The sequence below is a fragment of the Dermacentor silvarum genome, chromosome 2 (assembly GCF_013339745.2).
Source record: "Dermacentor silvarum isolate Dsil-2018 chromosome 2, BIME_Dsil_1.4, whole genome shotgun sequence".
NCBI classification, from domain to species: Eukaryota; Metazoa; Arthropoda; class Arachnida; order Ixodida; family Ixodidae; genus Dermacentor; species Dermacentor silvarum.
Genome location: NC_051155.1, coordinates 124012679 through 124156857, shown reverse-complemented (window position 1 = coordinate 124156857; position 144179 = coordinate 124012679). Strand labels below are relative to the sequence as shown.

Genomic DNA, 144179 nt, shown 5'->3' with positions numbered 1-144179 from the left:
AGGCAGCACTTCAGAATCTGCATTTGCCCTTTATCACAGGACTCATGCGCAGCTGGCATACGAGATAGGAGAAGACCACCATCAAGTTATCGCTAAATGGCATGAAATTATATTTCAGTGGCTACCTGGACATACCAGCACTGCTGGTAATGAGCTCGCCGACGAAGCCGCCCGGTCTGCCCATCTGGAAGGCCGCCCAGTTCCAATTTCCTTATCCAGGAACGACGCTGCCAGAAAGCTTCATATTGTGGCTAAAGCTATGACACACAAATAGTGGTCTTCTCCCAACCCCCCGAAGTGTCATCTTCATAGACTTGACCCATTCTTAAAGCTACAAGTGCCATTAAAAGGTCCTCGCTCTGAGGCGACAGTATTGTGCCGCCTCTGGCTCGGGGTGTCAATTACAAAGGCCTACTCGTTCCGCATTGGAATGGGCGATACACCCATGTGCGACTCTTGTGGAACCACAGAAATGACTGAACATGTCGTCTTTGTCCCCAGTATGACGTCGAACATGAAGCTCTCCGGACAGCACTGAACCGGCTAGATTCCAGACCATTTTCGGAAATGAAGATCCTTGGAACATGGCCGTATGCGTCGATTTGACAAAAAGCCACAAAAGCGTTGTTGCAGTGCTTGAAGTCGTCAGGTCTTGGCGACCCTGTGTAGACTCAGTGCAAATTTTCAAATGTGCGCGAAAGTATGCTCCATCTCCTCTCTTTTTCTCTTTTCATCCCTATACGCCCTTCCCCCAGTGCAGGGTAGCAAACCAGACGTGTGTCTGGTTAACCTTCCTGCCTTTCCTCCCTTCTATTTCTCTCTCTCTTTCTGAAATGCATAATGTACTAATTAACTAAAATTCCCTAATTAAATTACTTTTGTGCTTTAATGCATAAAATGACGTTTGGAATGGCAATGTATTTCTCCGCAAAGTTCGCGAATTAATATCTCCAAACTGGTGTCATCTTGAGAATTCGTTCCAAATGGATTCGCCTTGCGAACTCCATGGCTAGAATTTGTAAACTCAATATGGGCCATATGGCAATTAGTTACAAACTTAATTAGCGTATTTTGGTGAATTAGTTGATCGTGCATTACAATTTTTCGTCCATGTCTGCCTCTTCGAGTAAACGAGCTCATGAACTCGAATTGTGCAATCTGCCATAGGCAAAATAACCATTTTGATGGTGTTCGCTGAAACACCCGGTGCATATTTATCCCTTCATTGATAGGTAACCTACTTTTCTTGCGGAGAACTAAGGTAGCTGTGGAATTTCTGTAGATATTTGCCAAGATATTCACGTATGCCTCCGGTACTCCTTCTCCTTGATTACTCAATGCCTCTATGACTGTAGGTATCTTTACTGAATCAAATGCCTTTTCCTAATCTATGAAAGCCATGTAGAGAGGTTGATTGTACTCCGCTGATTTCTCTATTACCTGATTACTCGATTACTTGATCCATCAAGTTGAGATAGTGGACAATTCTTTTTTCTCTGAATGGACCTACTAATAGCTAATTGCATTTCGATAAGCGAAACAAGAACGTCAGGGTGGTGTAGTATGTGCCAGCATTACCTGGTGTTTATCCAGATGCGGGAGCAGAGTGGGCAAAGTAAAAGCTGAGACGTAGGTCAAACTACTGAAGTATTTTCTCTAGGAAGAGTGTTTCACAACTTATGCACGTGGCCGCGTTGCTTAATTGCGTAAAAACGCATCGTACTAGTTAAAATAAATTGAGACCCTCTAAAAGTAACGATGCATTGACACTGGGAAAAATGATTCACGTTTTTTTCATTAATATCGTTGTCCTGCGTATTAAAGCCCTCCGGAATAAAAATAAAAAATAAAGGGGAAACACATCCGCACTTCCTTAGACACAAATCGGCCACATCTTCTGTCGAGGGCACCCAAACGCTTCGAGAAAGTCACTGATGCCATAAAGGAACTCGGCCACCTCGGACCGCATGCGCTTAGCTTCCAGCGTGGTGTCGCGGCAGTAGAAGTAAATGACCGCCAGGTGGTAAAAGACCTGGCTGAGGGAAGTGCTCCACTGGCCCCAGATGACGTTGTTCTTGTGCCAGTCGGAAATGCTGAGTGCACGAATGCACGACACGAGCGCTCGGAGCGGCCACTTGAGGCTTCGCTGGAACATGCTCGGGCGATTCACCTGGCGGTTGCAGCGAAGACTGCTCATGACTTTCTGCCCTCCATCCGTCCAGTTTGCCTCAAAAAGCGCGGTCCACAGGTTGTCGGCCATCGCCAAGCCGATCAGTGCCATAGATCGCAGGGCCATGGATGGTTCCAGTTTGATGGCCGTGTACAGTCCGAGCGGAATGGTCACGTATCCTGGCATCTGTGTGGGATATAACAGCGTGATTGATTCCGCCGCACTCTGCGGGATTCCAGACGGAGTCCTGTACCGCGAGGAGATCAGTCGGTACTCGCGTACGTAGAGGAGATTGACAAAGTGATTGTTGCCAAGCCTCGGTATCTGAAGCTCCAGGGGGTAAACGTGGTAAGGCAACAGCGGCCTAATTCTTCGCAGCTCCTGCTCGGCGTGCAAGGCGTCCTCGGGTTCTAGAATCTCCCGGACCTCTTCGTGTATAACTTGCACCAGGGCGTCGAATGTACTGATGATGACTTGGTTGTGCTCAGTTTTCGGGGAGAACGAGAACAGAACGCCGAGAGACCAGAGAGGAAGTAGCTGTGACGCCGTTTTTTCGCAATATTCGTGAGAAAGTCGTGCTGGCGTGTTTTCAGACTCAAGTATTAGCTCAACTGCCGCTCGAACTAAAACGAAGGCCAGCGCAACGGGTTGCGAATTCCGGTCTGTCAAGACTGTGAAGCGATGTCGGAGGACGTCGACAGGCGAGTGAATCACTGTACCACCTATTTTTCTTCCGGTGAACTCCTCAACGACACCCGCCCACAGCCTTGATGACACACCCGGAAGAAAGCGGTCTAAAGTGGTGCTCCTGGATTCGATGTAATCACTTGCGTTGCTAACTACGCTACAGAGAATCGTTGACAAATCGATGAAATCGTGGAAGGTGACGTTCACTCCCATTCTTGATGTCACTTCCTCGAGGACGTCACTATATATAGCCTTGATCTTCTCCGAAAAGGCGGACAGCGCACATGATTCGGGCGGATCGGCGACCAAGGAGAAAGTGGATGGGTGGTCGAGGCCGTATGCTTGCTGGGCGCTGCTCGAAGGAATGTTATACTGAAGAACTGCGCCACCCGGCCGGCCAAGATGTACTGAAGGGTCAGTATGAACGTCGTACACAAGATTCAGCTTCACCATCAGTGCAAACATACGTAGCGGCGTCACTGAGCCTGAATCCACGTAGAGCATCTCGAGAATTGCTTGAGCGGCACTTTTTACGGCATCTCGGGAGTGCCAGTGAACTGTGAGACAGGCCTTGTGGTAGTTTAACAAAGCACGTCCCGCGTTGCTCTGCGACAGGCCAGGCATTATTCTGTCCGCCAGCGGATGCTTGAAGGGGACGGCCTCCTTTAAGGACTGGTGGTAATTGTAGCAGGCGTACTGATAGAAGTCTGAGCATGGATTAAAGGTCATGTTGGCCATGGTCCAGATCATCTGTAGCAGGGGTCTCATGGTTCCCACCTGGCCGTGGTCTTCGTGGACGTCGCCCATGCAGTAGGAGCTTGAATAGCAAAGTGCGAGGTACACTCCCAAGCCGGTGGCAGCCGCGACGAACGCAGCGCTGAAGAAAAGCGCCGCCCCCCACTTGTCGCCGGTCTGCCTGGTCGGTGTGCCGGACCATTGGACGGCTGTCCTCTCCGACGATCGCCGCCGACTGCTACGGATGCTCGACGAACGACGGCTCCATTGCCCGAGCCAAGGAGAGTGTTGCATCCTTTAGTGAAAAAAGCGTTCTGTCCTCTTGGACTGTACAGTGAAGCTGGCGAAGTGACCTGAAAACGCAGCTCGTTCCTTCTTCTTCTTCTTCTTCTTCTGATGATGATGATAATTATAACATATTATACAACCCGCGCGCTTTTATCCAATCCCCCGGAGTGGGTAGATGCCACTACGTATCCACAAAGGAGTACTCGTAATCAAGGAGTGCAGGAGGTATACGTGAATATCTTGGCAAATACCTACAAGGATTCCACAGCTACCTTGGTTCTCCACAAGAAAAGTAGGAAGTTACCTATCAAGCAAGGGGTCAGGCAAGGAGACACAATCTCTCTAATGCTATTCACTGCATGCTTATAAGAAGTATTAGACTGGAAAGGCTTAGGAGTGAGGATCAACGGTGAATTTCTCAGCAACCTTCGGTTTGCAGATGACATTGTCCTATTCAGCAACAATGGGGACGAATTACAGCAAGTGACTGAGGACCTTAACCGAGAAAGTGTAAGAGTGGGGTTGAAGATTAATATGCAGAAGACAAAGACAATAGTGTAAATAGCCTGGAAAAGGGGAAAAGGAACAAAAATTCAGGATTGCCAGTCAGCCTCTAGAGTCTCTAAAGGAGTACGTTTACCTAGGTCAATTACTCACAGGGGACCCTGATCATGACAACAAAATTTACAGAAGAATAAAATTGGGTTGGAGTGCATACAGCAGGCATTGCCAAATCCTGACTGGGAGCTTACCACTGTCGTTGAAAAGAAAAGTGAACAATCATTTAATTCTACCCGTGCTAACATATGGGGCAGAAACTTGGAGGTTAACAAAGAAGCTCGAGAACAAGTTAAGGACCGCACAAAGAGCGATGGAACGAAAAATGTTAGGCCTAACGTTAAGAGACAGGAAGGGAGCGATGTGGATCAGAGAGCAAACGGGGATAGCCGATATTCTAGTTGACATTAAGCGGAGAAAATGGAGCTGGGCAAGCCATGCAATGCGTAGGATAGATAACCGGTGGACTATTAGAGTTACAGAATGAATACTAAGAGAAGGGAAGCGCAGTCGAGGAGGGCAGAAAACTAGGTGGGGTGATGAAGTTAGGAAATTTGCAGGCGCAAGTTGGAATCAGCTAACGCAAGACAGGGATAATTGGAGATCGCAGGGAGAGGCATTCGTCCTGCAGTGGAGATAGATATAAGCTGATGATGATGTTGATGATGATCCACAAAGGGGAATGGCCAAGAAACGAACCCGCAGAGCGAAAAACCAAACCGGAAAGTCATCATATTATATAAAGCATTGAAGCGCTGCAGTAATATTTATTTTAAATAAATAAATAAATAAGTAAATAAATAAATAAATAAATAAATAAATAAATAAATAATAAATAAATAAATAAATAAATAAATAAATAAATAAATAAATAAATAAATAAATTAATTAATTAATAAGAAGGACTCGTAGCACAGCAGTAAGTTTACCATAGTAAAAACAAAGAAAATTCGAAGAGGAAATCTAGTAGCTTTACAAGTATGGCTTTTTGGACTAGTTGGTTAGATACATCAGAGGTGGACATAGCGCTAGAAGACACGGACAAGAAAGAGAGAACCGGACGAGCGCTAACTTTCAACTGAGTGTTTATTTCGAGAAACAACCGTATTTGTAGGCCCGCATATAGAAAAGGCCCAATCATCGCACATGAAAGCCAGTCGCATCCAGGAACGCAAGTTCATTTGTAGTCAGCGCAACTGAAGGGGAGCTGATGCAGCTATCACCGGCCCTCCCTATCAGAGTGGCTTCAACAACCTCTCGCGTAACTTTATCTACATTTCTATACAAAACGGAACACTCATTCGGAACACCGGAACATTCAAAACGGAACACTCAGTGTTCCTTTTTGTATAGAATTGTAGATAAAGTTACGCGAGAGGTTGTTGAAGCCACTCTGATAGGGAGGGCCGGTGATAGCTCCCCTTCAGTTGCGCTGACTACAAATGAATTAGCGTTCCTGGATGCGACTGGTTTTCAGTGCGATGATTGGGCCTTTTCTGTACGCGGGCCTACCAATACGGTTGTTTCTCGAAATAAACACTCAGTTGAAAGTTAGCGCTCGTCCTGTTCTTTCGTTCTTGTCCGTGTATTCTAGCGCTATGTCCACCTCTGATCTAGTAGCTTTGTTTTTCCTGCTAGCCTTTAGGCTTTAGCTAGCAGCTTTAAACCTCGCAAGATTAGGCATTCATGCATCGTATATTTGTTAACCCCCATTAATTGTAATGAATAACGTCTGAAGTGAAACCTTCAGACGTTATGTCAAATATAAATCATTTGCATCCGTGTACGATTACTCAGGAAACTGGCTGTTTGTGGAGACAAAAGCGGGAAAAATGTAGACGAACACTATCAGCAGGTGATTAGACCATTTAAAGACTATGTAATAAGACCTCGAGAAGGTTAGCCTGGTAAGACACCTTGCATGCTACCTCATATGTTCAGGGAGAAGGATGAACATTTACCAAGAAAACAATATTACTAAACGAACACAAGAAAGAACCTCTAGGAGACGCCGATGAAAGACAATGTATTCTTGAACGATTGGGGGTGACAGTGGAGTGTATGAACAATCAAGTTTATTCTGAAACCCCTCTGCGTCTCCAAGGACCGCGTCCGCGTCTTCGACCTGTGGCGCAGCGTCTCAACGAAAGCGTCTCAAAACGCTAGCTGTCACGAGGAAAGAATGCGAGAACGCTCCCCTTACCACCGGTACCGCTGGTAGCGACACCGCCATTATTGCTGGTACCACCGGTACCCACACCACCGGGAGCACCGGGGCCAGATCTATCTACGGGATCCGCGCACATTTTTAGGCGGCACTATCTCCGGGATCAGCCCACGAAAGAGGCTAGAAACATACCATTACGGAAAAAAAGGAAGGGGGCAACTCGCCAAGAAAGAAAAGGCTTAAAAAAACATTCATGTACAGAAATTTGGCAGCGACAACTCCAGTTGGCGTGGAGCGCTACGCATACAGCGAAGCATTAAGGAGCTTTAGATGTTGCGTGCTCAAACGAATTCGGGTACCCAGAAGCGCCACTACAGCCCTGCGTTTTTTTTTTTGTGCTCCCTTGGGGTTGTTTTGCAAGTCCTGCGTTCTCCGTCCCTAATTTTGCGTATGCCAAATTTTAAACTTCGTATTGTTGCTTGGTAGTAGAAAGGCACGCTTGCGCCACTAAGCACGAGGTCGCGGGATCAATTCCCGGCCACGGTGGCCGCTTTTCCGGCCGTTTCGCTGTGGTCGGTGGCCGCACCGCGAGCTGAGCCGTTGCCTAGCAACCGCCGCACCTGGCAGCGCCGCTCGCCGCGCCATCTGGCATGACGTCAGAGGAGGAGCCGGTGAAACCGCGAGCTGAGCCACCGCCTCCTAAAGGTTTTTAGGAGGCATTGGCTGAGCCATTGCCTAGCAAGCGACGGCGTTGCATCGGCGTTGCCGGCGTTGCATCGTATATATAGAAGGGGCGGCTCTTTGGGATTAGTCGGCAGATGGAGACGCGTCCAGGTAACGGGCGAGTGCGAACGCATGCAACATCGGCTCCGTGAGACCGATGCTGCCCTTCTGCTAAATTGTCATCTCGTTTCAAGAAACTTGCCGTGTAGCTACCCGAAGGTGAGTGGAGGCCACTCACCAAGTTTGGCGACCATATCGTCCAGCAAACGTGACTTATTGGACAGAGAAGACCGACACGCCGTACAGGCCGCGCCATGCCAGGCGCGAGTCCTAGCTCGGCGAATCACCGGCAGCCCACGATGATGGAAGTACAAGTCGAAGGAACTACCCTCCGAAAAGAGGACTACGACCCAGCAGACTGGACTAAAATCATCAGAACCTATCAAGGCAAGTCCCAGTCAAAAGCCCGAATGGAAGATACAAACGGGGTACGCGGAAAAAAGAAGGCATCCGAGGAATGCACCGAAACGCTCCCCGCGTTGACGTGGCGTCCGACGTACCGCCCGAACCCGGCGCACTTGCGTGCAACGCAACAAGTGAAGCGCAAAAGTCGTCAAATGGCTCCACTGCCACAACATGCGATTAAGGTAGTTTTCCGCTCACAGGGAGGCCTATTCTTACCCAACATACAACCGCAGCTGCTGCTCCGCTGCCTCTGCGAAACGGCGAAGATACCGATGGGAGAAGAAGTGCAACTACGCGTGCACCCAATGAACAACACGTGCACAGTAGCCACCACTTTTAGTACCAGGAAGCAGCCCTTAACCTGGTTAAAATCAGAAGCATTACCCTAAACGCAAAAGCGTATGGGGTGGCAGCGTACATAGTCCCTGCAGCGGACACAGTAAGAGGCGTGATAGCGAATGCTTTTTGGGATGAAACGGAAGAAGAGCTTCTGCAAGATCTACAAGCGAGAAATCCGGAAGCAGGCATTCTACTAGCAAGACGCATGGGCAAGTCTAAATCCATCCTTATAACCTTTGCCCAGGGACCCATCCCCCGTAGAATCATCTACTATGGGGGAGTACACCTTTGCACGCCATATAGGGCGCGGCCAGAGGCCTGCACGAACTGTCGCGCCCCAGGACACAGATATGATGTGTGTCCAGAACCGAAAATACCGAGATGTCCAAGATGCGGCGAAGATCACGGCGAAGACAGAACACGTCAGTGCGTGCCCCGAGACATTCTGTGCGGCGGAGAGCACCTTACAGGAACAGAATGGTATAAAGCAACGAAGCGACAACAAACAACGAAGCCACCGGTAAACAGGGAAACAACCGGAAGGCGCCAGCTACACCCAGAAGATTTTCTAAGATGGAATCCATCAGCCCCCCCGAAGGCCCCCGAGGAGCTCACATGGGCAGAACGAATCGTCCGCAAACCAGACCCGCGGGACGAGGAGATGATCCGTCTTCGAGAGGAGGTAAGAAGCTTGCGACAGGCCATCACCCAACCCCACCCATCACCCGTCACCCAAACCATCACCCAACCCTCACACCCACCCACTGGTCACCCTTTATCCCTAGACACCCAGAGTTCATCTCCCGCAGAAACCTCAACCTCCACCCCACCTACAAAAAAGAAAAGAAAAGACGTTCCTCCGCCATCAGCCAAAACAACAGAGCTGGAGCAATCAGACAAAACATCTGAGATGGAGGCTCAGTTTGAAGTCAAACTTGAGGCAAAATTAACAGCGAAACTAGCACACTTCCAACAGCAGATGCGCGATGAATTTCAGCAATTCCTAGACAAGCGCCTGCAAACACTCGAGGCTCGATTCCCAACTCTCGAAGCTCGGATCGACAGCCTCATTGACGAACGCTTCAAAATTTTAGAAAACAAGCTTTTAGAAAACAAACCTTCTGTACCCAGCTCAGGACACCGATGGGCCTAATGGTGGTGGAGGCAACCAACCAAATGCAGGCGGTGCCCCTACCCCATACCACTCATCCCCCCTCCACTTCCCAAACTTCTGGGCAGCAAAATGGCAGGTGATTCATCTAATTCTAAGACTCCTCCCCTTTTAAAACTCTGGCACTGGAACTGTCGCAGCATACTCCATAAGCGAGAAGCGCTAATTCAACTCATACTAAATGAGGAACACCCACCAGACCTAATTCTGCTACAGGACCCTAAAACAAGCATATCGCTCCCAGGATATACTGCTTATCACTCACCAAACGATACTACTCCGGTTGTGTCCACCTTTATCAAGCCGTTCATAAGGCATACGCAACTTTCATTCTCCCACATAGTACAAAACGTAGTCCTTGAAGTTATCCCACTCGACATTCAGCAGGATTCCTTACTCATCGCCAATATATAATCCGCCAAGTATGGCAGCAACGCGCTGCGCTCACCTAATAGCGCAAATTACCGCAGCGGCAAATAAAACACCAATAATAGTGGCCGGAGACTTTAATTGCGTGCACATCGATTGGGGATACCAGAGAACTTCTGGCAGAGGCGAGGTTCTCATGACACAAGCTCAACAGTCCCAGCTCACGGTGTACAATGATTTCGACTGCCCCACCAGACAAGGTACAACAGGAATGATGGACACAAGTCCGGATCTCACGATGGGCAGACGCATCCACAACCTTCAATGGAATAGAACAACACATACTTGAGGCAGTGACCATTATATTATCGAAGTTCAAGTCTCAGGTCCCCAAGCGTCTCGAAAAAGAATAGAGCATAAATTAATCAACTGGGATAAATTTAGAAAACGGCGGGAAACAAACCAACAAACAGGGCCGATGGATGCGCTAACCTGGACAGCACAAGTCCTCGAGAACCAAGCGGCGTGCACCAAGGAATATAGCCCAGAACAGCAAGTCCCAGTTATGGCCTCAAAATTGGCGCATATGATAGAAGCGCATGAAAGTCTCATGAAAAGATATGCTAAGCAAAAAGGCAACAAGAAGCTCCAAAGCAGGATATCTGAGCTGGCACAGCAAATTCAGGATTACAGCCAACAACTTTGTAGACAGAATTGGCAGCAGATATGTGAGGGTCTCAGAGGCAATCTCAGTACCGCTCGAGCGTGGCATCTTTTAAAACATCTAATTGATCCCATGAAAAGTAAACAACACACTAGAAATCTTGTCGCTCGACTAACACACAACCATGAATACGACACGCAGGCGCTACTACAGAAACTTAGAGCCTACACACCTCGCCGGGCACTTCCACTCCACTGCCGGATTTCGCCGGCCCACCAAATAATGAACTAGACAGGGACATAAATATACAAGAAGTCCGAGCAGCACTTAATAGACTCAGCAACACCACGCCAGGCGAAGATCGCATAACAAACGGCGCTCTTAGAAACCTAGACGACAATTCCCTGCAAGAACCTACCGGTATCTTCAACAAGCATTGGCAGAGCGGCACACTGCCAGAGGAGTGGACACATGGAAGGGTCATACTAATACCGAAACCTAACAAACCAGTTACCCCAGAAAATATGCGCCCCATCTCCCTTACCTCCAGCCTAGGCAAACTCTTTGAGCAAGTCATCCTAGCTAGGTTGCACGGTCACATGGAAGACACTGGTCAATACCCACACTCAATGATTGGTTTCCGATCGGGCTTATCCACGCAAGATGCCATGCTGCAACTCACAACAGCTATTCTGGACCCCCTCATACCTGCGCACACTAAAGCGGTACTGGCGATTGACCTCAAGAAGGCTTTCGACAACGTCACGCACGAGGCCATCCTAAAGGCCATGACAGACCTAGGAGTTGGCCAACGAACATACAACTACATAAAGGCTTTCCTGCAAAACCGAACGGCCAGCATGTGCGTAGACAACCTTCGTACACGCCGCTACACACTAGCGAACGTAGGCACACCGCAAGGCTCAGTGCTGTCCCCATTCCTTTTTAACGCAGTACTTATTCCGCTCGCGCGGAAGCTACAGCAAATCCCCCATCTTGACCATACCCTGTACGCGGATGATATCACCCTGTGGACTACATATGGATCGGACGCGCAAATCGAAGAAACACTGCAAACAGCCGCAATGGTAATACAGGAAGAGGTCACCAAGGTAGGCCTCACCTGCTCACCGGAAAAATCTGAACTTTTGTTGATCCCGCCAAAGGGTAGAACGTATCATACTCCTATTAGAATCTACCTACAGGATAGGGTGGTCCCACAGGTCCACACCATTCGAATCCTTGGCCTCTACCTGCAACAAGATGGGAGAAATACCGAAACCATCAAACGCCTAAACAGCACGCTAGCAGCTACCACGCTGCTAATACGCAGAGTAACAAATAAAGCTCACGGCCTGCGGGAAGAAGATACTCTGCGAGTAGTGCAAGCGTATACCATGAGTAGAGTACTGGGCTCTACCCCCTACCTCAACCTCAATATAACCGAAACCCAAACAATAAATTCTATAATCAGACAAGCTACCAAGGCTGCACTCCGCCTTCCCAAAAGCACCAGTAACGAACGACTGGCGGAGTTAGGCATGCATAACACCATACAAGAACTAACCGAAGCACACCTACAGGCACAATATCTCCGACTAGCCAGTACCTCTACCGGGAGGCATATACTTTCAAAACTCGAAATTCGCATCCCTGCTAATCATGACTCCCTAAAAGCCCTTCCTACGGAAATTCGTCAAACGCTACGCATTCGACCGCTCCCTCGTAACATGTACCCCGACCAAAACCGCGAGCGGCGGAAAGCCAGAGCAGCAGCCCTTCATAAACGGTACGGCGATGAACAGAACGCAATATGGGTAGATGCTGCATGCGATCAGCACGGAGCCACAGCGGTTGCTTACACACTGAACACACCTCCATTAATAAAGGAACTACCCCAGGGAACGGACCCAGAGGAAGCGGAAGAGATCGCTATAGCGCTAGCGCTCGGCAGCTCCAGTGCTACCTACATCCTGAGTGACTCTAAAACTGCACTGCTAAATTATGCTAGGGGCAGAGTTCACCCTGCCACCTTCCACATACTGACCCAGAACCCCCCCTTCTCCCGCAGCGCTGAGCTCATCTGGATGCCCGCGCACTCGGGAAACCCCGGCAATGAGGCCGCCGATTCTTTAGCCCGAGGGTCGAGAAACCGGGCACAGGCGGACCTCATGGGGCGTTTCTCGAGGGAGAGTGCGTGTACCTTCGCTGAGCTCATCGCGAATGCTCGCGCCGAGAGGCAAATATACCCACCGCCCCACTCTTCCCTCACTACCAGGGAGCAACACCTGTGGCGCCGTCTGCAAACGCGCACCCTACCTACCCCATCCCTCCTCTCCCACTACAGACCCATCCCACCTTCCTGCCCTCTGTGCAATGCGCCGAAAGCAAACCTCACCCACATACTCCTGGCCTGTCCGGCTTCTCCTCCCCCTGGCGGCCCGACACCACTCCAAACCTGGGAGGACTGGGAGACCTCACTGCGCTCCACGGACCCGGCAAGGCAGAAGATCGCCGCCATCCGGGCTGCTAGCGTCATGGACATGTTAAACATGAACGTTTGAGTGCGGTGGGGTCGCGCGGGGACCCAGGGGACCTGGGAGGTCCCAAATGCCCTGTCAGAATAACGTTTTTTCCTCCTCCTCCTCCTCCTCGGCAGATGTGGAAAGTGAGACGGAGAGACTGAAAGAAGCCAGGCTTCATCGTCGGTACGAATCCAAGAGGAGGCAGCGAGCCGAGGAGACGGAGGAAGAACGAGCCGCACGCCTCGAGAAGCGCCGTAAGTACGAAGCGGCCAGGCGAGTGCATTCAGATGAGGATGGTTCGTCGTTTAGTTCGGCATCTCGTGCCATGGCCGCGGATCAACGAATGAATGAAACACCAAGCTAAACAATAACATTAACCGTACCTCTCGCTACGCACACCCAGGCATAACTGAGTTAGGCCACAGCCAATTTTCTCATGAAGTTCTAGGTCCACTCTGCTGCCTTATACATAAATTTCTCCTTATTATTGATAAACGATCTATTTCCTGACACACCACACGAAATGCTCGCTGTAATCCGTAACCTCAAGAAAACTGGCCCTAGATTAGATAAGTTATCCTCTCGTCGACATCCTGAATTAGTTATCTTGTCTGTGACACAGTAAGCTACATCATAAATCCAATTTTCAGAAACGGTGCCTTTCGTAGGCTTCTAAAGAAAGCAAAAGTGATTACTGCTTTTAAGAAAGGTGACAGGTATGTCATATCTAATTACCGTCCTATTTCTAGTACTTCAGTCATCAGTAAAATTATAGAACATTTTGGGGTATGTCTAAAAATTATCTAAATAAGTTTATATATTAAACAACTCTCAATTCGGATTATGTTCCGGACGCTCAACAAGCCTGACAATTCTTTCTTTAACAGATTTTATTAAAAATGATTTTGTTTCTGCATATCTAGTTGGTTCTGTATTTTTAAAATTTTAGTAAGGCTTTTGATACTGTTAACCGTAATATCCTCCGTAACAAACTTGAAGCTTACGTTGCTACTAGTCCTCTATTAAAATTTTTAAAATCATAATTACTGAACACGTAACAAATTGTTAGCTGTGGCGGGTGTTTTTCTGGTACAAAATATTAAAAAAAAACATTTAACCAAGGCGTTCATCAGAGCTCTATTTTAGGTCGGCTACTCTTCATAATCTGTGTAATTGACCTGCCTAAACTACTAATGGATACTCATGTTGTTTTAAATGCTGACGACATTGCTGTTTCACCATCTGCTACTTGTATTGCTTCTTTAACTCTGAAACTAAATACTGCTTTACGACAAATTGTTGGCTGGTGTTCTGCTAGTAAATTTGTCCTTAACCCATCTAAGACTAAGTTTATGGTTTGCAGATCCCCACAGAAAGAGACAGCTAACACTCCATCTGTAATTCTTGGATCACACCATATCAATTTCACTCAATCTGTAGCATTTCCTGGTGTTCAAATAGATAGCCACATTAAGTTTAATAGCCATATTCATCAAGTAAAATGGAAGACTGCATTTGGCATCAGAGCACTCTTCAAGGCCAGGCCATTTTTTTCTCAACCCACCATTTTAAGAGAGAAAGAGAAACAAACTTTATTTACGGCATAACGAGGTCATTAAATTAGCTTGCCGGTGGTCCGAAGGGTGGTGGCCAATTGCTTGCCACGACCGTTTCGGCCCAGTTAGATACTTCTGCCTGAATCTGGTAGTCAGTCGTCGCCAGGAGTGACTCCTATGTTTCGTGGGAGGGAGTTGACAGTATTCACTGAGGAGGAGGATTTCCCTCGCATTCCCAAAGAATTCGATTTTGGGTAGCCTTCATGCACTTGCAATGTTGGCAGTTTGGTTGGATTTCATCCGGGTAGATTTTGGATAGCCGATGGGGGCTGGGAATAAAATTGGTTTGGATTTGTCTCCAGATCGTAGCCTGTCCCCTCGTTAGTTCTGTATGCGGGTTCGCGTATGTTTTGCTGTTCTCGCTATAATAGACAGTTTTAGTTTAGCGTGGTTACCGGAATAGCGGGCGTACTGGAATAGCGGGATCGAAATGCCATGTGAGTGAGTGAGTAAACTTTTATTGTTCGTAAGGGGTGACACCGGAGCTCTGGTACCTCTCGTAGGAATCCAGGGAGCCTGATGTCACCTCGAGGGGCAAGGGTTAGTAGACGAAGCGGCTTGCCGCTTCAGCTGCCAGACGGACAATGTTGGCCTGTGCCGCCGGGTCTTCGCTATGAAGCGCGGTCTCCCATGCTTGTTCATCCGTGAATAAATTATATCCCGGGGAGTAGCTGCACTCCCATAGGATATGCCTTAAATTTCCTATCTTATCCCAGAATCTGCAGAATTGGTCCTCCGGATTTCCCGTTTGCGTGAGGTATCTCCATCTGGGAGACATGTGGTTCTTGGCTTGCAGGCGGCGCCAGGTGACCGCCTCTGCGGACGTGAGGGACCTATCCGGGAGTGGATATTTCCGGCGTCCTAATCTGTAGTGCTCTGTGATCTCGTGGTAGGTCACGAGCATCTCGACCTAAAAGTTAGGTTGAGGCCGCCGTCCCCCCCGCATAATGAGCGCTCGGGCGAGGGCGTTGGCGGCTTCGTTTCCTGTTATGCTGCGGTGAGTGGGGGCCCAGGTTATGGTGATCCCTCTGTCTATGTAACCTTTCGATATTATGCTGTACGCGTAGTCTGATATTTTGTCTATGCATTGCCATGCGCAGAGCGCTAAACGACCCATACCGTTTACCGTGCGCACGCTATTTCTCAGATTTAACGCGTAGTTCACGTAAAACATGGCGGCGGTCCCGGTCACCCGCTTCGAACTGAATTTGGCGTTGTTTTTGTAGAATTCACTTCGTTCGTAGCAAATGACTGCGTAAACGGCTTTTGCTTAGTCTCATGCTGTTTCGACGAGAGAGTGTTATGGCTAATCTTGAGGAATTTTCGTGATCGCTTCTCGTTTCGAACGTGCCTAAGCCTAACGAGAGAAATTTTCTCCGAGATGCGAGCGCCACCTGTTGGTAAAGTCGGGAGATAGGCGTGGCGACGGCATATGGCCTCTGAGATCGGAACATTTCGGTTGCTATGGTAGACAGCTTGTACTGCTTGTCTGTTTAAGACTTAGAGATTGACTCCAACCAAATAAGGAAATTTACTAGCCCGACGTTTCGGAACCAATTCGGCTCCTTCCTCAGGGGGTATTCTTCGGAGGTGGCGGTGTGCCGCTTTTCTGTTTCGCTGCAGATCGGCGGACATGGCAAATAAAAATACAACGCGCTCCTGGCTTCCATTGCGCTGCCTCTCGCACTTTCCGGACGCACACACACATAGCTTTTGGTGCCCTATGTATGCGAAATTCAAAGCGTAATGGAATAGCGTCCCGCACGTAAACTACGCTATCACGCTATACTAAAACTCTCTTTCTGCAAAGTTCGTTTGCGGAACGGTAACGCCATTCCCCGTAACCCCGCTATTACGCTAACGCTAAACTAAAACTGTCTAATAACTCGATAGCGTTAAGGGCCCCGCGTCGCAGAAAATGCGGTGTCGGCCACACCATTCTATCATTAATTTTGCTCATACCTTACCTTGCATTCTTGGTAAAGCTATTCCTCTGAATTTTGAGAATCACAATCCACAAACAAATGTCATAAAACAAAACAGCCACAGCGCATGCCTTTTATGATAAATCTTCTCAGACTCAAATATTAAAACTACGAAACAAAAACGGAAACCTGAAAAATTATGCAATTTTTTGGCACGGCTGTGCAGTATCTCCGGGATCACCGCAAGCAAGAGGCCGTGTTTCTACCAGAAAGCTCGCCTTCGTGCATAGCGTTCGCCACCAGTGTTTCCCGGTAACCATTACGGTTGCTTAAGCTGCGGTTGTCGGGAAGCGTGAGAAGCAGTCAGGGATCTTTTAATGCTATCGCGTTCCATTCTTAAAGGCGAAGCTTAAGCGTCATTCATGTTTCTTTTTCGTTCTATTTTGCCTTTATTCACAGTAACATCAACTATGGGATTGTTGCTTAGGGAAACACGTACAAATGTCACCTTTCCCCCATTAAGCACGTTCAAAATCAAGCCATCCGCATCACCACTAACACTTCTAACTACACGATCGAGTGCAGAGTACTACGCTGTGACCACGAGGTTTCTTTTTTCAGTGGAGCAATTGTTTTGTTTTATCAAGCTTTCTTTTTTCTGTAGGTTAGTAACAAATCAGCTACAATGTAACTTTATCGCTGTTCACAGGCTATAACAATAGTCCTACGCGATTTGCTTTAAACATATTTTTACTCCTCAGAGCACGCACTAATTATGGACAAAATGATTTCAGCATACACATCAATAAAGCAATGAAATAATTTATCTAACTCTTCAAAAGTATCATCATCCGCAGCTCTTAAATCCTCATTTAGAGCCATTTACTTCACAATAAATGCAAAGATATTTTTTTATATTCAGTGTTATATAATGTATTATGTGTTTCTATCTATGTTTCAGAGTTCTTATTACTGTCTGGTTTTATTTTTTTGTTCATTTATATTCATTATTACCTGTTATGCTGCTTCTAATGTAATCATTCTCTGTATTTACTGTTGAGGGTACCGGTGCAATCTTTGCATCTTGCGGCCATCTCCTGTATAATATACTGCCGGCATCTTCCGCTTCCGTTTAAGCCAGCCGTAATTTGTGGTTATGGTTCCTATGAAGAAACTATAAGAAAATAAATTTGCTTGTCGAGGCGGGATTCGAACCAGCGTACCCACGGCCCCAAGGCGAGCGTCGTAACCATTAGGCTATACAGCCTAATGGTTACGACGCAAAAAAGAAACCTACGACATCACCACCATAACCATCATCTGGATACCGGGCCACGCTGGCATCGCGGGTGTAATAATACACAGTAGGGCTAGGCAGTGATGATGATTATGATGATGATGATGACCTTAAAATCTTTGGCGCATACCTATTCACGGGGATCTACCAAGAGTAGGGCAGATTTTATATACGTGCTAAGTGAATAAATTTAGAAAATGTAAAATTTCGGCAAATATACTAAAGCGAATAACTTCTAAGACGATTCAGTAGACAATAAATATATAAAAATATAGATACAAGTACAAGAGGCAATAAGGTAATGAGAAATGGAATAATATGCTTAACAATGAAATCGGTTTGATGTCAGCCATCTTATTTATTCCGAACACCTCGTCACTTCGCCGTCTTCGTTAAGACACCCTGTAACTTCTTCTTCACAACGTCCACGTACACTCGCCCTCTTTGAAGACTCATCCCTCCTGGGATAATGCATAAATACGTTCCCGATGGTTGCAAACTCGAGCACGCCGTCATCGTTGACGTACCCACTTTCTTGAGAACACCTTTTTGCACTGGAGTTTTCACCACGCGATACGGTCCCATGTACACTTGCTTCGTACCCGGAAAACCTTTTCTGACGAGTACTAAATCGTTCAGCTGTATACGGGGTATCCGCGTGTTGTGGCGGCGATCGAAATGTCTCTTCGTATCTTCGCGGTATCGTTGGTATGCTTCTGCAGTTTTCCGCTTCTCGCACAATTGCAGGCGGTCCGCAATACCAAGCAGCTGATCAGCAGGGAGCACCGGTGTCTTTCCAAATGCTGCGAAATAGGGACTACAGCATATGCTTGTGTCACAGACTCCGCGAACGAGGCGCAGACGCCAGACCGAATTCCAAAGCCGACTTATCAGCTTCCGAAAATAATCCCACGAAAGCAAGGACAATTAGGAATGGGCCCTCTGGTGCGCCAGCGAACGCCAGTTGCTGTCCAAAGACCGAGTCAGAGCCCAGAGTTGTCAAAACACAACAAAATATATTCACACAAGGCAGTTACACACACACGTGCACACTTAGGCTAGACGCAACACAATACAATTCAGATGGGTATTAAGAAACACAAGAAAATAATTCACGACAAGCACTAAGAGTCCAGCACGTAAATTACAAAACGAATAGGAACACTAAGTGTCCAATCGTATTCACCCGTGTTGATCTTGTCAGACGATCTCGGCGTAGCTCGGGGCAAATCTAGAAAAAGGAACTTCTTCCGGAAATGCAGACGCTCGATGAACTCGTCGACTAGCTTGCCGGGGAATCCCTTTCTTCCCCAGACGCTCGGTCTTCACGTTAAATCACTTCATCGGTGCGGACTGAACTCCCAACTCCTGATTCTCGCACGGCGGTTATACAGGGTGTTTCAGCGAACACTTTCAAAAATTCTTAAAGGTTGCCTGTGGCAGATAGCACAATTCCAGTTCGTGAGCTGGTCTACTTGAAGAGGCTGTCATTACTTGCACAAGAAATTGAAATGCATAATTGACTAATTAAAAAATTCACCAATGAACTTTTTAACTAATTACATGATGGCCCATGTTGCAATTTACAAATTGTAGCCGTGGAGTTCGCAAGGCGGATCCACTTGGAACGAATTCTCAGGATGACACCAGTTTCTAGATATTAATTCCCGAACTTTGCGGAGAAATTCATTCTAAGCTTAGCTAGGGCCCGCGTGTGCATGACAAGGCCCGGCCTGTAAAGCCCAGACCACACGTACGCTTGCGGACGCGCGTAAGCTCGCGTCTACGCGCCTTGCGCCAGCCGCGCCTAGCGAGGAATGCCGACGTTTGCTTTTGAGTGTCCACTATCGCAATACTGCGACACTAACGCGCACCGACAGTGATATTCGGTAGGTCTCAGCACTATCGATGCCAGCATTCGAAGGGACGGCTGGCATCAAGAAGCACTACCATAGGTGGCGTTCACCGTACTCAGCTGGCCTCCGCAATTAGCTCTGAAAATGTTTCTGACGCGGAGGCTGCAATTACGACGCGCTGTACGCGCTGAGACCGGTGACGATTCAGTACTGCTTTGTCTTGCGCGTTGTATTAGTGTGTCAGTTACAGCGTGTGCAGCGTAGTCAGCTTCCAAACGACGGTGCTCATGGTCATCGACGTTGGTATCGCGATAGGAGACGTGCCAAGGCGTCACTGGGTGCAAACGCCTAAGGGTGTTAGCCACAAAACACCAATAGACATTTTTCAGAATAAACATTACACTACTTCTGTGAAGACACGTTTCACTTTCGTTTCTATACCGATCATATAAGAGGGATCACAATTTTTTTAGAGCTGTTAGATCAGCACAAAAAGTGAAGAAGAAGCACTTTCTTGCGCGGTATAAATCTGCTTAACTGATAGTTGAGTGTACCGCGCCGTAGCTGCGTAGCCAGGCGCGCCGGCGCGTGGTAGCCCAAGCGCGCAATACCAGAGAAGAGCTGATCACTGAGATCGCGCCGCGTTTCGACGCGTACGAGCCGTGCCGCACCGTCTGCGCATGCGTGGGCGCGCAGACGCGAGCTTGCGCGCGTCTGCAAGCGTACGTGTGGTCTGGGCTTAAGAAAAAATTCTTATTTTACTTACAGATTGTACTGTATTTGTCAGCCTCACCTTCTCGAGGTTTAATCAGCTGCAGTATATAATCAATAAAAGGCCGAAATCTGTTTCTCCCACGGGAACATCAGCAATCCGGCCATTTCCTGTGCTGCTATTTTTCCGCTGGTGCGCAAGCACTCACCTTGATTTGTACGATATGGTTCTACGATGTCATTTAGCATGCAAATATACAGAGTGTTTCATTTTAGCTGAACCAAATTTTTAAAGATTGCCTGTGGCAGATAGCACATTTATAATCCTTGATCTAAACTACTTGATGAGGCGGCCATTACTCCCACGAGAAATCAAAACGCCTAATCGAAGAATTAACATAATTATGCTAATTACCTTTTTAAATAATTATTTTACGGCACATCTTTCAATCTACGAACTATAGCCGCCGAGTTGAAACGAATTCTCAGGACTAAACCAGTTTCGAGATAATAACTTTCAATGTGTCCAACGAAATCAATCAAATCAAATCAATTTATTCTCCAGTTTACATGCTGGACGGTCATTTTGGGCTAAAAGCTACCTATGTAGCTTGACGTGACCCAAACGCAGTGTGCGCACATGCACAATAATTCACATATATTTCCAGCTGTTGCTGCAATTCCTCATAGACGAAATAGCTATGAACGGCAAGACAAAGAATATTTCCGTCACGGCGAGTTAACAGATTTGGAAAAAGTTTTAACAGAATGCATTTTAAACAACACTACGATAGCAATACCAGCTATACAAAACAACGCAACACCTGCTATACAACATAGCATGAGACTGAATTTTACAAGATTAACATTTGCTAAGAAAACGAAACATGATGTACAATATATACTCATAACCATACACAAAGGTAGAAAATAATCACATAAGATACATTACAAGCGACCAAAGTATGAGCTCAGTTCTTTCTTCCTTAAATTATCGACATTTTTGTATCTGTTCAAAGTGAATGGTAGGTTATGTATTAACGACTGATGCTTATAAATGTTCTGAAGTATGGAATTGACCATATCTCAGGATTTCTTGTGTTCGCATTAATGCGACGACGATCTAAGGAGGCTAATTGTTTTACGCAGTTCCAAGCCAATGCAGACATGGATGGCCTAATGGATGGTCAGAACGCCTAATTGAATATTTAACACAATTACGCTAATTAACTCTTTGATTAACTATTTTACGGCACATTTTTCAATCTACGGTTGCTTAAGCTGCAGTTGTCGGGAAGCGTGAGAAGCAGTCAGGGATTTTTGAATGCTATCGCGTTCCACTCTTAAAAGCGAAGCTTAAGCGTCCTACCAATTTTTCAACAACCCGGAGCTGACAAACGAGATGAGCTCTGGGACCTCAATCTGTAAACTAGTCATCGGCCAGGCGCAGGCTCCTAATTTCTGCAAAGAGCCTACGCCGACCGACTGCGTGGGAAGAACAGCTTCGACCCCAGTTCCACATGAAATTGCATCGCTATTGCATCGAAGGCGGGTTGAACCTTGGACACCAGAGTCGGAGCCCGGCGGAACAGTGCCACATCATGGGCGGGATTTTTCGAACGGTCGACGACTGTGATTGGCCGAGAAGAACCACAGTAAATTCCTTCGACGAGTGAAAGGGGTAAATGAACTGATAAAAAGCGGGGATTTAGTGTTGTGCGGAAGCTCGGAGATGTAAACGCCCGGACATTGAAAGACCTTGGAGCCCGTCGTGTTAAATATCATGTACATATGTATATAATACCCTTTTCTGATCTCTTGGACATCTCTATGGACCCCTCCTTCTCCCGGCACCCGGCACGGCACCAGCTATAGAACCTTCGGGGTCGCTCGGACTCCCGACTTCATAACAGTGGCTGGCAACTTATGGGATCGACGGGCGTTGGCTACATCGGTGCGGTGAGCGCTACATGTTTGCTTCTCTTTTTGCCAGACTCATTAGCACAGGTAGTCGGTAATGGTGTTTGGTGTTGCTTGGTATTTTGTTTCGAAGCCCAAAATTGAGTGGCTTGTGGGCTAAATTGCTAGTGGCGAAGAAGCACAGGGTGTACTGTAAGCATGGATATGTTTAAAATCCAAGAACTCCTTGAAAACTGTGAGTAGATGGGCATTTCGGTTGGCCCTGCGAAAGGCAAAAGGCAACAATTTTAGCTTTTACAGAATGAGGAGGTGAGTTGGGAGGAGGCCGGTGAGGCCAGGAAAGTTATTTCATAAAAAAATCTCCTGATAGTAGCGATAAGGACGGGCTAGGTAGTGCCGGAGTTTGCTCTTCATGTTGCCAGAACTCTCTGGTGCGTGTAGGTTGTTGCTAGGAGAGTAATTGTGTTTTCTGGCGGGCACTGTTTTGCAAATTTACCTTCTTTAAACAGCGAATTTTAGTTTTAAGGAAGGGTGAATTTTGAGGGCAAACGAGATCGCTATGGAGAAATTCGAAGTGTGAGACCTTCTAATTTACGAGGAGTTGGGTATATCCGCCAGCTCCGCAAAAACCAAAGAATCAGTTCTCGACGTCATGAATCCCGAAAATGTGACGGTCGAGGAAGCTAAAAAGGCTTGGGAAACGATTGTTGAAAAAAAAAAAAGCATAAAGCAGAGGTGTGCGAGAGGCGCGAGCGTGAAGAAGCCTAAATACGCGAGAAGCACGTGTGTGAAAAAGCAGAGGAGGGCGAAAGACGCGAGCGTGAAGCAGAAATGTGCAAGCAGGAGGCAGCGCAATAGCACGCTCTTAGGATGCAAGAGCTTGAACGGGAATGACAGAGGCTTACATGGCAGACAGCACGACACCAGCTCCACGCTTTCAGAACAGACGAGGTATGGTTAAGTCCCTAGCCAGTTTTGAACGAGTGTGTGAGAAAGAGGGTGTCAGCCGGTACTCGTGAACCGAGAGATTAAGAACGCTGCTCCCGTTTAGTGTCGCTACGAGCTTTATGAACTGTTTGTCTGATGAGAAAGCGCTAGACGTCAACAGGGCTAGGAGGGCTTTGTTCAGGAACATTGGTGTGGCATGTCAGGCCGACTTCAAAGGCCAAAATGACAGAAAAAAGCGGAGCCTGTCGAAGGTAATACTAGCACTGAAACCGATAGTTTAGAAAGCTTTGAAAAGGTGTGATGAAAGTGACGCACAGACAAAGCGAAGGTGACGGCGGTTTTCCCGCTTCAGAAACGGAAGGCCCTCTAGGCAAACTGTTCACGGCAGCGGCACTTTCGGCCAGCCTGCCAGATGAGGTCACCTATGGGTTTTCGATTAGGTCGGAGCAAATGCTGGAGGAATAAGGAGAAACCTTCTCCGGTAAGGGAGCACTAAGGGCAAAAGCACGTGAGGAGGCTCAGAGACTAATAGGCATGTCCCCTATTCATCAGCGGTCAAAGGACCATGGAACGATTCCCTAGGCAGCTGCGAGCAGTGACGAGTCAAACGTGTGAGTAGCCGGAAGCGAGGGGAAGGCAGTTGCTGAAGAGAGCAACGGTTTTCCTGCTCCAGAAATGCAGCCAGCCAGCCTGCATTAGCAAGTCGCCTGTGTTTATCCGAATAGGTCAGAGCAGATGCTGAAGAAAAGGCGTAGGCACAAGTCGAGAAAGCCGGTCGAGGTTGAGGCGTCTAGAATCAAACGTGTGAAGCGCCAAGACGACAGGGGCAAATGCGCGAAGGTCAGGATCCAGCTAGAGACTGCGAAAAAGCAAATGAGAGCAAATCCCAAGCTAGGCGTTTTCTGAGATTAGGGATCGGCGTGAGGCGCGTCGCGAGAAAGAGAGTTTTGCGAAGATTCAGGCGTGGTAACCGTCGCCTAACCGCATCGCATAAAGCGCATTGTAAGCAGAGGGACAAACGGAAGCGTCCGATATGCCGCCACATTAGCCGATCACCCGGGGGGCAAAGAAAGGCGACCGCCTAGTGGATAATGGGACAGGGTGCGCACCTGTCTTTAAATGCATCCCCTTCCCAGTACTTGCAAGCTGCTGTTCTAAAGTCGCAGCTACGAGGTGCGTCAGGCAAATTAGCGGCTTTTGCCTTTTTCGCGACTGCACCTTGCGAAAACCGCGGAATGCGCGGCCCCCTCGAACCCGTTGAAAGAAAAGGGTGCGTTTCAAGCCCGAGAATAATGAAATCAGGAAGTCGCGTGGGAAATTGTTTGTTCTTTTGTATTCGGTTTGTAGGAGATTAGTTGCGCGTTGAACGTTTGAGAAGCGTAAGGAATACGGCAGTTTTTTTTTTTCTTTTTGCTAGGTTGATAGCCTTTCCGGCTTAAGTTAGACACACGATTCCAAGTGGAATGTTTAAGCTACGACAGGTCTAGACTTGAAAAACGTGAGCAGGGCATACCATCACAAGCACGAGCACATTACTAAAACAAGCCCGCATATACAACTGCTCCACAAACTGTTGGAAAGCTGTAGATTAGGAAATGCAAGAAGCTTGGACTCCGCTTTCGTACGCAAGTCCCGCTTGTGTCCCAGCAAAAAACAAAGCCAACCTCGGGTTCGTACTTCGTGGGTACGCAAAGCGCTTCCGCGCCCTTAACTAAAAAAAAAAAAAACAATTCCGGGGTTTTTCGTACCAAAACGACAATATGATTAACAGTAGCGCCGTAGTGGGGGGGGGGGGGACTACGGATTAAGTTTGACCACCTGGGTTTCTTTAACGTGCACCCAATGCATGGTACACGAGCGTTGCCCTGATCTAAGACTGGAGGTGTTCTGCATCACTCCACTGAGCAGTACTTGGAGCACTGCAGAACAGCAGACAGGACCCGCTGCATCAAGTAGACATAAGGGTATGAAAGTTGGCTCAGAGAGTGGAACCACCACGAAAAGTTGCAGCAGCAGCTTGATTATATTTCATGTTCGTGGCTTTGCCGCGGTCGGCAGGCAACCAATGCAGCACAACCCTGCATTCAGGCTAGGAAACAGCATTATGAATGTATACGTAGTCGATGTAAGTACCTAGTTGGCAGTTCGTGTCTAGTATTCACTTCAAAATTATGGTGTCACCTGCCACTCAGCTAAGACCACCCAAGCGTTCTCTGGCGGCCAAATCTCCTGGTCTGGCTTTATGTCAAGCTACATACGTGGGTAATATCGGAAACATAAGTATTTGATTACCTGGCTCAATCATCAATAACAGGCAATGCCCCACAACGCCTACCATTAATTTGAAAAGTGCATCGCTTCAGAAGCTTTCATGTTCAAGCATTACTTTCACTCTGCAGCAGAGAAGTTGTCGCCAAGCGGCAGCATGTGAAATGGGAGCAGCTTCCCGCTCTGTTCGTGCAGATTTGTGCTCGAATTGAAGTGTCAGAGACGAGATACGCATCTCAGTGTAGCTCAAGATCTCAGCTGGAGTACATCGACGGTTTGCATTCAACCTAATTAAAAAAACTACTTAAAGCGCCATCTAGCCCCTTGAAACCGTCAAATGTCAATGAATGCCAGGCTAGCCGGAAAACTGATTCCAGAGGCTACTTTGGCTCCAATAGCAGGAAGACAGCCCTTCATCAGGTGCTGTCTGAAATTTTGGGTTAACTCTAAAATTGGTAAAGCGCCATACATGTAATGCTCATCGGCAAAATTGAAAAAGGAGAGGGGCTGAGTGTTAGGTAGTGGTCGGTATAGAAAATGACATGTTTTTGATACAATGCGGGACAACGAGCTACCCTACCCGCAGTAGAGGCTGCTCACCTATTGCATGGACTAGGGAGCACTCGAAATTTCCCGCCTGCGCTCTCCCATATTCCAAGCAAAATAGAAAATGGGGCGAGTTGGTATAAGTTGACCATTTTAAACGGAGCACAAGAGAGGAGGCCCTCCTCTTGTGCCTCCTCTTTTCTTGTGCTCCATTTCTTGTGCTAGCGTTCAAAATGGTTCCATATTCGATCCGAGGGCTCACGTGACGTTCACGTCACTACCCCCGTCTCTTTCTTTCCTCTTTTTTTTTCTTCCTTTTTAGTTGCGCGGCTCATTTCGAAAGGGAGTTCTGTGTGATCTGCGTTTCTGTGAAACCCTGAGTTCGCGCACTGCTGGCTCAGTAATGTCGACAACTGCAGCGGTTGTCTTGTCCGTTCATTCGGCTTCTTTTCTGTCGTGCTTCTATGCGCTGCTGGATATTTGTGCGTTTCTGCTGTTACGCATGTGACGCGAAAGCGTCACGCCTCTGACGTCATATCTTCTGACGGGAAAGTGGCTCCTCCGAGAAGAAGAAGAGCGCGAAGCGTTTGTTTGAATTCATAGCCCTTTTCGCGGCGTACATCGCTGACATGCTTCGTGGATATGATCGTCGCCATGTGATCTAAGCATCGCACTTTTCTTTACAACACGCAAACATGGCGAGGAACCCCTTAATGACATCATTCGTGTTCATCAATATCATCGCCGGTGTATTTATGTACAGCGGAGCATACAGGCCTCTCCCAGTGATCTCCGACTACTCCTGTCTTGCGCCAGCTTATATTATGCCTGCAAATCTTGTCCATCTTATTACACCACCTTGTGCTCTGCCGCCATCGACTGCACTTCTGTTTACTTGGTACCCATTCTGTAACTCTTATAGACCACTAGCTATCTGCCATACACATTACATGGCCTAACCAGCTCCATTCTTTTCTTATTAATGTCAACTAGAATATCGGCTACCAGCCATTGTTTTTTGATTGAAACCGCTGTCTCTTAACTTTACGCCTGACAATTTTAGTTCCATCGCTCGTTGCACGGTTCTTAACTTGTTCTCTAGCTTCATTGTTAACCTCCAAGTTTCTGCCCCATGTGTTATTACCGGTGGATATCAACGATTGAACACTTTTCTTTTCAATGATAGCGGTATAAGCTGCCGGTTATGGTGCGTTAATGCCTGCCGTATGCTCTCCAACCATTTTTTATTGTTCTATAGGTTTTCTTGCTGTGATAAATGTCCCCTGTGAGTAACTGACCTGCATAGATGTACTAATGCAAAGATTGTAGAGAATGAATGAATGAATGACTGAAAAACTTAATTTTCACAAAGAAGGTTTCCCGCTGACTGCCAATAATGAATTCTCGCTTTCTTGCTTGACAGGCTGCCGAACAGTACCTTTGCAGCGCACCACTACGCGTCACAGTGATCCGACCGAAAAAAAAAAGCGACGATGACACACAAGCACGCTCACGGTGCGCGTGCGATCGGTGTACAAGATGGAAGGCCAGAGGCGCTTCGTACCGCTCCCGCCTGATTGAGCGGACCCCGTTAAAATACGATTTGTGGACACCAGGCACCGACGTTTTTCCGGCGTTTCCTCGCCCACAATTCCCAGTGATTCTTCCTCCAGCGCCGCCGAGCTTACGTTTGGCAGCACTCTTCGAGCCCCTGGTGAATTCTTCGACGACTCGCCCACCGTAGCTGCTGACGTTTCCGACTATACGCTTACCGCCTACGCAACGCTATGCATACTATACTCGCCCCCTCCCCCCCCCCTCCCGCCCCCCGACAACGACAGTCTACTCGTCGTGCATACGTCAATCCTGACCTTCAGAACTGCGCGCACGTCTTTGTGCGCTACGACGCTGTACGTACCCGTATGATGGTCCGTTCGCGTGCGCGTATAGATATTTTCCATTGCTCATCAACGGCCGCGAAGATACGGTCTCCGTCGACCTTCTGAAGCCTGCCTACTTTGACTCTGACGCTCTAGCCACTTCTGCTTTCTCATTCCCTGTCGACCGGGCCAGTCCTACTCGCCGCGTGCGTTTTGCACCACCCGGCGCGTGTATTTTGCACCACCTGGCAATGGCGGCCGCATTTCGATGCAGAAAACGAAAGACCGTAGAAGCTTGGGCTAGTCGGTATATACTCGATAGGGGACAAGAAGACAAGAAGGGAGACACACACCAGCGCTGCGCTGGTGTGTGTCTCCCTTCTTGTCTTCTTGTCGTGTTTTTTGCGCTGTTCCCTTATCGAGTGCAGAAAATGCCCATGTACTTAGATTTAGGTGCTCGTTAAAAAACTCCAGGTGGTCCAAATTAATCCGTAGTCCCCCGCTATGGCCTGTCTCATAATCAGGTGGTGGTTCCGGCACGTAAAATGCCTTAATTTATTTTTATTGCGATAGCAATTATATGGACACTTCAACCGGATTTCTGCCGTCGGCGCCGCCGTCGTCGTCGCCGTGAGGTTCCCTATAGATAAAATCTTCGCCGCGTGCCGTATACCCGAGCGGAAGCGTGCGGGGACGCGCGCAATCACGGAGAGCGAACGCACTCAATCTCGAACGCGCAAGCAAGGAAGCTGGAAGCCAGCGCCGGAGGGAGCGCGGGGGGGGGGGGGGGGGGGGGGGGGCGCACTTTTACTCTGCCAACAACCGCGCTCGTCGCTCGCTCGCACCGTCTCTTATCTCCACACGGCTCTGACCTTTATGCGCCGTGCATTCGCCGCTCAGTTTCCGTTGAAGCGATAGACCGCACGTACCTTCGCCGCTGCGGCGTATCCGCTTGCTGCCAGAGTTTTCACGGTTGTTGTCTGCAGTCATTCAGTGTGATCTATCCATGTTTGTTTGTGCGCGCTCACACCACGCTTGTTCATTCAGTTAGTAATAGTCGGGCCACATTTTCCAACGCACGCTACACATGCAATGCTGCCCGGATCGGCAGTGCAGCGCTACAGGTGTGTCCCTTCGCACGCGCTGCCCACGGGAAGCGCTTCTCATCAACACCACCGTTTCACACGCGCCTTCTCGTGGTCATCGAGTCTCTCTTCATGTCGGTCTACTTACGCCGCAGCACACCTGCTTACTTAATCAGCTCATGTTTACTACAATTCATATTGGTACCAAAGCCGCTCACCTTACTTCGTATGACATTGCTGTGTTGCTATCGCATTCATTGCTTCACCCTTAGGGCGAAACTGTGACATTTTTTTTGCACCACCACCATCCGCTCTTCGCAATTGGTCCCGCTCCCACGGCATCCAACTAGAAGTGGGGCCCTGTAGCAATCTGCGTGCCACAGTGATCCGACGGAAAAAAAAAAATTAAGCCAGTTCCACGCTTGTGAAATCTGATGAAACAGCGGAGCTCTACAAGCGTGGATGTACAACGTAGTGGATATGACGCTCGCCTTCGGACCACGAGTACCCGGGTTCAAATCCCACCTCTCTGTCTTTCTCTCTGTGTGTCTCTCTATCTCTCTCGCTCTCATTTTCTATTTCTTTCGCCCATAGCAAGTTGGGTTACAATCGTCGGTACAACGCAATCATATGGTTCCCACAAATGCATGTTTCCATAAAAGACTGTGTATAGCCTAGTGATTATGACGCTTCCCTTCGGACCGTGGGAACCCGGGTTCGAATCCCGCCTCGCCAAGTAAGTTTATTCTGTTTTCTTTATTTCTATCTGTATGTCTCTCTTTCTATCTCTCTCTGCACCTCCTCTCCTCATTTCACACTCTTTCCACTTCGCTCGAAACTGCGATCACCATCGCTCCGTAGGGATCAACCCCGACCTTAAACAGCTCCGCTTTTAAAAGACGACGACACCCAAGCACGCTCACGGCGCGCAAGCAGTGGGACCGGACCGGCAGTTTCACTTTTTGTGATTTTCGCGAAATTGCTGGAGAGCCTCCATTGACTCCTGAAGAAGAACTCGCCGAATGGCATTCGCACTATACACGCGTGATGGGTCCAAGCCACCGCTTGTTGACCCTAACGCGATTGTGGTTTGATGCAGCCCCTTGTAAATAAGAGATCGCTGCCATTGGTGCCTACTTATATATTTTTTCTATTTGAATGAAAATCTAATGATAGCGATGATGAGCGTGCGAGACGCAACCGTCATCGTTAACAACAGTTTTCAACTGCCACTGAAGCCATGAGATTCGCGGTCTATATGAATGGCCGTCGCCTTGGAGAGAAAGAGGGGGACCGCCTCTTATTAGAAAAACATACATTTTTCTGGCGCGTATACAGCCGCTGGCATGCTATTCTGTATAGGGATAGGGGAATTTAATTCTTTCATCTTCATCCCGTGGAGCCCTTTTGTGACTGGCAGGCGTGCGAACGACAACCCATGACAAAACGGTCATACGCAAGATAAAATTTGTGAGCGCAACCCCGAGGGGCCGCCTTACTGATAGTGCAGTCGCTTGTGTCGGCGAATGTTCATTTATAAAGAAAAAAAATCAGCGTAAAGATGGGACTGGGCGAACAAATGAGCGACCGCGTGCGTTGACTGGCGAGTGAAAGCTTACTTCACACGTGGCAAAATAAAAGCTAGAGAAACATCAAAAGAAAAGCTATTTTCTTTGCCTCTTACCGTAGGTTTATACCGCCGCGCACGAAACATACTCCCTGCTGCCAGTCAGTGCTTGTGCTACCTGCTACTGCTCTCTGTTTGTCCTCATGATTCTGCCCTTGCTGTTTTGTTTCCTAAACGCATACCCGTACACCGGCGCGCCAAGGTCAAGCCGCACTTTTGGAAAGTGATTCATTATGCTTTCAACCTAAGTTGCGAAGCGACGTTTCCGCGTTCCCCGCTTTGTGCTGCGCAATAAATCAATCTTACTCCACCACGTCATTCCTCCTTTTGCCATTCCCATTCTTTCTTCACCTTAGTTCACGCACGGAGAAGTAAGCCGTGCCAATAGTTAGAAACACTATGGCTTTAGGCCAGCTGGTTCGTACACCATTTTTTTTGTTGTTGTTGTACTGAAGGTTCATTCTCGTTGGTAGGTTGGTCAGATTAGGGTGGTGTAGAGGGTTTTCATGAATGCCTTCAATTTAACGTTTCACACAGGCCGCTATCAACATACATGCTTTGCCACGTCCCGTCCTCCGTCAGTCCGCTGTTTGGTGCGCGCTAAGGCGATTTTCGAAGCATTAGGACAGGCAGGTGAATGGGAAAAGCGGGCTCGAAATATGCATACCATGAGCAGAACATGTTTAGGTACGGGACAGTCTGTTAGTGTGTGTTTAGTAAAATCACGAAGGTCGTAATCAAGCATGTCAGACACCTTGACAGTCAGGGGCTGTCGCACTCTGACGAACCTGTGAGTCGTCCATTGGAGGGTTCTTGGTAAAATAACGAAACTCGTCACCAAACAACAAAGTTACAAGGCACCCTGATGGCCGAGGCGGTTGCTTTCGGGTCAACATAAGCTCCGGTGACAGCCGCTTCCGTCGTACCTGGAGGTTAACTTCGTTAGCGCCTCTGCCAAGCATCCTTGTACACTAAGGAGAGTAGAAACACCGAGATAAAGTATAAGCCCAGTGTAGACATACTATATTCGCCGACAACTTACTGTGACACTGAAGAGAAAGCTACAGGGGCGGAGCTTCTGCACACATGCTACTGCACCATGTAGTCCGGCATAGCTCGGCAGCGCTTTTGGTTTCTTGGAACAGATAATGGAGGAGAGGGGGGTGAATCAGCGTATCTTCTACTTGCCGCAGTATTGCATTTGCCAAAAAAAAACGGAAGTGAAAAAAAAAAATAAAGCCAGAGTTAAGACTCAATAGTGTATTTTGTCTGATCTTTTGATCGTAAAAGAGGTGTTGATGTTTTCTCTTCCCCGTGGCTTGAACTTACGAGAATAAGAATTTGGAACTTTTTTTCGTAAGTGCTCTTACCTGCCTATACGCTATGACTCCGTATAAGCCACAGAAAGTTGTCTGTGAGTATATAGTAAGAATTGAAATAATTGTCTCTTCTAAGCGCAGATATCTATTAACGAGGATGCAGGGAAAATTGGATTGCATAAGGAAATCTTTGCCGGCCTGTAATGATAGGCTATCAGCTGACGCTCTTCCCAATATACGACTTGTGAAACTTTGCATATGGGTGTTTAATTTTTCTTCTCCTTTTCGATATACCACCGCGCCGTTAGGAGCAACTTAAAATTAAATTAAATTATGGGGTTTTATGTGCCAGAACCACGATCTGATTATGAGGCACGTCGTAATGGGGGACTCCGGAAATTTGGACCACCTGGGGTTCTTTAACGTGCACCTAAGTCTAAGTACACGGGTGTTTTCTCATTTCCCCCTCATCGAAATGCGGCCGCCGTGGCCGGGATTCGATCCCGCGACCTCGTGCTCAGCAGCCCAACACCATAGCCACTGAGCAACGGGTCAGTTAGGAGCAACTGCTTCACTTGCTATGCCGACAAATACATACTAATGATTTTCTCCGACCATGGGAGAGAAGTGAGGACGCAATCGTAGCCATGGAGACTCTGCTGTTATACTACGCCAATCAGGGCTAACCGTCTCCAGTCAATACTTAGAGGCATTCTTTGACTTTCTGTCATCTGGGATTCATTTGTTTCTGTTAATGTGTCTAGACTTCTTTTATTTCATTTTTATTGCTTTTGTTTAGTTTCTTCTTCTCTGATGTAAATTCAAACACCCTATCTGAAGTGGCAACGCCTGCATATAGCAGGGCTGGCATTACTCAGCTTTCGTTAGATTTTTTTCTTCTCTGCCGTCTCCTTCTGTAACGTAGATTACAGTCATTGTGAATGTGCAACTCCATTCGCGAAGCGCCTGCACTGCTTGTTGCCTTAGCAGCCTCGTAGGCAACGAAGCAATGTTAACACGCTTGTTTGGAGGCCAGTGTCAAGGTTACATGGGCACGACCACGTGGTGGATGACGATTAGTGACGTGGCTCAGAACCCGCGGACTTCCATGTCCCCTCATTCTGTGTTGTCTCTTTTTGGCATATGTCTTTCCGTGTCAGTGAGAGTGCCAAATTTTTTATCTTCATAGCAAACCGTTCGAAGAACAGCGCTCGCTTGCGGCACTAGCAGCGCTTCAATGTGCTGCAGCTTATTTTTAGTCAGGGCAGGAAGCGGTAAATCCAAATAAAATATATTCGCACCCCTCTTGCTCTACGGGCCTTAGATGCCGCTATATATAGTCGACAGTTGCGGAGAGTAACCCAGAAGCCAGCGGCGGGACGGTTATACTTGCATCTTTGGCCGGCAGATGGCGCTTAGCGAGGCCATGGAATTCTGTGGTGAAAGTCGCTTCTCAGCGTCGTCGCGTCGGTGTACCTGTGTTACGTCATCCATCACCTTCATAGAACGAACGTTTCACTCTTGCCCCTTCCTTTGTTGTGCCGCAGCAGCGGGAGATCTTTTCTGCATAAAGCCGATGTGGATGCCGCACGTTTGTACAGGTGTCTCTTGCGAAAACATCCTCTTCGGCAAGAGTTGGGTTGTCCGCCGTGCGGAGATGAGAATTCCTCGTCGAAAGAAGAAACCGCGGGTTTTGTGAAGTGTCATCGTAACGCGGACTCTATATACTCTGAAGGTACGTAGCACGCACGGCGAAGCGGACCGACATGTAGCACGTCATCAATTGTCACTTTCCCGCAGGATCACGCTAGAGTGCATGCTAGACTGCATGCTGGTGGCGGTGCTTGCAGTCATAGTAATGAGCGCTCTTGAGCGCTTCGCGAAACGCTTTAGGGACAGCGTGGCACGCAAGAAACATTTGGTAAACTTGTTACGAGCTGTTCGAGCGTTGCCATTTACCACATATGATTTCGTTGTATTCAGTGTAAATACGCTGCGCAGGCAGACTAAATTTTTTAGTAATTTCGTCATCGCATTCTTGGCACGCTCTTCCGGCAAAAGTTAACTTTGGTTAGCGCACTATTTCACCTTCCGCCGCTTAGGCTGTAGCGCTTTCGCAACTGTTCCCAGAACAGTTATGTAGCGGATTTCCCAGCAGCGTCTACACTGCTGTCACAAGCCAATAATAATGCTGTCAAACTTGAACGACTCGCTGTAGCCCAGAAAGCCGGCTTGTCCGAAAAAAAAAATTGAGTTTCAAAGTACATCCAAAATATTTCGAACACTTCATTTCAAGTTTACTTGCAGATAGAAAATGTGGCGTTTTATGAAATCACCGTACTTCCACTTGATTTTGCAATCTGGCTTTTCTGAGATGCGGTTGTAAAATTTTGATGAAACAAAAGAAGTGATGGACAACTTCAGATTGTCCTGAAGTGCTACAACGGCCTACACTTCGGCCTTTTAGTAATCGCAACGCAAACAAAGCAACGCTACACTTCGGCCTTTTAGTAATCGCTATGTTTCCAGATGTTTCTTGCAGTTAAAAATAGGCTATCATTTGAACTGCGTTGTTTTTTCTTTGGGGAGCGGTGGGGCGTGCGCGAGTACAATTTCGCCAAACAAGGTAAACCCCATATTCTTAGATGTGAAACGGTGTAATAACTGCCAACGCGTTTATTTTGTGAAATTAAAAAGGTGTAGCACTAAACGAAATTTCAGCGATTATACATTTTCATTTCAGAATTGTATCTACGTCCCTTGAAGCAGTGTTTTGACGTAAAGTGCTACGGATGAAAACAGTGCAGCAGCACTTAAACGTCATCCGTAGCCAACCTAGAAAGAAATAGCGGTAAATCAAGCAGGGGCATCGAAAATGCCTGGGTGAACGTGCGTGCGTGCGTGTGTGTGTGCGTGTGTGTGTGTGTGTGTGTGTGTGTGTGTGTGTGTGGTGTGTGTGTGTGTGTGTGTGTGTGCGTGCGTGCGTGCGTGCGTGCGTGCGTGCGTGTGTGTGTGTGTGTGCGTGTGCGTGTGCGTGTGCGTGTGCGTGTGTGTGTGTGTGTGTGTGTGTGTGTGTGTGTGTGTGTGTGTGTGTGTGTGTGTGTGTGTGTGTGTGTGTGTGTGTGTGTGGAGCATAGCAGCTCACTGCGATAATATGCTTCCATTTTCCGGTTTGGCGCCGTATCACACGATTTCATTCCACTCCTCTAAATGCAGCAACTTTAATACAAGTGCCACATCTATATGAGTAAAATTTACAGGAGCGAACCATAGTCAACTGCGGTGCCAGCGTCATGTTATAACATGTATAAAATGATCTGCGCTGAAGTTAAACGTATATTGATTGATTGATTTATTCATTGATTAGCTTCGTCACAGTAATGTGTAACAGGAGGGGGAGAAAAAAAACAGTCCTCCGCCATCTTCATTAACAATGACAGCACCTGAAAGGCAACACAATATCATATTGCTAAATTTTTAAACTCCACATTGTTTTGAAAAACAATCAAGCCGTAAAGAAATGGTGCCGCTGTAAATCCTTTATAGCGTCTATGATACTTTCAGACCTGAGGCCATATAACCAATACATGAAAACCTGGGTGGATTTTCATTATTTTAAGACAAAGAGCAACGGATACCTACAGAGCGTGAAACCTAGTGTCATTGTATTTAGAGTATACAGAGAGAGAAAGAAAATAAGTGATCAAATGTGGAGAGGTTCACCAAGGCAATTGTCTGGTTGGCTAGTTGCACTGTGGGGAAGAGGAGAGCTTAGGAAAGTTGAGTAGAAAAGAAGACATACCAAGTATCTGTCCGCACAAGCACGAGGAAGGCAACTGACGACTACAGTTTTCCTGTAGTCCTAATGCCTAATATATATATATATATATATATATATATATAGTCCCGAATGTGAAGTTTGTCGTTACAAAGCGACGATTGCGCACCTTTGTGACTGCCCTCGTTTCAGTGCGCAAATAAAAGCGTTCTGCACCACGCCCGACAAGCTTGACAACCGTCCAATTACGGAAAAAAAGAAAGAACGAACCTTAGTCCCAGCTGATGTCAGTCAGCGCTGCTCTGTTTTATATATATATATATATATATATATATATATATATATATATATATATATATATAAAACAGAGCAGCGCTGACTGACATCAGCTGGGACTAAGGTTCGGTCTTTTTTTCCGGTAATTGGATATATATATATATATATATATATATATATATATATATATATATATATATAACAGAGCAGCGCTGACTGACATCAGCTGGGACTAAGGTTCGTTCTTTTTTTCCCGTAATTGGACGGTTGTCAAGCGTGTCGAGCGTGGTGCAGAACGCTTTTATTTGCGCACTGAAACGAGGGCAATCACAAAGGTGCGCAATCGTCGCTTTGTAACGACAAACTTCACATTCGGGACTTGTGTACATTGCGTTGAGTAGACGTTTGTGAATTCTTCTTCAAGCCGTACCGAAATCGGAGCTTTACATTGAGATTCAGGGAGCAAAGGCGCTGGTTCGTATAAGGTCCACCGAATTCCATTCGGCCATTGTAAGCTCGCGTGTTAGCGCGCTGGGTTTTCCCGCTGCATCCGCCGAGTTTCCCTGTACGTCTTCGGTATTGTAGAACACATTTGGGCCGTTATGTTAAATCACTCCGATATACATGGTCACGCGTCCAGCACTGCCAAATACTTTTTTCAATGTCGCGACGACTCTACCAGATGCAATACTTATTTTCGTTGCGCCGTTGAGCTGTTCTGATTCCCAGTCGCTGCTTTTGATAATCTTGCCCCAATCGTTCGTACGACTACGTTCGGTTTCTTGCCAGCACGCTGTAGAGAACAGCGTATGACATCGCAGAGCAATACATGAAGAACTGACACCGTGCACTTAGCAGTACAAGGGCAACACAAGCAAATAACATTCTATCACATTATATACACCACAGGGAAAGCATAATATGCGCTTTCCATGTGGCACACCATGCGTTGCACCATCCAGATCAATGTAGCGAACACGTTCGCGCCCATTCGGTTTGTGCTTCGACGCCGCGGTGCTCGTTGTGCATGTTCGCGGTGCCCATACGTTTGCGCGTAACCCGTGTTCGCGAGGTGAAACGTCACTGTAACTTTTTAAATGCGAAGCATTTCTTGGCGAACATTTGCTACTTTGACAGTATCTATCTATCTATCTATCTATCTATCTATCTATCTATCTATCTATCTATCTATCTATCTATCTATCTATCTATCTATCTATCTATCTATCTATCTATCTATCTATCTATCTATCTATCTATCTATCTATCTATCTATCTATCTAGCCGCCTACGCCTTTGTGCTCTCATGGTCATTTTGTTAACTTGGTATGTACCAAAATTGGTATACTATGACAAGAGTATATGACGAACATGAATGATATGTCATGACATGCGTGTTATGTAGGTCATGGAACAGCCGCCTATGTCTTGGTTGTCTCATGGTCGTTTCGTTAACTTGGTAGGTACCAAATTTGGCATTGTATGACATGAGTACATGACGAACATAAGTGATAGGTCATGACATAAATGTCATGCCATGCGTGCCATGTAGGTCATGGCAATGACCCAGCGAAAGATATTAACGCTCAAAAACCACTGAAATGGGTTCGGACGTGGGTAATAAGTGTAGGAAACACTAAAGAATGGCGCTAGAAGTCATAGTCATGACCATGACTGAGCAAAAACATAAATGACTCAGCGAAAAAGATTAAAACTCAAAAACCACTGAAATGGGTTCGGACGTGGGTACTAAGTGTAGGAAATACAAAAGGATAATGGTAGAAGTCATATTTATGACCATGACTCAGCAAAAATGTCAATGACTCAGCGGAAAAAGATTAACACTCAAAAGCCACTGAAATGGGTTCGGACGTGGGTATTAAGTGAAGGAACCACTTAAGGATGATGGTCGAAGTCATAGTCATGAGCATGAATCGACAAAAACGTCAATGACTCAGCGAAAAAGATTAAAGGGACACTAAAGAGAAGCAGGAAGTTCAGCTGGAATAAAAGAGGGACCTTCAGGAATGCATGCAGTTTTTGTTGGGTGCAAAAATATGAGTTATTAGCGGAGGAATTCGTAAACAAAGACCAAATATCTCTTTCTCAATTTCTCTCACCCCAGATTTGGCGCTGAAGCAGTGTCGTCACAGATTTTATTGCTCTCAGCGAATCAGAGTGCACCATGATACGTCACCGCTTGCGTAAACGGCCGAGGCGCTGGCTGCATCATGGCTGCATGGCCGCGGCGTTTGCGTTCGCCGCGATGGATGCCGTTGCTGCCGCTGAACCTTGCAACGAAGAGCTCGCCAGGGAAGCAGGACTGCATTTCAGCGATATTCAGTGAAACGGAGCGCGAAATGATCCTCCATGCTCGAGCGGTATGTGTTTCCGCGTGCGATGGCGGTGAGCCGGCGGAATGCAGAGCTTCGTTTTCGTCAACGGAAGGCGTGTGTCCGGTCCGCCAGGCGACGCGAAGTTCCCGACAGAACAAGCGTAGAAAGTTGTGCACGTACTCGGTATGGTTATTTCGTGGCTTTATTTAATGACATTCAGCACTCACCGAGCCGCCAGTTTGCTGCTGTAGGGACATCGGTAGGGGGTTTAATGAAGGCCGCATTGAGAGAACAGCTGTTCGAGAAAGGACTGTTCTCTGGGGCACGCCTATAGATACTTTCCGAAGGAAGGATTATACACATAACACGAGGGCGAGAAATGCAGAGAGCACACCATCGGTTTCTTTGGCTCTTTTGCCGTTTTATCATCGGCAGAGCACTGAGCCATTGCGAACGCCGGGGAGCTGGGGCTCACCGCGCGGCACCACATGAAAGGACACAGCCGAGTCAACACTGCCGCTGCCCCTGAACAAGCGCCTTGGGCCATTTATACAGCCCTCAACACTACACACACGAGGCATTTTCTGGCTGTTTCCCGCGAAGTCAACGTTTTTCGAGTCACGCAACATGCAACCAAACACTGTAGAGCGGAACAGGCGCGCGCGATGATGCATGGACCAAAAACAAAACTACGAAACTATCACGACCGGATGTATCGCCATGCCATTTTTTCTTATTTCATTTTGCGCTAAACTTGTACTTCCTCGCTTGAAACGGTTTAAAAAGTTGGCAAATCCGGTTTATGTACGTTTAGGGTGTATTTCATTTTGCGTTTAATAACAGCGATAAATCGCTCTCGAGAAATCGCGACCGGCCTGCGTTTGTAATCTCCGACGTCACGAACTTGTAGTTCGGGAAATTCGAAGGGGCGTCAGCACCTATCCTTCAGTTTTTCGCTATTTTCTCGCTTATTAAACATCTGTTCACCGTAAGGATGGTATGACTGTGATTGTGATAGGATAATCTACCATTGAAGCTAAACTTCCGGTTTCTCTTTAGTGTCCCTTTAATACTAAAATGGGTTCGGGCGTGGGTACTAAGTGTAGGAAACACTAAAGGATGATGGTAGAAGTCATAGTCATGACCATGACTCAACAAAACTGTCAATGACTCAGCGAAAAATGATTAACACTCAAAAGCCACTGAAATGGGTTCTGACGTGGGTACTAACTGAAGGAAACACTAAAGCGTGATGGTAGAAGTCATAGTCATGAGCATGACTCAACAAAAACGTCAATGACTCAGCGAAAAAATAATAATGCATAAAAACCATTGAAATGGGTTCGGATGTTAGTGTAGGAAACACTATAGGTTGGTGGTAGGTCATAGTCATGGGCATGACTCAGCAAAAACTACGACTCAGCGAAAAAGAATAATACCCAAAAACCACGGAGATGGACATGGTCGTGGGCACTAAGTGGAGGAAACATTAAAGGATTGTGGTAGAAGTGATAGTCATGACCATGACACAGGAAAAATGAGAATGACTCATCGAAAGAAGATTAACACTCAAAATACAATGGAATGGGTTCGGATGTGGTACTAAGTGAAGGAAAAGGCTAAAGGTTGAAATTCGAAGTCATAGTCATGAGCATGACTAAGGCTTTCGCCTTAAAGTATATTAGGTGTAGCTAAAGAGACTCCTAAGAACTCATGACACGTGTCATGACATGCGTGTCATGTAGGTCATGAAAGAGCCGCCTAGGTCTTGGTGATGTCATGGTCATTTCGTTAACTTGGTAGGCTTCCCGCACACTGCGTCGCATTACATCGATTCCCACAGGGTGTGGGATCTGCCGACTTTTTTTCGATGAAAGATGTGAGGAATAAAAAAAAAACGTAAGTGTAGGGTTGAATATTAATGCTGTGAAGACAAAGGTAACGTTCAACAGCCTGGCAAGCTAACAATATTTCCTGGTCGGCAGTCAGCCTCTAGAGTCTGTGCAGACTTACGGTTATCTATGTCAATCAGTCACAGGGGATCCTGATCATGAGATGGAAATTAACAGAAGAATAAAATGGGTTGGGGTGCACTGAATCCTGACTGGGAGCTTACCGCTGTCGTTGAAAGGAAATAAAATGTACAATCATTGCATTCTACCGGCGTTAACATAGGAGACAGAAACTCGGAGGTTTACAAAGAAGCTCGAAAACAAGTTAAGGACCGCACAAAGAGCGATGGAACGAAAAATGTTAGGTGTGATGTTAAGAGACAGGAAAAGAGCAGTCTGGATCAGAGCACAAACTGGGATAGCCGCGATATTCAAGTTGACATTAGGAGAAAAAAAATGGAGCTGGATATGTAATGCGTAGAGCAGATAGCCGGTCGACCAATAGAGTTAAAGTATAGATGCCAAGGGAAGGGGAGCATTGTCGAGGATGGCAGAAAATTGGGTCGGGTGATGAAATTACGAAATTTGCAGGTGCATGTTGGGAATGAGCTTGCGCAAGGAAGGGCTAATTACAGATCTCTGGGAGAGGCCTTCGACCTGGACAGTGAACATTAAAATAGGATGATTTCAGAAATCGTTTCGTGATATGGATATAAAATAGGTTTTGTGTGAAGGGAGACGATAAAGCAAAAATGTGATATAAAGAATTGAAAGGTCATGCGGTAATAGGTAATGTCATATACGGGGTGATAATTTTCAAGTTTTATGAAATTTTGCAATATGGCTTGTAGCGTATATCACAATTTTATTCCTTGAGCTGGATTATTCAGAGAGGTGGACATGACTTGCAGGAAATATCGAAACGCATATTGAACTAATTAACAAAAAACGCTAATCAATTCCTTAATGAATTACTTTACGGCACATATTGCAATTTACGAATTGCAGCCGGTGGGTTTGTCAGGCGTATCCACTTGGAATAAATTTCCAGAATGACACTTGCTTGGGGTTATGCGCCACCAAACTCACCGTAAAAATGCGCTGTTGGTCTCTTACTCTTCCAATAAGGCGTTTATTTACCCATTGAAGCACGGGGAGATGGGACCAGTCAAGCTGCCGGTATGCAGCTTTTATCCCGCCATCCCCACCGCTTATTTACATCAGTGTACTTATGTGGTAAAATAAACTTTCATTCAATTCAATATTAACTGGAACGCCCATGTATTTTGTCCCACTATGGGAATTTATCTCGAAATCGATGTCATCCTGGAAATTAATTTCAAGTCGATGCGTCTTTCAAACTCACTAGCTACAGTTAATAAATTGCACTATGTGCCGTAAAGTAACTAACTAAAAAGTGAATTAGTCAATGTTTGTTAATCAGTTGAATCTGTGTTACAATGTATTGTCTCAGTAATGTCCGCCTCTTCGAATAATCTAGCTGAACGACAAGAATTATGCTATCTGCCAGAAGTGATTTCTAAAAATTCCATAAAACTTAAAAATGATGACCCTCTATACTTGATAAAAAGGATACAAACTTGGGAAGCTTTCGGTGGTGAAAGGACAACTCCAAAGCCAACTTACAAAGACAGCTCTTTACTATCTTTTTAGATAGTAAAGAGTTGTCTTTGTACGTCAGCAAAGTGGCTTTGTCATCGTCGTAGCCATTGTTGTCATGCCATCGTCATTATGAAGCCATCGCCATTGTTACCCTCGTCAGACCGCTGTCCTACGAGCCATCCAAGTTTATGCTCACGTATCTCCCATCAGAACGAAAAATTTTAGGCCTAACGTTAGGAGGAGCGTTAGGCCTAACAGGAGGAGAGCGGTGTGGATCAGAGAACAAACGGGGATAGCCGATATTCTAGTTGACATTAAGCGAGAAAATGGAGCTGAGCAGGCCATGTAATGCGTAGGATGGATAATCGGTGGACCATTAGAGTTACAGAATGGATACCAAGAGCAGGGAAGCGCAGTCGAGGACGGCAGAAAGCTAGGTGGGTTGATGAAATTAAGAAATTCGCAGGCGCAAGTTGGGGGCAATCAGCTAGCGCCAGACAGGAGTAATTGGAGATCACAGAGAGAGGCCTTCGTCCTGCAGTGGACATAAATATAGGCTGATGATGATGATAATCTCCCATCAAAGATTACGAAGACAACCAGTCTTCAAACACTGTCTGGATTCAGTAATTGCGAAGGGTGTTACAAGGGATGCAGAAACTTGATGTTATATCGAGGATATTACGGTTACCAACATTTATTTATCATGTCCATTCCAGCACAAATGTACACTGCAACTATGAAAACGTACATGCGTTTATTTACTCGCGCTTGAATGAAACGAGGGAAAGCAATGATGCCGAGTTAACTGTTCTTTCCAGTAAATGAATTAGGCATGGAAAACCTGCCAGTGGCAGTCTTCTTCTTTTTCTTCGCTGCTGCTCTTTTGCCTTCAGAGTGATAGATTCTCCGGACGCTCTTTATGTTTTCAAAGGGCCCGCATGAGTCGTAACACTAGCCGTTCATGACACGCATCACCGCGTCCTCCTGGAGGCGCTTATCGCCTACGTTGGCGTCCAGTTGCTGATACTTTTTATCTTGCAAGCAAGGTCACCTTATCGCAGCCACTTCGAGTCGGACAAGCGGGAACCGAAGAGTGTCGCACAACGGATGCACCAGTAACCCCACGTGTGTATAAAGGCGACGGCGTCGAATGACGTACTACATACGTTCCCGCCTGGAACGTCGGCTTCCGAGAAGGCCAAAACGAGGAGCGCGCGACGCAAGTTGAACGCGCCAGTATCGCGGCGACTCCTCACCAGTTATAGTCGCGAGACGACATTCTAAATACACTCACTTTCAGCGTCGGTACAATGGCGAAGTGGAATGAGGGTGGATGGAGCTGCTGCCACTATCATGCCGTAGCCTTTTTGCCAGGTGTTTTTGTGATATAACAACACTTGGCAATAGCGAGCGGCAAGCGCTCCGTAGCAGTCCCAGATTTCGGCTTCCCCGACAACGAAGTCATTGCCTCCGACGAAGTTGTTGTCGCCCGCGCTAGGCGGTATCTGGCGCGACACGTTTCGCTCGGCATTCTTCGGTCTCGTCTGTTTCGCATTGTTGGAGCGTCCACTCCAAGGTGATCCCTTTTGCTGCTTTCGTTTTCCTTTGATTTCATTGCGTTTTCAGACACTGTCGCGAGCCTTTACTTACTCGAAGCGAAGGTCCACGCTCTCTCTTTGCTTGCCATGCACTATGAAAGCTAAAACCGGCGTCAGTTAATCAAGAACCTATAGGGCTAGCGTTGCACGTTGCGCTTGTTGGTATAACATGATGGAGGCAAAAGGCGTAGCGCATCAGAAACAGGGCACAAGAAGAACACAGACAACGCTCTGGGCGGCTCTGGTTAACGAAGGTATTATTCTTGGAGGAAATGTAACGCTGAAAAGAGCAACTCTGTGTTGCATTATACGAGCTCACTTTCAATCGCGATTGATCTTAGGCTGATATCCTGTTGTTCTGAAAGTTGATGGTGATAATAGCCCTACTTACCGTGATAAATGAAATATCTAGAAGTATGATTGCGCGTAGAAATAATTAGCGACTGGCTATAGAATGGGCTATCACTAGCCATTTCGATTGGGCAGGGAGCTACACCATTCGACGAATTCATCGCTCGTTCGCTGACAGCGTCTACCTGGGTTTATTATTTTCTTTTAGACTGTACAGAATGTTAAAAAATCTTCTGTGAATGATAGCACAGATTTAATACTTTAAGAGAACATCGCTTGCACAAGAAATCAGAATGCGTAATTGACTAATTAACAAAAATGTACTAATTAAGTTTTAACTAATTACTTTACAGCCCATATTGAAACTTACGAATTGAAGCTGATGAGCTTTCATGGAGTATCTACTTAGAGCGAATTGTCAGGATGCCAGCAGTTTCGACATATTAATTTCCAACGCGTGCGACGAAATACATTGGCGTTCCAGTTACTTTCGTGCTTCAATGCATAAAAAGGAGTTTTCTTAAAAAAGAAAGGTAAGTGGGACAACAGTGCATTTTTTACCGCTAGTCTGACAGCACGTGTCTTGAAACAGGGTTCTAAGTCGGCATTGCGAAGTCACCGGCTACAATTCATAAATTGCAATATGTGCCATTATGAAATTAGTAAAATTTGGTTGGTTAGTTGATTACACAACTACTTATCTCGGGGAAGTAACGTCAGCCTCTACGAGTAATCAAGTTCATGAATTAGAGATGTGCTTTCTGCCATTGGTAATTTTTAATATTCTTGTGTAGTCTTTAAAAAAATCGCATGCTATATATAGCTCGCACCGCAGTAGCGATACTGAGTTGCCATGAAACGTAACGTCGTCTTTCGGTGCGAATCGTTACAATGTCATGCCATAATGCACAGAGAAAGTTATACAACATTGATAAAAAGGGCGGCTACACCAACCTGACAAAAGCGGGTAGAGTCTGCTTGTCGAACTGAAACTTGCCTGTCGGACTCGTGTGAACGCCCTGGCTACGCAGAACGGGTATCTTGAACTCCTATTCGCTGAAGAGTTGTGCTTTTATTACTGTGCGGTGAAGGCAGTCTGCGTGTAGAGTAAGTGTAGGCGAATCCACTAGAAAGATGTGGGCCAAGTTCTGACTGCGTCGTGTTGTGCTTGGGAAACTCCCGCCACCAGGGAGCCGTTAATACTGTTGACGATATCATTGCTTAACAAACATCTTTGTCTTTGTAGATTTATAGCATTGCGGATGCAACATGAAACCGACCGGATGGATCCACTGAACTCTGAACGAACGTGCACAGTTTTGTGGGTCATAGAACATATAATTTTGTGGACAATATATAAAAAGGTGGTAAACAACAGCACATCCCGAGACGTACGCCACCGGGGGCCTGCGAAACTTCCCAATGACGAATATCTCCAGATAGACGCAACTGCAGGAGGGTAAAAGGTGGTGGCGGTGGGAAGGTTACCACAGGGCTATTTCTCCTCAAAATGCTGCCTACGCAATTTTTCAATTGTTTGGTTACCGGGATAAAAAGAGTTGACGCGTAGCCTTCTAAACTCAACGTACTGGTGCCAATGGGCGTGCCAATGCAGGGTGCCACAATTTTGAAAAGTTGTTCTTCCCACTCTGCAGAGGGATGCCAATTTTTGCCATGAGAAATCAAGTGGACTGCCGTTGGGACGTGGCTGCGCTGACCTCTATGGCAGGCTTCTTCGCCATCGCCACCAACCGCAACATAGGCTGGTTTTACGTGGCCTACATGGAGGAGTTCGGCATCGATCGCCGTGGTGCGTCCTGGCCTGGGTCTGTTCTCGCGACCACCCTTCGTTGCGTTGGTAAGCCCTGTCGTTAACTGCGGTGGGTTACTGAAGTTGACACGCTTTTGGCTTATTTTGATGCCTAACTTCGTACAAGTCAGTCTTTTTCTCGTTCTTACGCCTTACGTCCAACTGTGCCAGAGCTCTCTTCTACAGTCGCCATCGTGCAGCCACCACACGGCACTCAGAACTGGGCTGCGGGAAAGCCCGTTTTTGTGGCCCGTGGTTGGAATTTCACCGCCGATGCAAAGGGCGCGTGTTCTCGCGCGACAGAGTTGTGGGACGCGTTCATCGACCAACGCCAACAGTAAACCTACCAGAATAAGAAGCCTTCAACGCGGACGTAGTTCTCGCTAAATTGCGAGTTCTATCAGAGGTGGTCATAGCGCTAGAAGACACGGACAAGAACGAGATAACAGGACGAGCGCGAACTTTTAACTGAGTGTTTATTTCGAGAAACAACCGTATTTGTAGGCCCGCATACAGAAAAGGCCCTAGAAATAGTTCTAGATGTGGCACTTGCAATGGTAAAATAAATATTTCGTCAGATTTCGTCAGACATCCAGGGTTGTAGCGACCGGTTCGGAAAGTGGGCAACGACGAGCTACACTGCCAAAGCAGAACCGGGGTCCTTCAATAGCTTGGCTAGATCTGAGCTGCGTGGCGGACATGCCTTCGTAACATCGTGCGTTCAGCGTCACAGAGTTGTGCGTGCAAGCGAATAACCGGGCCTGGCGACACGTGCTACTGCTGCGCGAGAGCTTGGGAGGGTCTGTAGGTTTAGATATTTCTGTGGGGCGCTGTGGGTGGACAGCCTTCGCCCGTCGCCCCCTCCCACTGCGGCTGCTGCAGGATATGACGGCTGTAGGGGAGGGCTCCGGCACAGTTGCACGTGCACTGGTCAACGGCTCTGTTCTCAAAGTGCGTATGCTGGGAAACAATAGACGCTACCTAAATGTCCTCGCTGCAACAAAGCATACCGCCTTCAAGCGCATCATTTCTTTAATGAAGCAGCTTTCTTGAAGCGCTCGGCTATTTGATTACGTTGACAATCATCGGCGATGGTTTCTGCACAATTTGTTTTCTCCACAGTATTACTGCCACTCATACGCTATTCGGCATGTACTCTGGTGTGTTAAAATAAACTACAAAATTCAAATGAGCTATCAGGCACGACAACATGTCTGCAGTTAGCTTGAACAATCCTTATTTTATTCCTTACGCAGCATTACGTATGCCCAGCAGCTTGCATATAGTTACATTTCTGAATCAAAACATTGGTACGCTAACACAAACGAGAACTCTGAAAAGAAAGTGCATGGAAGATAACACTGAGCTGCAGTGCATCTAACGTTGACAAACCACGCCTGGCGGAAGGGAATTCCCAATTGTATTTCACTTTAAATGGCGATGTTATAGTATATACCGACAGCCGAAACTGCAATGGTGGATTCGTAAGCCATGTATTATCAACTTTTAACATACCCGCCCTCTATACGCAGGTCTCCTCCTTTCCGTACTGCAGAGATACTTCTCGCTCTTCTGGATAGGTCTACTGGGCAGTATCCTGCTCTGGAGCAGCCTGATCGCATCTTCGTTCGTACCGAACATAGAATGGATGACGGCGATTATCGGCGTTGCACACGGTAAGACGCAGCAATAAAATTCAGGGCCTTTCGTACGCACTGGTGCTGCGCATTTATAAACTGCTAGAAATTGCGGTGAAATTTTATGGAAGAATGTACTCACGGGGTGAAGTTAGAATCGAAGGATATGAAGGAATGATAATGAAATGCAAATACTGGAGCCAGACTTAGTTCGATGAAAGCGCTGTTATGTGTCTTATATGATCATCCCTAGTTTTGCGCGCTGTTATAATATGATCAGAAATAACCAACTAGCCCGAATTTACACCCTGGTAATGTAATAAGCTGAGCGTTGTCACTATTAGTTCATTATAGCTGTTTAATTCAACATCGTCGTGAGCCTTTCGAATATCGGCATCACATTCAAGCGCAGTAAGAACGAACGTTTACTGAGCATCTCCTCTTATCCGCGGAAAGAGGAGACGTTGGGGATAAAGGTGTTAGTGAGTATCGGTGGGAACCGTTATGACGTTTGCTTAATTGATGCAGATATAAACTTGCACTTTGATATCTTGAGATCCTGTATCGAGAAGAATTCCAATTGTCTATTCAACTTTAAGCCATTCTATCTAGGTCAAAAACTCACAGTGGACCCTGATCATGAGAAATAAATTTATAGAAGAATAAAATTGGGCTGGAGTGCATACGGCAGGCATTACCAAATCCTGACTGGGAGATTACCTGTGTCGTTGAAAAGAAAAGTGTACAATCATTGCATTCTACCGGTGCTAACATATGGGGCAGAAACTTGGAGGTTAACACAGAAGCTCGAGAACAAGTTAAGGGCCGTACAAAGAGCGATGGAACGAAAAAGTTGTCGCAGTTTCACCTGAAAGGCGAAGCATCAATTGCGATAGCAAACTTGTAGAGAGCTATACGGAGTAATGATATTAGCTTTATCAGCTGTATAAACTTGGACATTCAGCAGCACCGGCAACACGCAGAACTCTTGTCGACGCCGTCGGCGTTTTGCCCGCGTTCGCACAAAATGCGTGCGGCGTTGGTGACTGTTGCCGGAGCCTCTGATATAAATAGGCACTTGATGCCGCAGCTAAACGTCGCCTCCCTTCCCTCCCCCTCCCCCACGGCCTCTCGCGCGTCTGAAGAAGGCGCGTTTGCTCTACATATATGGTGATTGTAAAGGAGAAAAGAGACACCTACTTCTGCAGCCCTTAAGCGAGCACGGCGCAGAACGCGCGTTTGTTCTCCGCCGTGCGTTCACTCCCCGTGAAAGACGCGCCCCTCGCGCCCTTTCACTCGCACATACAGCGTTCGGCGCGCGGCGACGATTTCTTCTCCAAATGACGTCATTCGGAACCTCACGGCGGCGGCGACGGCGACGGCAACGCCGACGGCAGAAATATGCTTTTGAGTGTCCATATAATTGCTATCGCAATAAAATGTTAGGCCTAACGTTAAGAGAGAGGAAGAGAGCGGTGTGGATCAGAGAACAAACGGAGATAGCCGATATTCTAGTTGAAATTAAGCGGAAAAAGTGGAGCTTGGCAGGCAATGTAATGCGTAGGTTATCCAACTGGTGGACCATTATGGTTACAGAATGGATACCAAGAAAAGGCAAGCGCAGTCGAGCATGGCAGAAAACTAGGTGCAGTGATGAAGTTAGGAAATTCGCAGGCGCAAGTTGGAATCAGCTAGCGCAAGACAGGAGTAATTGGAGATCACAGGGAGAGGCCTTCGTCCTGCAGTGGACATAAATATAGGCTGATGGTGATGATGAAAGTATACTAAGCGATTATTCTGGGAACATATTCGTGCTGTATTGTGAAATAAATTACAAATAATTTGTGGAAAATTCTTTTTGTCTTTTGTCGTTTGACGTAGTAATATATTACACGTGAGTCTCTGTTGTGATCTTAGTGCTCATCATTGATCTTGTTCGTTGCTTGCTTCCAGTGTGTTTTGTCCTGATCATTCATATTTATTCATCCTGGTAGAATACAGACTTTTTTTGTTGCATTTTCTATCAAATATTCAACTGTGTCATGTTGTACCGTGTACAGTGACAGAGAGAGTGTATGAAGAATTCTGTTCTATTCGCAGGTAAAGTCGTCCAGCTACAGTAGATGATTGCTGATTCAAACCTTGGACTTCACTTGTGCGCAGGTATGGGCGCAGGACTCGTGTTGAATTCGCATCTAGTGCTGATCATGTACTACTTCCGCAAGTACCGGGGCGTCGCAGCAGGTCTTCGTCTGTCTGCCAATCCTGTCAGTGCCATCGTCTTTCCGGTCGTGTTGTCGGCGTTGAAAGACGCCTACGGATTCCGTGGAACTCTGCTAGTGTTTTCGGCCATCACCATGCACGTCACTGCCTTAAGCCTAATGCTCAAGGAACCCCCATGGGTTCGCCGAACGAGAACAAAAAAGGAAACACCAGCGACGGGACCGACCGACATTCCGAACACACTGACGTACGTGGGGCTTGAATGCAACAAATCCGCAGTCGACAAGGAAATGGAACCACTGGACGCTTCAGCGGTCAATCAAAAATTTTTAGAAAAATCTAAAGAATATGAATTGCCAGTTCCAGAGGCGGAGGCGTTATTAGCTCACCTCAATCAACTTAAAAGCAACGAGTCTTCATCTAAGACTTCTCCGGGGCTAGAACGATACTCCGCATTACTTATTTCCGAAATAGATGAACACGGAGACAAAGCTACGACCGAGGTAGCAGTGAAAAAGTTAGACTGCTATGTTCCACTGCTGGACACAGACAAGCAAGTGCTCGATAAATTAAACTCAGAGGTGACCAACGGTGATCACAAAACCCAAAGACTAGCACAAGAAATTGGTCGGCGTATCTCTGCAGTATCCCCAGTGACCATCCAACCAACCCAAAGTAATCGCAAATCGGGCGGTTCTAATCAGGCTGCGGAAAAAGGAGCAAATGGACGGCACGGCACTCAGAACTGGGTTACAAGAAATAGGCTTTCATGCTTTTCTAGTCGGTCGCTTAGAAGGTTCTTTAAACATGTCTTACCCACAAGACCTCCTTCGCTGGGGTTAATCACAGCCGTCGTAGCCGCCACGTTGCTGGACTACATCAATGCGGTGCACCTTTCTACTATGGTGGACTATGCCCGGGATAAGGGCAACCCGCCCACACAGGCAACCATGACCATCGCGTATGCCGCGGCGCCAGAAATATTCGGACGCATATTCCTGCCCTTTATGGCCGACCTCGGCTGGGTGACCAGGCCGACTCTGGCCTGCGGTTCACTGTTCGCCCTCGGACTCCTATTCGCCGCCACGCCGGAAACGACTGCGGCTGCCCACATTGTCCTCCGAGCGCTGTCATCGGTGGCAATGGCGGGCCTCTTAACGATGAAGCAGGTTCTCATAGCCGACAACCTTGGCGCAGAGGCGGTCCCCCTCGTTTCGGGAGCGTCTGGCCTACTGCTCGTACCGGTGCTCTTCAGCAATCCCATGATCATAGGTGAGTCCGATCACAATTCATGCTCGGGTGAGCAGTTCTTTCCTTTCTTACGCGTCTGCCGTTATACGATTACTTGGCAGACGAAAGTTAAAGTCGTCGGGCTGCATATGACTGACTGCATTAGCTCGTCGTCGTAACATGCAAGACATGATGTGTCTATCCGATAAAACCTGACAAGCAAACCGAAATTATGCGATTTAACATCTCCGAGCAATACACGGACTGTGAGAGACACCGTAGCGGTGGATTCTGGATTAATATTTCGTCCACCATGGGATTCTATAACCTACTTCTGAATCTAAGTACAGGAGCGTTCTCGCGTTCCGTCAGCATCGGGATGCGGCCACCGTGGTCGGTTGGAATTGAACAAGGGGCCTTAATCTCAGCGACGTAGCAGCAAATGGTCAATGAGTCATCGCGGTAGGTCAGCTGAGGTATGTCAGCAGGTCAGCCTGTAGTGGTGCATCACGTCTTCGAAACGCCTGTCATACGTGCTGATACACCGGGATGTCTTCATGACACGTTTTCGAATAAAACGTTATAGAGACAGAAGGGAAAATGTGAGTGGTAAACGAGACGTTAGCTAGTGTAAGGTCCGGCTAGCTGTTATGTGGTGGTGACGGAGTTAAAGGGTTTGAAGTATAAGGACACGTGAGGAAAAAATGAAACATACTGCGTGTATAAACATGAGAAAGCGGGTAACAATGTTGCTGCTATTTAATGTCAGAGATGTTGCAGATGGATCAAGAGATTGCCACGTGATTTCATTGTGTTTCATTTGACTACATATATACTCCAGGTAGATTGGAGTTATACTTGCATCCAGGGTATACATATAGGCTACTGGTTAAAATAGCGTCTGGGAAAAAAGGGAAGAATAAAGTGCGATGAATGAATATAATAACAGACTTTGCAGCATTATTGGAATTAAGAAATAATGTTTAGCACGTACAGTTCCGGCATATATACCAATCAGATGAAATCCTTAAAAGAGCGTAATTTCACCGTGAAATTACACACAAACTCAAGCATACGCATATACACGTTCGGACGCATGAACACACGAACATATCACAAAAAGCCGCGGAATTCCATTTGAGCATACGATGCACTGAGAGGCGCAAGACTGATCAGCTTGCCGATTGACCTAAATATACAAGAAATAAATTCACAACTGCGCTAACTCAGTAGTGTGAGCTTGTGACGTGGTTTCGTTCGCAGATCATTTCGTTGCGGTGACAGGTGCAAGCTGGTCATAAAAGAAACTTTTTGTGAATTCCTTTCATGCCCTTGCACGCATATTCTATGACCCTGCTCTATTAATCCTCTAGCCCGCTTTTGTTAATCTATTCCTTTTTCATGTTAGGCAGCTTTTAAACTACAATTGTTGCTTGTATCTATGCGCTTGCTTCTTGACACCAGAGTCACTGTACACGCTCAGGAAGACTACGGTGCACTCTTAACTCTATAGGGTTAATGTATATCCTGAACATATACGCCCAAGTGACAAAGGACCTAATAAAGAAACGACAAAGCGTGAGTGCCAAACTCAAGTGATCGATAGAATTCGCTGAACTGTTAAAACTGATCAAAAAGAATAAAGTAAGGGATATTCGAAATTATAACTCGGCAAAGAATGAGGAAGCCGTAAAATATGGACGCAGCATGAAATCAGTGAGAACAAAACTTGGTATAGGAGATGGCAAGATGTATGCACTGAAAGATAAGGAGGTTAATATCATCAGTAACTTCGATGACATAGTAAAAGCAGCGGAAGAATTCTGTACTGACCTGTACAGTTCCCAAAACAGTCAAGGTACTTTCGTTCGAAATAGTGATCAACCGGATACAGAGGCTCCTTCTATAACTAGCGATGAAGTGAGAAGGGCCTTGCAAGACATGACCAGGGAAAAGCTGCCGGAGAAGATGGAATAACAGTCAATTTAATCAATGATGGGGGACATATCATGCTAGAAAAGCTTGCGGCCCTTTATATGTAATGCCTTACGACTTCAAGTGAAAGCTGGAAGAAGGCCAACATTATACTAACCCATAAGAAGGGAGACGTTAAAGAATTGAAGAATTGTAAGGACCCATTAGCTTGCTTTCACTATTGTATAAAATATTCACCAAGATAAATTCTAATCGAATCAGGGCAACACTTGACTTCAGTCAACCAAGAGAACACGCTGACTTTAAGAAGGAATATTTAACGATGGATCATATCTATGTCATCAATCAGGTAATCGGGAAATCTTCGGAGTACCATCAACCTCTCTATATGGCTTTCATAGATTATGAAAACGCATTTGACTCAGTAGATGTACCAGCAGTCATAGAGGCATTGCGTAATCAAGGAGTACAGTAGGCATACGTGAATATCTTGGCAAATATCTACAAAGGTTCCACAGCTACCTTAGTTCTCCACAAGAAAAGTAGAAAGTTACCTATCAAGAAAGTGGTCAGGCAAGGAGACACAATTTCCCCAATGCTATTCACTGCATGCTTAGAAGAAGTGTTCAAGCTCTTAGACTGGGAAGGCTTAGGAGTGAGGATCAATGGCGAATACCTCAGAAACCTCCGGTTTGCAGATGACATTGCCCGATTTAGCAAAAAGGGGGACGAATTACAAGAAATGATTGAGGACCTTAACCGAGAAAGTGTAAGAGTGGGGTTGAAGATGAATATGCAGAAGACAAAGATATTGTTCAAAAACCTGGAAAGGGAACATGAATTCAGGATCGCCGGTCAGCCTCTAGAGTCTGTAAAGGAGTAGGTTTATCTAGGTAAATTACTCACAGGGGACCCTGATCATACGTAGGAAACATACAGAAGAATAAACTGGGTTGGAGTGCATACGGCAGGTATTGCCAAATCCTAACTGGCTGCTTAACACTGTCGTTGAAAAGAAAAGTGTACAATCATTGCATTCTACCGGTGCTAACATATGGTGCAGAAACTTGGAGGTTAACAAAGAAGCTCGAGAACAAGTTGAGGACCGCACAAAGAGCGATGGAACGAAAAATCTTAGGACTAACGTTAAGAGACAGGAAGAGAGCGGTGTGGATCAGAGAGAAAACGGGGATTGCCGATATTCCAATTGACATTAAGAAAAAAAATGAAGCTGGACAGGCCATGTAATGTGTAGGATGGATAAGCGGTGGACTATTAGAGTTACAGAATGGATACCAAGAGAAGGGAAGCGCAGTCGAGGACTGCAGAAAAGTAGGTGGGGTGATGAAGTTAAGAAATTTGCAGGCGCAAGTTGGAATCAACTAGCGCAAGACAGGGGTAATTGGAGATTCTCAGAGGCCTTCGTCCTGCAGGGGACATAAATATGGGCTGATGATGATATGCTGAACAGTATCTCATGGTACACCAACCACCAGTGCTTCTACCAACCGCGAGCTGCAGACGTGCATGTAGACGATTGCAGAACATGTCGCATCCTTTCCTCGTGCATCAATGATCAGTTGCCGTACTAGTCAAGCGAAGCTTGTATTGCCTCCCTCGTGTCGGCGTTGGTGTTGCTGTTGGCGTATGAAAAATCCAGGGCGCTTCCACTACTGTGGAGATGGAAGCCAGCGAAGCTGTATCTATGGTGGGTCGGCTGCAGTGAATATTGCTATAGTGGGCTTATATATTTTCATTATTGATGATTATATTGAGTGTCGTCGGCATGTTCACCAAAGAGCAACGACAGCGGCGCCTTGTTTTCGCCCGGCGCTATAGTGCGTTTGCTGCGCCAAGTCCTCCCCATCGTCATAGACTAGCGTATGAAGCCACAGTGTTCATGATAGCTGCCGCACACTGTGCGGCAGCGTCAGGATCCGGTGAGATCTCTCCCGCTCCTGCTCTGTGCGGGTCATTCCCACATATACAATGCGGGTATGCGCCACACGTGATTTTATCATGGTTAATCATGACATAACTGACCAGCATGTGATGTTATTGATGTAATGACCTATTTGTTATGATAGTCATCCGTTTTGAAACCTGTGCTAAGGCACAACTGACGGGAAACCGCCACGCACATGGAGCCGAAATTGTTGTTCAGGCCGGTCGGTCTACGTTCGCGGTATGCGCGTGCCGAGCACGAGCATCCAGCGGCGTGAGCGCAAAGGGAGGGGCGCCTACGAGCCAGTTGCGGAAGACGACTCGAGCCAATGCTGATGATGATAGTTTTTTCTACACGTGGACACGATCCTGGGGAACCTAGCCCTTAACAGGTTCACTGTAAAAACCCAAGCCGTGGGCTGCGGATTCGAACCACCGACCTCCGGGTGGCGAAGCCACCACTCTAACCCATTCAGCCGCTGTCAGTTCATCGCACGCGCCCTTTAAAGCGGGGTTTTATATACACGGAGAAGTAGACGCAGTGCTAGGTACGCGCCCGTAACACGTGCACGCTGTTCAGTGCACGCTCGGCAAACGAAGCTGTCTCGCATAGCGGCTCCACAGCTGCAGAAACCTTACACAATGGGTTTAGAAATGCTGGATGGGCCAATCACGGATGCCCCCTCTATCCGTAGGACCGAAAGGGTGTGATCGCGTGCTCACTCGCCTCGCGCCCTCCATTTCCCGGTGGCGAAACTGCCAAAGGTCAATGCTTTAGAACTGTGTATGAAGCAGCTCCACCAACCCAACCCACAACGTCAACCTGCAATCCCAACAATAAACAACCGTTTCTCATTCAGCAACAACCATGTCTCTTTAAGGTGTCTCAAATGCCCACAAAACTGACCAACCCCTCCCCTAGGGTTGGACAAGCTTCGCGTGCACCCCTATTCCGGTAGGGGAGGTGTTTTAAATTTTTTGTTGTTTAAAAATACCTTACAGAGCTCAACTGGGCCAAAGAGTAAGGGGGCGATGTATAAGTAGAAATCAAGAGTGAAAACATGTAATGTAAACAACGTAAATAATGTAAGTGTAGTTTCTTATTCCTCCACCTCTCTCCATGCTCTCTTCACTGATTGGCCGCATACAGTATTCTCCGTCATCGCGGTCACCGCTTGGGCCTTCACGCGCATTTCCGATATTACAGTGCGCCGCGTGGTAACGGAGCAGGCCAACTATTTCAACTGTCTCGCATCCTTGAGTACGACAAAGCTATTCACCGCTTGACGAAAACGCTCGCTCCTTTGATAAAACCATAGGTAGAATGTTGCCGGCAAAATATGGGCAGTAGCCCTTGAGCACCGAAACAACGTAAATTCAGGCTGGTAGAAAGATTAGAAAGAACGAGGTCACATAGAGTAAACATAAGGAAGAAGGAGGACTCCCACGGTCAACACAAAGATAGAGTGCCCTCCGGTCGCGCAAAGGTAAACATGACTCGTGTTATCACAGTGCAAGCTTTCTTGTGTAGAACTGTGGACAGCTGGGCTGTTTCGTAGGTATTTGTAGTATCGAAGTACTCACGAAAAGCGCACACAGACAGAGACAAGGCGTGCTCTTCAACCCCATGAATTTCTTTGCTAAGCATGAATGACAAGGTGTGTCTAGTGTTTTCAGGGAGAAAACACTAGAGACACAAGGACTAGTTAAGCACACGATATTCTCATAAAGGCTACTGGGCGCAGGGTGCAGCTAGAGCCAGAAAAATTCACCGGCCACTCTGTTGTTACATTTCTCTCCGGCATCTCACAAGTGCCCCAGGTAATGGCTGTGACATGCCGCAAGTCATGTAGTGGTCGTAATATTGAACGTAAAAAACTATAGAAATAACTTTTGGGCTGATGTTAACGTTTAATGTACCAAACAGTACATAGTACCAAACATGTACATGTACATAGTACATGTACCAAACAGTACAAAAATGTACATAGTGTAAAATTTTGAAATCTTCAGGTTTCGTTTCATGGGCGCAAGAGCACTTGCGACAAGCATTCTTAGCGGGGTGCATGCTGGTCATACTTGGAGAACGAAGCCAGCAGGCTGTGCCCGCGCTCGAATGAATGAAAAAAAAAACAACACCTGAGTGAATTGGCATGGGGTTATTGTTTACTTATGTTCTGGCCTGCCCCGCAATAGCACATTCGAGAAAAATTATCGCGCCTTGCTGGGTGCCATCTGAGCTAAACAGAAAAAAAAAATTGATTGTTTAGTGTCTAGTGCGCTATATATAGGCTATGAGCGATGGCTCCCGCGTGATCCATTTCGTATGTCGCTGATGTAGCACCTGCATGAAACGGGCTTCCTTTTTCTTCTGTATTTATTGAAATAAAATAAAAAGAACAGTTGTTGTCGCCATTTGCTGGCGATGGCTACACCCCTTTTCAATTGGTCAATCACCATCATCATCAGCCTATATTTATGTCCACTGAAGGACGCGCAAGACCGGGGTAATTCGAGATCGCAGGGAGAGGCCTTCGTCCTGCAGTGACCAATAATACAGGATAAAAAAATTCAGGGGTAGCTTGCACTAGTGGCGCTCGGCAAAAGACACAGCGGAGCTGATCGGTTCCTAGCTGGTCGTGGCTATATGAAGTGATGCTAAGTTATACGAAGTAATGCCGAGTGATGCTAAGTTATACGAAGTGTATAAGCATTTCCTCGTGGTCCGTGGCCTTGGGGAACGCCTCGCGAAGCACTTGCAGTCCGAGTACACGTGCGGGAAGTGGGTCGAAAGCTATGCACAGTTAAAGCCCCTCCATACGCGTTTTCGCCGACCAGGTTAAGTACCGCCAACCTACCCTCCTCCTCCACGCTCCTCCCTCGCTCAGCCCCTCAGTTTCCGGAGTCAAGCGGAACTTACGTAGTCCCAGCTTCCGTTTTTAACGGATGCGACGTCACTGCTGCGTAGAGGTGCGAGCGTGCAACAAGCGAAAATTTTAGCCTGCTCAAAACGACTCTATTTGGTTGGAGTAACGTCCCTTTATATTTATGCCGACATTCCGATTGACTCCGATGCGGCGAGCAGCGGTCAAGCGCAGCGCGCCGTCTGCTCGAGCAGACGACGCGTCTCTCTCGTGTTGGAAATGACGGTATTTTGACATTAAGTGGCATGAAACCTTCTACCTGCTCAGTATTTGGCGTCTGAATAACGAAAAATTGCATATCTTTAGGTATGGGTGTTTAAATGCTGACGGAGGTTGTAAATGATCCACTCTTGTGCCGCTGCTCCAAGGCCTCCTGAACATGTGCTGCCCCTAGCGGCGGCGCTCACTTCCGGTCACACGAAGTGGCCGCTCTCTCGCCCCAGAGCGGGCGCGCCGTCGGAGCACCTATCTTCTTACACCGTGGGCCAGATGGTGCGCAACTGTGGGTTGGTTGTTGCTAGGCAACGACGCGGAGTTTTCTTCGGACTTCGGACGTTTCTCTTCCAGCTTTAACAGCTTCGCTGTTAAAAAAAAAAACATCAATTCTTCCACTAGGCGATTCCTAAACGAAACGGAAGAACATGTAGCAGTACGTAGTAAGTAAAGTACTACGTACTCTATCGAAAAGTTCTCGTTGTTACAAAATCCGCGAATGTCTGTGGTACACAATTCTCGGACACAAGAATGAGGCACACACAATGCAGTATTCGTCGGAAAGGCCAGTGTCTTCAAAGAAGCGTTGAAGTGATTTCGTTGCTTTGTGATGCAGTACTTTGGTGGCCATGAACCTAACATTATGGCAAGTGATAAACTCCGATGAGAATCGTTTAAACGGAGTTCTTGTTCGAGGCGCTGTCTATGTGGGGTACGTTTGGTGTTGTCAAGTGGATGAAAAAAAATGGATTAAAAAACAACTTGAGGCAGGTGGGGAATGACGTAGAATCGTTCCCCATCTGCGGCAAGTTGTTTTTGCATCCAGTTTCATTTCCAATAATTTATCATTTTCCTTAATTCATTTGGTAAGTACAAGTAATTTGCCCTGTGTTGGTCTTGGTGTGGTTGTTTGTGGGCTTCTTATGATACTATTATTAAAAACTGGGCCCCTCAGTTCCCTTTCTTCTCGTTCGGCACAAGCTAAATGTTTCACTAAACAGAACTCTAATCTTTGTTGCAGGCTATTTCCGCGACACCATGGGTTCCTATGACAACCTGTTCAGAATCGCAGCGGGGGTGATCCTGTGCTCGGCTTTTGTGTTCGCCGGCATCATTGTCGCCGCGCGAAGAACCAAGGCAGCAGCAACAGCAGCAGCCGCAAAGGGTGACGCCGGTTGTGCGGCGTGAGCCTCCAAGCTACGCTGTGGGACGGACCCAGCACCTTACAAGACAGTGCACTTAGTTTCTGATTAACAGGGCAATCGTAAGTGAGTGGTGACATGAACGGACGATGACTGTTAAATGAACCTGTGATTTTCGCGGTATTAGATACCAAGACGGTGAGCGTCAGTATGATGGTGCCGGATTTCCATCGTGTTATTGCTCCCAAGGAGTGCTTGACCGAGTGACTTGCATGTCGTTGTTGGTGACGACGATGACATCCTCAGGAACCATCCGGCCACAGACGAGCCGTTTTCGAGGCAGCTTGTCCTCATCACGCGATCATAGCGACATTATACGTATATTCTTCGGGTGACCGTCGTACGACAAATCGGGCATAGTTATCTACCGCAGCCCGATAGGATCCCGGATTCACTTCAGGCGTTTTTACTCCTTATATCTGAAGTGTGTTGCTACACTTGGGTGATTTCATCCTCCCACACTATTAACGCGGCTCTCTTGCGGCCTATTGTGCACATAACAAGTGAAGCACACGTGTCTAATAGGTTGTTGAAGAAATGCTGGTCAAACCCGGGTCATCTGTTTGCTTGGCACGCTGAACCGCCTTACTTGACGGTGGTTGCTGCACATATTTTTTTTATTGGGAAGACGCCATCCACAATTAAACTTTTGATAACTTATCACAAGGTAAAAGTGCCCGAGATCGTCAAAAGATTGTCTATATTCTGTCAGTGACTCGAACATAAGGCTTCGTAGCGCTTGAACACTGCAGCACAATCATCTCCAAGCTTGCGTTTTGTACAAATGAAAGCTCGGCGCGTAACACTCAGACGAGGAATCAAGCATCGGCGCGTCTAGTTGTGGTTGAAATGCTTCATGTTCTTCGTGACCCGAGTGGTTGGTATCGGTGATACTGGTGTGTTAATGAAAGTGCCGCAGTGTCATCGCGCCGGATGCAGGGTGCCTATACGTTAGCCTAGCTGAGGTAGTGGTGGGTTGTAGCCACAGGTAGACCTAGCCTGACAATCAAGGCTGGTAATTGCTCCGCCCGAGCGTCTCTTACAATATGACTGCAATATTTCACCACATGTCCATCAAACAAATTTCTATTTGGAAGACCTGAGGCTTCTTAGCCGGCTATAACTGGTCGCTCTGGGGGCACAAGATGTTGAAGGCACGCACATGGAAGGTTTTTCTTTTGCAGGTTCTCCAGTAGACCATGCCTTTCATCTCGATATTTTGGGCACGACAAAGAAAGTGTTCAATCTCTCCTGTGTCGTCGCATGCATTACAGTTCGGAAAAACGATATACCATGTCTCAAATAACCATGCTGCTGTACGCGCAGGCCCTGTCGTTACTCGATATAGAAGTGATGCTTCCTCTCGACGAAATTCCTTGGTTACACACAGGGCATATATATGGTGGATCCCAAAGCGACCCAAAGTGATTACGAATGCCAGATTTTTTCAATGGGTTACTTTTTGGGGCCTTGACATTAGGAGCATGCAAGAGCGTTGCATATGAAAGAGCATCAGCTTTTTCATTTCCAGCAATACCAATGTGGGAGGGAATCCACTGAAATTTTACTGTGAAGCCTTTGCTGCCGTGTTCTTTCCCGACGGCTAGTGATCTGCGCGGGAACATGATGACGGTACACCATGACAAAGTTGTTGCAAGGCAGCCTTTGAGTCCCTAAGAAGTACGACACTCTGTGCTACCCCAGTGTAGGGTAGCCAACCGGGCTCAGTCCTGGTTAACCTCCCTGCCTTTCATCAAATCATTTTCTCTCTCTCTTAGAGCAGCAGCTAATGGAACGCCTTCCGCAACTGTCGACGAAGGCTTTAAAGTCCAGACGGCCAGACTAAGTATATCTCAGAGAGAGAATATAGAACGCAGTAGGGTTTCCACTAGGGCTTGTTGGTTTTCCATAAGAACGTGTAACAGTGCGCGCAAGCAAGCGCAAGCGTAAAACGTGTTCCTCCTTTTGTCCATGTTGTTTGCGCCCAATGCTATACGTTAATATAGAACGCAGCTGCGCAGTGGTCTTCGTGTACTTTGATAGACCTATCCGTGACTGCAATCGCGGTACACTTAGGTTGCTTCTAAAATTTTCGAATGTCCAGGGCGCGTCCACCTTTTCCCTCTGTCTCGAGCAGCGCAATCGTAAGACTCGAAACGTGTTCGGTGCTGCCTAAACGTAGTAGCTGGGTCATGAGAGTCTGGGATGCCTAAAGCCCCACAGGGGCATCACCCAGCTTCGTAGAGCACTTTTTGGTTCGAAGCCGGCTGAGGGACTTCGAGGCACAGTAGAATACATTTTCGGTGTATGGCTTCTAAGCCCTCGTACTCACTGTCTGAGGGTGACATCAGAGGTAGCTGGTAAGGATCCGACTGGTAACCAACGCTGAATGTAGCCGTAACATTGACGTTGGATGTTTGTCATAGTGAATGCCAGCGATTAGCTGGAGCACATGCAGCCTCTGTGATGATGAAGCCGCAGCGTAGTCATCACCACGACGCCAGAGCAGCCTGTGGTTCAAGGTAATGTCCAGAGATCGGACGCTGGTGATTTGTCGAACATGGTGTCTGCCCAAATACAGTTTCAAGCGTGTAGATTTTGTCTTAATTTCGGAAAAAAGTATGAATGATGATTTCTCCCTCGACAGTGATAGGCCAAGCATTGCCAAGTGGCCCTGATTTTCACTCGTGCAAGGCGATGGTGGTGGTAGCAGGAGACTGATATGCAGACATCATCGACATACAGGGTGTTTCACGAACACTTTCAAAATTTATTTAAGGTTGCCTGGGGCAGATATCCCAATTCTAGTTAATGAGCTGGTCTACTCGAAAAGGCGGACATCACTTGGACAAAAAATTGAAATGCATTATCGACTAATCAACAAAAATTGACTAATTAAGTTTTTAACTAATTATCTGATGGCCCATATTGCAATTTCCAAGTTGTAGCCGCCGAGTTCACAAGGCGGATCCACTTGGAATTAATTCTCAGGATGACACCGCGTCCACTTCACATGCCACCGCCGTCAAAGTGAGTGAGTGAGTGAGAAAACTTTTATTGTTCGTAAGGGGTGACACCGGAGCTCTGGTACCGCTCGTAGGAATCCAGGGAGCCCGATGTCACCTCAAGGGGCAGGGGTTAGTAGACGAAGCGGCTTGCCGCTTCGGCTGCCAGACGGACAATGTTGGCCTGTGCCGCCGGGTGTTCGCTATGAAGCGCGGTCTTCCATTCTTCGTCGTCCGTGAATAAATTATATCCCGGGGAGTAGCTGCACTCCCATAGGATATGCCTTCAAGTTCCTATTTATCCCAGAATCTGCAGAATTGGTCCTCCGGATTTCCCGTTTGCGTGAGGTATCTCCATCTGGGAGACATGTGGTTCTTGGCTTGCAGGCGGCGTCAGGTTACTGCCTCTACGGACGTGAGGGACTATTCGGGAGTGGATATTTCCGGTGTCCTAATCTGTAGTGCTCTGTGACCTCGTGGTAGGTCGCGAGCGTCTCGACCTTAAAGTTATGTTGAGGCCACCGTCCCCCCCCCCCCCCCCCCCCCCCGCATAATGACCGCTCGGGCGAGGGCATTGGCGGCTTCATTTCCTGTTGGAGTGAGCGGGGGCCCAGGTTATGGTGATCCCTCTATGTACCCTTTCAATATTATGCTCGTACGCGTAGTCTGATATTTTGCCTCTGCAGTAATTTATGACTGCCGATTTGCTGTCACTAACGATCACCCTCGCGTCCGTACCAACGCACGCCAGGGCTACCGCCGCTTCCTCAGCTGCCGTGGCGTCTACTCCGCTTGTATATATCGCGCCCTGTTCTACTCCGGACCCGTCGACTACCAACTGAGACGGAGCTTCCGTCTCCGCCAAGGGCGGCGTCTGTGAAGGCAACCGTCTCGGGTGGCATTCTGCCTAGCTTTGTTGCCAAGTGTTTGGCTCTGTGCTTGCGTCTTTCCTGATCGTGTTGTGGGTGCATGTTCTTAGGTATCGGTGCGACCGTGAGGGCTTTCCTAATTTTGGACTCAATGTGGAACGTCTGGTATTTAGTTCCTCTGTTCGCTTGTAGTCCTACCCCGTTTAGAATCTGCTGTCCTGTCTCGGTTAGACTCAGGCGCTCGAGTTGTGCCGTTCTCGTCGCTTCCGCTAACTCCTGCCATGTTTTATGCACCCCAATTCCCTCTAGTGCCTCAGTGGAGGTCCAGATTGGTAGTCCCAGTGCACGTTTCGTGCATTTCCTTATTATACGTCTAACTTCTTTCTTTCTACTTTTTTGGTGTTAAGGAATGGGGTTGAGTAGCAGATTCGACTCAAGATGAAGGCCTGGACAAGCCTTAACTTGTTCTTCCCCTTTTGCCCTCTGCCTCTGGCCGAGATTCTTCTAATTATGCTTACCACTTGGTTCGCGTGCGTGTCTAGTTTAGCTATAGTCGTGTGGTTGTTTCCTGCTTTGCTTATGAACATGCCCAGAATTCGGATCTCATCTACTTGCGGAATTTCTTTCCCGTCTAAGTCTATCGAGATTCTAGGTGGAGATGTGTTGTCTGTTCTCGTCCTGGGCCTGATGATTAGTAGTTCCGACTTCGTCTTGGAGCAGCTCAGCCCTTTACTTTTGGCATGGAAGTCTATGATGTCGGCTGCCCGCTGGAGCCTTTCTTCGATAGACGCATCGCTGCCCTCATTGAGCCAGACGTTGACGTCGTCTACGTAGACGCTCGTCTTTAGTCCTTCGATCCTTTCTAACTTGCGCGGAAGGTCCTTCATAACTAAATTAAATAGGAAGGGGGATAGGATGGCTCCTTGCGGGGTGCCCCTGTTTCCTAATTTAATCTCTTCTGAGTTGAGGCTCTGCATGTGCAGGGTAGCTGTTCTGTCTTTGAGAAAAGATTTTACGTAGTCGAATGTCCTATTCCCTACGTTAACACCTGACAGGCCGTCGGGGATGGCCCAGTGGCTGACATTATCAAACGCTTTGGTTAAGTCTATGCCCAATATCGCTCTCTTATCTTTTGTCTTACGTTTGTCTATAATATCTTGTTGGAGCGTTAGCATGGTACCTTGAGCGCTAAGGTGCGGTCTGAAACTACCATCTCGTGGGGCCAGATGCTGTTTTCTTCCGCGAATCGAGTTAGTCGCGTCTGAGTTACCTTCTCCATTAATTTGCCTTGACACGAGGTCAGTGAAATAGGCCTGAGATTTTCTATACCCGGGATTTTGCCCTTATTATGCCCTTATTTTGCCCTTAAGATGATGTTGGCATGTTTCCAGTCTTTAGGGACTTCCTCGAATTCCCACACTTTGTTCACATAAGCTGTAAGGTGAACTATAGAGTCGTCGCCTAAGATCCTTAGCATGCCGTAGGTGATCTTGTCGGGGCCTGGGGCTGTGTTCCTTTTGAAGTCAAAGAGCGTGGCTCTGACCTCTGCTACTAGAATGGATTCGTCCTGTAGCGGATTCTCTGATCCCTGATATTCTTTATCCACTGCCAGGCATGTGGGGCCTATCTAGATTGCTTTAAGTCGGTTGATGAGCTGTTCATCGGTTCCATCAAATTTGCATATTGCCTTGATTTGCTCTATGTTGGCGCGGGTTTGGTGTTGGTGGGGTCTATAAGGTGACGCAGCATCTGCCACGTGTTCGGAGGTCTCATATCCTCTCTAGCTCGTCGCATTTTTGATCCCACCTTTTTTCTTCTAGTTTGAAGGCATAGCTCTCTATTTCTTTATTGTGCTGGGCTGTTTTCTTGCTTAGGTTCCGGTTCCATCTTGGCGCTTATGCTATTCTCGAGGGTTGTTTTTCGGTTTCACATATTTCTAAGCATGTTGTCTAATCTGAATGGGAGGCCATCGCCCTCTACCATTTCGGTGGCCTGTTTCACGTGTGAGACGACGGTTGAGGTCCACTCTGTTATGTCTCCGATTTCGCCTAAGTCTGCTGTTGATCTGATATTCCTGAATTTATCCCAGTCAGTTATGGTGGCCTGCTTCGGCTTATGCACGGGCATCCCTAGTCGCCTATCGATTTGTATTTCGATTATAAAGTGATCGCTGCCAAGGTTTTTGCCAGTGTTCTTCCCCGATGTTTTGCCCGTCCTGTGCCCTAGTGTTAGGTCCGGTGTGATGTCACAGCAGATGCTGTCACCCATTCTCGTTGGCTCGTTCGGGTCCGTTAGTAGCGAGAGTCCTGTCTTCTGAATGGCTTCTCACAGCATTCTACCTTTCCTGTCGATTTTGGTGTAGCCCCATTCGTAATGCTTTGCATTAAAGTCCCCTAATACGAGTAGGGGGCACGACATTGCTGCCCTCAGCGCTTTCTTAATTGTGGTCTCGAATTGTGCCTTTTTGTGACAAGGGGAGCTGTAGGCGTTCAGGACAAATATAGCTTCCCCCATTCTTTTTGCCGGTAAGGATTTCTACAAGTACGGCCTCCACTTCGTCCGTACTCGCGTCGTGTTCAATTGCTGCTATGTTATTCATAACTAGGGTGGCTATTCTACATTTCTCCCCTCTCCCATTGCCGAATGCGTGGTACCCTGAAATTTTGACTGGGCGTTTTCCTATTTCTTGTAACGCCACGGCAAGCGGAGGCTCTCCTTGATTGAGAATGTGCTGTTGCAGCAACGCATTTTTCTTTTTGAAGCCCCTGCAGTTCCACTGCCAAATCATAGTTCCTGTCCTGGCTGAACGGCTCCTGGACCTCGAGCGGCTTCTCGAGCGGGAGTGCCTGCTCGGAGGTCTAGCCGGTTCGCTGCCGGCGCTTGTTTGTGCTGGTGACGGGTCTCGATTCCTGTAATCTGCATTTCTTTCCATTCTTCTCCGTCGAGCGATGTACGGGAGTTGGAATCTTTGCTTGCAAATCTTGTCCGCTGTGACGTGCGGGTCCCCGCAGAGGCAGCAAGTAGGCGAGCAGGTGTGGTTTTCGTCGGGGCTGTTGGCCCCACATTTCCTGCATAGTTTGTCCTCCGGCGTTGGGCAGACGTCGGCTCTGTGGCCTAGTCTACCACAGGCATAGCAGCAGTCGTGCTGCCTGAGGTACAAGGAATAGCGCCGAGCCGTAGAAAACGAAGTTGGGGACCTCGTAGCTGTCGAAAACGATGACTACCGTTTCGCTATTCTTGATTCGCTTGGCTCCCAGGGCTAACGGATTTCTCTCGTTGAGAATGCTTCTCTCTAGGTTAGCCTGGCTCTCTGACAGATCAATATGACATATGACACCCTTGCACCTGGCGTGCGGTGCGGCTTCGTAAGTGCTGAGTTCGTACTGTTTCATTCCCAGGGTGATGCAGTTCATTTTTAGGTAAGCATCTGCGTTATTGCGAGACGCGGTGCTGAGGACGATGATGTTTTGTGTTGTGTTGGGGCAGACGATGTCGTGGCTAGCTTGCTCGGACGTGAGTCCTGCCGCGGCAGCAATGGCCCGACCAAGCCGAGCGGAGCCCGTCTTCTGAACATCAAGACCTTCCCCCCCCCCCCCCCCCCCCCCCCTGAGGCGGGCGATAATCTTCCAGTGTTCCTTCGGGAGCTGGGGCATTCGCGATGACTTTATGATCCTGTTCTTTTAGGCTAGTGGGCTTCCTGCTACCATTGAGATGCTCACGGTGCCCCTCGCTTCTTGCAGGTTCACGGGTGCTGTCGCGACGAGAGACGCGCAGGGCGATTTTCTTGACAGTGGCGGAGCGCCAGCCGTGCTCCGCACCAAATTCTTCCAGAGGAAGATCGTCTCCTTCCATTGCAACCACCATATGCTCTGTCATGACGAAGCCGGCGGGGCGCTGGACTAACCCTGCCCGGTGAACGCTGGTTAGGCCTTGCCGTCAGACTGAATGGAGCGCGGCGTTACGGAAGAGAAGCACTTCGAAAAATCCACGAAAAGGCCACCCACCGTTGAAAATTTGGTATTCGTGGGTTGCGCTTGTCCTTGTGCATCCGTTGGTGCAGAAATCATCGAGATCGAGAAGAATTTCTCACCGAAAATATCGAAGAAAGCAGGAGCCGATGTTGGCGCGTCCGTACTACTCGGCGCCTTCTTCTTCTCCCGAGAGAGGGAGAGAAAGAGAGAGAAAATTACCACGAAGGTCAGATACACACGACAAGCTTCGCTTATCCCCATTTTCTCGACAGGGGAAGGGCTGGTGATTTTCTTTTATCCAGCGGCCGTGTCTGTGTTATGCGCGTGTTCCTTGGCCGCGCAAGCTCTTACCTGCATTCTAACTGTGCCTCGGTAAGGCTCAATGAAAATGCGCCAAGCGTCTCAACGCGCTCGCTGGCCCGCGAGGATTTCATAACTCGAAAGACGCTCAGCAGCGTTCCATTGGACATTGGGCCACACCCAAATTTCAAGTTGGCCCTACCTCCAAACTTAAATAGGTCGACCCCTAAATTTTAAGTTGGCCCACACTGATATTAAAGTTGGCCCACCCCAAATTTAAGGTGTCCCCCAGTTAAGGTTGGCCCACCCCCAGATTTCAGGTTGGCCCAGCCCCAAATTTCAAGTTGGCCCACCGCAAATGTACGAGTAAGTTTGCCCATATCCATTATTTCAAGTTCATCATCATCATCTTCATCATCAGCCTATATTTATGTCCACTGCAGGACGAAGGCCTCTCTCTGCGATCTCCAATTACTCCTGTCTTGCGCTAGCGTATTCCAACTTGCGCCTGCGAATTTCCTAACTTCATCATTCCACCTGAGTTTCTGCCGTCCTCGACTGCGTTTCCCTTCTCTTGGTATCCATTCTGTAACCCTAATGGTCCACCGGTTATCCATCCTACGCATTACATGGCCTGCCCAGCTCCATTTCTTCCGCTTAATGTCAACTAGAATACCGTGTACCCCCGTTTGTTCTCTGATCCACACCGCTCTCTTCCTGTCTCTTAACGTTACTCCTAAGATTTTTCGTTCCATCGCTCTTTGTGTGGTCCTTAACTTGTTCTCGAGCTTCTTTGTTAACCTCCAAGTTTCTGCCCCATATGTTAGTACCGGTAGAATGCAATGATTGTATCCTTTTCTTTTCAACGACAGTGGTAAGCTCCCAGTCAGGATTTGGCAATGCCTGCCGTATGCACTCCAACCCAATTTTATTCTTCTGTAAATTTCTTTCTCATGATCAGGGTCCCCTGTGAGTAACTGACCTAGATAAATGTACTCCTTTACAGACTCCAGAGGCTGACGAGCGATCCTGAATTCTTGTTCCCTTGCCAGGCTATTGAAAATTATTTTTGTCTTCTGCATATTCATCTTCAACCCAATTCTTACACTTTCTCGATTAAGGTCCTCAATCATTTGTTGTAATTTGTCTCCATTGTTGCTGAATAGGACAATGTCATCTGCAAACCGAAGGTTGCTGAGATATTCGCCGTCGATCCTCACTCCTAATCCTTCCCAGTCTAAGAGCTTGAATACTTCTTCTAAGCATGCAGTGAATAGCATTGGAGAGATTGTGTCTCCTTGCCTGACCCCTTTCTTGATAGGTAACTTTCTACTTTTTTTTGTAGAGAACCAAGGTAGCTGTGCAATCCTTGTAGATATTTGCTAAGATATTCACGTATGCCTCCTGTACTCCTTGATTACACAATGCCTCTATGACTGCTGGTATCTCTACTGAATCGAATGCCTTTTCATAATCTATGAAAGCCATATAGAGAGGTTGATTGTACTCCGCAGATTTCTCGATTACCTGATTGATGACATGGATATGGTCCATCGTAGAATATCCCTTCCTGAAGCCAGCCTGTTCTCTTGGTTGGCTGAAGTCAAGTGTAGCCCTGACTCTATTGGAAATTATCTTGGTGAATATTTTATATAATACTGAAAGCAAGCTAATGGGTCTGTAATTCTTCAATTCTTTAACGTCTCCCTTCTTATGGATAAGTATAATGTTAGCGTTCTTCCAGCTCTCTGGTACACTTGAAGTTGTGAGGCATTGCGTATAAAGGGCTGCAAGCTTTTCAAGCATGATATGTCCTCCATCTTTGATTAAATCTACTGTTATTCCATCTTCTCCAGGTGCTTTTCCCCTGGTCATGTCTTTCAAGGCCCTTCTAACTTCATCGCTAGGCATAGAAGGAGCCTCTGTATCCTGTTCATCACTATTTCGAATGAAAGTAGCTTGGCTGTTTTGGGAACTGTACAGGTCAGTATAGAATTCTTCCGCTGCTTTCACTATGTCAACTAAATTGCTGATGATATTACCATGCTTATCTTTCAGTGCATACATCTTGCCTTGTCCTATGCCTAGTTTTCTTCTTACTGATTTCATGCTGCGTCCATATTTTATGGCTTCCTCAATCTTTCTCACGTTATAATTTCGAATATCCCTTACTTTCGTCTTGTTGATCAGTTTTGACAGTTCAGCGAATTCTATCTGATCTCTTGAGTTGGACACTTTCATGTTTTGTCGTTTCTTTATTAGGTCCTTTGTTTCTTGGGAGAGCTTCCCTACAGGTAGCTTTGGTGCCTTACCTCCCACTTCAATTGCTGCTTCTGAGATCAGCCTAGTTACGGTTTCATTCATTACCTCTATCTTCATCCTGTTCTATCTCTACCTTCATTGCCTCTTCATCTTGCTGTTCTAAAGCTGCATATTTGTTTGCGAGCACCAGCCTGAATTGGTCTGCTTTCACCCTTACTGCGTCTAGATTGGCCTGTTTCCTCTTGACTAATTTTACTCTTTCTCTCTTCAAATTGAGAGAAATCCTAGACCTCACTAACCTATGGTCACTGCACTTTACCTTACCTAACACTTCTACATTCTGCACTATGCTTGGATCGGCAGAGAATATGAAATCTATTTCATTCCTTGTTTTTTCATTAGGGCTTTTCCAGGTCCACTTCTTGTTGATGCGCTTCTTGAGGAATGTATTCATTATTCGGAGCCTATTCCTTTCCGCGAATTCTACCAACATCTCTCCTCTTGCATTCCTAGAATCGATGCCGTAGTTGCCAATTTCTTGCTCGCCAACCTGCTTTTTGCCCACTTTTGCATTGAAGTCGTCCATGACTACAGTATACTGAGTTTGCACCTTTCTCATTGCTAATTCCACATCTTCATAAAACTGTTCTATCTGTTCATCGTGACTGGAAGTTGGGGCGTAGGCTTGTACTACCTTCATTTTGTACCTCCTATCACGGTGGAAGAAGATAGGTGATCCAACGGCGGCGCGAGGCGCGGCCACTTAGTGTGACCCTACGCACGCCGCTGCCTCAAGGGGCAGCACCTGTTCTGGGGGCCACTTTGTCGCTCGCTTTGCTGGCGCTTTTATGGGCACGCGTGGCAGAGGTGCTTTATTTCGATGCATATATGTCGTTAGCCTACTTAAAAAGACTCTATTTTGTTGGAGGAACGTCCCTTTATATTTCTGCCAACATTCCGATTGACTCCGATGCGGCGAGCAGCAGCAAACGCAGCGTGCCGTCTGCTCGAGCAGACGACGCGTCTCTCTCGTGTTGCAAATGACGGTATTTTGACAGTAAGTGGCATGAAACCTTCTACCTGCTCAGGATTTGGCGTCTGAATAACGAAAATTTGCACATGTTTAAGTATGGGTGTTTAAATGCTGACGGAGGTAGTAAATTATCCACTCTTGTGCCGTTGCTGCAAGGCCTCCTGAATACGTGGTGCCCCTAGCGGCGGCGCTCACTTCCGGTCACACGAAGTGGCCGCTCTCTCGCCCCAGCGTGGGCGCGCCGTCGGAGCACATATCATCTTACACCCTGCCTCCTATTCAGCTTTATTACGACGACTGCTACCCTCTCACTAATGCTGTATAATTCATCAATGTTGCCCGCTATGTTGTTATGGACTAGAAGTCCTACGCCGGATTCTCTCTTATCTGGAAGACCTCTGTGGCAGAGGACGTGGCCGTTAGTCAGCACTGTGTAAGCTTCACCAGTTCTTCTAACCTCAGTAAGGCCAATAATATCCCAGGCAATGGCTGATAATTCCTCAAATAGTCCTGCTAAGCTAGCCTCACTCGAGAGGGTGCGCGTGTTGAACGTTGCCAGGTTCAGTTTCCATTGGCAGCCTGTCCGGACCCAGAGATTCTTAGCACCCTCTGCCACGTCGCAGGTCTGACCGCCGCCTTGGTCAGGTGCTCCGCAGACAGTGAGGACTGAGGGCCATGGGTTAATTGTCGGAGTCATCAGGGAGGTAGTGGCCGAATACTGCACCAGGGAGGTCAATTCCTGTTCTGGTGAGGGGGTGACTTTGATGAAGCTAAGTGGGCCTGCCTAGTTTGGTTGCACCTGAACTAGTATAGCCCCACTAGCACTCGGCAATATGTATTTTTTTGCCGGTGTCAGGCACCACTCCATGCCTGGAAATGTGGTGGGATCGAGCAGGATTTGAGCTTGAGACCTTCAGATTTGAGGTCGGGTGTTCTACCTCTACTCCACGCCACCAACCTTTTCAACATTTCAAGTTAGCCCACTGCAAATCTCAGTTTGCCCACCCCACCCCAAATTTCAAGTTGGGCCACCCCTACATTTCAGCTGACCAACCCCCAATTCTCAAGTTGGCCCACCGACAAATCTCGAGTTGACGCACCCACAAATTTCAATTACCTACTCCTACTACAAGCTTCCCCATGCATTTTCTATGGAGCCCTATGTATATCTCTATTGGTACTATTTTTAATCTTTTTGATTTATATCGTTCCTTAAAGCTTATAAAGCTACCTATCATCTACATTTACATTATTACAATGATTAAACGTCTTAACTTCGCAAATGATGCATTTTTGTGCAGATACAAGGCATTAATTACACTTCTCGCGTGACAGGGTTGGAGTACTCGCCAAAGAATGCTTACGCACTCAAATACGAATTAAAGTATCCGACCAAATTGCAGTAGCTCCACTTATGCACTTCATGTTGGAACGCACCGCGGATGATTTTTCGTCCTCTGTGGCGAACATTGGAACTTGAGAGTGGGCGGGGCCTGGCCCAACGTGGCCCAATCTTGGCCTATCTGCCTGACCCGCTCAAGCAGGAAAGTGATGATGATGATGATGATGATGATGATGATGCCTTATTTATTGGCACGAACCCACTGTGGAGGATAGGCCTTGAGCCGGGTGGTACGTAATATGATAAAGAAACAAGGGAAATCAAATAAATAATCGGAGATGAGAAAGAAACCGATCTTAAATGAAATAATATAGTGTGTAACAGGAAAGTACCTCGGAGCACTGCACTTCCCATTCAACAGCTTCGCCTTTACTATTGCCGACCAGTGCGTACCCCTCTACCCTGTGAAGGTTCGGTGGCAGTGAAAGCTACTGAATGGGAATGGCATACTCAGAGGGAGTAATGAATTCTGTGGACGGCGAAAAACTCCTTGCAAGCCAGTCAGATTACAAGTTAACTTGCCAATTTTCTCAAACAATTTTTGCTCGATATGCAGCACCGAGAAAGGTACATACGTAGTCCACCCTATTTGTAAGATATCAGTTTTAGAAAAAATAAAATAAATGAAAAAGAACAGGAAGGAGTCTTCCGTAATCATTGACGACAGAAGTCGCGTAACTGCAACAAGAGAACTTGCTCAAACGTCACCATAAACGCCCCAGGTGTTCAGATCTCGCTTAGCATACCTATTGCCGAGAAAGCTTGTTTTGCAACCACATGACCTCTGTGATTCCACGCTGCCCGACGTCGGAGGCCATGCGCCGAGGCAGGACTTTTCCGGTTCTGACGGTAGAGGTCGCAACAAATGTTGCAAATGGTTCATTTAAAAGTGAGGCTAACTGAAACCAGAATATATAAACGGTATTTCAAATTGAGAGGACTGCAGCATTGACAAATTCCGGAAAAGAAGGAATTGATGGGAAATTAAACGTAGGCTGAAATAGAAAAAAAAATTACCAAAAATACACGGTAATCGCTTTGTTTTCGTTAAGAAATCAAAATCTAGTAAGCAGACATTTATATTATAAAAAGTGCAGTATAGGAAAATTATTCTGTCTGTTCTGATTACTAAATTGCACTGTAACAGTAGTTTCAAAACCGTACCTAAAAGTTCAGGTGCCCAATTCTTGGCCAATCCCCCGGAGTGGGTACGAGCCATGTGCTGGGGATATCATCATCATCATCATCATCAGCCATCGGAGTCGCCATGCCCCAGCCTTCGGTAGGTATTCTGGTGAATGTAAAATGTTCCGACTGCTTGATCGCAGTTTTCTATGTTTCGCTTAATGTCCCCTTCCGTGCTGCTGCTATCTCGTTGTGTAATTGTTTCAAGCCTTTGCGGAAGTACCTGTAGACACACCCTCTCATCTGCTGTTAGGGCTAGTAATGCTCTCTTACCTTATAGGCCACCTGTAATATAGTGTTATATTCAACTTTAGACATCCATAGGAAAAAGCGATGGCAGGCGGTGAAGGCGCCAGATACTTCTTGTATTCTTAAATGTTAGCGACGAGTGCATAATTGTTTCAATTTTTAGAGTAGATATATACTAGGGCATGTCTTCGAGCAATGCACTACAGGTGCAGTCGGCAACTCAACGTCGAAGTCCGCCTAATTTGGTCCTAGTGCCCCAGACTGCAAGGAAATAAATGACCCGTTTACTAGACACTTGTGTAACAATTCTGTTCTACAGCTAAGTTCTTGCTACTCGTAGCACTTTTTTCTTTAAGTGATTGATTGTGCTTCCAAGACTTTTTACCTTATTTGTGCGAAAAATTATGTGAGAGAAAGCTAATATTACTCTTAGGGCGAATTGCAATGCAGTGGTTAATGTAATCGGCTGGGCCGAGTCTCATAAAGCTATTCGTACAATCAATCATGTCTCAGAACAGGGCATCATATCTCGACAACAGTAAAAAAGAGTGCACCGGTCAAGACACTAAACTAAATGCCAGACTTAACATGTACAGATCGTGTTTACTTTGACACACTATTTCTGCACACATCAATTGACAATATCACAATATGGGGCATACTTTAAAACACAATATGTTACTGACGATTGCAGTTTCCCAGCACTACCCACATGCTTTTTTATTGACTACCTCGGTAGCAGGGCGACGAAACAGCAAACTGTGCTTTATATGAACCTGAAAACTATATTTCCCCGAGATAGTAGTGAAAGATAAGGAGTGGGTTTAGTGTGACATAATTTAAGTTAAACGTTCCTTGCAACCCATACTCTTGAAGGAGGCATAACTTTTTTAATTATACAAGACCAGATCTTTGTCTACGAAAATTATCGACACAGTCTCAATGGTACAAAAAAAAATAGCAGTAACGTTTAATGCTACTGGGACCAGGATAATGTGACCATTCTACCCCAATGCCGTTCTTATCGCGCTTGGTCAGAGCTGCGCTCCGCCCGCATTACCAACGACCGGCCGGGTGGCCGTGAAGGGTGGATGGCAAGAGTGGCATATAATCGAGCGGAAATAATTACATGAAATTTCCTGGGGCATTATGTGTCAAACCCACACAATGATTACGAGGCATGCCGTTATGAATTACGAGGCACACCGTAGCGAAATATTTCGACCACCGGGAGTTCTTTAATGCGCACCCAACACGCATTTCACACACCACACACACACACACACACACACACACACACACACACACACACACACACGCACACGTTTGTCGGGGCCGGTCTGACACACCACACACAGCAGCACACACATGACACACACACACACGCACACACACACACACACCACACATGCACACACACACACCTTGACACACACACACACATGAAGTGTCCTTACCATTATTCCCCACACACACACACCACACACCACCACACACACACACACACACACACACACACACACACACACACACACACACACACACACACACACACACACACACACACACACACACACACACACCACGCACACGCACACACACACAGCACACACACACGCACGCACACACCACCACACACACACACACACACACACACACACACACACACACACACACACACACACACACACACCACACACACACACACGCACCACACACGCACACACCACCACCACACACACACACACACGCACGCACACACGCACGCACACACGCACACGTAGGTACGTGTTCCGGGTGGTTCTCGACCAAATTACAGTCGTATCCGACGCCTTTTGTCTCCCACATAACAAGTCTAAGACAGGCTGTGATGTTTATGTAGTTCGGGCACTGCTGAGAACCTTGACTGATACCGATGCTGCTCGAAACACTGTTAGTCCTTTCTTTGTGTGATGCCGCCCAATGCATCACTATCACTGCTTCACAGCTTTGGGTGAAGATGAATACATATCTTTGAAATGCTCCTCTTCCCAGGTTGCTAGTCCCATCCAACCGACGGACATTCAGCTGACAGGGGCGCCATTTATATTCAGCACGAAATACATTCAGACCGCCAGCGGAGCACTCAACCTCGTAGAAACGGTGAGTGAGCGGAGGCACTGACGTTGCAGGCGATGCTGCCCCGAGGTGTATTGTTTCAGCTCTGTGGATTCCCGTCGGCATTTATTACAGAGCACCTAGTTCTTCAAGCCAATAAAATGGAGTAGTGATAACAAACAGGGGACCACTTGTTCCGAAATGCAGGAAAATATAATAACAAATAGAGATCAGATTATGGTGCTCCGAAACGCACCTTATACTACGAATCACAGGCACGCAAGCTCACGCTGGCATCTGGCTATTTCGTGACCGTGGAAATCCATCATCAAGCTCCGGCGCTACCATTTCCTCGTTGCTTCATTAGTAATATGCCTCATATCGCCAATTGCCTTCCCTCATATATAGATAATCCTACAGTTCAATAAAAAACAAGTAAATTCATCTAGATATATACCTCTCATGGATTCATTGTCTATTGTCTTCTTAAGGCCAGCGGTGGCGTGTGTGCTTTGGGCGCAGTGCTTGGCGGTGGTGCTCTTCCACTCGCTGTGCTCTCACTCAGAAGAGAGCCTGTCCGAGGCGCTGTTCATGGTGTCCTTCACCTACTCCATCGCTGGCCTCTACCTGCTCCTGAACGGCACCTGCAACCAGCCGCCGCCACCTGCGGGCACGTCCAGGCAGCTATCCACGCTGCAGGTATACATGAATCTGCCGGCATAAGTGTGTTATATTACATCTGTTAAACTACGTCATGCTGCTGGCGTGCACGATATTACAAGGACATTCCGAACCGAACGGTGATGAGGCTTTTGTCAAGTCTCGGAAGTGCAGCCTGGCGCTGGGACTCAGGCACGGCTGCTGGTACTTCGTTGGCATCCGTGAGCTTCAATGTGATCCAATCGAGTAAATCGTATCTGCGCGCAGGTGGCAAGCCTCAAGTGTAGTAATTGGAAGAAATAGGTAATGTAATGAACGCAGGTAAAATATTGAATGTAGCTAGGTATATGGGTGCTTCGATGGGACTTAGGTGAAGGAAAATGTAACTTGAAAATAAAGAGCTCGCATCGCGACCTGTCAGGAGCCATGTTAAGGGCTTCGGTTCCAGCCGATGGTCATTTACTAGAACGTTTTAACTCTCTATGATTGTGCTGGTAGACTCAACGCATATACGCGCGTTAGACAGCAACCATGAGTATTAACAACCCTCCAAGGGCTTCCTCGATTGTGGCAACATTGTGCGAAATTTTCCGTATCTGTGCCAAACGGAAGGAGCCGCTCCAAGAGGACACTTGTGTATTAGGACAAGCTTATTCAGTGAGTATGCTCATACTGAGACTATTATGTGCAGCTGATACAGCTACTCATCTTCCACTGTGCCGGCAGCATCGCCTTCCTTGCGTGTGGTTGCTACGTCCTCACCCGGCACTTTGGTGTTGCCAGGGCCATCGTTGCAGGCGTGAGTGCACATTGATCTTCGCAAAACATATCGAATCGGAGAGGGAAAAGAAAAAAAAATCGCATATGCGTTGCACGAGCTTTTATTGAATTCTATCCAAAGTGAAGGAAGGCTGAGAAAAAAGTCGCAGTTTCGCCTGAAAGGCGAGGCATGGTTTGCGATAACAAACTACTGGACAGCTATACGAAGTAAGGATAGTAATATTATCGGCCGTGTAAACTTGCAAACATGGGCATGCTAACTAAATTACCAAGCATAGTGTCACGCGCGCACCAGTAAACATGAACGCATCTCCCTCGATGACAGTGGCAATTCTCTGTCAAAACGCTGTAGTGAGTAAGCGCGGCTGCAGCAGTGAGCGAAATGACCTTCATCCCGCCGATCTCATGGATGCGAACTAAGCCGCGCAAACAGCGCAGGCAGGACGGACTCTGCCCCCGCCGCAGCCGCCCAGGCGGGAGTGCGCGGCGTAGTAGGCGGACTCCCCCTCCCTACCCTACCTCGGGAGCGTTGCGCGCGACCGGTACTATCGCAATAAAAGACAACGAAGACATGGACAAAGGAGCAGGTACGATGCTCTGCCGTATTCTCAAAAAGATCTCACACTAAAGTATAAATTACAGTACAATGCGTTGGCGGGCTAGTTGGTGCGAATCCATAATTACTTGTTTAGCGCAAAAACAACGGACACGTGAAAGACGACAGGACAAGGCGCTTTTCCAACAAAGAAATGGCTTTGCGTTTTACCTTCTGAGCTTTCTCCTTTGCCAGAATGAAGTTCTTGTCGATAGCCTGGATGGCTTTTTTGTTGAAGACAACAGCCGGAGCTATTACGAACCCGCCCTCCTTGTCACTCAGTAACAACCGAAGTTCATTGTCTCTAAAGAAAGATACTACTCTCTTGATCACAGCTGTCGAAGGTGGCGCGTTTTGTACTGAACTATCTTTCTTCTACTGTGGGCCCTGATTTTTGTGTGTCTGTGTCATCTCCTGAACCTGCTGTTCTGGTCAGCCACATAGCGTTTGCTGTGTGCCGTGCAAGGATGCTTTCCTTCTGCATGAAGAATGGACACGTTCCTCAAGAAGTGGCTGTTCTCTTCGGGAGCGTCAAGCCTTCCATTGGTCACGTGCGGCGAATGTGTCGGATTCTCCGTTCTGAAATTTGGCGGCAGGTACGTCTTCTGTACGACTGGTTGAAGGCCGTCTGCTACTCGCGGGACGCCTCTGTTGTGGCCGAGAGGAAGTTTCGTTCCTACAGACGTCTGTCAGCTCAGACTACCGAATTCTGGTGGACACGGCTTTTGCTAGTCCTCCGCTCCAGACCCCCGCACAGAAAGGAAAAGACACAACCTGTCTCCACTGGATTTCAAGTACTCGGTAACGTCACGCTTCCTGATGAAGTTGCAGAATTGTTAAAAAATGGGCCGAAGTTTAGCACGGAACCAAGAATTCCTGCACATGAGCTGCTGGCCTTGAACAGGCGCATCGCAAGGAAAGCAGAACTAGAAGACCAAGAACGGTGCCTCCTGGATGGAGTGGATTGCCTTCGTAGGACCGTCACCAAGAACGCGCCACCTTCGACAGCTGTGATCAAGAGAGTAGTATCTTTCTTTAGAGACAATGAACTTCGGTTGTTACTGAGTGACAAGGAGGGCGGGTTCGTAATAGCTCCGGCTGTTGTCTTCAACAAAAAAGCCATCCAGGCTATCGACAAGAACTTCATTCTGGCAAAGGAGAAAGCTCAGAAGGTAAAACGCAAAGCCATTTCTTTGTTGGAAAAGCGCCTTGTCCTGTCGTCTTTCACGTGTCCGTTGTTTTTGCGCTAAACAAGCAATTATAAATTACAGTCAGTCGTGATGCTCGGCATATGAATAACAGCCTATAGCAAAGACCATTTATGAATGCGAAGCTTTGTGAATTCGGCCCCTGGTTTCCTTCCTAATGGCTGGCATTCACCAAAATACAATACTCACCCAACAAGCCACGTATATGAAGATTGTACGGGACCAGGCCTGACCATGGGAGTATTGCTTCCGTTTCACCCTCTGCACGCATGCATATTATTGCTCATAATCTCGTAAAATGTCTGTCATCCAAATGTATAAAATCGCGTTGCAATTGCGCTGGTGATGATGGCGCACCGTTCACGTTTTATTGTCACCCGGGTAGTGTTGTTTTCCATGGACAGGCTTTCGTTGCACCGCCAATTGCGTTCTCGATACTTCATATTTTCTTCATTCGAGACTACTTCATGTGCTGCTGTTGTAGAAACAGCCAGGACACCTAGGAGCCAGCAGTATTGCACAGAACATCTACTGCACCTTTGATAGGACAGGTGTCAAAATGTTTCGTTACTTTTTTTTTTAAATGAATTCAACCTGTGATCTTTCTGACCAATACTTACGTGCACGCGAGCAACAACCCGCGCAAACTGCCAAGGGCGATACTCGGGCGGCAGCCACGTTTGAGCGATAAATGGCCCGGCTTGCAGCTATAACTTGGTATAACGAATTAGATGCCCTGTAACGTAAAACTATCCCAATATATTTTTATTCCAATCTCCTGACGTCAAATTTACGTAACAACTGAAGCAAGCATTGGGTGTTAACCCGCATTGTTGTTTGAAGAGCCCAATCAAATGCTCTCCTAGTTTTGCGGCGGCGTGCAACGGAAGGTTAAAAATGCCGCTAAAATGAATACTCAGCGAAGAAGAGTTTGCTTTCAAAGCGAATGGCATTGGCTACATTTAGTGGCTTTTCTTTTCTATTTGACTGACAAAGGCGAGGATCACGCAGGAATAGAGAGGGTTTTGGTGGGGCCGATCCTAGTAAACTAGTTAATCAGTTGAAGAGGCTGGTGCCGGCGTCTGTGATTGGTCCGTTCCCGTTGCTTAGATTGCGGTGGCTGATAAAAAATTGCAGTGGCATGCAACGGAAGGTTTAAAATGCCGCTAAAATCGATACTCAGCGAAGAAGAGTTGGAAGAGCGATATCGTATACGTTCCAAAAAGCCTCGATAACATTACACTGCCACGCAAGAAGCTTTCATATATGCGAAAAAATTCGTGCTCCCCGGCAGCTCCGAGTAGCCAGTGTCAGAGCAATGGCGAGCCGTCATTCTCTAGTCCTTTCGGAGCGGGGCAGTTTCCGGCTATTCAGAAAAAAAAATTTTCAGCTTTGTTCGACATATTAATGCATCTTTAACGCGTACATGTCACTTTGAAGTGGTGAGTTTTTGCGGTTTTCTCATGTCGCGTGACAGAAAGGCGAAGTGGGCACAGTGCGAAAGCTTTTGACCAATGGTAGAATGCTAATGGTGAAAAAGGCCTCTAATCAGAAATAATTATTTTCTCTTTTGTTCGGTCCAATCGGTGCATAATCAGTGTGTACACCTTCTATCAGGTGGGGAGCTTTGACGGTTTTCGTCAAAACAAAGGCGAATTGGCGGTGGCCCGAACATTTTTTGACCAATCGTGGAGGGCTGATTGCATATTGATAGAAACAGTTTGGAGAAGCTTTACGTTATAGCTCCCAGCTTCGCTACTCACTAAAGTCACTGTATCAAATATATTGACGCTTTCAATTCGGTCAGAGGGAGCCGCTTACTAAAACCGCTTGTACCGAAAACGAGTTATACTATTAACGTTGTTTAGAGAAAACGAGATATTACTCAATCACCGTTGTAGCGCAATTAACACATGGTGATATCGGAGCTAAATAGTATCTAGTTCGGTGTTCAGAGAGGCATAGCTTAGCACTACGTTTGTCGATCCGAGCGGGAGTGCCCGCGTTTGGGTGATTTTACTCAGCCATAATATTTATAATCCATCAAACTCAAACCAGTGCTGATCACGAATTATAAGGCCTATACCATTGCGCAGCATTTCGAAGAAATTTCAGTCACGCTAGCGTCCAGAAATGGTGTGAAGAGACTCGGGCAGCAAGGCAGAGGGATGACTATTCGAGCCCACCACCTTGGACCACTGCGAGTCCTGTACAATTACGGCGCGAGCATGATTGCAAGATAAGGCCGTAGGACCCCACTAGCTGCGTCATATGTTAAGCACCTGCGCTTTCTAATGCGCGAATAAATGTAATGCGCTCTACATTGGTATCATTGTGTATCGAAGAAAGAATCCATTACCCAATCATGCATGTGTTGCGTGCGCAGATGGCGCCGTTGTCTCGACACGCATGACCCAATCGAAGCTAAGTTTTAACCGCACGCGCGGCGTTCAGGGAGGCGTAGCTTAAATAAATTAAATTATGGGGTTCTACATATGTTACAAAACAACCACCTGATTATGAGGCACGCCGTAGTGGGGTAGTCCGGATTAATTTGGGCCACCTGGGGTTCTTCAACGTGCACCTAAACATCTAAGTGCACGGGCATGTTCCGGCGTAGCTCGGCAGTAGGTTTGTCCATCCGAGAAGAGCGGTCGCGTGTGTCAGAGCTCGCTCAGCCATAGTAAGTATATGTTAAAACCTTCAAACTGGCGCTCATCTCAGAGTTAAAATGTCTACAGGTGAGCAGTTTGTTGCAGAAGTTTCACCCTTGTTTAGCTGTGGTGCCCCTGCGTTCAAAATGTATATACGATCCTGAAATGGCATGAAGAGGCTCTGGCAGCAAGACCAAGGGATATGCAACCGCTTTGACTACGGCGGAACACGTCCATCTCCGTAGGGTGTGCAAGCGCAGGAGATTGAGGCCAGCACAAGTACCTCAACCGTGTTGGAATGCGGCGGTCTCGAGCGGCGGAGGGCAGTGCCGGGCGCCACCAGTAGGGTGGTCATTTCTGTACCCTAGTGCCCAAACAATCTCTACAAAACAAACAGGTCCATTACGAATAGGTAGCGAGCGCGATAGCAAAATTAGACCGTAAGACCCCCAATAGATGTAACAAAATGTAGGCATGTTAGCTTTCTAATGCGTGAATAAATTTAAGTTGTGCATTTGGTTATGTCAGTTCTGGCAGCCAAAGTGCCCATACACCCTCTCCAGAACGTACAAGACGTTTTACGTATACCTTGTAATGCGGTTGCGTCCCTGATACACACCCACACTATCGTCTTTTACGCGTAGTCAACTTGACTTTACGTAAGTTCTTATTGAATTTCACGTGTATTATGTGGTGTTTTGCTAATTTACGGTATATCCATCTGATAAATCGCGGAATTACGGAAAATTAAAGGTGTGGGGTTTTACGTGCCCACACCACTATCTAATTATGAGACACGCCGAAGTGAGGGACTCCGGATTAATTCTGACCACCAGGGAATCTTTAACGTGCCCCGAATGCACGGCACACGGACGTTTTTGCATTTCGCCCCCCATCGAAATGCCGCTGCCGCGGCCGGGATTTGATCCTGTGACCTCGTGCTGAGATGCGCAACACTTTAGCCACTAAGTTACCACAGCGGGTGATAAATCGCGAACAATCTGCAAAAAACATTTCAGATTGAGCTACAGGAAGTTAACTGTTGACGAGTTGTAAGGGTGGTAAGTTTCAGACATGGTATCTTTTATATTTTATTCTTAACCGATTTTTAGAAAAATATCGCCGGTCGCATGTACCGCTAATCTGATCCTGCAGCTAGAAAACTTTAAGGTGGCACTGTTAATTAAACGAAAACCCGCTTTGATCACGTAAATAGAAATTAAGCTATATAATTGTTTACTCTGGAGGTACATGTTGGAATTGCGGAGCTGAAGCCATACAGTAAAGAAGTCATCTCTATTTAGCCCAAAATATAAGAGTAGCGTCAGTTTCACGATACCTCTCGGTGGACATGTGCCCCAAAATACTCTCACTTTTCCTGTGAATTCACAAGACAGGTTTTCTTGCAAAATGTTTAGTGGAATAAAATGCCTTTCCTGGCACATTTTGGGAACGGATATCGCAAAATGTGTGTTTATTGCAGGATTTCGATCATATGGGCCTTTCCTCATTCGCATTATTTACGTGCATTCAATTGCACAATCGCAAAACATGTCCTAAACTATTTAATTAAGAGTAACCAGATGAATACACTTAAATTCTGCAACTCAAAATTGCGATTTGTTAGTCGACTAACACACGGCGGCGGGCTGCTAGGTTTTAAATGATTCGATACGAGCCACATGGCACAAGCAAAGGTGTGTGGCATTCGTCTCATGTCCTTGTATCTTGGCGTTCGTAGCAAATCTTGTTGGGGAAGGCATCTCTGCGTCTTCAAATAACACAGCTGAAGTGCAGCGTACTTGCTGCTTCTCACGATAATCGTCTCGGTCGTTGGTATACCTCAGTGCTAGTGGCTTCAGATTGTTGTCTTCACCCAGAGGTTGTCCGAATAGTAGTTTTCCTGAATAAATCGAATGCGAGTCGAATCTTTCCAGACACAAATCGAATACGAATCGAATGCCGAATGCTTTTCTAATATTGCTCGAATAATGAAGTCCCATTCTCATTATTGACGTAAAACAATCTTCACATCCTAGAACTATATTCACAGCGCTAGCACGTTTCTCTCATTGCAGTCCATATTATGAAGCGGTGTTTATTAAAAGCATACAGTCTGCATTAGGAGCAAATAAACGGTTTGTTCGCATGCTCAGGATAAGTTGGTAAGTGCGAAAGGTATCGGCTTAGCGGGTAGAATGTGGAAAAGTCTGGAGTGACGTAATTTGCTCTGTTGCACAACTTTTCGCGTTTTATGTCTACTATATGGACAGTCGGAATGGAAATTATCGCACATGTGCTCCCCTTTTACGCTTGATTGCACACAATTGGCAATTTGTAAATATTCCAAATGCATTCAAACCACAACTCTCAGGCCGATACTGCTAAGCTGAACATGTCTGCCATTTGCCCACGTCTAACATATGAATCCAACACTTTTGGTCAATACCCAGCCTGGAAAGAAGTATTCCAACACAGCGGCGCAGTATTAGCCTTCAGTAAAATACGTCATCCAAGCGTACACAAATCCCTTTAATCTGTGTGGCCTTTCAGAGATTGTCCGGGCTTAAATATTCTAGCTCTTAACAACGACGAACTACGATGAATACAGTGCTTCGTGACCCGTGCTGCATCATTCGTTCCGTGCTGTTTATTCAAAATGCATGTGGTTGAAGCTCTTGTAAGCTAATACGAACAAACATTGCGGAATTTGCACTTGACCAGTTATGGTTATGAAGCTGTATATTCGATGCATTATACGAAAGTACTGTTTCACATGCATTGCACCTCGCACAAGTGCTTTATACAAGCTACGACGACCGCAGTATGGCAAAATTATGGCCTCCGAAAGCTTTCCATACTTGCACAGTTAATAAACAACAACGACAACCGAAAAGTGCGTCAAAACGCCATCTTGGTGGCCACGCAAATCTGTTGTGCGCTCAAAGATTGGCTTAGATGTTACGACGGTAAGCAAAATGTTTGTATGCAGCTTTTTCTCTTGTACTCCGACGAGGAGGTCATGCGGTAAGAAAAAGCCGCACTACATATACAGGGTGTCCCAGCTATCACGCAGCACGATTTAAAGAAAGAGCAGCGGCGTTACACGAAGCAAACCTAGTGCGTATTGTTTCCAGTGTAGAGTAGTAGCCGCCAGTAATTTTTTCGTTACTGATATTTAATTAATTAATTGTAGTTAATTATCTAACTCGAGAAGTACTGTCCTAATTATTAGAGAGTCAATGAGGCGTTTGTAGGCATCCACGTGGGGCATCTAACTGCGGTATTTTCAGTGCCGTACTAATTTGCGTACTCATTTTTTTCCCGAGTGATAAAGAAAGCCCGCGAAATATAAAAAATACCACGTGATGACGCTCCCACTCGCATCATAATTAAAGCAGCGCCCTCAAGTAAGCTGATTGAAAGCAACTGCTTTTTTGCCTGTCGCACCGTCCAAGAGACAACGCATCACCTTGACAATGGTATGGAAGGATCCGCAACAGCAAGTTTCGCGGCATAGCAGCGATTTCTTCCTATCAATTATACGTCACACTTCTTATCTGTCTCTCACGGCTGAGTGAGCCACTTGATAAAAGTGGTCCTTGATAACGCGGTCGAAGCCATGCTCTGATCACGGACGAAACACAATAAGCAATGAAATAGACATAGAATATTTCAAAATACCAGCTCTGCTTGCACCGCATCGAAGGAGTGCATGCGCAGCTATACTTCGCGCCAGAAGCTTGCTTCGGACCAAAGCAAAATAAAAGTGAGGGCGTTATTTTTGATGAGTACGTGCTTCCAAAACAGGTTCATGGCAAAAAATAAAAGTAAAATAAACACACTTGGAAGTGACCCACGTGTAGAGAAAAGACAAAACCGATGCGTTCAATTAAGTAATGTTCCACTGCCTAATGTTCCGATTTGGCAATCGGGACGTGACCGAAAAACAAAGTAAAAAGTCACGATTTCAGGGTTGCTTTATTATCGGTGCATTCGTAAGTGCCGTTGAACACTAGCTACCGCTTATAGGACGTGTTCGAATAGGTCCCCTTCTGTAGCCACGCAGTACTGAGCCCGCTTTATCACATCTTCAGTGGCTTTTTTGATGACCGAGGGTGGGATTCTGCTGCAGACATCCGTTATCCTTGCCTTGGGCTCATCTGACGTCTTCGTCTCGGTCACGTAAACACGATCTTTTACGTAACCCCACAGAAAGAAATCGAGTGGAGAGAGATCAGGTGACCTAGCCGGCCAATAGACAGGCCCGTGCCTTCCAATCCATTGTGTGTGAAAAGTCGCATTCAGCCAGTTTCGTGCTCGGCTGCTGCTGTGTGTTGGCGCCCCATCTTGCTGATACCACAGAAGTGCTGCAAAAGCTGCAAAATCCATCCACTTAGCTGCAAAATCCATCCACCGTCCCTTCAAGGATTTCGTCCACGTAACGCTGTCCAGTCAGTGTCTGATCGAAGAATATGGGACCAATTATACCACCGTCGTAAATTCCACATCACACATAAAACGACCACTGGTACTGGTGCTGAGTGCGCTTTGCCCAGTGTGGATTGGAGTCACTCCAATAGTGTGCATTGTGTAGATTTACTTGGCCATTTCTGCAAAAATTGGCTTCATCTGTCCAGATGACGTTGCTAAGAAAGTTCAGTGATTCATCGGATTTTGTGAGAATCCAATTCGAAAAATCCAGACGATTCTGCAAGTCCTTCGCTTCCAAGCATCGGTGCAGGTTAACGTGGTACGGGTGAAAGGCCGAGTCATTCAAAATTCTCGAAATTGACGACTTGGAAATTGGGGCCTGGGCGGCCACGTCTCGCACGCTAGCTTGAGGGTTTGAGGCCATAAATGCCAGAACATCCGCGCGTATGTTAGGACTCAAAGATGAAGTCCTCTGCCGCTGTTTCTTGGAGCTACTGGTTTCTCGAAGGTTTTTATAATTTCTGATGATTGTCAATGCGTTGGGTCTACCGCCACATTTACATGGCAGATAAATCTTTGAGGCCTTTCTTGTGTTGCCATTTGCAGTTCCCAAGGCAAGCATCATGTTCGCCTTCTGTTCATTAGAATAAGACATGGCGACTGGGGCGATACAAAACACACGTTTAAACCTTTGCGCGGATTTCATCGATCAGCTTCTGCGGTGACAGGTTCTGCGCAGAAAAAAAAACCACCCATGCACACTATCTACGCTAAGACAACAGCTATCGCAGCTCGTTTCCAACTAACACCAAACGCTATGTGATCCTTTGGTCGGGGTAAAGCACATACTCGGTCACAATTTCTTCTTTCTTTCTTTCGTTTATTTCATTCTGGCCAACTCGGAGGGAGCTTGTTCGAGGGCGCTGCTTTATTATGCGGGTTGGAGCGTCGTCACGTGGTATTTTTTAATATTTCGCGGGGTTTCTTTATCACTTGGAAAAAATGAGTACGCAATTAGCACGGCCGTGAAAATACCGCAGTTAGATGCCCCACGTGGTTGCCTACAATCTTCTCATTGACACTTTGATAATTAGGACAGTACTTCTTGAGTTGTATAATTAATTACAATTAATTAAATATCAGTAAGGGAAAAATTACTGGCGGCTACTACACTACACTGGAAACAATACGCACTAGGTTTGCTTCGCGTAACGCCGTTGCTCTTTTTTTAAATCCTGCTGCGTGATAGCTGGGACACCCTGTATATTTTGCAAGGTTCTGTTCAGTTGGCCACACATATGCCTTCTTCGAAAGTTGCCAAGAATCCTAACAAGAAGTACTTCTATTGGGTTTTCCATCTTCTTCGTAGTGTGACGTAATAGCTTTCGCCGTCGTGTGCCGTGCATTGGGTGCACGTTAAAGAACTACAGTTGGCGAAAATTAATCTGGAGTCGGCCACTACAGGACGCCTCATAGTCACATTATCTTGGTTTTGGCACGCAAAACCCCAGAATGTAATTTTAAGTTAAAATAGCTTCAATTGCTAAGCTGGTTGTGCACTTTGGAAACTCCATTGACAGCGCATTTGTGGTCTTTTGCCGCAGACTGTGTCCGTGGTGCAGGCGTGCGTACATCTCTCGCACGCCCTGTACATCTACAAGGGCGACTTTCAACGATGGCTAGACAGTGTGTGAGCTCAGCCTCTACAACTAGCTGCAGTGGATCACCACCTAATCGAAGCTGGGCTTTCACCTTTCAAGCTGATTTTTCCACATGTGCTACGCTGAATGCCGTTTGATAATCGCTTCCTACTGTATCACATATCTATATTATCTTGAGTGTATGTCCGTTAACGCCTTAGTTGTCGCATAATAAACTTAAGACTGTACCTGCCTCGTGATTGTTCTTGCACGAGAACTTTTCTCGTTTATTTGCTTCAAAAGCAAGCGGTATGGTACACTCTACAAAATTTGGACGCTTTTAGCGGCTATTCTTGTCCTCCAATAATAACCGTCATTCATTTCTATTTTTTGTTTATTTTCTGTGTTATTGATACTGCTAACCCCTACATGCGGTCATTACAGGGCGAGCTGCAGTCAGAGTCAATCATACAGAGTTTAAAAACACACTCAGATACAAAACAAGAAAACACAAAGTTACACAGTACTGAAATGTATTTATAATGTTTGAATCATGCACAATTATCCATGAATTTAAAATTCGTGGATATAATCTATATCAAAAACAGTGTTGGGTAGTGCATTAGACATTTCTATTGCGCCAGGTCAAAATAAGTAATGTAACCCATCGCTACACGATAGATAAGGCTCAATGGCTCTACAATTATTCGTTCGCACACTTGTCCTTCGTGGATGCCGAATGTACTTGTCTTTATTTACCCCTTTGTGTTCGTGCGAAAGCTAAAAAAAAAAAAGCTTTACCAGAGGCTTCTTCTTGCGACAGTCCTACAGCTCTAATTCGTATCTATTTAGCCTATCTTTAACCGAATCGGTCCGTATAGCAGATGAGACGTGCCGCCAGACTCTGAATTTTCTCTATTTTACATTTCAGAACTTTCTGATGTAGACTTCATACTCGACAAACATATTTGAAAATAGTACGAACGAATGTTTTATGCGTGATCACACTAAATTACTTTTTGTAGCCCTCCGTAATTTTTTGCACGAGAAGAACAACTTTTGGTTAGCCTTTGAACAAAGGACTTCAACATATGAATGCCTTGTGACTGTCAAGGTGCAGGGAGCGCAGTGTTCAAGTAAATGCACGCTATACAGATAGCGGTTATTATTTGGGGACAAGATAAGCCGTAAAGCGTGAAATGTTTATCTTTAAGTAGACCCTGAACATTTTTTTGAACAAAGTAGAAAAACGTTGCCTATCTGGTAACGAGGTTCCTTAGAACATGTGAGCCAATTCTTATGGCTCTGTATGCAGCAAGGAATTTGCAATCTCGTGTCAAAAGCGGTGAAAAATCTGGCTCTAGCTTCCGTAATGTCGTCATGCAGCGTCATCGCATGCAGCTGGACGCACAACAGCTATTGGCTGATTTCGTGATCACAGAGAACTGACGAATGGTCCCGTCCTTTGCTACAGAGGTCTTGCAGGTAAGAAAGAATACGGGGTGGGATTCTTAATTCATAAGGACATAGCGGGCAATATTGATGAATTCTACAGCATTAATGAGAGGGTAGCAGTCGTCGTAATAAAGCTAAATAGGAGACACAGATTAAAAATACTACTAGCCTACGCTCCAAACTCCAGCCTTGATGACGAAGAAATAGAACAGCTTTATGAAGAAGTTGAATTAGCAACGAGAAAGGTGCCAACTCAGTATAACGTAGTCATGGGCGACTTCAATGCAAAAATGGGGGAAGAGCAGCCTGGTGAACAAGCAATTGGCAACTATGGCATCGATTCTAGGAATAGCAGAGGAGAGATGTAGGTAGAATTCGCGGAAAGGAATAGACTCCTGATAATGGATACCTTCTTCAGGAAGCACAGTAGCAGGAGGTGGTCCGTAGCGTGCGAAAAGATTCGTCGCACGCTGTTGACCAAGCAGACAGGCCGTTAGAGGCGCTCAGAAGGTTGGTAAGAGGCGCGATGATGGTAGCAAAATCGCGCACAAATCGACGAAAATACGAGCACAGCCCAATGAAACTTCTAAGCGTTTTCATGGAATTGGGCTTGGAACATTCGGCTACGGCACGGAGCTTCGTGGGGTCTGAGAACACCCAACCTACACCCTAAGAAAAATCCATGCCTATCTAAGCGTGCATTTGCAGTTTTTTTTTACACGCTTAATCGAAGCGTGATATTTCTCTGCGCTTAGCGATCACGCCTACTAGGAGTGATCCCCAACCCCTCTTCACGCTTAGCAGGCCTGATAGGGACCCCTATTCACACGCTTATTATGGCCTGACCATTCTCCTCGCTTAGATGGCGCCTGAGGTAATGGCACCCGAGGGGGGAAGGGGGATGGGTGGGGGAGAATTCCCCATCCTCTCCCCCCATCTCTGCATGCAGCAATGAAGAAACACCGCCCCCTGTAGGCTTGGGTAGCTTCTCTGAAGCGAGCTTTGCTCACCAAGCTCTACGCAGTCCTCTTCTTTAACTTCTGCTTCGCCGGCGCAGACTGTGACGGACCAAGACGCTATGGCAGTGACAGCAGGCTGGCGAAGTAGAAGCTGAATATGCTGCAGAGAGATTGCGCAAGACGCTCCCGCCGGTAAAACTGACTCTAATCCACTAAGAAGAGGCTTTGCAAATCCCTGGGACATTTCAACGACGCCAAGGAATGCAAAACGCAAACAAGTCCCTCGGTATCTCTTTGCACAATAGGAAGAATGCCCTCTCAGCCGTGATCTGCGGCGGTGCGCATAAGACGATAGCGAACCGTGTGCAGGATAGGGACGTCAGGACAGCATTTCATCCTCATGGTATTGCACTTTTTTGCGATTGTTGGCTGAAAGTAGCTGATCCTAATTATTTTGCACTGGCCGCTTTTTCTAAGAAAGGCGAATATTCCAAGCAGCGAAACAAATATGGCACATATTTCTTCCTAGGGTAAATTATTTTTTCATAGTATTCATTCGCAAAAAATAGGATGCAATGAAACGTTGATGTTTAAAAACAAAAAGTTACAGAGTTACATCTTCAGATCGCTGAGAAAGCTTAAGTCTCTATATGAGTCTGAATTAAATGCGTAACGCAGTTAACAAATTCTTTAATCTTGTTCGCACGCATAATATTTCGTTGCTTGTTCCTGACTTTAAATTGATGGCACAAGAATTAGCCATATGCTGCCGCATATGTTATATATTTCATATAATAAAAGCATAGGCGTGGCATAGGCACATCACTAGTGTCTTTCCTCGGGATATGTCATCGCTGATCTGATTCACACATAAGGAGCCTTGTTCCCCCTAGACAATGCAAGACCCTATAAGATCGCTTAGTGGTATCTGAAAAAGAAGTCTTAATCACCAGAGTATGAGGCAATAGAGGTCAAAACACACTTCTTTTAGACTAAAAGCGGTAACTAATGACCGCTTGCGTTTTCACTGCTTTAACATTGATTGCATTTCTTCGGATATTACTGCTATTGTTCGCTCTTAAAATGCTGCAGTTTGGAAGTCTTTAGAATTACGCGACATGGGAAAGAGGGTCAACTCACCGCAATAATGAGAGAGAAAACTTATTTACAGAAAGGCAGAGAGGTCGGCCTGAGCTGTACCGCAATAATGAGCGCCCGCTTTGCAAGTCTGGGTCGCAAGTACGCTTCTATATAGCGACGTATGGGGGCTCAGAAAATTTCAGTATGATTAACACGATCAGGAGGAACTTTTTTTTCAATTCTTGATTATTATTGCGATAGCAATTATATGGACACTTCAACCGGATTTCTGCCGTCGCCGTCGCCGTGAGGTTCCCTATAGATAAAATCTTCGCCGCGCGCCGTATGCCCGAGCGGAAGCGTTGCGGGGACGCGCGCTATCACGGAGAGCGAACGCACTCAATCACCCACGCGCAAGCAAGGAAGCGGGAAGCCAGCGCCGGAGGGAGCGCGGGGTGGGAGGGGGGGGGGGCGCATATCTGCTCTGCCAACAACCGCGCTCGTCGCTCGCTCGCTCGCCCGCACCGTCTCTTATCTCCACACGGCTCTTACCTTTATGCGCCGTGCATTCGCCGCTCAGTTTCCGTTGAAGCGATAGACCGCACGTACCTTCGCCCGCGGCGGCGTATGTGCTTGCTGCCAGCGTTTTGACGGTCGTTGTCTGCATTCATTCAGTGTGATCTATTCATGTTTGTTTGTGCGCGCTCACACCACGCTTGTTCATTCAGTTAGTAATAGTCGGGCCACATTTTCCAACGCACGCTACACATGCAATGCTGCCCGGGTCGGCAGTGCAGCGCTACAGGTGTGTCCCTTCGCACGCGCTGCCCACGGGAAGCGCTTCTCATCAACACCACCGTTTCACAGCGCCTTCTCGTGGTCATCGAGTCTCTCTTCATGTCGGTCTACTTACGGCGCAGCACACCTGCTTACTTAATCAGCTCATGTTTACTACAATTCATATTGCTACCAAAGCCGCTCCCCTTACTTCGTATGACATTGCTGTGTTGCTATCGCATTCATTGCTTCGCCCTTAGGGCGAAACTGTGACATTTTTTCATGAATCCTACTTCCAAACCTTAGTTATCTTTCAAGTGCGACCTGAAAAATAAAGGAACGTTTCGCAAAACACATTTAGGTGACGCACATAGCTGCAACTGATTTTCGTAGGTCACGCTCTCTATAAAACTGAAGTTTGTAAATTCAAACAGGAACTGGTAACGCAATCGAAGAAACCTTTTAATAGCTAAGCAAAAATTAGCTAGAAAAACGTAGTCATGATTCATTTCCAACACAATGGAGATGAAACTGTTGACAGGAATGACATTCCACGTGAACTTGTCAAACGAGAACTCTCACTGCGGGCATAGCTGGGTCTTCAGCTGGAAATCAAGAGCTGCGTAAGTACATTTGCAAGAGACAGAGTATATTCGCGTTCATTGAACACAGTCACACTTCCTCCCTTTAAACTCCAAGATGTAAAATATGCAGAGCGACAAGCCCCTCGGTATGTGTGATAGATAGATAGTGTGTATGTGATAGATCTAGTAATTCAGAGTGCAATTCATGCTGCAGGTAGCACCTGTGCTTGCAACATCGCATGCAGCTCTTCTGAGATGCAGGTTACTCTCAGTCGACTAATATTTGACAAAATTGTGAATTTAAAAATTTTCGCAAGCGGCATACTATGAGCGACATACGCGAACTAGACCGATCAGCGGACTCATCGGCAGTGGAAAAACGTCAGCGACGGGCAGCAGAGAACGTTCTCAGCTCACTTGTTCAATTTACAGAAAATCCACCGCCAGCCGGTGTGCGGCTAGCCGGGAAGCTTTTTGCAATGTGCTCGTACCTTAATTTCCGTTAACGTGTAATAATGCAGCTATCGGTATGATTCTGAAAATTAAGCTCAAAGATTTATGGTTACTCTTTGTAATGAGTATTAACGACCATTTTATTACTTGTTGACCCTTCGTGGTCATTAACACATAAGATTAGGTGTATCAGATATCGGTTCTTATAGCATCCTTGCCCGAAGCCCACGTTCACCAGAGGTGCTATGCAGGATGCGCCGAGTTTAGCGAAACTCGGGATCTTCACGAGCTCTGGCGACGCCCAAAGATGAAAGAACTAATGGTAACAAGACAAAGTTTGTCCGTCGGCACGCCTCCAGTCTCATTGGTTTAGCTAGATTCCCTCTGGGTGGCTATCATCCCTTGGGCATTGCCATATGGGCGGTCAACAAACTGGGGCTCACGTGATGATACGGTCCGGTGCATGGTTGTGCCTTCTTTCACTTGTTTGTCGTTACACTGAGTGCATTACAGGCACAAGCAAGTTATGAAATAAATGCATTCAGTACAATATTTTTAGTCACATTAACGTGGGTTATACGCATTTTAAAGATTACAAGGTGTACACTGAATGTGTATTAGACTAATTCGTAGTTTAATACGTTTCATGTTATACCACGAGGGGACGCTCGCCCTCCTTTTTTTTTTCCAATGGATTGGATTGGTGCGGCTCGCTACATGCTTGCGCTAGCATTTCGGAGCACAGATTGGTGTGCGCCTGGTTTTCACACTAGGCTTTAAAGAGATCGCTCGTTGCTCGCGCCAAGGTAACGCTGCGAGACGAAGTGAGCTGCGGCTAGCGCAGAAGTGGTTTGCCGTGCGCTTACCGTGTAAGCACTCAGGAATGCCGGAAAGCACTCATACAAGGGTCTTTTACTTTAAGATGCACCTTCCTACTGGATAGCGCCGAGCGATGGCTTTTAGCAACCCCAGGAAAGAAATAATTTTTATACTGGGTAGCCCGAGCGATCCGTGGCTTCTAACAAACGCAAGAAGGGGTCTTTGCAGCTACGTGGCCGCTGAGTACCACCACATCTATCTCAGGTGGGACTCCAGCATCGGTGCAGTTGCCGTGTACCCACCACTAACGAGGTGGCGCTTCACTTTTTTTTTTTTTTACAATAACTTTCTATTCTTTGCGTGTGAACGCCCGTGATGGGGTCGACGAAGTTCACGCTGTGGTTGACTGTCTGCTAATGCAGATTGCTGCATAGCCCCATTAGCATTCACTAAATTTGAGATACAGTTGTATGCGGCCAATTCGTCAATATTAATGGTCCCCGGTTGAACATTGGCTGCAATAATGGCGTCTAATGTCGCCGCCTTTCGTCCTTCGACCTTGAAAAGTCGCAGCACCCCTTTGGTCGCGCAGAAAGTGCCGAAGACCCATGGTCCATCATCTTTAACACCGCCGTAATTTTGGCGGCTCGGTAGAACGTTGTCGCCCGTCATTAGGCGGCCTCCATTGTACTTTTGCTCGCCGCGAAGAAGGCACTCGTCAATTTGCGCTATCTTCCCGGGGCCACTGAGGGGAGGTCGCGCCAGTAGCTCGTCCCTCGCGACCTCACGGGCGTAGTTCTTCCAGTCGGGGATGGCGTGTTCCGATAGAGGAAACAAGTCGCCAGTCATCTCCTTCAACAGCCATATGTCTATGGTTTTGCTCACGTAGTACGTGAGCCAAATAATGTGCCGTCTGGAGAGGTGGTCGTTCGGACGGCCGAGGCGGTCCGTGTTGGCGAAGTAACTTCCTTCACCTCTCTGCCCGTGCCATGCAGCGGTACCGTGTAACTGCGAAAACTGCTTTCGGCACCTATTTCACCGGAAGGCAGCCCGGCGTCCATTCTGAGTCTTTCTATATAATGTGACCACTTCGCCTTCGCAGGTTGGTTGGTCCGGGTTGAACCCCAGGTGCTCGCGGGTGCCCCAGTACTCCGATGACGCCGCCGGACCTGGCCTGGGGCTGGGGTGCGGCGGACGAACAGCGCTTGAAGCGGGAGAGAGCCGAAGCGATCGCACGAACTTTTCCACCGCAGCCTAGTCACACCAGTCTGTGCTCGGAAAGCAGAGGCGAAGACGAGGGCCTTCGCCTAACTCGTCACACAGCCAGCGCACTGACGTTTTGGAAAGGCAAAAATGACGCTGAAACTCTACGTCGGTCATGTAGGTGAACGGGTCCAGATGGTCATATTGACGCTTGCTACCGCTGGATGCGATGACACAGGCTGCTGCTGCCGCCGCCATGTTCCCGAGTTCAACTCGAGGGGGCTTTCGCGATGTACGAGTTTCGCACGAGTTCGCCTGTCAATCAAAACCATAGATCACGCCCCACGCGAGGCATGTAACTTGTGCGCGCGCCCACCACGTTTGGGCCACGCCCAACTTATTTTTCGGCAACAGCGACGTGGTGCGGAACGGAGAGGCATCAACAACCTTGACCGCCGAAATAACACACGCAAAACGCACTGTTATCGGTGATGTACTGAGCACCGCTATCAAAAACAAAGCGTCGACTTTCGCTGGCTTATGCATATATCTTCTTGCGCTGTCATGGCCCCACAACACTGTTTCATTGCTTGCATTGTGGCGATGTAGCGCATAGGAAATAATTATCGGCACGCCACTGTAACTACTTGCAAGGCGTCGGTGCCCCGTGACGACGATTCTGAGCAGTGCGTAGTGTTTTAACACGAAAGTGTTTTATGCGGGGGTCCACCAAGACTTCACTGACGTATTTCCGTCACGGAAATACGTCATACGGAAATACGGAATGACGTTCTTACAATGTACACGAACATAATACAAAGAAAGAAACCAGAAGAAAAAGTTCCACAAACATGCAAAATTTGGAAATCGAACCCACGACCTCTCGGTCCGCGACGATAGATCGCCGAGCGTTTAACCCATTGCGCCACAAACGCATTTGCAGAGAGCTACACAGACGCGCCTTATATATCTAACACTCCTCCGTGTACCCGCGCTCTTGCTCGGGGCGGTGCCGCCGCCTACGAGCAGAAAAGAGAAGTACTGCATTATGACACTAACGCGCACTGACAGTGAACGCTTCGGTGGTCTCAGCCCAACGACGCCTCGATGCCAGCATTCGAAGGGACGCTGGCATCAAGAAGCACTACAAACGCCACCTTGGCATCAAGAAGCACTACAAACGCCACCTAGGTGGCGTTTGTAGTGCTTCTTGATGCCAGCGTCCCTTCGAATGCTGGCATCGAGGCGTCGTTGTGCACCTAGGTGGCGTTCACCGTACTCAGCACAGCGGAGCGTGGCCTCCGCAATTAGCTCTGAAAATGTTTCTGAAGTTGATCGCGGAGGCTGCAATTACGACGCGCTGTACGCGCTGATTTGACTCGTTGACGATTCAGTTACGTGCTTTGTCTTGCGCGTTGTATTAGTGTGTCAGTTACGTGCTTCGTCTTTCGCGTTGTGCTAGCGTGTGCAGCGTAGTGCAGCTTCCATATGCACGACGGTTGCTCATGGTCATCGACGTTGGTAGTCGTGATGGAGGAGACGTGCCACCAGGCGTCAGCGTGGGTGCATCAACGCCTAAGGGCGCTTTAGCCACAAAACACCAATAGACATTATATATCAATGTGCAATAAACATTACACTACTTCTGTGAAGACACGTTTCACTTTCGTGTTCTATACCGATTCCTATATAAGAGGGATCAACCACATTTTTTTTTCAATGACAACGTATCGCAGCTGTCGTTTAAGATGGCTGCTCTGTCATCGGTGATGTATCAGAGCCGCAGTGTCGCAAACACGGTGAGCGTCGAGAAACGCTCGCTTTTCGAGACCCTGTGCGATGGCATTGCTTCATCACAAGCACGGCACACTAAACAGTTGCAACACCTTCCTGCGTTCGAAGTCTAATTTTCCAACTCCACACAAGAGCCTTCACCCGCCAAAATGCGGCTACTGCACTGTCGTTGCGATATCCATCTGCGATCGCTGTTAGCTCAGCAGAAGAGGCAATCGGCAAGCACATTGGAGTGAACAAAACACTAAAATTCTGCGTAGATGCGCACGGAGGCACCTTCACTGGGCAAGCGATAACAAGCAATGTATTGTGTCGCTGGGCAGCACTCTCTTCATCGCAATGCATCGCGGAGGCTTCGCGCAAGCAGATAAACTGGCGCATTTTCACTGTACTGCGTCACTACGGACCCTAGAATACCGCACAGCCATTTTGAAGCGACAGGCTACAGCCGTTGCTCACGTCTCTGTGGCTAGAGTGTCGTTTCAGTTGGTAAAGCGGCGGTCAGTGAAGCACCTGCGGTGAACAGTCATGCCGCAGCGCTGCGTTGCCACTTCCCCTAATAGACAGGGAATGGACAGATCATTGTCATGACTGGCTTTATCAAACATAGCGCTGCAGCGCCCCTGGCGACTGCTCCCCGTATGAACTCCCTCGTGCGTGCGACCCTCTAGAATGTATCCGCTTGTAAGCTTTCACCTCACCGTCGGAACTCGCGGCAAAAAAGTGCAAAATTTAATAATTCGCTCGATCTCCGTTTGTCATCATAAATTTATAGCATTCAAAACGAAAAACTGATACTTTAAGATATAAAATGTTCGTTATTTTATTTGTTGTATTTTAAAGTATTCGATTGAGGGAAGGTGTAGGTGCAAGAATGCACCGCATGTGCCCCGTTCGCATTCGAGGGAGGATAGACAGATAATGCCCGAAAGAGGAGGCACGCCCTTGACGCGCCCGAAAGCGCGCAGCGTGGCAAACGGCTCACGGCAAGGGTGCTGATAGACAGCGGGACAGTGACGGTATCGCTCAATTGCGATAATACGTTGATAACAACCCGCGGCGCAGGGGCGTTTTGTTGCGCGGTCTTCCGTGCTTGATCGAAGCGCGGAAGAACTGTGGCGCGCAGGGTGCGCTCATGTTGTCATACGCGGCTTTATCTCGACATTTATTTTTGCCTGCTGTTTTTGCACGTTCCTTGCTATCTCCTTTCACTGACCGCCATCGAGCAAACTCGGCTAAAACTCGCGCGAACGAGAAACTCGGCGCATCCTGCATAGCACCCCAGAGCAAATACCAGACAGGATAGGCTTGTAGTATGAAATTATTTACTTCGATAAATAACTTTTCTAACCAGCAGTATGTCAGCCGAGCATATACGTACACAATACGGAGCACACGCAATGTATAACATCTAGATTAAGCGCTAAATACTGCCGAAGCGACGGCCGCACAATATACAAGTGCCCGCGATAGAATCGAACACAGCAAAGCCTTTCACAGATTGCGTGGTGGTGCAGCGGGTGAACACTAAGACCGCTCGCTTGACGCACCTGCACAACAGCGCCGATCATCTTGCTCAATTTTGCGATTAATACGCGCGTACACCGTAACCACACAGCAGCGTTCCTAATCATGAGAAGAAACACGGTGCAAAATGCGCGGTGGCAACTCCCAGCTCGCCATACCCTTGAACGAGGCGAAGCGCAGTGGGCACGGATATAACGGCGAGCTCGCGAATATATAAAAAATGAAATAAAATAAATGACTGTGGTTTAACTCAGTTATGCCTGGGTGTGCGTAGCGAGAGGTACGGTTAATGTTATTCTAAAGCTTGGTGTTTTATTCCGTCGTTGATCCGCGGCCCTGGCACGAGATGCCGAACTAGACGACGAACCATCCTCATCTGAATGCACTCGCCTGGCCGCTTCGTACTTACGACGCTTCTCGAGGCGTGCGGCTCGTTCTTCCTCCGTCTCCTCGGCTCGCTGCCTCCTCTTGGATTAGTTCCGACGACGAAGCCTGGCTTCTTTCAGTCTCTTCGTCTTACTTTTCATATCTGCCGACGAATCCCACCGAGCCGCCTCTTCCATAAAGAAAGAATTCAACAAGAGGGGACACTCCCATAGGGCCCAGCGGCCGAATTGATTGCAGCGTGCCAAGCGGTCGGTGTCAATCACTTACATCACTTCCGGTTTCGGTTTTGGGCGCGCGTATTTTGAACGCAAGCTAGCACGCCGGCTGCGCCCCCCCCCCTCTCCTCGCTTTTTTTTTTTTTTGCTCTTCGTGCAGAATCGGTTTATTATTTAGTAAAAATGATTGCGAACGATCTCGTAAAGTCCCATTGAATCTGTGCCACGTGCAATTTCACAAAGTAGACGCAAGACCTTTTGTGCAATGAGGAAATATTTATTTTGCTCTATATAAAAGCTCGTTCCGCGCTTTTTGTGCGTTCATCCAACGTTGTGACACCAGCAGGTAAGGCAGTAGTTCCTGTATGAAGCTCCACCGGACGGCACCAGCTGAAAAAAAAAGTAAATTACAAGCATGTTACATTTGCAAGCACGTAACAGCATGTTACAAGCATGAGTCATTTTGGTATTTAGACATGGGAATACTGCGTGTAGAGGCGAAATGTGCGAAAGCGGTGAATGGGCGGCATTACAAACAAAAGAAATTCGCTTTTACATACATGGCGTAGAAAATAACCGACTCATCCCAAACATATATGAAAACATCTGATTTCCAAGCGTCCCCCATTTCCGGGCATTATTTCCTGCACTTTGGCAGCACAATACACGAGCGACTTCGCGTTTCCAAAACTTGGCCTCGGGCGACGCGATGGTAAGCTACATACATAGAGACGGACGCAACAGGCACTCAAGACAAATGCGTGGGTGCAATGCCTTTTTTTCAGTACTTTAGAAGACGTAATTTTCGAATTACAAGTTTCTGATATGTTCGTCGTTCGCGCGTTCTGCCGGCGCCAGCAGCACACCCCATGTTATCACTCTTGGCAATCGCCCATCGCGTTTTCAACAGGCGTGAGTACCGAAAGAAGGTATATGTTGTTGCGCGGAGCCACAAAAAACGTGACAGACTTGTCCCTCTAAGATTCATTACACGCCAAACTAACTTTATCACCACGGCCGAGCTGCTTATCGCTAACTGCGTCACAGCGCGCTGCGCGGCCAGCGTGCCTCAAAATTACCCCAGAAAGTAACGAAATTACTTTTCAGTAATGTCTGGCGTCAGAGAAAGCGGCACAAACTTCTCCTAGCAAGATGCACTAGACTACACACCACGGCTGAGTTCTCGCTAACTGCGACACGACGCCCTGTGCGGCCAGTGTGGCTCAAAAACCGAAATAAGTTACAATAGTCGCATAGGAAGCGTCGGAAACATGTCTCAGCACGATTCATTAACTCAAATTACCTGCGCCAGGATGGCCGAGCTGTTTTTCGCTAACTGCGTCTTAATCTCGGTCCCGTGCCGTAAGCCTAATGGCGTCGTAGACTGTGAAACAAGATTTTCTCACCTTGCCGTAGTCCAATAGTGCAGTGGTGTCTTGTCCCAGTGCAGAAGGAACGCAAGAATACGCTGAGAGCCCAACAAACCAGGTTACATTTAAAAAAGAAAAAAAGGAGACAGACGGGTCGCCGCGCGCGAGCGCTCAAACGCGCGCGCAGCCATCCTCGCTGGCTTCGGGGGAGTGTCTGGCGGATGACGTATGTATCTGGCGCGTCATTGACCTGTGGCTAGGTAAGGCAAGGAAAATAAGTCGCAAAGCTTAAGTTCATTTATACGCAAAACGTTTTAGTTTTCGCGGCAAAGAATTAAAAAAAATGAATGAATGCCTGTTAACTTAGTTCACTTTCTTTTTTTTCGATGCTCGCGGCAGCTAACGTTCGGTGTCAAAAGTATAGCGTGACGTATGGTGACGTGTTTCCTGTTGCCAGTTTTTGCCGAGTGTCCCCACTTGTTGAATTTCTTTCTCTATGCCTCTTCTATATATACGATGCAACGCCAGCTCCTCCGGCGATGCAACGCCGATGCAACGCCGGCGGTTGCTAGGCAACGGCTCAGCTCGCGGTTTCACCCAACGTTATAAACGTTGGTTTCACCGGCTCCTCCTCTGATGTCATGCCCGATGGCGCGGCGAGCTGGCGCTGCCAGCTGCGGCGGTTGCTAGGCAACGGCTCAGATCGCGGTGTGGCCACCGACCACAGCGAAACGGCGAGAATGCGGCCAATGTAGCTCTCTCTACAAAACACGTTACGTTCGCGTCATGAACCAGAATACGCGTATAACGCGAGGCGCGTTCCGACCTCAAAGATTTCTAAAATGACCTTGCCTAATAATCGTGGGAATTTGACACTTGGGCTCAATCAACGTGAAAATGTCTGGCGTTAAAATTTGTTAAAAAGGCACGAGGCTGACTCTTTATTTCTATCAAATCTACTGCTCGCGTAGAATGTTCTCGCTTTCCACTAAAATGCACCATTCAGGCAATTTGGCACCAAACACGATACAAGCAGACAAGGGAAATCATGACAATTAAACAGGTAGGCATCATTTAATATGAGCTAACCATGAAAGGCATGACCAGGGGAAAAGCGGCTGGAGAAGATGGAATAACAGTAGACTTCATCAAAGATGGAGGAGATATCATGCTTGAAAAGCTTGCGGCCTTTATACGCAATGCCTCACAACTTCAAGTGTACTAGAGAGCTGGAAGAACGCCAACATAATACTTATCCATAAGAAGGGAGACGTTAATGAATTGAAGAATTACAGACCCATTAGCTTGCTTCCAGTATTATATGAAATATTCACCAAGATAATTTCCAATAGAATCAGGGCTGCACTTGACTTCAGCCAACCAAGAGAACAGCCTTGCTTCAGGAAGGGATATTCTACGATGGATCATATCCATGTCATCAATCAGGTAATCGAGAAATCTGCGGAGTACAATCAACCTCTCTATATGGCTTTCATAGATTATGAAAAAGCATTTGATTCAGTAGAGATGCCAGCAGTCATAGAGGCATTGCGTAATCAAGGAGTACATACGTGAATATCTTAGCAAATATCTACAAGGATTCCACAGCTACCGATCGGTTCTGCACAAGAAAAGTAGAAGGTTACCTATCAAGAAAGGGGTCAGGCAAGGTGACACAATCTCTCCAATGCTATTCACTGCATGCTTAGAAGAAGTATTCAAGCTCTTAGACTGGGAAGGCTTAGGAGTGAGGATCGACGGCGAATATCTCAGCAACCTTCGGTTTTGCAGATGACATTGTCCTATTCAGCAACAATGGAGACGAATTACAACAAATGATTGAGGACCTTAATCGAGAAAGTGTAAGAATTGGGTTGAAGATGAATATGCAGAAGACAAAGATAATGTTCAATAGCCTGGCAAGGGAACAACAATTCACGATCGCCACTCAGCCTCTAGAGTGTGTAAAGGAGTACGTTTATCTAGGTCAGTTACTCACAGGGGACCCTGATCATGAGAAAGAAATTTACAGAAGAATAAAATTGGGTTGGAGTGCATACGGTAGGCATTGCCAAATCCTGACTGGGAGCTTACCACTGTCGTTGAAAAGAAAAGTGTACAGTCATTGCATTCTACCGGTGCTAACATATGGGGCAGAAACTTGGAGGTTAACAAAGAAGCTCGAGAACAAGTTAAGGACCGCACAAAGAGCAATGGAACGAGAACGAGTAACGTTAAGAGACAGGAAGAGAGCGGTGTGGATCAGAGAACAAATGGGGATAGACGATATTCTAGTTGACATTAAGCGGAAGAAATGGAGCTGGACAGGCCATGTAATGCGTAGGATAGATAACCGGTGGACCATTCGGGTTACAGAATGAATACCAAGAGAAGGGAAGCGCAGTCGAGGACGGCAGAAAACCAGGTGGGATGATGAAGTTAGGAAATTCGTAGGCGCAAGTTGGAATACGCCAGCGCAAGACAGGGGTAATTGGAGGTCGCAGGGAGAGGCCTTCGTCCTGCAGTGGACATAAATATAGGCTGATGATGATGATGATGAACCATGAATAATCTTCTTACCCATTTATTCCAATCGTCCATGAATAACATGTGAGGGGCCGCAATAGGTGCACCAACGCAATGGAAAGGATGTCCCTGAGCCGTCAGACCTTGGTGGACTTTCCAAAAATGTCCCAGAGCAGTCTTTAAATCACCACGGTCTTTATCAGCCTCCCCAAGAAACGTTTCGTATTGCCCGCAAAGCGGTGAGGAGCGTTGTATGGGCGAAGCTTTGTACTCCGTCGTAGGAGTACGAAGCGTGGGCGAAGCGTTGTACTCCCTCGCCCACGCTTCGTGTAGATTACGTGATATATCAAGGCTTCCCTATTCGCATATTTATATGCGTAATGGAAAATTAACGTGCGAGCGCTCTGCGGGATGTTAAGAGTGTGATGTGCGTTTCTCACACGTATGCGGCTCGCTTACGCTGAGACAAGAACGAACCATTACGCAGTCTTGTCCTCACGCTTACATGAAAGAATGTCAAACTTATTTTCGGTCACGTGGTGCTTTAAACGTCATCCCCGCCTTTACATGCGCGTCACGCTTAAACTTACAGTTGAGCTTGCGATTAAGCGTGGAATTTTTTTATAGTGAGTGAGTGAGTGAGTGAGTGAGTGAGTGAGTGAGTAAAAACTTTATTGAAAATAAATAAATAAAAGAAGGCACGCTGGTTGGGGCCCCCATTCCAGGGCTTCACTGGCACGAGCGGCTCGCTCGGCTTGGTCCAGAAGAGCCAATTGGCTCTCCCGGCCCTCGTCCGCAAGCAATGCATCCCACTGTCCATTCCTCATGAGTGGATGTTTCAGTATTATTGAGCTGTCTAGGTGCGGAGGCCTCTTGGGACACTCCCATGTGATATGTTCTAGTGTGGGTATTTCTGTGTACCACGGGCCCTCGTCAATGAACCTCGTGGAGTGTGTTCTGTGTAGGTGGTGCAGGTTGGGGCATGTATTCGTCTGAATACGACGCCAGTCCCTCTCCTGTTGGCTGTTCAAATTCGAGTGAGGATGTCCAAAACGTCTCCGTTTCTGCCTTTGCTGTAAAAGGATGTCACGGGAATTCGATGGAAGGTCGTCGCTAGGCCGAGCCGTTGCTCGGACGTTAATCCTCGAGTAATACGGTCTGCCCTCGCGTTCCCGGCCAGTCCCTCGTGTGATGGACACCATATGATAGTGTGGTGCACTTCTAGTCGATTGCCCAAAATTTTGATTATTGACTGGGGTGCCGTCCCATTTAGAAACAGGCGGCAAGCTGCTTGTGAGTCGGATAATATGACAGCCGAATATGTTTGGCGCTGGGCGTCCTGAATGGCCAAGGCGATGGCTGAAGCCTCTGCCACGCATGCCGAGGAGGTTTTGAAGGATGCCATTGTAATGTTGTTCTGACACGTAGAGACTACGGTGAACGTGTCGGAGCTGCTTCGACTAGCATCCGAAATGTTTGTGAAGAGTCTTTGCCCTTGCTCTGCGTCGTCTGGGATGGTACTTGGGGTGCATGTTCTTGGGAATTGGGGCCACCGCGATGTGCGATCGAACATTGCGGTTTATTTGTGCCGTCTCCTCTCCGGAATACTGGGGCCTCAGTGTAAAGCCTAACCTCGTCAATACTTTCCTGCCCTGAGTTGAAGAACAAAGTCGTTCTTTATGAGCATATAACGTCGCTACTGCATACTCGTCAAAAGTATTGTGCAGGCCTAGTCCCTCGAATCTCTCTGTGCTAGCGCATTTGGGAAGACCAAGGGCGGCTTTTAAGGCTTTTCTGATTATCGTGTTTGCCTGTATAATCTCTACGTTCGTCAAGGCCTGATACGGAAGGGCGTATCCGGCTGATTACGAATGCGTGGATCAGGCTGATGGTCTCTTCTTCAGTTAGGCCATTTCTGCTTCGTGAAACTCTCCGTATCATCTTGCCAACGCTTCCTGTGACCACCTTTAGTTTTTGAAGGGTGTGTGTTGTTCCAGCGTTCTTCTGTATCCACATCCCCAATATTCTGAGTGTCTCCACTTCTCGAATCGGCGCCCCGTCGAGAATCAGGGTTATTGGCACCCAGTCTTTCTTTTTTGCGTATTTCGCACGCACCCGAATCAGTTTTCATTTCTCGGGTGCGCACGCCATGTCCGCCGCCATCTTGTATTCCACGACTGCATCTATAGCCTTTTGGAGAGTGTCTTGCTTGTCCCCGTAGGACCCCTGGTGAGCCCAAAGCGTGATGTCATCGGCATATATCGCACAGCCGAGATTCGGGTGTTTATCTAGCTCCAGGGCCAGCTTTCTCATCCCCACATTAAATAGCAGTGCAGAGAGTATAGCTCCCTGAGGGGTGCCTCTGTCGGGACAGCTGAAGGTGTCGGACCTCGTGGAGCCTAGTCCGATTGTAGACGTGTGGTCACTGAGGAACCAGCGCACGTAGGTATAAATTCGTGCTCCGAAGTTTACCGCTTGCAGTCCCTGCAAAATAGTGTGGTGGGAGATGGTGGCGAAGGCCTTTTTGATGTCCAATGCCAATACAAATTTATCGTCTGAACCTCTGTTGGGGTTCAGGACCTCGTGCTTTAGTAGCAGAAAAACGTCCTGCACCGACACGTTGGGTCGGAAACCGAACTTATTGGAGTAGAACATGTTGTTTAGTTCTAGGTGATTCGAGAGCTGGACCTGCAGAACCTTTTCAAAAAGCTTCCCTGCGCATGACGTTAATGACATGGGTCGAAGGTTGTGGATGTTACGAAGCTTGCCCGGTTTAGGAATTTTTTCTGACCTCGGGTGGGAGTGATCGTTGCCCATCGAGGGCAGGGAGCTCCGTTGCCGTTCCTGTTCCAGGAATTTTCTAAATCCTGGAAGTTTTTATAGTTGAGATGCAGTAAAGGGTAAAAGCAGACGAATTCAGGCTGGTGCTCCCAAATATGCAGCTTTAGAAGAGGAAGATGAAGATAACATAGAGGTAATGAATGAAACAGTTACTAGGCAGGTTTCAAAAGCAGCTATTGTAGTGGGATGTAAGGCACCAAGGCAACCAGTAGGTAAGCTCTCCCAACTAACAAAAGACCTAGTAAAGAAATGATAAAGCCATGAAAGTGTCTAACTCAGAAGATCACATCGAATTCGCTGAACTGTCAAAGCTGATCAACAAGAAGAGAGTTAGCGATAGTCGAAATTATAACGTCGGAAAGATTGAGAAAGCAGTAAAAAATGGCCGCAACTTGAAATAAGTTGGAAAAAAACTTGTCATAGGACCGGGCAAGAAGCATGGAGTGAAACATAAGCCGCGTAATATCATCAGCAATTACGATGATATCTAAAAGCAGCAGAGGACTTCTAAATTGACCTGTACAGTACCGAGGGCAGCTATTATACCTTCATTGCAAGTAGTGATTAACAAAATACAGAGGCTTATTCTATAACTAGCGATGAAGTTAGAAGGGACTTACAAGACATGTTCCGGGGAAAACCGGCAACAGAAGGTGGAATAACAGTGGATTTAATGAAAGTGGAGAAGATCTTACGCTTGAATATCTTGCGGCATTTTATACGCAATGGCTCACGATTTCAAGTGTGCCAGAGAGCTGGAAGAACTCCAACGTTATACTAATCCATAAGAAAGGGGGGCGGTAAAGAATTAAAGAATTACAGGCGCATTCGCTAGCCTTTAGTATTGTATGAAATATTTACAAAGATATTTTCCAATAAAATTAGGGCTACGCTTCACTTCAGTCAACCAAGAGAACAGGCTGGCTTCAGGAAGGGATATTCTACGATGGATCGCATCCATATCATCAGTCAGGTAATTGAGAAATCTTCGGAGTACAATGAACCTCTCAATGTGGCGTTCATAGAGCAAGGCATTTTATTCAAAAGAGATACGAGCACTCATGGATGAATTGCGTAATCTAGGAGTGCAGGAATCGTATGTGAATATCTTATGAAATATCTACAAGGACTCCACCACTACTTTAATTTTCCACAAGAAAAGTGCAAAAACACCAGTCAAGAAAGGGGTCAGGCAAGGAGACGCAATCTCTCCAATGCTATTCACTGCATGCTTAGAAGTACTCAAGCTATTAGAATGGGAATTCTTATGAGTGAGGATCAACGGGAAATATCTCTACGGCCTTCGGTTGCAGATGACATTGTCCGGTTCAGCAACACTGGGTATGAATTGCAACAAATGACTGAGGAACTTAACCGAAAAAGGAAAGGCAATGTTTAATAGCTTGGCAAGGGGACAATGATTCATGATCTCCAGTCAGCGTCTAGAGTCTGCACAAGAGTACGTTTATCTAGGTCAATAACTCTCAAGGGACACTAATCACAGAAGAGTAAGAATGCGTCGGAGTGCCCTACGGCAGGCATTGACAATTCCTGACTGGTATCTTACCACATGTCGTTGAAAATAACAATCACTTCAATCTACCGGTGCTGACATATGGGGCATAAACTTGCAGGCTAACAAAAAAGCTAGAGAGAGAGAGAGGGAGAGAGAGGATAAACTTTATTGTACGAAGAGTGGTTGGTGTGGTTATTCTCGGGTGGAGCCCTCTTGTAGAGCCCCACTGGCCGCGGCGGCTCGCCGGGCCTGGTCCAGGGTCGCCAGTTGGCTTCCCAGTGCCAGCTCGGAAAGTCGTGCCTCCCAAGACCACGTTGTGAGTGTCGGTGATGAGCTCACCAGCCTGGATACTGCCTCGGCTGGGCGTTCCGTACACTGGTATGTAATGTGTGTCAGTGTGGCTGTGTGGTCGTTGCACCAGGGGCATACACTGGTTGTGTATACCTCTGGAAACATTGCGTGCAACCTTTATATGTGCGGGTAAGTGTTGGTTTGAAGGCGGCGCCAGTCCCTGGCTTGTTGGCTGCTTAACTTGGAATGTGGAGGAGCGTACTTTCGTCTGGTCAGGCGTTGGTCCTCCAAAATCTGCCTGCTCGTGATGGGATCTTCATGGTGGTTTGTGAGGGGCCTCGAAGAGTCTTCTGTGGCTCGGCCAGCAAGTCCGCGAGCTACACAGTCGGCCTCCTCGTTGCCTTCGAGGCCTGTGTGCCCTGGGCACCAGACGATCCCATGGTCCTCAGTCAACGTGGGGCCCAGGATATCGGTGACGCACCTAGGAAGTGTGCCTCTAATATATAACCGACAGGCGGCCTGTGAATCCGTCAGGATATATGCGGAGCGACCTCTTCGTTCTGCTTCTTTGATTGCGAGGGCTATGGCTGCTGCCTCTGCGGTGGCGCTTGATCTGGTGCGTATAGATGCGCAGGCCACCACTTTCTTTTGGTTAGCTACTGCCGTTGCGTATGCCGGTTTTCTGGGGCCTTGTGGTGTTGTGGAGTAAAGGCTAGCGTCGGTGAAATAGGTATCAGGATCGTTCCTTCTCTGGAGGAGTTTTCGTGCTCGTGCTTGCCGGCGCTTTTGGTTGTATAGCGGATGGATGTTTTTGGGGACCGGTTCCACGATGATGCGAGCCCGTAGGTGCATCGGTACGATGACTGTGTCGTCTCCGCAGTATTGGGGGGTGAGCGGGTATCCCAGTCTTTGCAGTAGTTTTCTGCCCTGGTGTGTGGTGTTGAGTCGTTCTCTTTGTGCAATTAGCGTTGCGGCTGCCAGTTCTTCATATGTGTGATTTATGCCTATCGACATGAGCCTGTCTGTGCTCGTGCAATTCGGAAGTTGGAGTGCAGCTTTGTATGCGATTCTTATGAGCTTGTCGATGTTTTCTATTTCGGTCTTGCGTGTAGCTTGGAAGGGCAGAGCGAAGGTGATTCGGGTGAGGACGAAGGCCTGTACGAGGCGTAATGTCTCGCCTTCTGTCATCCCATCTTTACTTCTTGCTATTCTAGCTATGAGGGTTGTAATACTTTTTACGGTGTGTTTGAGTTTGTCTATTGCCGTCTTTACGCTGTTATTTTCTTGTATGTGCATGCCCAGGATTCGTGCTACCGGGGTTCTGTTGATGCATTGTCCGGCAATCGTCAGGTGAAGTGGGGGTGCACGGTTGGACTGGGTGCGCGGTGGTCTTATCTGCAGGTATTCCGATTTGTTTGGGGCGCAGGTCAAAGCTGCCGCCTGAAGGTAGCTTTTAATCTTGTCTATAGCGTTTTGCAGGACATCTTGCCGTTCTCCATAGGAGCCCTTTGTTGCCCATAGTGTAATGTCCGCGTAAAAGGCACAGCCCAGGTTCGGTATATCCTCGAGTTGTAGGACTAGCTTCCGGAGCCCGATGTTAAACAGGAATGGTGACAAGATGGAACCCTGGGGCGTGCCTTTCAGTGGAAGTTCGTATGGTGGTGAGTTGGTTCCGGCCATGCCAATCTGTGCCTTGCGATTGCCAAGGAATGTAGAGGCATAATGGAATATGCGTTCACCGCATCCAATGGCTGTGAGGCCGTCTAGTATGGCAGAGTGCGCGATGTTGTCGAAGGCTTTTTTGATGTCTAGGGCAAGGAGTAAGTTGTTGAGGCTACTTGGAGGTGGGTTGAGCACTTCCTCTTTGAGCAATAAGAATATGTCCTGGGCAGACATCCCTCGCCTGAATCCGTACATAGATGTTGGTAGGAGCCCCTGTTCTTCTGTGTATTGTTCGAGGCGAGTGAGTATGACTTTTCAAACATTTTGCCCATACAGGATGTTAGTGATATTGGTCGCAGCTGGTCAAGGCTTCTCCGCTTTCCTGGTTTCGGTATTAGTACGATCTGGGCCATTGTCCACTCAGTGGGTAGTTTTCCACCCGGTGTCCATATTTCTTGATTGAAGTGGTCCGTGATGGCTTGTAATGTGTCAGTGCTAAGGTTCCGTATCATGGCGTTTGTAATACCATCCAATCCGGGTGCTGTATTCTTTTTGAAGCTTTGCGCCGCTGCATACACCTCTGCGAAGGTGATGGGTGCGTCCAGCTCGTGGTTAGGTGTTCCTGTGTATTCTTGACTAGTTATTGAATTTCCGTCCCGCTTGCGTTCTCCTGTGTACCGTTGTTTCAGCTCTTGTATTAACTGATCATGGTCCCCTTGAAATTCCCCTGCTAACCGCTTGAGTGTAGCATTTGTTTCGGTTCTTGTGATTGAGGGGTCCAAAAGACTCCGTAGGATGTTCCATGTCTTTTTCGTGCTTAATGTGCCTCTTAGGGAGTCACAGAATGTGCGCCAATTGTTATGGTAGAGTTCTTTCGCGTATGCGTTCGCCTTCTCTGTGATTTCCGCTATTCGGAGTCTCAGTTTTCTGTTTAGTTTCTGTCGGCGCCACCGTTTGGTGAGTCCCCGACGAGCTTCCCAAAGGTGTGTCAAGTGATTGTCGATGGCGGGGGTGTCTGCCGTAGTCTGATATATTTTAGTGTTTTCATCATAGAGGCCCTTAATGTAGTGAGTCCAGTCAGCTATGGTTCCTGGTTTGGGCCCATTTGTCGCTCTCGATACTTAGTCCAGTTTGTGATTTTGGCTTTTCCGAGGGGGCGTCGTAGTTGAGCTGTTTCATAGGTTATTTCCACTATATTATGATCGCTGCCCAGGGTGTCATCCAACACGTTCCAGAGCATGGCCCTGGCATTGTTGGTGATGGCAAGGTCGGGTGTGGTGTACCTGTTTACGCTGTTTCCCATTCGGGTTGGCCTTCCCGCTAGAGAAGAATCTAAGAATCTAGAGAAGAAGCTAGAGAAGAACTTAAGCACCGCACAGAGAGCGATAGAACGAAAAATGTTAGGCCTAACGTTAAGAGACAGGAAGAGACTGGTGTGGATCAGAGAGCAAACGGGGATTGTCAATGTTCTAATTGACATTAAGCAAAAAGAAATGGAACTGCGCAGGCCTAGTAATGCGTAGAATGGATAACTGTGGGACCATTAGAACTACAGAATAGATACCAAGAGAAAGGAAGCGCAGTCGACGAGGGCAGAAAAATTAGATGGGGTGTTGAAATTAGGAAATTTGCAGGCACAAATTGGGAATCAGCTAGCGCAAGACAGGGGAATTGGAAGTCGCCGGGAGAGGCCTTCGTCCAGCAGACATAAAATAAGGCTGACGATGATGCTGGACTAATTATGCAATAAGCAAGGGCGCATTAGTAAACTTTCTTGAACAAATAATGAAAATAAAATTGAAACCAGTGTTGCATAACCCGCGACTTAATTTGCGGACTGATATTCCAGAATTTCTTTGCTGCTACGTTACGGCGTATTTCATTCCTCTGGATGATTAGATTATGGACTACCCCCTGACCCAAGTTGGCGGTAGAACTGTGAGACACAAAGACAGATGGATAGTCCTATGAAAGTGCTGAAATTCACAAAGAATACTAATCATATTAACACATAATTCGCTCAAGCGGGCTAGCTGACTATTTGCGGCCGCCCAGTTTTGAAAGGGATGCCAATAGAAATCACCATCGTCATCTTCGTCAGAGAACAGGGACTAAAGTAGATATTTAGTGAAGCGAGCGGGATGTATTGTGGGCCCGAGAAGTGCTAGGTAATCCGGGTGCACGGAGGAGCAATCTGCAAGTACCCTGGCCCCATCGACCACTCTCTAGAGGGCCCGAAGAATAAGGAGAACAGTCAGACCAGGAGTCTGGAATTTTGGATCCAGAACAACCTTAAAGCCTCCCACACCACCCAAACCCTAAGATCCGCCACGAACCAGTCTCGCGGATTATCGAAAGAATCACAAGAAGCCGCAAAGCCATACGAGAAGAGGACACGATCCGCCTGATCCAGGCCCTAGTGATCAGCAAAGTGATGTATAGCATGCCGCAGCACTACCATGGACTCGCTAAACAAACGAGACCAAGCACAAGTCGATGCCATCATTAGAGGCGCGTACAAAACAGCCCTGGATCTCGCCGTCACCCCCTCATACGAGAAATTAGCTGCTCTCGGGATCCACAACACCTTCGCTGAGCTGTCGGACGTGGTTATGGCTTCAAAAAAAGCCAGACTACAGAACATGGCGGTGGGCAGAACCATCCTCCACCGAACCGGAACGGCAACGGAGCTCCGTGCCTTCGATGGGCAACGATCACTCCCACCCGAGGTCAGAAGCAGGATTAAGGCGAGCCCCATTCCGAAGCACATGAGTCATGAACTCCACGAAGGACGACGCAAGGCTCGCGTCGACAGACAGCGCCGACTATTCAAGCGTGACCCGTACGTAATGTACGTGGACGTGGCGGCGTACCCCGAAGGGGGCGTCTTCGCGGTAGCTGCCGTGAAAGGCAAAGGCAACTGCTTGACCTTCGTGGCCTCCGTCAGGGCAGAGACCCCAGCTGCGACTGAGACCATAGCCGCGGCGCTAGTAATAAAGCAACAAGACAAGGTGGACAGGGAAGTTCACGTCGTTACCGACTGGCAACAGGCCTGCCGTAACTTTACCAACGGAGGACCTGAGCCGCTGCTAGCGGCTCAGGTCCTAGGCCCGAGGCTGCAAGAATCCCATCGAATCACGTGAACGCCGGGCCACGCGGGACTGGAGGGGAACGAAAGGGCGAACGCCTTAATTTGAGAGCTTATCAACCGAACGGGGCAAAAGTAATCGTCCCATCAATCCCCACCCTTTACCTTCGTGCCCCTGCCATCCAATTGCGGCGATCACCTGGAGATCCAACGGCTCAACCGCAGGATTTATCCTGCCCCTCACAAAAAGTTCAGCACTGAAGAGGCAGTAGGTCTCAGACCTACTTCCTCTTCTACTGCCAAACTACTGCCAAACAGACAGATTCCCAATAATACACGGATACAGCAAAATACACCCTCTAAAACATCGCGGCATCTGTGCCTGGTGCGGCGACACACGCCCGACACTCTTTCACATCTCGTGGGGGTGCGGGGGAAACCTCAACACTTGAAGACGCCTACACGTCATATTAGCAGTGGGAGGTACAGCTGACCGGTGATACCCTAGGGGGCCAAGAAGCGCTCGTCCAGCAAGTTCGTCGAGCAGCCATGGCCACTGGAGTCCTGGAATCAAGACACCACCCACTCGACCTCAAGGGTAACAACCTCAATGGTTGAAATAAATGTTTCTCTCGCTCTAGTGAAGTCTCCTTCTTTGCTGCGGTGTCCAGACCAACATTGAAATCCAGACCCTTAATCATACGGTCTCGACGAGGTCAACCGCTATCAGCCCTAACGTCACCGCATACAAAATAGTATCATTTGAATATTCACCACTCAAGATAATGAGTGATGAGAATCAACTGTCCGGGGGTCTGACATGAAAAAGAATTGTACGCTCATTGCTGTGGTTTTGATGTTGTCATATTGTGGTGGTGGTGAAGAACCACAGTGACACAAACTGCGAGTCCCGAAAATTGAGAGATAAAAAAGTGTCTTTTTTTTAAATAGACAATTTTTTGGAAATTTTAGGAAATTAAATTATCCCTTTTGAAGGGTATGCGCCCCTTCATGCCTTTGCGGCCATCATCAACCGCCCTCGATCCGGTCCTGCAATGTGGCAACGTGCGAACCGTCGCGCTGTAGGGGACCTCAGAAAATGACGTATTCCCAAACGATCCTAAACTCGAAGCTGTTCTTCCATTACGCCTAGCATAACACAGTTCCTGCCCTCAACAGAAGAAGACGCTACGCTTCTCAAGAATGGCCAATGGCTTGCGCGCGCTGGCTGGTTTAAAAACCAGCCGGCACACACATATTTCGGAGGCCATGGTCAATGAGGCGTAGTGAACACTCCTGTCGAGGGGAGCACTTCCATCAACTCACTTGAAAGTTAACATTGAGATCAGATAGCCGTAAGGCTAGACAGTGATATATGTAGTCAAAAGGGCTAGGGGACTACTTACCTCCTACAGATTTCTTCCGCACCCCCGACATGCTCCAATCACACTTTTTCTTCACTTATGTTTATATCACTTCTTGAGCTGGGAAAGTATATTTTAATCACACATGAAGTCTGCACCGCCAAATTCTCGGCCTGTCTCTCTTATTTGTGCCGAGACCTTTGAAGACCGTTGGTTATCATCACCAGAAGAACAACGACGATACAGCTCGCGCGCCGCGTGGGCACGGGGCATGCGTTGCGACCAGAAGAAGACCAGCTATCGCATTGAGAGCTTCGATGGACAAGGACTCCGCTGACAGACTCGAGTCGCCAACCTCGGAGGCGTCGTCACCGGCCTTCCGCCGCCGCCAGCGAGCGAATCGTCCTCGTGTTCTCCCGGCGCGCACTAAATCGTTGACCGCGAAGGACGTTAACTGTCACGACAACGTGGAATCCACCACTAATCTCCTGAGCAGTGATGTCGGCTTTCTGGAAGCAGCAGAACAAGGTGAGGACGCTGTTATTTCTGTGATATAATGGGTTTAATTAGGTTCGGTTTTGGAACAAGCTCTACTCGCGCCCAGGGGCCAGCGCATTATGTAGTCACATGACCTTCCGCGTCTATAAAAACGGCCGGCTCACCAATGAACTAGTTTTTCAAGCTCGGTACCCAGCTGCGTTCAATCTCGCCCTTCCGGCGTGCCTTCCTCCTTCCTGGGTATCGGCGTCGGCGTTCATGCAGGCGACGCCGACGGCATAGTTTCCGTACGTCACCGGTGTCGTCGCGTGTGTGTTAACGCGATAGCGTTTAGGGCCCCGTGTTGTAGAAAATCCGGCGTCGGCATTGGCGCCCGCGGCCGAGAAAATCATCCCCAACTACATTTAGGTATGCCGCACCATTCTATCATTAATGTTGCTCATACCTTGTCTTGCATTCTTGGCAAAGCTATTCCTCGGAATTTTGAGAATGACAATCCACAAACAAATGTTATGAAACAAAACATCCACAGCGCCCATGCCTTTTATGTTAAATCTTCTCAGACTGAAATATTAAAAGTGCGAAACAAATGCGGAAACCTGAAAATGATGTAATTTCTTTCGCGCGGTTGTGCACTATCTCCGGGATCGGAGATAGTGCACAACCGCGCGATCTTGCGTAGGATCGGCCCACGCAAGAGGCCGCATTTCCACCAGAAAGCTCACCTACGTGTATAGCGTTCGCCGCCAGTGTTTGCCAGTAACCATTACGGTTGCATAAGCTGCAGTCGTTGGGAACCTTGAGTAGCAGTCGGGGATCTTTGAATGCTATCGCGTTCCACTGTTAAAGGCGAGGCTTAAGCGTCCTCCCAATTTTTACCTTTGCCTTTTGTGTTTGTGCTTTTTGAGGCAATTATGACACTCGTTAAGAATCAACTAGGCCAAGAGCAAGTTCTGTTCTAGCGCTAATGAATGTTGCTCTGGACGCGTTGGCGACTTTCTCCAGAGAGCCGCGCGCTTTGAGCGCTTGCCTCTCAAAACATTTAGTTTACGTGTAGTGAATCTGTACGTTTCGTTATAGTTTTCCATGTGTAACTCGCTACCTCCAGACTACCTTCGCTACCTTCGAACCATGGGGGTAATAAATAAATAAGGAATAAAAATAGCGTTGCTGATAACTTCCATTTCGCCCATGGCCCCTTAACCTTGCACGAGATAATGCACACGGCGCTTCCGCACCAAGATATTTCAGTTGGACTACTGATTGCTACATTCCTTGATAAATTAGGTTTGTTGAAATTGCGTCAATTTCCTACATACCCAATTACGCCATTGATTAAGCAGTGGGCACCCGCCATGGTGCTTCAGTGGTTTTGGCGTTGCGACGCTAAGCCCAAGGACACGGGGTCAAATCTCGGCCGCGGCGTCTGTATAAAAATGTGTGTGTTACGCCGTGTGGTCTGGCCACGCTGGTCACACCGGCACATAAAAAAAATATAGCGTACTACGCAATAAATATCTCTTCCCACGCCAGTCGCAGTGTAAGCGTCAAGTAAATCGAAACATAGTGTTAGAAGTTGGCCGCAGTAAGGCGTAACGAGCCAATCACTCCACAACATGGAACGCGACGTCGTCGCAACGAGGCTGGAAGAACCCACGATGGAAACGCTTCCGCCTCCTGTCCCGCTTGCCCTCTCGGACGATGCAGCAGAGAACTGGAAGAAATTCAAGCAGCGCGTCGACAGGCAACAGGCAAGGCTCGTACGAGTGCGGGACAGGCTGTCGTGTTACTTCGCATAGCCGGTCAAGAGGCCATCGATGTGTTCAACACATTTCGCCTAACGTTACAGGAGGACGACGATGCCATCGATAAGAAGTTCGAATAATACTGCACACCACAGCGCAACCAGACGTTTGAAAGGTTCATCTTCCGTTCACGAATCCAGCATGAAGAGGAAGCGTTTGAGAAATTCCTGCGAGAATTTGAATAAAAGCAGAGGCATGCACTTTTGGGCGCCTAGGAGACTCGCTAATATGCGACCAGATTGTGTATGGGACAAAAGATAGGAAGCTGAGAGCTCGACTTCTCAGGGAAGGAAAATTGACCCTTTCGCAAGCAATATATAGACTTTTGCAAAGCCGCTGCGCTTGAACGAAATCAGACGCAAGTCTGGGAGAAAGAAGAACAAGCAGCAAAAGTGGGTGATGTCGAGAAGCGGGTTAGAGTCACTCGAAAGATGTACAGACGCGTTTGAACGACGCGTTCTGGAACACCCTGCACGTCGATCCTGCACGTCGATTTATCTTTTGCAACAAACGTCACCCACCCAAACGATGTCCGGCATGGAAAAGAAACCTGCGCAAGTTGCGGAAAGCAACATCATTTTGCCGTTTGCTGCAAAGCAAAAAACATAGCCGGAGTTGACCATCTTAGTGATGCGTCCGAAGAAGAAAGCGAGTTCAAGGTAATGACGGTACGAATCAGCCGCGTCGCGAGCGATATAGGACATGACTGGCTAATCGACGCTACAGTGGGAAGACGGACAGTGACCTTCAAAGTTGACTGTGGAGCTCAAGCACATTTATTGGCCCGTAAGCAAGATGATGCTGACGTGCTACGAAGGAACTATCATTGAGCAGTTTGGGACTACCTCTTTACCGATTTCGGTTGGCGATAGAAAGGTGCTAGCAAACTTTTTTATCGTGAAATGTGGCAAGCAGGCTCCGTTGGGAAACTCGACGTGTGAGGGTCTCGGCCTCGTATTTCGCATTCGCACGGTTTAAAATCATCCCATTCTGAAGGAGCAGATTGCCTTGGAATTTCTGGACTTGTTCAACGGTCTTGGATGCGTCAAGCGGCATTATTCTATCAAGCTATTGGAAACAGCAAGGCCTGTAGCTGTACCTGCAAGACGTATTCCACACGCGAGGCAGGCTGCGCTCCGCGACTAACGCCTGGAAACCGAGGGCATCATAATGAATATGGAGGATCCCACGGACTGGGTGAGTCCGCTTGTTATTGTTGAAAATAAAGGCATTCGCATCTGCATGGATCCGCGACACATCAAACACGAGAGGTACGAGCTTCCTAGAAGAGAGTTTAACGAAGCAGAGTTGGCTGGCGCCACTTATTTCAGCAAACTTGACACCGATAGTGGATTTTATCAGAGACGATTAGACGAACAGTCATCCAAAATCTACCCTTTCAGTACACCGTATGGGGGGTACAGGTTCCTGCAGAGTACCGTTTCGCTTCAGTTCCACACTAGATATTTCAAACGCAAATCAGCCAAGCACTGGACGGTCTACCTGGCGTAAGAGTGTACATAGACGATGTATTGGTCTTGGGCGCTACAAAGGGGGGCCGAACATGACCGGCGTTTGAGGGCAGGGCTTAAGGCGACACGCGAAGCGGGTTTCACCCTGAACAAAGAAAAGTGCATCTTTGGTGCCCAAGAAGTCAAGTTTTTTGGAGACATAATCATGATGGGAAGGACTGAAGCGAGATGAAAAGCTTATTCAGTGTGTTGCTAACTTTCCAACCTCGTCGTCCAAGCAGGAAGGGCAACGGCTGTTGGGAGCAGTAAATTATTTCGGAAAGTACATTCCCTATTTGTCAGAAAATACAACAGCACTTCGGAGTTTAATCCGTCAGAACACGTGCTTCGAGTTGAACAACGTTCATGAGAGAGAGTGGGAAGACCTGCGTGTCTTGTTGACTACAACACCCATCCTGGCAATCTTCGACCCGCGAAGGCCCATCAAGATTAGCACAGATGCGTTGAACAAAGCTTTGGGAGCCGCACCGTTGCAACGGCATGATAACGGCTGGCATTCGGTGGCGTACGCTTCGCGTGTGCACACAGAAACTGAAATAAAGTACACCCAGATTGAAAAAGAGGCGCTAAGGATCACCTTTGGTTGTGAGAGGTTTTGTGAGTTCATTGTTGTCACTAAAATAATTATGGAAACTGATCATCAGCCATTGTTGGCGATAGAAGGACATCGGAGTAATGCCCCCTCGTTTACAGCGATTTTTTTACGAATGATGAGATTTGAATACGACTTACAGTTCGTGCCCGGCAAAGAGCTGCTACCAGCCCATGTTTGGTCCCGAATAGCAGCTCCCGACAGTATTCCAACTAACGATGGTGATGACGTTAGGATACATGCAATACAAATACTTGCAAGTATCGTAAGCGAAAGTACGAAGCAAAATCTGCAGACAGAAATGCAAAATGACGATGAACTAAAGGAAGTAATAACGCGCCGGCACCTCGGTAAATTAACTGGCCCTTTCGCCAGTCTGCACTCGGAGCTATCATACGTGGATGGCATATTGATGAAAGGCTGCATAGCAGTGATCCCCGAAAAATGTGCAGAGAGATGGTGAATCGCCTTCACGAGGGGCATCTCGGCATAAATAAAATGAAGGCGAGCGCACGGCTACTAATGTTCTGGACGGGAATGCAGAAACTGATAGCGGAAGTGACTTCAAAGTGCAGTCACTTTGAAGTCACTTTGCCTATCCTCATCCAGAAGAGCCAGTGATCAGGAGCCCTGCAACACTATTTCCCTGGGAAAGACTTGGAATCGATCTCTGTGACCATGCAGGGACTGCTTACCTAATCGTCTATTATGCATTCACAAATTACCCCGAGGTAGAACGTCTAACGTACACCTCAAGTGATAGCGTAATCAAGAAGCTCGTATTGATTTTTTCTCGACATGGCATTCCGCTAGAAGTGCACAGCGATGAACGTGCGCAATTCAGTTCGAGTGCGTTTGGCAATTTTGCCCGAACATGTGATTTCAAGCTTGTCGTCTCCAGTCCGAGGATTCCACGGGCCAATGGCCTTGCCGAAAAAGGAGTTCAGATCGTCAAGCGTCTGCTGAAGAAGACCACAAATGCTCGAGAGGCGTTCTGGATTAGCCTTCTGAATTATCGGTTATCGCCTTTAGAAGGTGATCGAAGCTCAGCTGAACAACTAATGGGACGACGACTGCGCGGCCGCCTCCCTGATTTCGGGGTTCATCCCGCAGCGGAGGCCAAGAAGCACATACAAAAACCTAAGCCAGCCATGCCGCTTCTTGTCCTCTCTAGGGGGGACGTGATACGCATTCAGCATGACTCCGGATGGATAATCAAGGAAACAGTTCAAGAACAAGTAGCTCCGCGATTTTATCTGCTTAGAACAGAAAACGGCCACACCCTGCGACGTAACAGGCAAACACATCCGAAATACAAGAGAAGAATTCGGGCGAAGAGACGCAGGCGGGTAGTATGAAGACCGGAGTCAAGTCCCAGATACTCCTAATGATGGCAGACCTACCACAACAAAGCAACCGGCGTCAGCGCACAACTCCCTTGAACGGAGCGTCTCACATGAACCGATGACACAGACCCGATCCGATGAGCCAAGTGACGCTGAAAATCAGTCTGGAGAACATACATCCGACGTGGCTGACTTTGTTGGCAATCTACTAAGGTCTGCACGCATCAGACGGGCGCCATCTAAGCTCACGTACTCCGAAGACTTTCAACAATTACCTTAGACTTTCACGTGTGAGTGTGTATGTGTTTGTGCGTGTTTGGGTATCAATTTACCTTATTTTTGTTCCTTGCGGGAGGGAAGATGTATCGATGTGTGGTGTGCTACGCGGGAGGGTCTGGCCACGCTGCTCACACCGGTACGCAATAAAATAGCTTGCAACGCAATAAATTCTTCCCATGCCAGTCGCAGTGTCAGCGTCATGTAAATTGAAACAGCGGCCACACTTCGATGGGGGCGAAATGCAAAAATGCCGTGTATCACCCATTGGAGGCACGTTAGACAACCTGAGATGGTAAACGTTTTCCGGAGTCCCATCTACGGCGTGCCTCATAATCATGTAGTTCTGGCACGTAAAACCTAAGAAATTTTTAATAGAGTGGATCGTGGTGACGAGTAGTACACGAAAAAAAAATCTTTTTTGTCTGGATCCAAGTAGCGGACTATCATGCAGTGCGCCCAACCACTTTGTACATTGACAAAAGCGGACACGCTTCCAGCTTACTATTCAAAACCAGTTACGGGGCACGATAGGTGAATGCGTCGCGGATTGCTTTCGACTTTGCGTCGTTTCCGTGAGAGAAGATTGATAGGCGATCCTATTAACGGAAAGAAGGCTACATAATCACCGCTAATAACTAAGGTGTTTTAACCTGCTTGAACGAATTGAACTACACAGCCCTCCGAAAAGAAATGATGCTCTCCGCAAGTAAACATAGATTTTTTTTAATCATCTGCCTCATTTATCACCAAGATTATTTCACGCAAGTCTAGTGCTATAAAATTTTCCATAAAGGTCATTTTTATGCAGCAGTCCACACTTCTGCTTAGATGAAATGAAGCATCATAATATAATACCTCATGGTTTAAAGATACTAGCCTCAACACAACGGGAGTTGAGTTTTTGTGGCATCCCTTGCGCAAGAGCCTCTTCTCGGAAACTCAGCACCTGCACTCGAATATGGCGTTATTTCTTCCCTACAAAAGCACCCGATCGCTCTGTAGAACAAATTGTGGTCGTCTGTGCTAAGCTTGTACAATTCGTCTTGGGCAATATTCCTAAACCTACGTAACGCTTGTCCTCCAACGAACAGGAAGCACCGAAGCCGCGAAGGACGTCACCGAGAACACCTTCCATCCTGACACTTCCTACAGAGGCGGTGCACACCGGCGATATAAGCCCAAGTCGGGGTTCGCCAGCAAGGGCAATCGACACTTGCACCGAAAACGGAGCAAAGAGCGAGAGTCGGGAAGTCCATTGAATCTACAGAACCACCCATTGCGGTGGGTGTCACCAGCTCTGGATCTACCCGCATCGACTGCAACGACGCCTTTCTCCTCAGTGAAGCAAGCAGTGCCATGATGTCACATTTGTCGGACGCCAGTCGGCAGAAGGTAGCTACGCCATCCCAAGAATGTGCATCACCACATGCTACTCCCTCAGCGCACGTTACACGTCCTCAAACGCCCGAACGGTCATCCGCCCTTGCCAGCCGAAGCAGGAACCTCCCGAAGACGTCAACTACCTCCACTTCCAGCCTGAAAAAGCGAGAGAGGCCAAACAAGTCCGTACCAGAGCCTGTTTCTCCTCGGCCTACCACACTCACGCACACTTTAAGCCAATCAGAAGATGGTAACCCCGCTGTTCTCGACGTGTGCGCAACTTCAGCGTACGACAACGCTGCAAGTCCGTCGACTGCGAATGAAGGAGCGCGGTACCCGCATACGCTTGATCAAATATCACCGACGTCCGCCCTAGTTTCGCTGGCGCTCGCCCCCATCATGGGGCCTTCGCCTTTGGTTGTCCGAAGTCCTGCCGACAGCTCACCCGAAAGCGTCTTAGCACCTAACGCCGCTCAGAAACAGCAATCGCCGGCGTCTCCAGGGCTGGCGGACGGCCGTCTGCCTTTGAGGTCGTCGCACAAGGCGTCACCGACGTCGCCAGTGACTGCGCTGGCGCAGCGGGTCGCGTATCCGCGCGAGTCGTGCGTCTCGTCGACTCTCAGAACCAAGAGCTCTTCGTCGTTTTCCGTGACAGCGTCCGGTTACAAGCAGCCTGCTGATGCTCCCATATCGAAAGACTTAGAAGGCAGCAGCGCCACGGGTATCGGTTCACCACAACCTCTTCTCGGTGACATCGCGTTGTCCGTGGTCGGCAGCAAAGTTGAGTCGCCTACAGCTAACGTGAGTACATGCGGAACGCCTTTATGCTTTCCTTTAGTGGCTTGCAGCTATCCTCTACGGTTTCTCACGACTCATAAGAAAGCCACGGCGAAACTAACGATTACTTTCCAACATACAGTAGCTATCACTGCATTGTATACCTTGAAAACAACGCCAACAGGTCACTTTTTTACCAGTTCTCAGCGCCACGAGTGAGTCGTGTCGGAGGTGCACGAAAGGCGATCGGTTCCGCTTTAGGCAGGCCACTCGCATATGTTGGCCTTCGTACCGATACGAGCTTAGTAGGCGTCGGAAAAGTTTACAACGGTGGAGGTATATACCGTCTTATATTGGCTAAGGTGCGGGAGATTGCTTGATTCGCAAAGAAGGACGCGACCAGTGGTATTCTGTCAGCAGTGACGTAGCCCATCAGGCGATCAAAGATGTGAGGGGGAAAGTGAGGGAGGAGGGTATGGCGAAAACGTGAGAAGAAAAGCCTAGGGCGGCGACGATGCCTATACGAGATGGCGCCCGATTAGCGCGCGTCGTCTGGGAGTTCTGTCTGCGGTGGCTGCTGTGAATCGCGCCCATGCGTCACCCGCGCGGGATCTCTCGAGATTAGCGTGGCAGTCACGTGACACTTCGCTTCGTTTGCAACGTGCCGCACGAGACAGATTGTCCGCACCTGCAGCCATATACCGTGAAATGGAGACACGTGTAGCGCTGCGCTCAAACTTCGCCTCAAGGAGTGTCGTAATCGTCGGGGATTTTTTTCATCATTGAACTATCGATAACTAGAGGACATCAGTCAATGACCTTTTATTTATTTATTTATTTATTTATTTATTTATTTATTTATTTATTTATTTATTTACCCGTAAGGCCAAAGGCATTACAGAGAGGAGTGGGAAAAACAGCGAGTAATAATAATTTACAAGAAGCATTTACCTAAACAATGGTGGTTAGTGCCTCGCGAGAACGTTGGTTATCAATGACTGGCGAATAGTCAGCAGGAATGTAGTTCCACTCCATTGCTATGCGTGGTAGAAAATATCCGGAAAGTGTTTTCGTTTTAAGAAATGGAATACCTACCTTACGGCGATGATCAATGCGATGGGGCATACCGGGTATTCAAAATTAAGCTTCACGCCATTTTTAAAGATCGCCTGTGGCAGGCACCATAATTCTTATCGTTTAGCTGGGTTATTCGAAAAGGCGGACATTAGTAGCACGAGAAATCTAAACACATATTCAACTGATTAAACAAAAATGACTAATTAACTTCTTAGTTAATTAGTTTACAAGACGCATCCACTTGAAATGAATTTCCAGGATGACACCAGTTTCGACATATTATTTCCCAAAGTGTGGGACGAAATACATGGGCATTCCAGTTACTTTTGTGCTTAATGTATAAAACAACGTTCTGGCAAAAAAGTAAGTGGAACAACAATGCTTGATGGCGCGTATCTCCAAACTGGTGTCATTCTGAAAATTCATTCCGAGTGGATACGCCTGACAAGCTCATCGGCTATATACAATTCGTAAATTAAATTATGTGTCGTAAAGTAATTAACTAAGAAGAAAGTTAATTAGTGAAATTTTGTTAATTAGTTGAACATGTGTTTCGATTTCTCGTGCTACTAAATGCCCGACGCATCGAATAACCCAGCCTAATGATAAGAATTATGCTACCTGCCACAGGCGATTTCTAAATATTCCGTAAAACTTAAAAATCAACACCCTGTATATTGCGGTCATACAGTAATTTGACCTGAAGAACGGCATGGTAGTATCTGCTGTGAAATAAAATGAAGCGGCGAATTTTTCGACGCGCTGCTAAAAACAGAAGGGAAAGGCTGGCTGTCACGGCTGTTATGCTAGCAGTGCGATTGTAGTTAGAGAGAATGATACGAATCGAGTTATTCTGAACAAGTTCCAGGGCAGTAAATAATTTTACGGACATATATGATCCCATACAGAGGCAGCATATCCAAGCTTTGGTCGTACTAAGGTTTTGTGAAATATTAGTTTAACTGAAGAAAGAACGATGGAAAAGTTGCGACGTAAGTATCCTAGCATGCGGTTAGCATTGTTAATAATGTTTTCTGTGTGCATAGTCCAATTTAGATGATATTATAAATGAACCGCTAAGTATTTATAAGATGTTACGGATTTTGATGCAACACTGTTTAAAAGGTAAATAGGAGGAATTTCAGTGTTTCGGGCGACACGCATTAGCTCTGCTCAATGCCTTACTCCGCGGACACGTGTAAGTGGCGAGGCCTCGTTGTTTATGTTGGTCACCGCGAACTGCGAGCTGCCCTTTCCGCGTAAAACGCAAAGACAATGCAGTGCGCAGCGGCATTGAGGAGGAGGACAGAGGCGTTGAGCAGAGTGAATTCTTCCGAGTAACGACTGGGACCGCTGGTATCGCGGAGCGCGGACGCGTCATCATGCGGCAATTTTAATATTTGACGCGTTTTCTTTGTAACGCGGAGAAAATGATTGCGCGGAGACATATAGCACACACAAAACAACTGAATCGGGCGTTTTAAAACACAATTACGTCTGTTCTGTCAAAATTCGCGCCCTCGATTTAGTATTTAAGAAATTCGTCAACTAATCACCTCTAATTGTCCATTGTTCAATTACGAAAAAACGTCCTCCTGGTGCGGAAGGTCACTGCTGACAGAATACTATTGGTTGCGGCCTCGCATGGTTTATGTTAACGCGAAACTCTTAAGGGCCCCGTGTAGCAGAAAATTCGTTGTCGGCGTCAACGTCGGCTTCGGCGACGGCGGTAAGCATTGGCGTCTGGCGGAAACAATCATGCCGAACCCCATTATCCCGAACCCGACCACACAGGCCGCCCGCGTCGTGCAAGGCGTTAGTGAACAAAAATTGAATTTCTCAAAGTAAAATTCGTCAGAAAAATCGTAAAATACGACTTAACCACAGCCTACAGACGTAATAGCGTCGGATTGTAATTCGTATATACGAGAAAAAAGCCTGATAAGCAGCCAGGGATCTTCGAATTCTATCGCGTTCCACTCTTAAAGGCGAAGCTTAAGCGTCCTCCACTTCTGATGGTGTTTTGCTGTACTATGGATCTAGGCAACATTGAGGGGAATGTTGAAAAACCGAGCCTTTCTAAACTTTGGTCGGGCCCCATGTCGCAGAAAATACGGTGTCAGCGTCAACGGCGTCCAATAACGCTGTCGCGTTCCACTCTTAAAGGCGAAGCTTAAGCGTACGCCATGCTTTTTTTTTAAGAGCTTGGTTAACGTTAGCTAGGACACCCTTCATGTACTCTATATAGTCATTGAATTCAAACTTTAATAATGTGTTTGCCAGGTTCATTTGTTATTCCACGCGTATCACACATAAAGAGTGTTTAAACAGAGAATATAAATGAGTTTCCAGGAGCCCAGGGGCGAAGAGGCAGCCGCCACTACAGCCAACGAGAAGAATATCTGAAGACCAACGCCTGCGCAACCAGCTTTATTTTGAAAGAGAATTTTGAATTTAGAAGGGGGTTTTAAAGATTCCGATCAATATCTGCGACTCTTTTTGGTGTGTAAAAGGTTGTCGCTACAAAATTTCCAAATATCGCTCCGTATTATCACATATTGCTGTCAGCCCGCAATTGCAATATTATTGCTCGTAGCCGCAATAGAGATTGTTGCCAACACGCAAGATAATAGAAATGAAGAACAAAAAGCCAGGGACAACTGATAACACCGACATTGTGAGCAGTAATATAACGCTAGAGAATATTGCCCGTTATTCCGGTTACCCAAGTTCCCCGTACTTCTTTTATTTCTTTTTGCCCCATTTATTTACTGTTATGTCCACACGCATGTCGTTGCACATGAACGTACGCGTGACTCGCGGCCGTCGAAGAGGCGTAGACAGCAGAGAATAGTCAAGTTTATTTTAAGCTGTCGAGCACCGTCGGAGCCTGAAACTAGACTCAGCGCCGAGGGGACAAAAATTGGAGGACGCTTACGCTTCGCCTTTAAGAGTGGAACGCAATAACGTTATCGGGCCCCGTTCGCATCGCATTTTTCTTTATAAGTTGGCTTCACTGCAACACATCACGTGGGAAAGCCAGCTTACAAAGGAAACTTACACCGATCCACTTAAAGTCGGCTTCACATTTAAACAGAAATGCATTGCTGGGAAGACGTTTTTCCTAGGCCAATATAAGTCGTCTTTTATTAAAGTGTGAAGGCCCTAGCACTTTTTTTATTGTTTTAATGATTGTTTGCTATTGCCCCAACGCGCGCGCCTGTCCAAAACGCACTAGGCAGGCAAAGCGTTTGACCTGCCGTAAAACCCCTAGATGTTAGAAAGTAGCGACACGATCTACACCGCAACACCCTCGCCGGCGCGGTCAACCTCCTCTTTTTCTCCCCCTCTTTCGCGGAGGCGGCCCATCCGCCACACTAGAGAGATTTAGATTAGGGGGACGCAAGCGTAGGGGCCCGCTAGCGCTTGGGGCAGTACCGCGGCCTGCGCGTGCGCAGTACCGCGGCCCCAAGCGCTAGCGGGCCCCTACGCTTGCGTCCCCCTAATCTAAAACTCTCTACTGAACGGCTGCGGCGCGCGATACTACGCCCTGCCGCTCTAAACGTGCGTTTCCTTGTTTTCCCGTCTTTCCGTAAGAATCTGAGCTTCGTTCTCTGTGGAAATGCCTTGCTGCTGCGCGTTTCAATGCAGCAGCAGGTCAGAGAAAGGGCTAGCATTATTTTCTATTTCCCGAGGAGAACGGAATGTCGTTGGCCGGTTCCGTGGCTCCATAACATCGGCAGAAAGGATTTCGCGCCTTCTGAGCACGTCGGTCTTTGCGAGGTGAATCTTACAGCTTTCCTTATATTCGTAGGTGAAGTTGCATGGAGATTTTAATGCTCTTTGCACAGCCGGAGTCTTTGTTCAGTCAATACAGAACACCTATAACTGTGCATATAGTTTTTTTTTTTTTCAGGTGAGTCGCTTAACTTTTTTGTTGACTCTTCGTGCAGTGACAAATCTTTTTTGTGTTCCCGCGCGTGCGTTTGTTTTCAAATGTATGTAATTTATAAGTTAATGGCTGTAACTTCTATTCTGTAATGGTGTGTGCGTGTGTGCGTGCGTGTATTTATGTGTGTGTGTGCGTGTATGGATGTATGTGTATGTGTGTACGCGTGTGCATGTATGTGTCTGTGTGTGCGTGTGTGAGTACGTGTGTGCGCGTGTCTGTGTGTGTGCGCGCGCCAAGGAGAAATACTTTGTTGTTAACGTGGTACTTTTTTTCTAACCACCCATCGGTCCGGTCCGCAACCTTCGGTGCCGCCTAGATCATTCTGTAGTTCAGTGCCGTCAGATACGAAATACTGGTAGCGATTTTCATCGTGCGAAAAAGCGTGAATAGGTATTAGTTTGTTGAATTAAACCAAACAATTATCTTCTTTCCTGCATATGCAATTATCTGCAATTATCTTCTTTCCTGCATATATATATATATATATATATATATATATATATATATATATATATATATATATAGGCATATGAACTTGAGTTGGTTAAGCGAAAGTATAAAAATCAGTCAATTAACAACCGCTCAATGATATCTTGGCAGCCGCCGTGAAGTAAAAAGCCATGCGCACGGAGGCGAAGTTACGTGTATCTGGCATGTATTATTCGCGCATGCTCATAAAGTACAAGGCACGTGCTTCTGATAATCTCCCTCAATTCTGATAAACTTGACATCTTGAAGTCTGTAAGTTAATCATCAAGTGCCATATTTCATTGCCAATTTCAAGTGCCAGTTCCCATTGTTTGTTTTGTTCAGCCTTTTTTTTAGAGACTTAGGGTACTCCCAGAGGTGATAGAATGCAAGTTCTCGTCGTTTCATAGTGACGGAACACAGGCAAGCGCGTGTGTAAAGTTCTATGTTGGCTGTTCCGCAAACAAAGCACGTATTTTGCACAGTGGCATTCGTACAAAGGCTTTTGGCCCACTCATTTTGGTGAATTCACTTTAAGTCAACTATCACATTTCTTCTTGGTTATCTTCTCTGAGCCTTTTAAGAGCCAGAATTATGAACCAAATTCTCGTTTATACTCTACGCAGCTTATATTATATGCGCCCAATACACCTCCGTGTTACGGACAACCCAAGTGGCCACGTAGAGGCAAACAGCTCAGCCTTTGCTTGGCACTCATTTTTCGGAACGCTTGCGCTTGTATTTATCGAAGCGTCCTCTAAGGCCGCTGGACTCCTGGACTGAGGGGACCACCCACTGCAGAGCGGAGGAGCTACCTACGCTCGCGTGCTCTTTCGATTAAAGTTTATTCTCTCTCAAAAAAATGTCACGACGTTCTATAGGAAGCGTACTTTCGGCATGACAGCTTCACAAGGGTTAAATTCCCATAAAACGCTTCAAAAGGCCGAATAAAGAAGCGCGCGCATTGATGCTAATGCAGCTGCAGCGAGCCAAAGGACGGTTCAGCGTGCCGTGCGCACCGCGCCGGCCCGGAGAGGGGAGAAATCCGAGGAGAATTGAGGAGGAAAGCGCGCACGCGGAGGAGTGTCGCTACTTTGTAACATCAAGGGGCTTTAACCTGCCGAGGATGCAAGCGCCATCTGGATATGATTTTCGCAACTAACCTATCCGAGCGCGCCGCTGTTGGTATGGTAGAAATGCTGAAAAGGGGTTTGTGTTTGAGTTTCCTCGTAACAGAATTATGTTTTCTCGTACATTGAAATTACAATCTGACGCCACCATGTCTGCAGGTTGTGGCTAAGTCGCACTCTACCATTTTTCTGACGTATTTCACTGTGAGAAATTCAATTTTTGTGCACTGACACCTTGCGCCACGCGGAGGGCCTGCGCGGTCGGGGTGGTTCGGGATGATTTTCTCCTTCACGAACACCTTCGCCCAGCCATGGTGATGACTTCACCCTATCCCCTTTCTCTCCCACTTTCCCCTCCCTGTTGACGCTGAGCCGTGCTCCCTCAAGGGCTGCAGAAGATAGCGTCAACCTTTCCCTTTCCACACGAACCATAGAGAAATTCTTTCTCTGTGCACGAACCACTTACTACTTGCGCCACGCGAAAGGTCTGCGCGGTTGGGGTGGTTCGATATGATTTTCTCTGCCACGGACGCCGACACCGACGCCGGTGCCGACGCTGACGCCGGGTTTTCTGCGACACGGGGGCCCTTAACGCTATCGCGTTAAAAACGAGTTCTACTACCCCGCGGAAAACAGAGTCACCAGCTGTGAAGTTCGATCCCCGAAACCAGTTTGGAGCGCTAGTTGGTCACATCGAGGACGTCGTCACGGGCCAGGCGGTCACGTCAAAGATGAGACATGCGCTAGCGGAACAAGACACATTCCCCCCCTCCCTTAGGTCGTTGCCTAGAAGTGCTTTTAAGGTCGCCGTGAACGTGTGGCCGCTCACTTGATGGGTGCGTTTGGGAGAGAAACACGCGTGCTCCGAGTGTCATTGCCACTTGGTTCTGGAACGCTGGCGGTGACTCCGATACAACTGGTGCGAGTTGCCAGGCTAAATGAGACGAAGCCGACCGAGGGCTATTCTCTGGGAGGTAGGATTCTATGAAACATTCGTTACACGATGCACCGGGGTGAGGTGGCCGCGTGTGTGCACTCCGCAGATGTCGACTAGCCACGACCACAAGCCTAAATGCTTGAATACGGTCGCCTCGACCCAGCCTGGTTGTTTCTGGAACTGACGGGAAAGCCTACGCTTGCCTTTCTCGAGTCGACTGCAGCGAGGGAGCTTTTGTTCCTCCCGAGATGTTTTTGCCGCAGTCTCGCGGAGAAGTGCTGAAAGCTGGGGTCTCGTTTCTCGTCCGAGCATCAATTTCACTGGAGTTAACCCTGTGGTGCTTTGAACGGCGTTGTACTGCCAGAAGAGAGAGCGTGCGATGCGGCGCTGCAATGATACCGTCTGGCCCCTGGCCAGTGAACGCTTTAGTACAGCCACGTCGTGGTCGGCTTGGCCGTTCGTCGCCGGCTGTTGAAGAGCTGATGTAACGGGCGAGATGCTGTTGTCGTTGTAATGCTTCAGGATTTCTGTGGACAGATATGGAACTCCGTCGTCCTAAATTAGCTTGTGCGGCAGGCCGAACGTTACAAACAATGAGCGGAGAGGGTCGATTACTAGTGCCTATGTCGTTTTGCTGATTTCTTTCACTTCCAGCCGCTTTGTGTATGCGTCTACAACCACCAGGATTGCATATCCTTAGATAGTTCCAGCAAAATCAATATGCAGGACATGCCAAGGAATGTCTTGTCTTTCCCCTTCGAGATTAGGGGCTCTTGGCGGCGCGCTGTGGTTCCACTGGCAAGGCTTGCAATTTTGGATCATTATTTCTACTTCGTGGTCAATACCAAGCCACCACATGTAAATTCTGGCACGCTTTTTCATAACAATGCCTCGATAGCCTGCGTGGACGAGCGACATGGCTTGTCCGAGAAGTGCTACCGGAATCGCCAATCGTGATCCGAAAATAACGCAGCCGAGATAAATGCTCAACTCCGTAGCTCGCTTGCGGTAATGGTTAAAGTGATTACCCTTAAGGTTGCACATGTTGGCTTTTTGTACAGCTGCGTAGACTTCCTTCAACATCATGCATTCCTGTATCGATGCTGCTACACTGTCAGCTGTTAGCAGAGGCTTCAGAAGCGCTTCGAACCTGAGTATATGTCCAGGCGGGGTTGGGTCTTTTTTTTTAGGGCCCATTCACACTTGCGACTAGGTGAGGTCGCGCGACCAAGTTAGTCGCAAAGCGACCCGTCGCAAGTAGTCGCAAACGATCGCTTTTCTCGAAAGGCGACCGTTTCGGACCAGTCGCTCACTGCTCAAGTTTTCAGTCGCGCGACCGCGGTCGCAGAACAGCTGAACCAATCAGATGCGAAGGAACAGGATGTCCGTATACGCTCACGCTTATCTTACGCGGCAATGACATTGCAAGCAGACGTCAACGGTCTATCGCGGGAGATTTCGGTTTAGCGACTCTTCGGTCGCATTAGTCAGTGTTAACATCATTCGCCTTGAGTAGACTGGTCGCCAGTCGTAATCGGTCGCGGGACGCCGTCTAGTCGCAAGTGTGAATTCGCCCTTACTGCGGTGTCTATCGGCAGGTGGCACAGTGCGTCGGCGTCCTGGTGCTTCGTTCCACTGTTGTGTACAAGCTCGTAGTCGTACGCTAATATCTTGATGCATCAACGCGTCATTTGCGTCAATAATATCTGTGGAATTGGCTTCTAGCACCCATCATGCACAATAAGTGCCGGTGATCAGTTATGAAGGTCACTTTTTTGGCCGGTGATGTACTGGAGAAAATGTTCGACTGCGTAGACAATGGCAAGCCCCTATCTATCTATTTGGGGACAATTCCTCTCTGATTGCGATAAGGGGCGCGAGGCGGAAGTGATCGGGGCTTCCCGTCATTGGTTGTCAGCTTGTGAGAGGAACTGCACCGACTCCGCATTGTGATGCGGCACAGGCCAGCAGCGGGTTTTTTCCCTCCTCGTAGTGCCTTAGGACGGAGCACATCCGGACTAGCTCTTTTAGGGTTTCAAATGGCCTTTGATGGCGAGGCGACCAAGTCGAAAGAAAATCGTTGGGAGGAGTTGGTATACGTCGTTGGCCACAGTAGCCCGATGTTCTAAGAACCGTTAGTAGAAGGATAACATCCCTAAAAATGAGCGCACTTCCTGCTTGTTAGTTGGCGCTCTTGCCTCGGCAATTGTTCACACCTTGTCTTCAGTAGAACGGACACTCTTAGCATCAACCTTGTGTCCGAGAAACTCTACTTCTGGCACCGCAAAAAAAAAAAAAAACATTTCCCTTGCTGATGCGCAAGTTAGCGATTGCTAGATTCTCAAGAACGAGGTTAAAGCGTTCTACGATCTTTTCACCGGAGACGACATTGGTGATAACGTTATCAAGATAGCCGCAAACGCCCGTAATTCCATCCATTAAGCGCTGACTCCAAGATTTCTGGAAGATTACTGGTGCAGCAGCTATGCCATATGACAGTCTGTTGACCTTGTTGACCACGCTCACTATCAGCACCATCGATGGTGCTGATAGTAAGCAATTTAGAAGTTTGTTCGCTCGCCTTCATCTGCTGGCACGCTTGGGTCAAGTCCAAGGTGGTGAAGATTTTTACAGCCCAAAGTGTGCTGGACGACTTCTTTGGGTGTCGGCAGCTGGTAGGAAGATGCTTTCGTCGCTAGATTGACGGTACTCCGGTAGTCCCCGTAGAGACGTAGGGCACAATTCTTCTACCGGACAACATGTGGTCAAGCCCATTCTAAATCTTGCGTAGGCTCGATGATGCCTTGTTCCTGCAGATGATCAAGCTCATTTCAACTGATGTTCGTATGGCGAAGGGTATTGGCACACGGCCTTAAGAAATTTGGGCGCTGTATCCTGTCGCAGCTCCAGGATGACGAGGTCCGTTGTTCCCAGGAATTTGTTCTTGGAAGACTGCGTAGTATATTTCTCTTATAGCTGTTCCATTGCCGGGTGGCTGGGTGGTTTGTGTACTCTGCAAACCATCCCTCCGAGTGGGGTGAGCATGTTTCTGTTTAGCAAATTTGGTCCAGAGCCGTGCTCGACTAACAAGGGCAGCTGATGGGTCTGACCGTTGTGGTAGACGTCTACGTTTTCACAGCCCAGTAGTGGCAAGGAATACCCGCACCACGTTCTCAACTGCGTGTCGTCTTGCTGGAAAGCTGGCGCATTGTCATGCCAGGTAGCGCAAGAAATCATCCTCGCTGGTGAGCGTGCATGGTGCTCCAGAGTCCACCTCAAACTTTATCAGCCGCTGGTGTACAGTTATTTCTGTAAAAATCTTGGATTTCTTACCGAGGTTTACTACAGCGTTCTAGTCATAAAATGCCGGTGATGCTGCTGATGTCATGATCATATCACTTCGCGTCTGGCACTTTCAGGCGCCGACGTTGTGATTCCGTTGGGGCGGAGTCGGCAATTGTAGTTTCTTGCGATACGTGATACACTCTTTTTCGATGTGTCCATATTAACGGCAAAAAAATGCAAATTGCTGTCTGCAACCGACATACCTGTATAGCATGCTGGTCGTCGCATCGCCAACAGCTCTGTGCCTTTGCGCTTGCTTTTGCCCTAGCAATGGAGTTGCGTACCTGCTGACTGGTCTCGCGTACGTACAGGCTGACGTTCCGTCGAATATCTCTCTGCTGGTGACCGGCGTCCTCCACTCGGCCGGCGATGTCGTGTGCTGTGGTGAATGTTAGACCTACCTCCACGAACAGACGCGGTCAGCCCACAAATCGGTCCCACAACATAGCATCCAAGGGGAGCAAAGTGGTGTTAGCAGATGAGATAACCGCACTTCCCTTCTTCTCAGTAACTGATGTGCTCGAAGTCAGCGTCCCCAAATTGGAGTCGGCGGCAAGCTTCTTAAGTGCCACTACGTAGGCGCTTACTATTTAGCCGACTAGTTGGTGCCGACATTGAAAACGAGCTCGGCTGTAGAACTCTGATAGTCGGGGGTCGATGTTTCTCAGGAGTGCCCCTACGATGTCGTCGTAGTCAACGGCCGCTGGAGTGCTTCGCTGCAGGAGGTCGCAGACAGCGTCCGATGTCTACTCCTCTCACACTGTTAGTAGGTTGGCTCCATTCAAGCCTGTATCCGTGATCCCGTTGACTTCAGAGAAAATTGAAGACGCCCGAACCACAATATCCAGGATGAGCCGTTAAATTCTGGTAGCCGCCTTGGAAGCCCATGTGTAGCGTGGGTCAAAATATACTTCCTCGTCTTCACTGTTATGTCTGCAGTTGTCGTTGCACACATATCTACGCGTGACTCGCGGTATTCCGAAGACAGGTGAGAACAGTTAAAATCTTCTTTATTGTGTCGAGAGCTGTCGGAGGCAGCAACAAACACGGCGCTGAGGGAAAACCGAGTTGGTTCTTGTGCCCCACGGGAAAGAGGGTCACCAGCTCTGGAGCGTTCTTCCCGAAACCGACAAGGAGCACTATTCGGTCGCGTCGGGGTTGTCACGGGCCAGAAGGTCACATCGGTAAAGAGACGGGCCCGAGCGGTACAGGACACGACATTTACATAATTTTTGCTACACCGTGGTGTTCAGATAGCGAACGAGGTAGTCTACATTGTCACCTTTTCTGGACATCAGTAAACGTTCTCATAAATCTACATTTGTATACTCGAGTAATAACAGGAAATCAAAGATGTCTTAATTAAAATTAGATAGTCTTTTCAGGGCTGAAGCATTAGGGAAGAATCAATGGTAGCGTTGCTAAGTGCGCCAGCTAAACTAGAAAAAAATGCTAATTGGAACTCCTCCTATGTGGTGGTAATCGCTCCGTAAGGAGGCAGACAGAGGTAGCAAGTGAAAGCTACTTTGCTCACAGTAGGTTAGGTAACTAAATTTTGAAAAGGAACATAAACGAAAGGATTGCCAGCGTCGTTCAGGCTCGACATGAAGAGGAATTGTTTTACGGAAGGAACAGAGGTGTCATGCGATTTATTAGTCTAAAGCAAACCACGTCGCTTCGGATACCTTGTAGAGCACACGTCTAGGTAATCGTGGAACGGTCCTTTCGAAAACTAGTCTGTACGTGTTTCATTCTGACCGAAGACTTGTAATGAATGTTAGAGCTTTTGATGAAGAGCGTGGGGAGGGGGGGGGGGGGGAGCGGGAAGGCGAGGCAGACAGTTATGAGTAAATGTGGGCTTGAACAGGCACGGGATTGGTGCCGGCAGTTACAGATAACGTATCCACATTTAAGGGAGGTCGCCTGTAGATGAGAGTACCAGCGCATTCGTATACGCGGTAAAGGAGGATATGCTGAGAGTGTGAGTCGTTTCACCTGCGGTAGTAGATAATTAAAATTCTTCGGTTAGGAAGTGAAAGCATATCCTATGGACACAAATATAAAAATATTTCAAGAACAAGCGTATTGGCATACATGGTGGCTATTCATATTCTGCAGTAGTCGTGGTTCGCAACAAATAACGTAGTTGCATCAGCTCTAGATTTAGCTTATATTTATAATGCGATACATACATGAACGCTCGAGAATTTACTATAGGATATAGGGTGCGAGTCCGTAGGATGCCCACTTTGCCACACGGAGCAGCATTTTTGTGAAGATGCAATGATATTCACGCGCCTCTGTTTAGCGCTCACTGCCGTTTCTGAATAGTGAAAAAGTATTTCTGGAATGTAACGGCAACGTTCGTGCACAGTGAACAAAGTGCAGTTTCAATTTTGACTAGGTGCTTCGTGTCACTTAAGGCGTTGACTACCTTATTAATTACGGCCACTACAACTGTTTTGTTTCCGTTTGCCGATAGGTATCACGCGCTGACAGCTGGATGCCGTTTCAAGGGAGCAAGTGGGACTATCTTTACAGGAGCCGAACGCAGACAGAAAGCATGGTGACGAGGCGCAGGACAACGTCCGTACGGTGTAAGTGAGATGCCGAGCAAAAGCCGGGAAAGCCGAAACTTTTACCTTTGAAAGTATACGAGCATGCACTTGAAAATTGTGTACTTATATACGTGTACCATAAAGGGCACACTAACGTGGCCAACTCCACGACCACGAGCCGAACAACGCACGCGTCCAACCGTAATTGAGGACGATGGTCTGGGATGATTATTATGACACATTCGGGTGGTCGCTTTACAGCGCTCTGGCCGAGATAAAAAGACGGCAAAAAAAAAACAGTGTTAGCGCTATCTCACGAGAACAACCAAGTATGGAAGGGACGTTCATCATTTGATTCTACTTATGGTAGCAGTAACGCTTAGTTGCTCTTTTGCATTAACTTTGCAGGGCTTCCAGAGTGTTCACAAGCGATCACCCAAATATGCCTTGCTTCCGCTAATGCTTTCCACAACCACATCAGCGCCAAAATACAGCCTAGCGAGCAGCCGACCCACAATGAGTGGGAGGTGCAATGCACAATCCCCGTGACAGCACCGTTCTATTGTCACAAGATAAGTGAGTCTTGTGACGCACTTAGATACAAAAAGGCCGAAGTGCGCATTAGCCGCATGCTTGCGAATATTTACAACCGAACATTCCCGAGCTTGAGCACGGCAAAGCTCGGTGCGTAACGCTCAGAATAACGATGAATCATGACCCGTTGATAGCAGGGGGCGGAAACTCCCTATACTTCCCTTGGGACACTCAGTCCCATGCCGATACGCGGCGGCAGCGCCGCTTCCACTACTGGCGGTAGCCGTATCCAACTGGAAATAATTCATGATGACTATGAATCATGACCCGTTGATAGTACGGAATGGCGCTTCATTGTTTTTCGAATCCAAACCCGCCGCTGTCTGCGACACTGTGGTCCTAAATAAAAGCGCCGTCTCGCCTTTTGGCCGGTGCAAGGTGCCCATACAAGGGTTATAATGTGTACCAACTAATACGGAGACACCCGGGATATTTAAAAGTGAGCTAAACAGTTTTTCACACGGAAAACTAAAGTAGTTGGTTTCCGTAGAAATATCGCGTAGGTTTTATTTTGCACCTCTTGGAAGCAGGTTGTGGAAATAGGAACAGTAATATGCCGATGTTCTTGCCAGTTCAGCTTATTTTCTAAGGTGAAACACATGGAGTAACATTTTACGCCATGCTCTACTGTGTGTTCCGGAAGTTGTGAATGTCCACTGTATCACGTTGACGTTGAATAAAATCTTATACCTGCCAGGCATCAAATCTTATTTCAGTGCGTGATGGACAAGCGCTTTAGCGTGAAACTCATCGGCGCAGCTTGAAAAGCATCGCACGAATTGGCATAGGTATAGCAACGACATCGCCTCTTATATTTCTGACCGAGCGATTGGTCCATGCCAGATTCAGCTGAAATTGCACCATCACGGTAGATTTAGGAATGATAGGAAGGTAGCAGCGTTCAATGCAACACAGACGCGTTGCTTCAGTTTACCTTATCGAGAACAACAGCCAAAATCCTCCACTTACATTTCAATAAACTAAATACTGGAGCCCGTATTCGGATAAGTCACATTACGAAAGCGCTATCCGTGATTGCACATTACACGGGCAAACGTCTCGCGTGCCAAACGCAAGACCTTATAATGTTGGCTGGATGTTCCTGCTTTATAATGGCCGCAAGTAGCGTAGCGCTTATATGCGTTAAAAAATGAAAAAGAAAGAAAAGAAAGAAAGAGAAAAAAAAACTTACTGATCGCAGAGGTTGAATAAGTAAAATTTTCTTCTAGTCTTCGATATATTGTAGATTTACTATCACAAAAGGGAAAGAATATTATACGCATAGAGACCGCGAATAAATGATACGAAGTAATCCGAGAAGTACAAGAGGCAGATATGTTTTCATGAGCCTTTAAAGATAAGTAGTGTCGGCTTGTCGGAACGAAATGCGATCGCCGGTATTACGTAGGCGTTAGCGGGTCTTGCAGAGCGAACGCCGAGGCGAGTCTAGTCAACCCCCTTTTGAGAGGCGGGTTTACTTGCCCAAACTGTTTGTCACGAAGCATATATACGCGGTCCGGTCGGGCTTGGTCAACTCGCGACCTTGGGACGACCCGCTCGCGCTGAGTTCGTAGAACAAAAGCTCCTCAAGTCACTTTGTGCGCAGTACCGAACGGTGCTGTGTCTTTGTCGAGCGTCGAGAATTGGCTCGTATAACTTGTATTTCTCCACCTCTAGCTGAGGTAAATGGCTCACATCAGACACTTGCTGCGAATTGACAACGTAGCGCGCGTAACAAATTTGCCTAAAGATTGAATGTACTAATGGCCCTATTTCTTGTCCCATGTCGCGGCTTCCTCCGTGCAGTTGGTACCACAACTCTTTGGGAGATCACGCAGGCTACCGCGTCTCTGCTGACTGGCAGATCTGTGATGGGTGGCCTGTGCTACATCGTGGTGATCTCCTCGGCGACGTTGGCGCTCCTCGCACTGGTATTCCTGACGCACCGCACCCACTCCACGTACATCGAGGAGTGCGCAAGTGGCGCCTGCGACAGAGCAATGTCTTCCTTCTGGGCTCTGATGGAGGACAGCGTGGATCCGTGTGGCGACTTCTATGGTCACGTGTGCCGTCGCTGGGACAACACCACGGGTGGTCGCCTGAAGTACCTCGACCACACCGTGCAGCAGATTGCGCATCGCGTCAACCAGAACCTGCACGACGTCGACGAGTTCGGCGCGTCTCTCGAAACACGCGGCGTGGCGCAGTTCTACAAGCTCTGCCTCGGATTCGTCACCTCCCCCGATCGCTACATTTCGCGATCGCAGATTATGCACTCCTTCGGCGCCGACAAGCGCGACCGCCTGCTGACGCTGACAAAGTTCGGCGACATTGTGGCGACGCTCGTCGACCTGTCCCTTTCTCGAAGGTTGAACACGGTCTTCGGCGTGAAGCTCGTGCGGCGAGCCGGCGCAGCGCAAGTGAACGTGTTCCCGGGCAAGACCCTGGCCGAGACCGTCAGCCCGCATTCGGCAGATGCATGGCGCGGTTACTTAGGCAAGCTCCTGGTTGACGTCGCCACGGCGTACCCGTCCAAGAAATTTGATTTGGACAGCCTAAACAGGACGGACGACACTGTGAGGCAACTGCTATATTCTCCCGATGTCGCGGATAATGTTCGGGAAGCGGTCGATGCGGGTAGCTTAGACTTCCTGGGTGACGCCACGAGCGCGAACACGTGGCTTGCAGCGGTAAACTCTCACCTGCCCTCTGACGAACAACTCAGCAGTAAATCAAAAGTCTTGGTTACGAGCTACGGAACCGTGCGTAACGTCCTACATTTCCTAGGGAGCCTCGCCGATAACGGAGTCACCTACCTGTACCTGCACTTGTTGTTCGAGGTGTTTCGCTTCGACTACGTGCGAAGCCTTCAAGATCGCAGCCCAGTAGACCTCGTCAAGGAATGTCTTCAGGCAAGCCAAGATGTGATGTGGCACACGAGGAACGTCCTCACAGCCAATATATTCGGCGGCCGTAGCGAAGGGACTCGCAAGACGACAGACATTTTACGTAAGGTAGCTCAAGCTGCTTCCAGTCAGGTGCAGCTGAGTTTGAGGGGAGAGGCAATGCGTCGCAGAGCACACAAGATGTTTTCCACCGTGTCCCTTCACGTCCACGACTGGTATGCCTGGAACGCCACAAGCTTTGTCATTGGCGAGCGCGCGGTGACCTTGGTGTCGGAAGCACGAGCCATAGACTTTCCGTCCATCTACGTGCGGCTCAAGGAAGAGCAGAATCGTGCCTTCCTCAGCAACGCCCGTGCTGACAGCGACACCGATGACAAACTCCACGTCTTGGACAGAGGCGTCCGGTATGACGAGGGAGTCAACGAAGTGGTAGTGCCTGCTTCCCTACGGATCGAACCAGTGCTGTATACGGAGGATGTTCCTTTCGCCTTTGCTGCTGGCATGCTTGGAACACTCATTGCCACAGAGCTGTACCGCGCAGCAATCCCAGATCCAGGGCCACCTATGTGGCAACTGCAGCAGCGAGCTCTCATAGCCAAATTTCAAGATTGCGCTGAACAGCTCGCTAACGATGCGCTGAACATTTCCATTGCGACGTTAAGCGATGGACGTCTTGATAGCCGGCGCCTACCCTCGAACATAATTTGGATGCTCGCGGCGAGGACAGCCTACGAAACGCTGCGTTTCGCTACCTTGAGCTTCAAGCAGGCAATTAACTGGCCCAGCTATTGGAGGAAATGGCAGCGGACTTTCTTCAGGCGTTTCTGCCTTCTGATGTGCGGCTCTGGAGAAGAGGACAGCGGCCGATCAGGTGTTACGCCAAGAGTTCTTTGCCTTCTGACCGTCGCGAGTATGCCGGAGTTTTCGGAGGTCTTCGACTGCCAGGATAATAGCATTGCTCTTAGGTATACTACTTGTATACTGGGCTGAGATGTGGCTTTAACTAGACTGAGAATTTTTCTTACGTCATTTTTCATTATTTATTCTTTGAACTTGATACTGCGGTGACAAAATGATCGACACCTGTACTGCCTTTATGGTATTATGTACAGCTGGAATTGGTTCACATTGTTGAAATAACCTCTATTACTTTATTATAACGCGCAGTCAATGCATACGTGGATTATTTACCGGCGAAAGCATAGTCAATATTAATACTCGTAGCCCTCTTATGCGCATACCTTATACAAATAAACATAGGAACACACTTTGCGTTAGTTTGTCACCAGTTTTCTTCACACTGCTCTTCATTTCATCTTAGACAGCGTACGACAAGAGCAGTCGCATGTAGAAGTTCTGCATCGATGTGCTCAATGTAGTTTGACAGCTGAGGCTGCTTGAGACATTCTTCACTCCACGCACAAATCCGTATCTCTAAAATCGGGATGATGTCTGAGGCAGAGTACAGGGGGTATAACGAGATTTTCTTGTTTTTTTTGTGTGTGTTTTCGACGTGTGGTGTTGAATATAATGTTTTTGCAACGTGGATTGTGTATTGAGTGGATCAAGAGCATGCCATACTAGGCACATCACACTCAGTAGTCTGCGGAACTAACAAAGACTGGAAAGGGCTTGCTGCTTTATGCGCCTATAGCTAACTGAAAATGCAGGGGAAAGCAAAGTACGTACCTCGACAGAAGTTGGGAGAAGAGGTGGATTGGCGACAGCCGTATTGGTGATACGGTAAAAGCCCTTATTAGGTGCTCTACTTTCTTGACTGCACGTGATCTTCGTGCGATAAATACATTTGTGCTCTTCGCACATAGGCCGCAATAACAGAGGGGGAAAGAACACAGAGGAAACAATAACAGAGGTGCGGATATAAGCGTCAGCATGCTTGGAATGAAGACGCGCTGCCTTTTGTTTACAAGGTGTCGCGTATCGTAGGGGCACATAGGGTGCTCTGCTCGGTTACTTCCACAAAAAGCAAAGTTGCGCGTTCACTTTCCTTGCGCCGCACGCGCTTCCATTCGATGAGCTCAACAAGGTGGCTTAAAGAGAAACAATTCAATTAATACACAGTTAAGCTGCATTACCGATAACAGTGCTGCCACCTCACCGCATTAACACTTTGCCAGCTATCTAGTGCCCAGACAACTGCTCCAAAAATTGGACCATTATCGCTTTTGGTGTGCTTTTTTTCAAGTTCGAAGACTTGCTGACATAAGGACTATATACACTTGCGGACAGTTGCAAAACATGCGATGCTAGGAGGCAAATCACGCACAAGTAAGAGCACTCCTGAAAATAGTCCATTTGCTCATTCGCATTAGCTTGAAGCTGAGGAAGAGAAAACAAATATATCGTTAGAACAGAAGTACAGCACAATTTTTATCTGAATATTTGTCTACCTTTCTCGTACGCCTTTGGGTAAGTGCAGAACGTCCCCTGTAACAAAAGGAATGCGTGAAACAAGTCATGACCTTATTTTTAATTGATTCTAAGCACACCCTGGCAAATTTAGGAGTAACTTAGGTCGAATACTGTGTGTCAGTGCGAGAGCTTTTCAGCAGATTGTATACCTTGTAGTTGAAGTAGTTGCTTCCCGAGTTTGGTGGTGCCATTACTGCAACGTGTTTGCCGTCAACGGCGCCAAGGCAGTTGGGAAAATTCCAACGTGTGCCAAATATACGCGCAACTTCCTCATATTGTTTGTACCCTGGCACCCAAAGAGAAGGAACACAAATTTATTACTGTGCTTATGCTGCTTGATGGGCAGCGCACAAATACATGTAAAAAAATGGAATCAATATTCACTATGTCGTTTATTACCAGTGACTGTGGTTCATTCCAAGTATTGAGGACCATCAACCAAAAAAAAAGTTTACGTTGGTCGTCGGTCCTTCAGATTTAACTTCAATGTCTATGAGAGCCTTTGATGTTCATACAGCGTTTACACTTTATTTTAGAAATGTGTCTTTGCATAAACTTGCATTGTTATACACTCCTAGAAAATACGTGGAGTGGTCGTTTCTCTTACAGACATATAGGTTAATGCTGCAGGTGTTTCCAGATTGCTCTGAATGTCTAGGTGAATTATATTTCGACACATTTCATGGCCGATTCGGAACAGCATGGCTACGTCCTTAATTGCCGATAGATACATGAAGAACAACACAAATTTGCAATCAACGTTTTCCTTAACTACAATCACCTTAGCGTGGTTCATGTGGTTAGATATTACTACACCTCAAAGTGATGGCAAGCCTCTCTTCAGAGCAGAATGGCTTTCTGCACAAGAAATACTTTCTCAAGCTATTCTTCACAATACTGTGCAGATCCCTTTAACTTCTTCGGAGTTATGCGGTAGTACTTAAACATGGCTGTGTCAGATTTCATGACCTGCATCTGTAAAAAATGAAGCAAGGTTGAGATTCTCACCACTCAGTAAACTAAACGTTCAAGGAAAAGTAATAAGCGCTACTTTTTCTTTCTTTCTTTTTTTAAACTAAACGTGCAATGAATAAAATGGCGCAGTTTCACCCGAAAGGCGAAGCATCAATTGCGATAGCAAATTAGTCGAGAGCTATACGGAGTGAGGAAAGTAGTTTTATCAGCTGTATAATACAAACTTGGACATGCAGAAACACCAGCAACGCGCAGAACTGTTGTCGACGCCGTCGACGTTTTGCCCGCGTTCGCACCGAACGCGCGCGGCGTTGGTGACTGCTGGCGGTGCCTCTGGGGGCGGCTTGGAAGTTTTCGACGAGATCAGAACGGGACGCTCGTCGAGCAGCGTCCAAAGTCTTTACCACCTTCTCGCCTCGCACCATTTTATTGCGATAGCAATTATATGGACACTCCAAAGCACATTTCTGCCGTCGGCGTCGCCGCCGTCGCCGTGAGGTTCCGTATGACGTCAATGGAGATGAAATCGTCGCCGCGCGCCGCCGAACGCTGTATGTGCGAGTGAAAGGGCGCGAGGGACGCGCGCTTTCACGGGGAGTGAACCCACGGCGGAGAACAAACGCGCGTTCTGCGCCGTGCTCCCTTAAGGGCTGCAGAAGTAGGCGTCTCTTTCCTCCTTTACAATCACCATATATGTAGAGCAAACGCGCCTTCTTCCGACGCGCGAAAGGCCGCGGAGGGGGAGGGAAGGGAGGCGACGTTTAGCTGCGGCACCAAGTGCCTATTTATATCAGATGCTCCGGCAGCAGTCACAAACGCCGCACGCATTTTGTGCGAACGCGGGCAAAACGCCGACGGCGTCGACAACAGTTCTGCGTGTTGCCGGTGCTGCTGCATGTTCATATAAATACGCATTTGGTGGCGCAACTAAACGTCGCCTCCCCTCCCTCCCTCCCTCCCGTCCCCCCACAGCCTTTCGCGCGACGGGAAGAAGTCGCGTTTGCTCTATATATATGGTGATTGTAAAGGAGGAAAGGGACGCTTAATTCTGCAGCCCTTCAGGGAGCACGGCGCAGAACGCGCGTTTGCTCTCCGCCATGCGTTCGCTCCCCGTGAAAGCGCGCGTCCCTCGCGCGCTTTCCCTCACGCGCTAATGTTTCCGTCATGCGTACAACGTTCATCTGGTTGCGACAAACAAGTTCCATTTGTTTTCTTTAACTCTGTCAACACAAGAACGCAGCATCCGGTCCAATGACAACAGATGCGTAGCATTAGTCCAATTTGTTTTCTTTAACTCTGTCAACACAAGAACGCAGCATCCGGTCCAATGACAACACGATGCGCAGCTTGAAGTTTTCCCAGGAAGACTACGCTGGCTTGCACCACTACCTTGCAAACACTGACTGGTCGTTCGTAGATGGGACAGCCCATGATGATGAACAACTTAATTTGTTTACAAAAGTCATTGAAGATGGCATGCGCATATCCATACCCACAAGAACTAAAAAAAAAAGTCAAAGTTCCGTCGTTGGTTTTCTAAAAAACTAAACACGACAATAAAATGGGAATACCGTGCACACCAAAAAGCGGGGCAAACACGCCTAGATAAGTGGAAACTTGAATTTAGGCGCTGTCGTTGTCTTGGCATATTATTGCGATAGCAATTATATGGACACTCAAAAGCAGATTTCTGCCGTCGGCGTCGCCGTCGCCGTCGCCGTCGCCGTGAGGTTCCGTATGACGTCAATGGAGATGAAATCGTCGCCGCGCGCCGCCGAACGCTGTATGTGCGAGTGAAAGGGCGCGAGGGACGCGCGCTTTCACGGGGAGTGAACGCGCGGCGGAGAACAAACGCGCGTTCTGCGCCGTGCTCCCTTTAAGGGCTGCAGAAGTAGGCGTCTCTTTCCTCCTTTACAATCACCATATATGTAGAGCAAACGCGCCTTCTTCCGACGCGCGAGAGGCCATGGGGGAGGGAAGGGAGGCGACGTTTAGCTGTGGCACCAAGTGCCTATTTAAATCAGAGGCTCCGGCAACAGTCACCAACGCCGCACGCATTTTGAGCGAACGCGGGCAAAACGCCGACGGCGTCGACAACAGTTCTGCGTGTTGCCGGTGCTGCTGCATGTCCAAGTTTATACAGCTGATAAAGCTACTATCATTACTCCGTATAGCTCTCTACAAATTTGCTATCGCAATTGATGCTTCGCCTTTCAGGTGAAACTGCGACAACTTTTTTATCATAGCAATGATCACTACGACCACATTGAACGTGTTGAAGCCAGCATGATACACAATTCGAAATATTCCTGGAACTACGTGCGCTCTCACTCTACCAAAAAGAGCGCTGAAGATGTATGTCTTGTTGATGAAAATGGCAATGTTGTCTCCAACACTGTTGATGTCTTTTCAGAACATTTCTGTCCTGTGTTTGGTGCAAAAAATGCTTTTACCTCAAGTAATCTTCCTAGTCAGTCTGCTATTGTATGTACGCTATCAGTCACTG

At 47.5% G+C, this 144179-nt stretch overlaps 2 protein-coding genes and 1 long non-coding RNA gene across 3 annotated transcripts; 2 read left to right on the top strand and 1 right to left on the bottom strand.

Annotated features, from left to right (window-relative positions):
• The first annotated feature begins 43180 nt into the window (after positions 1 to 43180).
• On the top strand, positions 43181 to 61668 carry LOC119441734 (uncharacterized). The gene is made up of 5 exons (XM_037706342.2): positions 43181 to 43343; positions 45372 to 45574; positions 47059 to 47202; positions 49327 to 50658; positions 58654 to 61668. The coding sequence occupies exons 2-5, from the start codon at positions 45376 to 45378 to the stop codon at positions 58818 to 58820; spliced, it is 1842 nt and encodes a 613-aa protein (XP_037562270.1). The 5' UTR covers positions 43181 to 43343; positions 45372 to 45375; the 3' UTR covers positions 58821 to 61668.
• A 13404-nt stretch (positions 61669 to 75072) lies between these two features.
• LOC119440348 (uncharacterized) lies at positions 75073 to 87420 on the top strand. The gene is made up of 4 exons (XM_037705268.2): positions 75073 to 75252; positions 75730 to 75906; positions 76559 to 76666; positions 87143 to 87420. Exons 1-4 carry the CDS (start codon positions 75073 to 75075, stop codon positions 87230 to 87232), a joined length of 555 nt encoding a protein of 184 aa, XP_037561196.2. The 3' UTR covers positions 87233 to 87420.
• Positions 87421 to 98687: 11267 nt separating this feature from the next.
• Positions 98688 to 100018, bottom strand: LOC125943144 (uncharacterized). The gene is made up of 2 exons (XR_007465593.1): positions 99838 to 100018; positions 98688 to 98821 (listed from the first exon to the last, which is right to left on the bottom strand). It is a non-coding gene; the product is annotated as an uncharacterized LOC125943144 (long non-coding RNA).
• Between the last annotated feature and the right edge of the window lie 44161 nt (positions 100019 to 144179).

Excerpts from the sequence above, each read along its gene's own strand:
- LOC119440348 (XM_037705268.2), top strand. The coding sequence starts at position 75,073 with ATGCATCACTATCACTGCTTCACAGCTTTGGGTGAAGATGAATACATA. Across the intron at positions 75,253-75,729 it reads CACTCAACCTCGTAGAAACG|TGCTTGGCGGTGGTGCTCTT; the intron begins GTGAGTGAGCGG and ends CTTTGGGCGCAG. Across the intron at positions 75,907-76,558 it reads GGCAGCTATCCACGCTGCAG|CTGATACAGCTACTCATCTT; the intron begins GTATACATGAAT and ends TATTATGTGCAG.
- LOC119441734 (XM_037706342.2), top strand. The coding sequence starts at position 45,376 with ATGCCAATTTTTGCCATGAGAAATCAAGTGGACTGCCGTTGGGACGTG. Across the intron at positions 47,203-49,326 it reads GATTATCGGCGTTGCACACG|GTATGGGCGCAGGACTCGTG; the intron begins GTAAGACGCAGC and ends ACTTGTGCGCAG. Across the intron at positions 50,659-58,653 it reads CAGCAATCCCATGATCATAG|GCTATTTCCGCGACACCATG; the intron begins GTGAGTCCGATC and ends TCTTTGTTGCAG.